Raw genomic sequence first — 144,179 nt, forward strand, 5'->3', positions numbered from 1 at the left:
GTCAGACATACAGTGAATCTGCATCCACACCTTTCCATCACAAACTCCCGATGTCAGACAAAGAGTAAATCTCCCTCCTCACCGTCCCATCACACACTCCCGGCGTCAGGAAAAGAGGGAATCTGCATCCAAACCGTCCCATCACACGTTCCCGGGGTCAGAAACAGAGTGAATCTCCCTCCTCACCGTCCCATCACACACTCCCGGGTTCAGACACAGAGTGAATTTCCAAACACACCGTCCCATCACAAAATCCCGGGGTCAGACACAGTATGAATCTCCCTGCACACCGTCCCATCACAATAGACCGGGGTCAGACATAAAGTGAATCTCCATACACACCGGACCATCACAAACTCACGGGGTCAGACACAGAGTGAATCTCCCTCCACATCGTCCCATCAGAAAAGCCCGGGGTCAGATAGAGATTGAATCTCCATCCAAACCGTCCCATCACACACTCCCGGCGTCAGGAACAGAGGGAATCTGCATCCAAACCGTCCCATCACACGTTCCCGGGGTCAGAAACAGAGTGAATCTCCCTCCTCACCGTCCCATCACACACTCCCGGGTTCAGACACAGAGTGAATTTCCAAACACACCGTCCCATCACAAAATCCCGGGGTCAGACACAGTATGAATCTCCCTCCACACCGTCCCATCACAATAGACCGGGGTCAGACATAAAGTGAATCTCCATACACACCGGCCCATCACAAACTCACGGGGTCAGACACAGAGTGAATCTCCCTCCACACCGTCCCATCAGAAAAGCCCGGGGTCAGATAGAGATTGAATCTCCATCCAAACCGTCCCATCACACGTTCCCGGGGTCTGACACAGAGTGAATCTCCCTCTTCACCGTCCCATCACACACTCCTGGGGTCAGACTCAGAGTGAATCTCCTTCCACACCATCCTATCACAAATTCCAGGGGTCAGACATAGAGTGAATCTGCATCCACAACTTTCCATCACATACTCCCGGGGTCAGACACAGAGTGCATCTCAATCCACACCGGCCCATCACAAATTCCAGGGGTCAGACATACAGTGAATCTGCATCCACACCTTTACATCACAAACTCCCGAAGTCAGACAAAGAGTAAATCTCCCTCCTCACCGTCCCATCACACACTCCCGGCGTCAGGAAAAGAGGGAATCTGCATCCAAACCGTCCCATCACACGTTCCCGGGGTCAGAAACAGAGTGAATCTCCCTCCTCACCGTCCCATCACACACTCCCGGGTTCAGACACAGAGTGAATTTCCAAACACACCGTCCCATCACAAAATCCCGGGGTCAGACACAGTATGAATCTCCCTGCACACCGTCCCATCACAATAGACCGGGGTCAGACATAAAGTGAATCTCCATACACACCGGACCATCACAAACTCACGGGGTCAGACACAGAGTGAATCTCCCTCCACACCGTCCCATCAGAAAAGCCCGGGGTCAGATAGAGATTGAATCTCCATCCAAACCGTCCCATCACACGTTCCCGGGGTCTGACACAGAGTGAATCTCCCTCTTCACCGTCCCATCACACACTCCTGGGGTCAGACTCAGAGTGAACCTCCATCCAAACCGTCTCATCACTCATTGACGGGGTCAGACACAGAGTGAATCTCCTTCCACACCATTCTATCACAAATTCCAGGGGTCAGACATAGAGTGAATCTGCATCCACAACTTTCCATCACATACTCCCGGGGTCAGACACAGAGTGCATCTCAATCCACACCGGCCCATCACAAATTCCAGGGGTCAGACATAGAGTGAATCTGCATCCACACCTTTCCATCACATACTCCCGGGGTCAGACAAAGAGTAAAGCTCCCTTCTCACCGTACCATCAAGACTCCCGGGGTCAGACACAGAGTGAATCTGCATCCAAACCGTCCCATCACACATTCCCTGGGTCAGACACAGAGTGAATCTCCCTCATCACCGTCCCATCACACACTGGCGGGGTCAGACACAAGGTGAATCTCCATTAACACCGGCCCATCACAAAAACCCGGGGTCAGACACAAAGTGAATCTCCATACACACCGGCCCATCACAAACTCAAGGGGTCAGACACAGAGTGAATTTCCCTCCACACCGTCCCATCACAAAAGCCCGGGGTCAGACAGATATTGAATCTCCCTCCTCACCGTCCCATCACAAAAGCCCGGCGTCAGACACAGAGTGAATCTCCCTCCTCACCGTTCCATCACAAAAGCCCGGGGTCAGACACAGAGTGAATCTCAATCCAAACCGTCCCATCACACATTGCCGATGTCAGACACAGATTGAAACTCCCTCCACCCCGTCCAATCACAAATTCCGTGGTCAGACATAGAGTGAATCTGCATCCACACTTTTCCATCACAAACTCCCTGGGTCAGAAACAGAGTGAATCTCCCTCCACACCGTCCCATCACACACTCCCGGGGTCTGACACAGAGTGAATCTCCATCCACACCGTCCCATCACAAAAGTGCGGGGTCAGACACAGAGTGAATCTCCATCCACACTGTCCCATCACAAAAGTGCGGGGTCAGACACTGAGTGAACCTCCATCCAAACCGTCTCATCACACATTGCCGGGGTCAGACACAGAGTGAATCTCCTTCCACACCATCCTATCACAAATTCCAGGGGTCAGACACAGAGTGAATCTGCCTCCTCACCGTCCCATCACAAAAGCCCGGGGTCAGACACAGAGAGAATCTCCCTCCTCACCGTCCCATCACAAAAGCCCGCAGTCAGACACAGAGTGAATCTCCATCCAAACCGTCCCATCACACATTGCTGATGTCAGACACAGATTGAAACTCCCTCCACACCATCCCATCACAAATTCCAGGGGTGAGACATAGAGTGAATTTCCATCCACACCGTCCATCACAAACTCCCGAGGTCAGACACAGAGTGAATCTCCCTCCACACAATCCCATCACAAAAGCCCGGGGTCAGACACAGAGTGAATCTCCATCCACACCGTCCATCACAAACTCCCGTGGTCAGACACAGAGTGAATCTCCCTCCTCACCGTCCCAACACACACTCCCGGGGTCAGACACAGAGTGAATTTCCAATCACACCGTCCCATCACAAACTCCCGGGGTCAGACTCAGTGTGAATCTCCCTCCATACCGTCCCATCACAATAGACCGGGGTCAGACACAAAGTGAATCTTCCTCCACACCGTCCCATCAGAAAAGCCCGGGGTCAGATAGAGATTGAATCTCCATCCAAACCGTCCCATCACACTTTCCCGAGGTCTGACACAGAGTGAATCTCCCTCTTCACCGTCCCATCACACACTCCTGGGGTCAGACTCAGAGTGAACCTCCATCCAAACCGTCCCATCACACGTCCCCGGGGTCAGACACAGAGTGAATCTCCCTCCTCACCGTCCCATCACACACTGGCGGGGTCAGACACAAGGTGAATCTCCATTAACACCGGCCCATCACAAAAACCCTGGGTCAGACACAAAGTGAATCTCCATACACACCGGCCCATCACAAACTCAAGGGGTCAGACACAGAGTGAATCTCCCTCCACACCGTCCCATCACAAAAGCCCGGGGTCAGACAGATATTGAATCTCCCTCCTCACCGTCCCATCACAAAAGCCCGGGGTCAGACACAGAGTGAATCTCCATCCAAACCGTCCCATCACACATTGCCGATGTCAGACACAGATTCAAACTCCCTCCACACCGTCCATTCACAAATTCCGTGGTCAGACATAGAGTGAATCTGCAACCACACATTTCCATCACAAACTCCCGGGGTCAGAAACAGAGTGAATCTCCCTCCTCACCGTCCCATCACACACTCCCGAGTTCAGACACAGAGTGAATTTCCAAACACACCGTCCCATCACAAAATCCCGGGGTCAGACACAGTATGAATCTCCCTCCACACCGTCCCATCACAATAGACCGGGGTCAAACATAAAGTGAATCTCCATACACACCGGCCCATCACAAACTCACGGGGTCAGACACAGAGTGAATCTCCCTCCACACCGTCCCATCAGAAAAGCCCGGGGTCAGATAGAGATTGAATCTCCATCCAAACCGTCCCATCACACGTTCCCGGGGTCTGACACAGAGTGAATCTCCCTCTTCACCGTCCCATCACACACTCCTGGGGTCAGACTCAGAGTGGACCTTCATCCAAACCGTCCCATCAAACGTTCCCGGGGTCAGACACAGAGTGAATCTCTCACTTCACCGTCCCATCACAAAAGCCCGGGTCAGTCACAGAGTGAATCTCCATCCACACCGTCCCATCTTAAACCCCTCGGGGTCAGACACTGAGAGAACCTCCATCCAAACCGTCTCATCACTCATTGACGGGGTCAGACACAGAGTGAATCTCCTTCCACACCATCCTATCACAAATTCCAGGGGTCAGACATAGAGTGAATCTGCATCCACAACTTTCCATCACAAACTCCCGGGGTCAGACAACGAGTAAATCTCCCTCCTCACCGTCCCATCACACACTCCCGGCTACAGGCACAGAGTGAATCTGCATCCAATCCGTCCCATCACACGTTCCCGTGGTCAGACACAGAGTGAATCTCCCTCCTCACCGACCCATCATACTTTCCCGGGGTCAGACACAGTGTGAATCTCCCTCCACACCGTCCCATCACAATAGACCGGGGTCAGACACAAAGTGAATCTCCATACACACCGGCCCATCAGAAAAGCCCGGGGTCAGATAGAGATTGAATCTCCATCCAAACCGTCCCATCACACGTTCCCGGGGTCTGACACAGAGTGAATCTCCCTCTTCACCGTCCCATCACACACTCCTGGGGTCAGACTCAGAGTGAACCTCCATCCAAACCGTCCCATCACACGTTCCCGGGGTCAGACACAGAGTGAATCTCCCTCTTCACCGTCCCATCACAAAAGCCCGGGGCAGTCACAGAGTGAATCTCCATTCAAACTGTCCCATCACACATTCCCGGGGTAAGACACAGAGTGAATCTCCATCCACACCGTCCCATCACAAATTCCAGGGGTCAGACACAGAGTGAATCTGCATCCACACCTTTCCATCACATACTCCCGGGGTCAGACACAGAGTGCATCTCAATCCACACCGGCCCATCACAAATTCCAGGGGTCAGACATACAGTGAATCTGCATCCACACCTTTACATCACAAACTCCCGAAGTCAGACAAAGAGTAAATCTCCCTCCTCACCGTCCCATCACACACTCCCGGCGTCAGGAAAAGAGGGAATCTGCATCCAAACCGTCCCATCACACGTTCCCGGGGTCAGAAACAGAGTGAATCTCCCTCCTCACCGTCCCATCACACACTCCCGGGTTCAGACACAGAGTGAATTTCCAAACACACCGTCCCATCACAAAATCCCGGGGTCAGACACAGTATGAATCTCCCTGCACACCGTCCCATCACAATAGACCGGGGTCAGACATAAAGTGAATCTCCATACACACCGGACCATCACAAACTCACGGGGTCAGACACAGAGTGAATCTCCCTCCACACCGTCCCATCAGAAAAGCCCGGGGTCAGATAGAGATTGAATCTCCATCCAAACCGTCCCATCACACGTTCCCGGGGTCTGACACAGAGTGAATCTCCCTCTTCACCGTCCCATCACACACTCCTGGGGTCAGACTCAGAGTGAACCTCCATCCAAACCGTCTCATCACTCATTGACGGGGTCAGACACAGAGTGAATCTCCTTCCACACCATCCTATCACAAATTCCAGGGGTCAGACATAGAGTGAATCTGCATCCACAACTTTCCATCACATACTCCCGGGGTCAGACACAGAGTGCATCTCAATCCACACCGGCCCATCACAAATTCCAGGGGTCAGACATAGAGTGAATCTGCATCCACACCTTTCCATCACATACTCCCGGGGTCAGACAAAGAGTAAAGCTCCCTTCTCACCGTACCATCAAGACTCCCGGGGTCAGACACAGAGTGAATCTGCATCCAAACCGTCCCATCACACATTCCCTGGGTCAGACACAGAGTGAATCTCCCTCATCACCGTCCCATCACACACTGGCGGGGTCAGACACAAGGTGAATCTCCATTAACACCGGCCCATCACAAAAACCCGGGGTCAGACACAAAGTGAATCTCCATACACACCGGCCCATCACAAACTCAAGGGGTCAGACACAGAGTGAATTTCCCTCCACACCGTCCCATCACAAAAGCCCGGGGTCAGACAGATATTGAATCTCCCTCCTCACCGTCCCATCACAAAAGCCCGGCGTCAGACACAGAGTGAATCTCCCTCCTCACCGTTCCATCACAAAAGCCCGGGGTCAGACACAGAGTGAATCTCAATCCAAACCGTCCCATCACACATTGCCGATGTCAGACACAGATTGAAACTCCCTCCACCCCGTCCAATCACAAATTCCGTGGTCAGACATAGAGTGAATCTGCATCCACACTTTTCCATCACAAACTCCCTGGGTCAGAAACAGAGTGAATCTCCCTCCACACCGTCCCATCACACACTCCCGGGGTCTGACACAGAGTGAATCTCCATCCACACCGTCCCATCACAAAAGTGCGGGGTCAGACACAGAGTGAATCTCCATCCACACTGTCCCATCACAAAAGTGCGGGGTCAGACACTGAGTGAACCTCCATCCAAACCGTCTCATCACACATTGCCGGGGTCAGACACAGAGTGAATCTCCTTCCACACCATCCTATCACAAATTCCAGGGGTCAGACACAGAGTGAATCTGCCTCCTCACCGTCCCATCACAAAAGCCCGGGGTCAGACACAGAGAGAATCTCCCTCCTCACCGTCCCATCACAAAAGCCCGCAGTCAGACACAGAGTGAATCTCCATCCAAACCGTCCCATCACACATTGCTGATGTCAGACACAGATTGAAACTCCCTCCACACCATCCCATCACAAATTCCAGGGGTGAGACATAGAGTGAATTTCCATCCACACCGTCCATCACAAACTCCCGAGGTCAGACACAGAGTGAATCTCCCTCCACACAATCCCATCACAAAAGCCCGGGGTCAGACACAGAGTGAATCTCCATCCACACCGTCCATCACAAACTCCCGTGGTCAGACACAGAGTGAATCTCCCTCCTCACCGTCCAACACACACTCCCGGGGTCAGACACAGTGTGAATTTCCAATCACACCGTCCCATCACAAACTCCCGGGGTCAGACTCAGTGTGAATCTCCCTCCATACCGTCCCATCACAATAGACCGGGGTCAGACACAAAGTGAATCTTCCTCCACACCGTCCCATCAGAAAAGCCCGGGGTCAGATAGAGATTGAATCTCCATCCAAACCGTCCCATCACACTTTCCCGAGGTCTGACACAGAGTGAATCTCCCTCTTCACCGTCCCATCACACACTCCTGGGGTCAGACTCAGAGTGAACCTCCATCCAAACCGTCCCATCACACGTCCCCGGGGTCAGACACAGAGTGAATCTCCCTCCTCACCGTCCCATCACACACTGGCGGGGTCAGACACAAGGTGAATCTCCATTAACACCGGCCCATCACAAAAACCCTGGGTCAGACACAAAGTGAATCTCCATACACACCGGCCCATCACAAACTCAAGGGGTCAGACACAGAGTGAATCTCCCTCCACACCGTCCCATCACAAAAGCCCGGGGTCAGACAGATATTGAATCTCCCTCCTCACCGTCCCATCACAAAAGCCCGGGGTCAGACACAGAGTGAATCTCCATCCAAACCGTCCCATCACACATTGCCGATGTCAGACACAGATTCAAACTCCCTCCACACCGTCCATTCACAAATTCCGTGGTCAGACATAGAGTGAATCTGCAACCACACATTTCCATCACAAACTCCCGGGGTCAGAAACAGAGTGAATCTCCCTCCTCACCGTCCCATCACACACTCCCGAGTTCAGACACAGAGTGAATTTCCAAACACACCGTCCCATCACAAAATCCCGGGGTCAGACACAGTATGAATCTCCCTCCACACCGTCCCATCACAATAGACCGGGGTCAAACATAAAGTGAATCTCCATACACACCGGCCCATCACAAACTCACGGGGTCAGACACAGAGTGAATCTCCCTCCACACCGTCCCATCAGAAAAGCCCGGGGTCAGATAGAGATTGAATCTCCATCCAAACCGTCCCATCACACGTTCCCGGGGTCTGACACAGAGTGAATCTCCCTCTTCACCGTCCCATCACACACTCCTGGGGTCAGACTCAGAGTGGACCTTCATCCAAACCGTCCCATCAAACGTTCCCGGGGTCAGACACAGAGTGAATCTCTCACTTCACCGTCCCATCACAAAAGCCCGGGTCAGTCACAGAGTGAATCTCCATCCACACCGTCCCATCTTAAACCCCTCGGGGTCAGACACTGAGAGAACCTCCATCCAAACCGTCTCATCACTCATTGACGGGGTCAGACACAGAGTGAATCTCCTTCCACACCATCCTATCACAAATTCCAGGGGTCAGACATAGAGTGAATCTGCATCCACAACTTTCCATCACAAACTCCCGGGGTCAGACAACGAGTAAATCTCCCTCCTCACCGTCCCATCACACACTCCCGGCTACAGGCACAGAGTGAATCTGCATCCAATCCGTCCCATCACACGTTCCCGTGGTCAGACACAGAGTGAATCTCCTTCCTCACCGACCCATCATACTTTCCCGGGGTCAGACACAGTGTGAATCTCCCTCCACACCGTCCCATCACAATAGACCGGGGTCAGACACAAAGTGAATCTCCATACACACCGGCCCATCAGAAAAGCCCGGGGTCAGATAGAGATTGAATCTCCATCCAAACCGTCCCATCACACGTTCCCGGGGTCTGACACAGAGTGAATCTCCCTCTTCACCGTCCCATCACACACTCCTGGGGTCAGACTCAGAGTGAACCTCCATCCAAACCGTCCCATCACACGTTCCCGGGGTCAGACACAGAGTGAATCTCCCTCTTCACCGTCCCATCACAAAAGCCCGGGGCAGTCACAGAGTGAATCTCCATTCAAACTGTCCCATCACACATTCCCGGGGTAAGACACAGAGTGAATCTCCATCCACACCGTCCCATCACAAATTCCAGGGGTCAGACACAGAGTGAATCTGCATCCACACCTTTCCATCACATACTCCCGGGGTCAGACAAAGAGTAAAGCTCCCTTCTCATCGTCCCATCACAGACTCCCGGGGTCAGACACAGACTGAATCTGCATCCAAACCGTCCCATCACACGTTCCCTGGGTCAGACACAGAGTGAATCTCCCTCATCACCGTCCCATCACACACTCCCGGGGTCAGACCCAGAGTGAATCTCCATCCACACCGGCCCATCACAAAAACCCGGGGTCAGTCACAAAGTGAATCTCCATACACACCGGCCCATCACAAACTCAAGGGGTCAGAGAGATATTGAATCTCCCTCCTCACCGTCCCATCACAAAAGCCCGGGGTCAGACACAGAGTGAATCTGCATCCAAACCGTCCCATCACACATTCCCTGGGTCAGACACAGAGTGAATCTCCCTCATCACCGTCCCATCACACACTGGCGGGGTCAGACACAAGGTGAATCTCCATTAACACCGGCCCATCACAAAAACCCTGGGTCAGACACAAAGTGAATCTCCATACACACCGGCCCATCACAAACTCAAGGGGTCAGACACAGAGTGAATCTCCCTCCACACCGTCCCATCACAAAAGCCCAGGGTCAGACAGATATTGAATCTCCCTCCTCACCGTCCCATCACAAAAGCCCGGGGTCAGACACAGAGTGAATCTCCCTCCTCACCGTTCCATCACAAAAGCCCGGGGTCAGACACAGAGTGAATCTCCATCCACACCGTCCATTCACAAATTCCATGGTCAGACATAGAGTGAATCTGCAACCACACATTTCCATCACAAACTCCCGGGGTCAGAAACAGAGTGAAACTCCCTCCACACCGTCCCATCACACTCTCACGGGGTCAGACACAGAGTGAATCTCCCTCCACACCGTCCCATCAGAAAAGCCCGGGGTCAGATAGAGATTGAATCTCCATCCAAACCGTCCCATCACACGTTCCCGGGGTCTGACACAGAGTGAATCTCCCTCTTCACCGTCCCATCACACACTCCTGGGGTCAGACTCAGAGTGAACCTCCATCCAAACCGTCTCATCACTCATTGACGGGGTCAGACACAGAGTGAATCTCCTTCCACACCATCCTATCACAAATTCCAGGGGTCAGACATAGAGTGAATCTGCATCCACAACTTTCCATCACATACTCCCGGGGTCAGACACAGAGTGCATCTCAATCCACACCGGCCCATCACAAATTCCAGGGGTCAGACATAGAGTGAATCTGCATCCACACCTTTCCATCACATACTCCCGGGGTCAGACAAAGAGTAAAGCTCCCTTCTCACCGTACCATCAAGACTCCCGGGGTCAGACACAGAGTGAATCTGCATCCAAACCGTCCCATCACACATTCCCTGGGTCAGACACAGAGTGAATCTCCCTCATCACCGTCCCATCACACACTGGCGGGGTCAGACACAAGGTGAATCTCCATTAACACCGGCCCATCACAAAAACCCGGGGTCAGACACAAAGTGAATCTCCATACACACCGGCCCATCACAAACTCAAGGGGTCAGACACAGAGTGAATTTCCCTCCACACCGTCCCATCACAAAAGCCCGGGGTCAGACAGATATTGAATCTCCCTCCTCACCGTCCCATCACAAAAGCCCGGCGTCAGACACAGAGTGAATCTCCCTCCTCACCGTTCCATCACAAAAGCCCGGGGTCAGACACAGAGTGAATCTCAATCCAAACCGTCCCATCACACATTGCCGATGTCAGACACAGATTGAAACTCCCTCCACCCCGTCCAATCACAAATTCCGTGGTCAGACATAGAGTGAATCTGCATCCACACTTTTCCATCACAAACTCCCTGGGTCAGAAACAGAGTGAATCTCCCTCCACACCGTCCCATCACACACTCCCGGGGTCTGACACAGAGTGAATCTCCATCCACACCGTCCCATCACAAAAGTGCGGGGTCAGACACAGAGTGAATCTCCATCCACACTGTCCCATCACAAAAGTGCGGGGTCAGACACTGAGTGAACCTCCATCCAAACCGTCTCATCACACATTGCCGGGGTCAGACACAGAGTGAATCTCCTTCCACACCATCCTATCACAAATTCCAGGGGTCAGACACAGAGTGAATCTGCCTCCTCACCGTCCCATCACAAAAGCCCGGGGTCAGACACAGAGAGAATCTCCCTCCTCACCGTCCCATCACAAAAGCCCGCAGTCAGACACAGAGTGAATCTCCATCCAAACCGTCCCATCACACATTGCTGATGTCAGACACAGATTGAAACTCCCTCCACACCATCCCATCACAAATTCCAGGGGTGAGACATAGAGTGAATTTCCATCCACACCGTCCATCACAAACTCCCGAGGTCAGACACAGAGTGAATCTCCCTCCACACAATCCCATCACAAAAGCCCGGGGTCAGACACTGAGTGAATCTCCTTCCACACCATCCCATCACAAATTCCAGGGGTGAGACATAGAGTGAATCTCCATCCACACCGTCCATCACAAACTCCCGTGGTCAGACACAGAGTGAATCTCCCTCCTCACCGTCCCAACACACACTCCCGGGGTCAGACACAGAGTGAATTTCCAATCACACCGTCCCATCACAAACTCCCGGGGTCAGACTCAGTGTGAATCTCCCTCCATACCGTCCCATCACAATAGACCGGGGTCAGACACAAAGTGAATCTTCCTCCACACCGTCCCATCAGAAAAGCCCGGGGTCAGATAGAGATTGAATCTCCATCCAAACCGTCCCATCACACTTTCCCGAGGTCTGACACAGAGTGAATCTCCCTCTTCACCGTCCCATCACACACTCCTGGGGTCAGACTCAGAGTGAACCTCCATCCAAACCGTCCCATCACACGTCCCCGGGGTCAGACACAGAGTGAATCTCCCTCTTCACCGTCCCATCACAAAAGCCCGGGTCAGTCACAGAGTGAATCTCCATCCAAACTGTCCCATCAAACATTCCCGGGGTAAGACACAGAGTGAATCTCCATCCAAACCGTCTCATCACACATTGTCGGGGTCAGACACAGAGTGAATCTCCTTCCACACCATCCTATCACAAATTCCAGGGGTCAGACACCGAGTGAATCTGCCTCCTCACCGTCCCATCACAAAAGCCCGGGGTCAGACACAGAGTGAATCTCCCTCCTCACCGTCCCATCACACACTGGCGGGGTCAGACACAAGGTGAATCTCCATTAACACCGGCCCATCACAAAAACCCTGGGTCAGACACTAAGTGAATCTCCATACACACCGGCCCATCACAAACTCAAGGGGTCAGACACAGAGTGAATCTCCCTCCACACCGTCCCATCACAAAAGCCCGGGGTCAGACAGATATTGAATCTCCCTCCTCACCGTCCCATCACAAAAGCCCGGGGTCAGACACAGAGTGAATCTCCATCCAAACCGTCCCATCACACATTGCCGATGTCAGACACAGATTCAAACTCCCTCCACACCGTCCATTCACAAATTCCGTGGTCAGACATAGAGTGAATCTGCAACCACACATTTCCATCACAAACTCCCGGGGTCAGAAACAGAGTGAATCTCCCTCCACACCGTCCCATCACAAATTCCGTGGTCAGACATAGAGTGAATCTGCAACCACACATTTCCATCACAAACTCCCGGGGTCAGAAACAGAGTGAATCTCCCTCCACACCGTCCCATCACAAATTCCGTGGTCAGACATAGAGTGAATCTGCAACCACACATTTCCATCACAAACTCCCGGGGTCAGAAACAGAGTGAATCTCCCTCCTCACCGTCCCATCACACACTCCCGAGTTCAGACACAGAGTGAATTTCCAAACACACCGTCCCATCACAAAATCCCGGGGTCAGACACAGTATGAATCTCCCTCCACACCGTCCCATCACAAACTCCCGGGGTCAGAAACAGAGTGAATCTCCATCCACACCGTCCCATCTTAAACCCCTCGGGGTCAGACACTGAGAGAACCTCCATCCAAACCGTCTCATCACTCATTGACGGGGTCAGACACAGAGTGAATCTCCTTCCACACCATCCTATCACAAATTCCAGGGGTCAGACATAGAGTGAATCTGCATCCACAACTTTCCATCACAAACTCCCGGGGTCAGACAACGAGTAAATCTCCCTCCTCACCGTCCCATCACACACTCCCGGCTACAGGCACAGAGTGAATCTGCATCCAATCCGTCCCATCACACGTTCCCGTGGTCAGACACAGAGTGAATCTCCCTCCTCACCGACCCATCATACTTTCCCGGGGTCAGACACAGTGTGAATCTCCCTCCACACCGTCCCATCACAATAGACCGGGGTCAGACACAAAGTGAATCTCCATACACACCGGCCCATCAGAAAAGCCCGGGGTCAGATAGAGATTGAATCTCCATCCAAACCGTCCCATCACACGTTCCCGGGGTCTGACACAGAGTGAATCTCCCTCTTCACCGTCCCATCACACACTCCTGGGGTCAGACTCAGAGTGAACCTCCATCCAAACCGTCCCATCACACGTTCCCGGGGTCAGACACAGAGTGAATCTCCCTCTTCACCGTCCCATCACAAAAGCCCGGGGCAGTCACAGAGTGAATCTCCATTCAAACTGTCCCATCACACATTCCCGGGGTAAGACACAGAGTGAATCTCCATCCACACCGTCCCATCACAAATTCCAGGGGTCAGACACAGAGTGAATCTGCATCCACACCTTTCCATCACATACTCCCGGGGTCAGACAAAGAGTAAAGCTCCCTTCTCATCGTCCCATCACAGACTCCCGGGGTCAGACACAGACTGAATCTGCATCCAAACCGTCCCATCACACGTTCCCTGGGTCAGACACAGAGTGAATCTCCCTCATCACCGTCCCATCACACACTCCCGGGGTCAGACCCAGAGTGAATCTCCATCCACACCGGCCCATCACAAAAACCCGGGGTCAGTCACAAAGTGAATCTCCATACACACCGGCCCATCACAAACTCAAGGGGTCAGAGAGATATTGAATCTCCCTCCTCACCGTCCCATCACAAAAGCCCGGGGTCAGACACAGAGTGAATCTGCATCCAAACCGTCCCATCACACATTCCCTGGGTCAGACACAGAGTGAATCTCCCTCATCACCGTCCCATCACACACTGGCGGGGTCAGACACAAGGTGAATCTCCATTAACACCGGCCCATCACAAAAACCCTGGGTCAGACACAAAGTGAATCTCCATACACACCGGCCCATCACAAACTCAAGGGGTCAGACACAGAGTGAATCTCCCTCCACACCGTCCCATCACAAAAGCCCAGGGTCAGACAGATATTGAATCTCCCTCCTCACCGTCCCATCACAAAAGCCCGGGGTCAGACACAGAGTGAATCTCCCTCCTCACCGTTCCATCACAAAAGCCCGGGGTCAGACACAGAGTGAATCTCCATCCACACCGTCCATTCACAAATTCCATGGTCAGACATAGAGTGAATCTGCAACCACACATTTCCATCACAAACTCCCGGGGTCAGAAACAGAGTGAAACTCCCTCCACACCGTCCCATCACACTCTCACGGGGTCAGACACAGAGTGAATCTCCCTCCACACCGTCCCATCAGAAAAGCCCGGGGTCAGATAGAGATTGAATCTCCATCCAAACCGTCCCATCACACGTTCCCGGGGTCTGACACAGAGTGAATCTCCCTCTTCACCGTCCCATCACACACTCCTGGGGTCAGACTCAGAGTGAACCTCCATCCAAACCGTCTCATCACTCATTGACGGGGTCAGACACAGAGTGAATCTCCTTCCACACCATCCTATCACAAATTCCAGGGGTCAGACATAGAGTGAATCTGCATCCACAACTTTCCATCACATACTCCCGGGGTCAGACACAGAGTGCATCTCAATCCACACCGGCCCATCACAAATTCCAGGGGTCAGACATAGAGTGAATCTGCATCCACACCTTTCCATCACATACTCCCGGGGTCAGACAAAGAGTAAAGCTCCCTTCTCACCGTACCATCAAGACTCCCGGGGTCAGACACAGAGTGAATCTGCATCCAAACCGTCCCATCACACATTCCCTGGGTCAGACACAGAGTGAATCTCCCTCATCACCGTCCCATCACACACTGGCGGGGTCAGACACAAGGTGAATCTCCATTAACACCGGCCCATCACAAAAACCCGGGGTCAGACACAAAGTGAATCTCCATACACACCGGCCCATCACAAACTCAAGGGGTCAGACACAGAGTGAATTTCCCTCCACACCGTCCCATCACAAAAGCCCGGGGTCAGACAGATATTGAATCTCCCTCCTCACCGTCCCATCACAAAAGCCCGGCGTCAGACACAGAGTGAATCTCCCTCCTCACCGTTCCATCACAAAAGCCCGGGGTCAGACACAGAGTGAATCTCAATCCAAACCGTCCCATCACACATTGCCGATGTCAGACACAGATTGAAACTCCCTCCACCCCGTCCAATCACAAATTCCGTGGTCAGACATAGAGTGAATCTGCATCCACACTTTTCCATCACAAACTCCCTGGGTCAGAAACAGAGTGAATCTCCCTCCACACCGTCCCATCACACACTCCCGGGGTCTGACACAGAGTGAATCTCCATCCACACCGTCCCATCACAAAAGTGCGGGGTCAGACACAGAGTGAATCTCCATCCACACTGTCCCATCACAAAAGTGCGGGGTCAGACACTGAGTGAACCTCCATCCAAACCGTCTGATCACACATTGCCGGGGTCAGACACAGAGTGAATCTCCTTCCACACCATCCTATCACAAATTCCAGGGGTCAGACACAGAGTGAATCTGCCTCCTCACCGTCCCATCACAAAAGCCCGGGGTCAGACACAGAGAGAATCTCCCTCCTCACCGTCCCATCACAAAAGCCCGCAGTCAGACACAGAGTGAATCTCCATCCAAACCGTCCCATCACACATTGCTGATGTCAGACACAGATTGAAACTCCCTCCACACCATCCCATCACAAATTCCAGGGGTGAGACATAGAGTGAATTTCCATCCACACCGTCCATCACAAACTCCCGAGGTCAGACACAGAGTGAATCTCCCTCCACACAATCCCATCACAAAAGCCCGGGGTCAGACACTGAGTGAATCTCCTTCCACACCATCCCATCACAAATTCCAGGGGTGAGACATAGAGTGAATCTCCATCCACACCGTCCATCACAAACTCCCGTGGTCAGACACAGAGTGAATCTCCCTCCTCACCGTCCCAACACACACTCCCGGGGTCAGACACAGAGTGAATTTCCAATCACACCGTCCCATCACAAACTCCCGGGGTCAGACTCAGTGTGAATCTCCCTCCATACCGTCCCATCACAATAGACCGGGGTCAGACACAAAGTGAATCTTCCTCCACACCGTCCCATCAGAAAAGCCCGGGGTCAGATAGAGATTGAATCTCCATCCAAACCGTCCCATCACACTTTCCCGAGGTCTGACACAGAGTGAATCTCCCTCTTCACCGTCCCATCACACACTCCTGGGGTCAGACTCAGAGTGAACCTCCATCCAAACCGTCCCATCACACGTCCCCGGGGTCAGACACAGAGTGAATCTCCCTCTTCACCGTCCCATCACAAAAGCCCGGGTCAGTCACAGAGTGAATCTCCATCCAAACTGTCCCATCAAACATTCCCGGGGTAAGACACAGAGTGAATCTCCATCCAAACCGTCTCATCACACATTGCCGGGGTCAGACACAGAGTGAATCTCCTTCCACACCATCCTATCACAAATTCCAGGGGTCAGACACCGAGTGAATCTGCCTCCTCACCGTCCCATCACAAAAGCCCGGGGTCAGACACAGAGTGAATCTCCCTCCTCACCGTCCCATCACACACTGGCGGGGTCAGACACAAGGTGAATCTCCATTAACACCGGCCCATCACAAAAACCCTGGGTCAGACACTAAGTGAATCTCCATACACACCGGCCCATCACAAACTCAAGGGGTCAGACACAGAGTGAATCTCCCTCCACACCGTCCCATCACAAAAGCCCGGGGTCAGACAGATATTGAATCTCCCTCCTCACCGTCCCATCACAAAAGCCCGGGGTCAGACACAGAGTGAATCTCCATCCAAACCGTCCCATCACACATTGCCGATGTCAGACACAGATTCAAACTCCCTCCACACCGTCCATTCACAAATTCCGTGGTCAGACATAGAGTGAATCTGCAACCACACATTTCCATCACAAACTCCCGGGGTCAGAAACAGAGTGAATCTCCCTCCACACCGTCCCATCACAAATTCCGTGGTCAGACATAGAGTGAATCTGCAACCACACATTTCCATCACAAACTCCCGGGGTCAGAAACAGAGTGAATCTCCCTCCTCACCGTCCCATCACACACTCCCGAGTTCAGACACAGAGTGAATTTCCAAACACACCGTCCCATCACAAAATCCCGGGGTCAGACACAGTATGAATCTCCCTCCACACCGTCCCATCACAATAGACCGGGGTCAAACATAAAGTGAATCTCCATACACACCGGCCCATCACAAACTCACGGGGTCAGACACAGAGTGAATCTCCCTCCACACCGTCCCATCAGAAAAGCCCGGGGTCAGATAGAGATTGAATCTCCATCCAAACCGTCCCATCACACGTTCCCGGGGTCTGACACAGAGTGAATCTCCCTCTTCACCGTCCCATCACACACTCCTGGGGTCAGACTCAGAGTGGACCTTCATCCAAACCGTCCCATCAAACGTTCCCGGGGTCAGACACAGAGTGAATCTCTCACTTCACCGTCCCATCACAAAAGCCCGGGTCAGTCACAGAGTGAATCTCCATCCACACCGTCCCATCTTAAACCCCTCGGGGTCAGACACTGAGAGAACCTCCATCCAAACCGTCTCATCACTCATTGACGGGGTCAGACACAGAGTGAATCTCCTTCCACACCATCCTATCACAAATTCCAGGGGTCAGACATAGAGTGAATCTGCATCCACAACTTTCCATCACAAACTCCCGGGGTCAGACAACGAGTAAATCTCCCTCCTCACCGTCCCATCACACACTCCCGGCTACAGGCACAGAGTGAATCTGCATCCAATCCGTCCCATCACACGTTCCCGTGGTCAGACACAGAGTGAATCTCCCTCCTCACCGACCCATCATACTTTCCCGGGGTCAGACACAGTGTGAATCTCCCTCCACACCGTCCCATCACAATAGACCGGGGTCAGACACAAAGTGAATCTCCATACACACCGGCCCATCAGAAAAGCCCGGGGTCAGATAGAGATTGAATCTCCATCCAAACCGTCCCATCACACGTTCCCGGGGTCTGACACAGAGTGAATCTCCCTCTTCACCGTCCCATCACACACTCCTGGGGTCAGACTCAGAGTGAACCTCCATCCAAACCGTCCCATCACACGTCCCCGGGGTCAGACACAGAGTGAATCTCCCTCTTCACCGTCCCATCACAAAAGCCCGGGTCAGTCACAGAGTGAATCTCCATCCAAACTGTCCCATCAAACATTCCCGGGGTAAGACACAGAGTGAATCTCCATCCAAACCGTCTCATCACACATTGCCGGGGTCAGACACAGAGTGAATCTCCTTCCACACCATCCTATCACAAATTCCAGGGGTCAGACACCGAGTGAATCTGCCTCCTCACCGTCCCATCACAAAAGCCCGGGGTCAGACACAGAGTGAATCTCCCTCCTCACCGTCCCATCACACACTGGCGGGGTCAGACACAAGGTGAATCTCCATTAACACCGGCCCATCACAAAAACCCTGGGTCAGACACAAAGTGAATCTCCATACACACCGGCCCATCACAAACTCAAGGGGTCAGACACAGAGTGAATCTCCCTCCACACCGTCCCATCACAAAAGCCCGGTGTCAGACAGATATTGAATCTCCCTCCTCACCGTCCCATCACAAAAGCCCGGGGTCAGACACAGAGTGAATCTCCATCCAAACCGTCCCATCACACATTGCCGATGTCAGACACAGATTCAAACTCCCTCCACACCGTCCATTCACAAATTCCGTGGTCAGACATAGAGTGAATCTGCAACCACACATTTCCATCACAAACTCCCGGGGTCAGAAACAGAGTGAATCTCCCTCCTCACCGTCCCATCACACACTCCCGAGTTCAGACACAGAGTGAATTTCCAAACACACCGTCCCATCACAAAATCCCGGGGTCAGACACAGTATGAATCTCCCTCCACACCGTCCCATCACAATAGACCGGGGTCAAACATAAAGTGAATCTCCATACACACCGGCCCATCACAAACTCACGGGGTCAGACACAGAGTGAATCTCCCTCCACACCGTCCCATCAGAAAAGCCCGGGGTCAGATAGAGATTGAATCTCCATCCAAACCGTCCCATCACACGTTCCCGGGGTCTGACACAGAGTGAATCTCCCTCTTCACCGTCCCATCACACACTCCTGGGGTCAGACTCAGAGTGGACCTTCATCCAAACCGTCCCATCAAACGTTCCCGGGGTCAGACACAGAGTGAATCTCTCACTTCACCGTCCCATCACAAAAGCCCGGGTCAGTCACAGAGTGAATCTCCATCCACACCGTCCCATCTTAAACCCCTCGGGGTCAGACACTGAGAGAACCTCCATCCAAACCGTCTCATCACTCATTGACGGGGTCAGACACAGAGTGAATCTCCTTCCACACCATCCTATCACAAATTCCAGGGGTCAGACATAGAGTGAATCTGCATCCACAACTTTCCATCACAAACTCCCGGGGTCAGACAACGAGTAAATCTCCCTCCTCACCGTCCCATCACACACTCCCGGCTACAGGCACAGAGTGAATCTGCATCCAATCCGTCCCATCACACGTTCCCGTGGTCAGACACAGAGTGAATCTCCCTCCTCACCGACCCATCATACTTTCCCGGGGTCAGACACAGTGTGAATCTCCCTCCACACCGTCCCATCACAATAGACCGGGGTCAGACACAAAGTGAATCTCCATACACACCGGCCCATCAGAAAAGCCCGGGGTCAGATAGAGATTGAATCTCCATCCAAACCGTCCCATCACACGTTCCCGGGGTCTGACACAGAGTGAATCTCCCTCTTCACCGTCCCATCACACACTCCTGGGGTCAGACTCAGAGTGAACCTCCATCCAAACCGTCCCATCACACGTTCCCGGGGTCAGACACAGAGTGAATCTCCCTCTTCACCGTCCCATCACAAAAGCCCGGGGCAGTCACAGAGTGAATCTCCATTCAAACTGTCCCATCACACATTCCCGGGGTAAGACACAGAGTGAATCTCCATCCACACCGTCCCATCACAAATTCCAGGGGTCAGACACAGAGTGAATCTGCATCCACACCTTTCCATCACATACTCCCGGGGTCAGACAAAGAGTAAAGCTCCCTTCTCATCGTCCCATCACAGACTCCCGGGGTCAGACACAGACTGAATCTGCATCCAAACCGTCCCATCACACGTTCCCTGGGTCAGACACAGAGTGAATCTCCCTCATCACCGTCCCATCACACACTCCCGGGGTCAGACCCAGAGTGAATCTCCATCCACACCGGCCCATCACAAAAACCCGGGGTCAGTCACAAAGTGAATCTCCATACACACCGGCCCATCACAAACTCAAGGGGTCAGAGAGATATTGAATCTCCCTCCTCACCGTCCCATCACAAAAGCCCGGGGTCAGACACAGAGTGAATCTGCATCCAAACCGTCCCATCACACATTCCCTGGGTCAGACACAGAGTGAATCTCCCTCATCACCGTCCCATCACACACTGGCGGGGTCAGACACAAGGTGAATCTCCATTAACACCGGCCCATCACAAAAACCCTGGGTCAGACACAAAGTGAATCTCCATACACACCGGCCCATCACAAACTCAAGGGGTCAGACACAGAGTGAATCTCCCTCCACACCGTCCCATCACAAAAGCCCAGGGTCAGACAGATATTGAATCTCCCTCCTCACCGTCCCATCACAAAAGCCCGGGGTCAGACACAGAGTGAATCTCCCTCCTCACCGTTCCATCACAAAAGCCCGGGGTCAGACACAGAGTGAATCTCCATCCACACCGTCCATTCACAAATTCCATGGTCAGACATAGAGTGAATCTGCAACCACACATTTCCATCACAAACTCCCGGGGTCAGAAACAGAGTGAAACTCCCTCCACACCGTCCCATCACACTCTCCCGGGGTCTGACACAGAGTGAATCTCCATCCACACCGTCCCATCACACATTCCAGGGGTCAGACACAGAGTGAATCTCCATCCACCCCGTCCCATCACAAACTCCCGGGGTCAGACACAGAGTGAATCTCCATTCCGACCTTCCCATCACAAAAGCCCGGGGTCAGACACAGAGTGAATCTACATACAAAACGCCCCTTAACACTTCCCAGCGGTCAGACACAGAGTGAATCCCCATCCAAACCGTCCCATCACAATCTCCCGGGGTCAGACACAGAGTGAATCTCCCTCCACACAAACCCATCACAAAAGCCTGTGGACAGACACTGAGTGAACCTCCATCCAAACCGTCCCATCACACAATGCCGTGGACAGACACAGAGTGAATCTCCTTCCACATCATCCCATCACAAATTCCAGTGGTCAGACATAGAGTGAATCTGCATCCACACCTTTCCATCACAAACTCCCGGGGTCAGACAAAGAGTAAATCTCCCTCCTCACCGTCCCATCACACACTCCCGGCGACAGGCACAGAGTGAATCTGCATCCAATCCGTCCCATCACACGTTCCCGTGGTCAGACACAGAGTGAATCTCCCTCCTCACCGACCCATCACACACTCCCGGGGTCAGACACAGAGTGAATTTCCAAACACACCGTCCCATCACACACTCCCGGGGTCAGACACAGAGGGAATCTCCATCCACACCGGCCCATCACGAACTCACGGGGTCAGACACAGAGTGAATCTCCCTACTCACCGTCCCATCACAAAAGCCCGGGGTCAGACACAGAGTGAATCTCCCTCCACACCGTCCCATCACAAAAGCCCGGGGTCAGACAGATATTGAATCTCCCTCCTCACCGTCCCATCACAAAAGCCCGGGTTCAGACACAGAGTGAAACTGCATCCAAACCGTCCCATCACACATTCCCTGGGTCAGACACAGAGTGAATCTCCCTCATCACCGTCCCATCACACACTGGAGGGGTCAGACACAAGGTGAATCTCCATTAACACAGGCCCATCACAAAAACCCTGGGTCAGACACAAAGTGAATCTCCATACACACCGGCCCATCACAAAAGCCCGGGGTCAGACAGATATTGAATCTCCCTCCTCACCGTCCCATCACAAAAGCCCGGGTTCAGACACAGAGTGAAACTGCATCCAAACCGTCCCATCACACATTCCCTGGGTCAGACACAGAGTGAATCTCCCTCATCACCGTCCCATCACACACTCCCGGGGTCAGACCCAGAGTGAATCTCCATCCACACCGGCCCATCACAAAAACCCGGGGTCAGTCACAAAGTGAATCTCCATACACACCGGCCCATCACAAACTCAAGGGGTCAGAGAGATATTGAATCTCCCTCCTCACCGTCCCATCACAAAAGCCCGGGGTCAGACACAGAGTGAATCTGCATCCACACCGTCCCATCACAAACTCCCGGGGTCAGACACAGAGTGAATCTCCATCCAGACCTTCCCATCACAAAAACCCGGGGTCAGACACAAAGTGAATGTCCATCCAAACCGTCCCATCATACTTTCCCTGGGTCAGACTCAGAGTGAATCTCCATCCACACCGTCCCATCACAAAAGCCCGGGGTCAGACATATATTGAAACTCCCTCCTCACCGTCCCATCACAAAAGCCCGGGGTCAGACACAGAGTGAATCTGCATCCAAACCATCCCATCACACATTCCCTGGGTCAGACACAGAGTGAATCTCCCTCATCACCGACCCATCACACACTGGCGGGGTCAGACACAAGGCGAATCTCCATTAACACCGGCCCATCACAAAAACCCTGGGTCAGACACAGAGTGAATCTCCCTCCACACCGTCCCATCACAAAAGCCCGGGGTCAGACAGATATTGATTCTCCCTCCTCACCGTCCCATCACAAAAGCCCGGGGTCAGACACAGAGTGAATCTCCATCCAGACCTTCCCATCACAAAAACCCGGGGTCAGACATAAAGTGAATGTCCATCCTAACCGTCCCATCATACTTTCCCTGGGTCAGACTCAGAGTGAATCTCCATCCACACCGGCCCATCACAAAAACCCGGGGTCAGACACAAAGTGAATCTCCATACACACCGGCACATCACAAAAGCCCGGGGTCAGACAGATATTGAATCTCCCTCCTCACCGTCCCATCACAAAAGCCCGGGTTCAGACACAGAGTGAATCTGCATCCAAACCGTCCCATCACACATTCCCTGGGTCAGACACAGAGTGAATCTCCCTCATCACCGTCCCATCACACACTGGCGGGGTCAGACACAAGGTGAATCTCCATTAACACCGGCCCATCACAAAAACCCTGGGTCAGACACAAAGTGAATCTCCATACACACCGGCCCATCACAAACTCAAGGGGTCAGACACAGAGTGAATCTCCCTCCACACCGTCCCATCACAAAAGCCCGGGGTCAGACAGATATTGAATCGCCCTCCTCACCGTCCCATCACAAAAGCCCGGGGTCAGACACAGAGTGAATCTCCCTCCTCACCGTTCCATCACAAAAGCCCGGGGTCAGACACAGAGTGAATCTCCATCCAAACCGTTCCATCACAAAAGCCCGGGGTCAGACACAGAGTGAATCTCCATCCACACCGTCCATTCACAAATTCCGTGGTCAGACATAGAGTGAATCTGCAACCACACATTTCCATCACAAACTCCCGGGGTCAGAAACAGAGTGAATCTCCCTCCACACCGTCCCATCACACTCTCCCGGGGTCTGACACAGAGTGAATCTCCATCCACACCGTCCCATCACACATTCCAGGGGTCAGACACAGAGTGAATCTCCATCCACCCCGTCCCATCACAAACTCCCGGGGTCAGACACAGAGTGAATCTCCATTCCGACCTTCCCATCACAAAAGCCCGGGGTCAGACACAGAGTGAATCTACATCCAAAACGCCCCTTAACACTTCCCCGCGGTCAGACACAGAGTGAATCCCCATCCAAACCGTCCCATCACAATCTCCCGGGGTCAGACACAGAGTGAATCTCCCTCCACACAAACCCATCACAAAAGCCTGTGGTCAGACACTGAGTGAACCTCCATCCAAACCGTCCCATCACACAATGCCGTGGTCAGACACAGAGAGAATCTCCTTCCACATCATCCCATCACAAATTCCAGTGGTCAGACGTAGAGTGAATCTGCATCCACACCTTTCCATCACAAACTCCCGGGGTCAGACAAAGAGTAAATCTCCCTCCTCACCGTCCCATCACACACTCCCGGCGACAGGCACAGAGTGAATCTGCATCCAATCCGTCCCATCACACGTTCCCGTGGTCAGACACAGAGTGAATCTCCCTCCTCACCGACCCATCACACACTCCCGGGGTCAGACACAGAGTGAATTTCCAAACACACCGTCCCATCACACACTCCCGGGGTCAGACACAGAGGGACTCTCCATCCACACCGGCCCATCACGAACTCACGGGGTCAGACACAGAGTGAATCTCCCTACTCACCGTCCCATCACAAAAGCCCGGGGTCAGACACAGAGTGAATCTCCCTCCACACCGTCCCATCACAAAAGCCCGGGGTCAGACAGATATTGAATCTCCCTCCTCACCGTCCCATCACACATTCCCGGGGTAAGACACAGAGTGAATCTCCATCCACACCGTCCAATCACAAATTCCAGGGGTCAGACACAGAGTGAATCTGCATCCACACCTTTCCATCACATACTCCCGGGGTCAGACAAAGAGTAAAGCTCCCTTCTCATCGTCCCATCACAGACTCCCGGGGTCAAACACAGACTGAATCTGCATCCAAACCGTCCCATCACACGTTCCCTGGGTCAGACACAGAGTGAATCTCCATCCACACGGGCCCATCACAAAAACCCGGGGTCAGTCACAAAGTGAATCTCCATACACACCGGCCCATCACAAACTCAAGGGGTCAGAGAGATATTGAATCTCCCTCCTCACCGTCCCATCACAAAAGCCCGGGGTCAGACACAGAGTGAATCTGCATCCAAACCGTCCCATCACACATTCCCTGGGTCAGACACAGAGTGAATCTCCCTCATCACCGTCCCATCACACACTGGCGGGGTCACACACAAGGTGAATCTCCATTAACACCGGCCCATCACAAAAACCCTGGGTCAGACACAAAGTGAATCTCCATACACACCGGCCCATCACAAACTCAAGGGGTCAGACACAGAGTGAATCTCCCTCCACACCGTCCCATCACAAAAGCCCGGGGTCAGACAGATATTGAATCTCCCTCCTCACCGTCCCATCACAAAAGCCCGGGGTCAGACACAGAGTGAATCTCCCTCCTCACCGTTCCATCACAAAAGCCCGGGGTCAGACACAGAGTGAATCTCCATCCACACCGTCCATTCACAAATTCCGTGGTCAGACATAGAGTGAATCTGCAACCACACATTTCCATCACAAACTCCCGGGGTCAGAAACAGAGTGAAACTCCCTCCACACCGTCCCATCACACTCTCCCGGGGTCTGACACAGAGTGAATCTCCATCCACACCGTCCCATCACACATTCCAGGGGTCAGACACAGAGTGACTCTCCATCCACCCCGTCCCATCACAAACTCCCGGAGTCAGACACAGAGTGAATCTCCATTCCGACCTTCCCATCACAAAAGCCCGGGGTCAGACACAGAGTGAATCTACATCCAAAACGCCCCTTAACACTTCCCAGCGGTCAGACACAGAGTGAATCCCCATCCAAACCGTCCCATCACAATCCCCCGGGGTCAGACACAGAGTGAATCTCCCTCCACACAAACCCATCACAAAAGCCTGTGGTCAGACACTGAGTGAACCTCCATCCAAACCGTCCCATCACACAATGCCGTGGACAGACACAGAGTGAATCTCCTTCCACATCATCCCATCACAAATTCCAGTGGTCAGACATAGAGTGAATCTGCATCCACACCTTTCCATCACAAACTCCCGGGGTCAGACAACGAGTAAATCTCCCTCCTCACCGTCCCATCACACACTCCCGGCGACAGGCACAGAGTGAATCTGCATCCAAACCGTCCCATCACACATTCCCTGGGTCAGACACAGAGTGAATCTCCCTCATCACCGTCCCATCACACACTGGAGGGGTCAGACACAAGGTGAATCTCCATTAACACAGGCCCATCACAAAAACCCTGGGTCAGACACAAAGTGAATCTCCATACACACCGGCCCATCACAAAAGCCCGGGGTCAGACAGATATTGAATCTCCCTCCTCACCGTCCCATCACACTTTCCCGGGGTCAGACACAGAGTGAATCTCCATCCACACCGTCCCATCACAAACTCCCGGGGTCAGACACAGAGTGAATCTCCATCCAGACCTTCCCATCACAAAAACCCGGGGTCAGACACAAAGTGAATGTCCATCCAAACCGTCCCATCATACTTTCCCTGGGTCAGACTCAGAGTGAATCTCCATCCACACCGTCCCATCACAAAAGCCCGGGGTCAGACATATATTGAAACTCCCTCCTCACCGTCCCATCACAAAAGCCCGGGGTCAGACACAGAGTGAATCTGCATCCAAACCATCCCATCACACATTCCCTGGGTCAGACACAGAGTGAATCTCCCTCATCACCGACCCATCACACACTGGCGGGGTCAGACACAAGGCGAATCTCCATTAACACCGGCCCATCACAAAAACCCTGGGTCAGACACAGAGTGAATCTCCCTCCACACCGTCCCATCACAAAAGCCCGGGGTCAGACAGATATTGATTCTCCCTCCTCACCGTCCCATCACAAAAGCCCGGGGTCAGACACAGAGTGAATCTCCATCCAGACCTTCCCATCACAAAAACCCGGGGTCAGACATAAAGTGAATGTCCATCCTAACCGTCCCATCATACTTTCCCTGGGTCAGACTCAGAGTGAATCTCCATCCACACCGGCCCATCACAAAAACCCGGGGTCAGACACAAAGTGAATCTCCATACACACCGGCACATCACAAAAGCCCGGGGTCAGACAGATATTGAATCTCCCTCCTCACCGTCCCATCACAAAAGCCCGGGGTCAGACACAGAGTGAATCTGCATCCAAACCGTCCCATCACACATTCCCTGGGTCAGACACAGAGTGAATCTCCCTCATCACCGTCCCATCACACACTGGCGGGGTCAGACACAAGGTGAATCTCCATTAACACCGGCCCATCACAAAAACCCTGGGTCAGACACAAAGTGAATCTCCATACACACCGGCCCATCACAAACTCAAGGGGTCAGACACAGAGTGAATCTCCCTCCACACCGGCCCATCAGAAAAGCCCGGGGTCAGATAGAGATTGAATCTCCATCCAAACCGTCCCATCACACGTTCCCGGGGTCTGACACAGAGTGAATCTCCCTCTTCACCGTCCCATCACACACTCCTGGGGTCAGACTCAGAGTGAACCTCCATTCAAACCGTCCCATCACACGTTCCCGGGGTCAGACACAGAGTGAATCTCCCTCTTCACCGTCCCATCACAAAAGCCCGGGGCAGTCACAGAGTGAATCTCCATCCAAACTGTCCCATCACACATTCCCGGGGTAAGACACAGAGTGAATCTCCATCCACACCGTCCCATCACAAATTCCAGGGGTCAGACACAGAGTGAATCTGCATCCACACCTTTCCATCACATACTCCCGGGGTCAGACAAAGAGTAAAGCTCCCTTCTCATCGTCCCATCACAGACTCCCGGGGTCAGACACAGACTGAAACTGCATCCAAACCGTCCCATCACACGTTCCCTGGGTCAGACACAGAGTGAATCTCCCTCATCACCGTCCCATCACACACTCCCGGGGTCAGACCCAGAGTGAATCTCCATCCACACCGGCCCATCACAAAAACCCGGGGTCAGTCACAAAGTGAATCTCCATACACACCGGCCCATCACAAACTCAAGGGGTCAGAGAGATATTGAATCTCCCTCCTCACCGTCCCATCACAAAAGCCCGGGGTCAGACACAGAGTGAATCTGCATCCAAACCGTCCCATCACACATTCCCTGGGTCAGACACAGAGTGAATCTCCCTCATCACCGTCCCATCACACACTGGCGGGGTCACACACAAGGTGAATCTCCATTAACACCGGCCCATCACAAAAACCCTGGGTCAGACACAAAGTGAATCTCCATACACACCGGCCCATCACAAACTCAAGGGGTCAGACACAGAGTGAATCTCCCTCCACACCGTCCCATCACAAAAGCCCGGGGTCAGACAGATATTGAATCTCCCCCCTCACCGTCCCATCACAAAAGCCCGGGGTCAGACACAGAGTGAATCTCCCTCCTCACCGTTCCATCACAAAAGCCCGGGGTCAGACACAGAGTGAATCTCCATCCACACCGTCCATTCACAAATTCCTTGGTCAGACATAGAGTGAATCTGCAACCACACATTTCCATCACAAACTCCCGGGGTCAGAAACAGAGTGAAACTCCCTCCACACCGTCCCATCACACTCTCCCGGGGTCTGACACAGAGTGAATCTCCATCCACACCGTCCCATCACACATTCCAGGGGTCAGACACAGAGTGAATCTCCATCCACCCCGTCCCATCACAAACTCCCGGGGTCAGACACAGAGTGAATCTCCATTCCGACCTTCCCATCACAAAAGCCCGGGGTCAGACACAGAGTGAATCTACATCCAAAACGCCCCTTAACACTTCCCAGCGGTCAGACACAGAGTGAATCCCCATCCAAACCGTCCCATCACAATCTCCCGGGGTCAGACACAGAGTGAATCTCCCTCCACACAAACCCATCACAAAAGCCTGTGGTCAGACACTGAGTGAACCTCCATCCAAACCGTCCCATCACACAATGCCGTGGACAGACACAGAGTGAATCTCCTTCCACATCATCCCATCACAAATTCCAGTGGTCAGACATAGAGTGAATCTGCATCCACACCTTTCCATCACAAACTCCCGGGGTCAGACAAAGAGTAAATCTCCCTCCTCACCGTCCCATCACACACTCCCGGCGACAGGCACAGAGTGAATCTGCATCCAATCCGTCCCATCACACGTTCCCGTGGTGAGACACAGAGTGAATCTCCCTCCTCACCGACCCATCACACACTCCCGGGGTCAGACACAGAGTGAATTTCCAAACACACCGTCCCATCACACACTCCCGGGGTCAGACACAGAGGGAATCTCCATCCACACCGGCCCATCACGAACTCACGGGGTCAGACACAGAGTGAATCTCCCTACTCACCGTCCCATCACAAAAGCCCGGGGTCAGACACAGAGTGAATCTCCCTCCACACCGTCCCATCACAAAAGCCCGGGGTCAGACAGATATTGAATCTCCCTCCTCACCGTCCCATCACAAAAGCCCGGGTTCAGACACAGAGTGAAACTGCATCCAAACCGTCCCATCACACATTCCCTGGGTCAGACACAGAGTCAATCTCCCTCATCACCGTCCCATCACACACTGGAGGGGTCAGACACAAGGTGAATCTCCATTAACACCGGCCCATCACAAAAACCCTGGGTCAGACACAAAGTGAATCTCCATACACACCGGCCCATCACAAAAGCCCGGGGTCAGACAGATATTGAATCTCCCTCCTCACCGTCCCATCACACTTTCCCGGGGTCAGACACAGAGTGAATCCCCATCCACACCGTCCCATCACAAACTCCCGGGGTCAGACACAGAGTGAATCTCCATTCAGACCTTCCCATCACAAAAACCCGGGGTCAGACACAAAGTGAATGTCCATCCAAACCGTCCCATCATACTTTCCCTGGGTCAGACTCAGAGTGAATCTCCATCCACACCGTCCCATCACAAAAGCCCGGGGTCAGACATATATTGAATCTCCCTCCTCACCGTCCCATCACAAAAGCCCGGGGTCAGACACAGAGTGAATCTGCATCCAAACCATCCCATCACACATTCCCTGGGTCAGACACAGAGTGAATCTCCCTCATCACCGACCCATCACACACTGGCGGGGTCAGACACAAGGCGAATCTCCATTAACACCGGCCCATCACAAAAACCCGGGGTCAGACACAAAGTGAATGTCCATCCAAACCGTCCCATCATACTTTCCCTGGGTCAGACTCAGAGTGAATCTCCATCCACACCGTCCCATCACAAAAGCCCGGGGTCAGACATATATTGAATCTCCCTCCTCACCGTCCCATCACAAAAGCCCGGGGTCTGACACAGAGTGAATCTCCATCCACACCGTCCCATCACACATTCCAGGGGTCAGACACAGAGTGAATCTCCATCCACCCCGTCCCATCACAAACTCCCGGGGTCAGACACAGAGTGAATCTCCATTCCGACCTTCCCATCACAAAAGCCCGGGGTCAGACACAGAGTGAATCTACATCCAAAACGCCCCTTAACACTTCCCCGCGGTCAGACACAGAGGGAATCTCCCTCCACACCGTCCCATCACAAAAGCCCGGGGTCAGACAGATATTGAATCTCCCTCCTCACCGTCCCATCACAAAAGCCCGGGGTCAGACACAGAGTGAATCTCCATCCAGACCTTCCCATCACAAAAACCCGGGGTCAGACACAAAGTGAATGTCCATCCTAACCGTCCCATCATACTTTCCCTGGGTCAGACTCAGAGTGAATCTCCATCCACACCGGCCCATCACAAAAACCCGGGGTCAGACACAAAGTGAATCTCCATACACACCGGCACATCACAAAAGCCCGGGGTCAGACAGATATTGAATCTCCCTCCTCACCGTCCCATCACAAAAGCCCGGGGTCAGACACAGAGTGAATCTGCATCCAAACCGTCCCATCACACATTCCCTGGGTCAGACACAGAGTGAATCTCCCTCATCACCGTCCCATCACACACTGGCGGGGTCAGACACAAGGTGAATCTCCATTAACACCGGCCCATCACAAAAACCCTGGGTCAGACACAAAGTGAATCTCCATACACACCGGCCCATCACAAACTCAAGGGGTCAGACACAGAGTGAATCTCCCTCCACACCGTCCCATCACAAAAGCCCGGGGTCAGACAGATATTGAATCGCCCTCCTCACCGTCCCATCACAAAAGCCCGGGGTCAGACACAGAGTGAATCTCCCTCCTCACCGTTCCATCACAAAAGCCCGGGGTCAGACACAGAGTGAATCTCCATCCAAACCGTTCCATCACAAAAGCCCGGGGTCAGACACAGAGTGAATCTCCATCCACCCCGTCCCATCACAAACTCCCGGGGTCAGACACAGAGTGAATCTCCATTCCGACCTTCCCATCACAAAAGCCCGGGGTCAGACACAGAGTGAATCTACATCCAAAACGCCCCTTAACACTTCCCCGCGGTCAGACACAGAGTGAATCCCCATCCAAACCGTCCCATCACAATCTCCCGGGGTCAGACACAGAGTGAATCTCCCTCCACACAAACCCATCACAAAAGCCTGTGGTCAGACACTGAGTGAACCTCCATCCAAACCGTCACATCACACAATGCCGTGGTCAGAGACAGAGAGAATCTCCTTCCACATCATCCCATCACAAATTCCAGTGGTCAGACATAGAGTGAATCTGCATCCACACCTTTCCATCACAAACTCCCGGGGTCAGACAAAGAGTAAATCTCCCTCCTCACCGTCCCATCACACACTCCCGGCGACAGGCACAGAGTTTTTCTGCATCCAATCCGTCCCATCACACGTTCCCGTGGTCAGACACAGAGTGAATCTCCCTCCTCACCGACCCATCACACACTCCCGGGGTCAGACACAGAGTGAATTTCCAAACACACCGTCCCATCACACACTCCCGGGGTCAGACACAGAGGGAATCTCCATCCACACCGGCCCATCACGAACTCACGGTGTCAGACACAGAGTGAATCTCCCTACTCACCGTCCCATCACAAAAGCCCGGGGTCAGACACAGAGTGAATCTCCCTCCACACCGTCCCATCACAAAAGCCCGGGGTCAGACAGATATTGAATCTCCCTCCTCACCGTCCCATCACAAAAGCCCGGGTTCAGACACAGAGAGAAACTGCATCCAAACCGTCCCATCACACATTCCCTGGGTCAGACACAGAGTGAATCTCCCTCATCACCGTCCCATCACACACTGGAGGGGTCAGACACAAGGTGAATCTCCATTAACACCGGCCCATCACAAAAACCCTGGGTCAGACACAAAGTGAATCTCCATACACACCGGCCCATCACAAAAGCCCGGGGTCAGACAGATATTGAATCTCCCTCCTCACCGTCCCATCACACTTTCCCGGGGTCAGACACAGAGTGAATCTCCATCCACACCGTCCCATCACAAACTCCTGGGGTCAGACACAGAGTGAATCTCCATCCAGACCTTCCCATCACAAAAACCCGGGGTCAGACACAAAGTGAATGTCCATCCAAACCGTCCCTTCATACTTTCCCTGGGTCAGACTCAGAGTGAATCTCCATCCACACCGTCCCATCACAAAAGCCCGGGGTCAGACATATATTGAATCTCCCTCCTCACCGTCCCATCACAAAAGCCCGGGGTCAGACACAGAGTGAATCTGCATCCAAACCATCCCATCACACATTCCCTGGGTCAGACACAGAGTGAATCTCCTTCATCACCGACCCATCACACACTGGCGGGGTCAGACACAAGGCGAATCTCCATTAACACCGGCCCATCACAAAAACCCTGGGTCAGACACAGAGTGAATCTCCCTCCACACCGTCCCATCACAAAAGCCCGGGGTCAGACACAGAGTGAATCTCCATCCAGACCTTCCCATCACAAAAACCCGGGGTCAGACACAAAGTGAATGTCCATCCTAACCGTCCCATCATACTTTCCCTGGGTCAGACTCAGAGTGAATCTCCATCCACACCGGCCCATCACAAAAACCCGGGGTCAGACACAAAGTGAATCTCCATACACACCGGCCCATCACAAAAGCCCGGGGTCAGACAGATATTGAATCACCCTCCTCACCGTCCCATCACAAAAGCCCGGGGTCAGACACAGAGTGAATCTGCATCCAAACCGTCCCATCACACATTCCCTGGGTCAGACACAGAGTGAATCTCCCTCATCACCGTCCCATCACACACTGGCGGGGTCAGACACAAGGTGAATCTCCATTAACACCGGCCCATCACAAAAACCCTGGGTCAGACACAAAGTGAATCTCCATACACACCGGCCCATCACAAACTCAAGGGGTCAGACACAGAGTGAATCTCCCTCCACACCGTCCCATCACAAAAGCCCGGGGTCAGACAGATATTGAATCGCCCTCCTCACCGTCCCATCACAAAAGCCCGGGGTCAGACACAGAGTGAATCTCCATCCAAACCGTTCCATCACAAAAGCCCGGGGTCAGACACAGAGTGAATCTCCATCCACACCGTCCATTCACAAATTCCGTGGTCAGACATAGAGTGAATCTGCAACCACACATTTCCATCACAAACTCCCGGGGTCAGAAACAGAGTGAATCTCCCTCCACACCGTCCCATCACACTCTCCCGGGGTCTGACACAGAGTGAATCTCCATCCACCCCGTCCCATCACAAACTCCCGGGGTCAGACACAGAGTGAATCTCCATTCCGACCTTCCCATCACAAAAGCCCGGGGTCAGACACAGAGTGAATCTACATCCAAAACGCCCCTTAACACTTCCCCGCGGTCAGACACAGAGTGAATCCCCATCCAAACCGTCCCATCACAATCTCCCGGGGTCAGACACAGAGTGAATCTCCCTCCACACAAACCCATCACAAAAGCCTGTGGTCAGACACTGAGTGAACCTCCATCCAAACCGTCCCATCACACAATGCCGTGGTCAGAGACAGAGAGAATCTCCTTCCACATCATCCCATCACAAATTCCAGTGGTCAGACATAGAGTGAATCTGCATCCACACCTTTCCATCACAAACTCCCGGGGTCAGACAAAGAGTAAATCTCCCTCCTCACCGTCCCATCACACACTCCCGGCGACAGGCACAGAGTTTTTCTGCATCCAATCCGTCCCATCACACGTTCCCGTGGTCAGACACAGAGTGAATCTCCCTCCTCACCGACCCATCACACACTCCCGGGGTCAGACACAGAGTGAATTTCCAAACACACCGTCCCATCACACACTCCCGGGGTCAGACACAGAGGGAATCTCCATCCACACCGGCCCATCACGAACTCACGGTGTCAGACACAGAGTGAATCTCCCTACTCACCGTCCCATCACAAAAGCCCGGGGTCAGACACAGAGTGAATCTCCCTCCACACCGTCCCATCACAAAAGCCCGGGGTCAGACAGATATTGAATCTCCCTCCTCACCGTCCCATCACAAAAGCCCGGGTTCAGACACAGAGAGAAACTGCATCCAAACCGTCCCATCACACATTCCCTGGGTCAGACACAGAGTGAATCTCCCTCATCACCGTCCCATCACACACTGGAGGGGTCAGACACAAGGTGAATCTCCATTAACACCGGCCCATCACAAAAACCCTGGGTCAGACACAAAGTGAATCTCCATACACACCGGCCCATCACAAAAGCCCGGGGTCAGACAGATATTGAATCTCCCTCCTCACCGTCCCATCACACTTTCCCGGGGTCAGACACAGAGTGAATCTCCATCCACACCGTCCCATCACAAACTCCTGGGGTCAGACACAGAGTGAATCTCCATCCAGACCTTCCCATCACAAAAACCCGGGGTCAGACACAAAGTGAATGTCCATCCAAACCGTCCCTTCATACTTTCCCTGGGTCAGACTCAGAGTGAATCTCCATCCACACCGTCCCATCACAAAAGCCCGGGGTCAGACATATATTGAATCTCCCTCCTCACCGTCCCATCACAAAAGCCCGGGGTCAGACACAGAGTGAATCTGCATCCAAACCATCCCATCACACATTCCCTGGGTCAGACACAGAGTGAATCTCCTTCATCACCGACCCATCACACACTGGCGGGGTCAGACACAAGGCGAATCTCCATTAACACCGGCCCATCACAAAAACCCTGGGTCAGACACAGAGTGAATCTCCCTCCACACCGTCCCATCACAAAAGCCCGGGGTCAGACACAGAGTGAATCTCCATCCAGACCTTCCCATCACAAAAACCCGGGGTCAGACACAAAGTGAATGTCCATCCTAACCGTCCCATCATACTTTCCCTGGGTCAGACTCAGAGTGAATCTCCATCCACACCGGCCCATCACAAAAACCCGGGGTCAGACACAAAGTGAATCTCCATACACACCGGCCCATCACAAAAGCCCGGGGTCAGACAGATATTGAATCACCCTCCTCACCGTCCCATCACAAAAGCCCGGGGTCAGACACAGAGTGAATCTGCATCCAAACCGTCCCATCACACATTCCCTGGGTCAGACACAGAGTGAATCTCCCTCATCACCGTCCCATCACACACTGGCGGGGTCAGACACAAGGTGAATCTCCATTAACACCGGCCCATCACAAAAACCCTGGGTCAGACACAAAGTGAATCTCCATACACACCGGCCCATCACAAACTCAAGGGGTCAGACACAGAGTGAATCTCCCTCCACACCGTCCCATCACAAAAGCCCGGGGTCAGACAGATATTGAATCGCCCTCCTCACCGTCCCATCACAAAAGCCCGGGGTCAGACACAGAGTGAATCTCCCTCCTCACCGTTCCATCACAAAAGCCCGGGGTCAGACACAGAGTGAATCTCCATCCAAACCGTCCCATCACACATTGCCAATGTCAGACACAGATTGAAACTTCCTCCACACCGTCCATTCACAAATTCCGTGGTCAGACATAGAGTGAATCTGCAACCACACATTTCCATCACAAACTCCCGGGGTCAGAAACAGAGTGAATCTCCCTCCACACCGTCCCATCACACTCTCCCGGGGTCTAACACAGAGTGAATCTCCATCCACACCGTCCCATCACACATTCCCGGGGTCAGACACAGAGTGAATCTCCATCCACACGGTCCCATCACAAACTCCCGGGGTCAGACACAGAGTGAATCTCCATTCAGACCTTCCCATCACAAAAGCCCGGGGTCAGACACAGAGTGAATCTACATCCAAAACGCCCCTTAACACTTCCCCGCGGTCAGACACAGAGTGAATCCCCATCCAAACCGTCCCATCACAATCTCCCGGGGTCAGACACAGAGTGAATCTCCCTCCACACAAACCCATCACAAAAGCCTGGGGTCAGACACTGAGTGAACCTCCATCTAAACCGTCCCATCACACAATGCCGTGGTCAGACACAGAGTGAATCTCCTTCCACATCATCCCATCACAAATTCCAGTGGTCAGACATAGAGTGAATCTGCATCCACACCTTTCCATCACAAACTCCCGGGGTCAGAGAAAGAGTTAATCTCCCTCCTCACCGTCCCATCACACACTCCCGGCGACAGGCACAGAGTGAATCTGCATCCAATCCGTCCCATCACACGTTCCCGTGGTCAGACACAGAGTGAATCTCCCTCCTCACCGACCCATCACACACTCCCGGGGTCAGACACAGAGTGAATTTCCAAACACACCGTCCCATCACACACTCCCGGGGTCAGACACAGAGGGAATCTCCATCCACACCGGCCCATCACGAACTCACGGGGTAAGACACAGAGTGAATCTCCCTACTCACCGTCCCATCACAAAAGCCCGGGGTCAGACACAGAGTGAATCTCCCTCCACACCGTCCCAACACAAAAGCCCGGGGTCAGACAGATATTGAATCTCCCTCCTCACCGTCCCATCACAAAAGCCCGGGGTCAGACACAGAGTGAATCTGCATCCAAACCGTCCCATCACACATTCCCTGGGTCAGACACAGAGTGAATCTCCCTCATCACCGTCCCATCACACACTGGCGGGGTCAGACACAAGGTGAATCTCCATTAACACCGGCCCATCACAAAAACTCTGGCTCAGACACAAAGTGAATCTCCATACACACCGGCCCATCACAAACTCAAGGGGTCAGACACAGAGTGAATCTCCCTCCACACCGTCCCATCACAAAAGCCCGGGGTCAGACAGATATTGAATCTCCCTCCTCACCGTCCCATCACATAAGCCCGGGGTCAGACACAGAGTGAATCTCCCTCCTCACCGTTCCATCACAAAAGCCCTGGGTCAGACACAGAGTGAATCTCCATCCAAACCGTCCCATCACACATTGCCGATGTCAGACACAGATTGAAACTCCCTCCACACCGTCCATTCACAAATTCCGTGGTCAGACAGAGAGTGAATCTGCAACCAGACATTTCCATCACAAACTCCCGGGGTCAGACACAGAGTGAATCTCCCTCCACACCGTCCCATCACACTCTCCCGGGGTCTGACACAGAGTGAATCTCTGTCCACCCCGTCCCATCACAAACTCCCGGGGTCAGACACAGAGTGAATCTCCATTCCGACCTTCCCATCACAAAAGCCCGGGGTCAGACACAGAGTGAATCTACATCCAAAACGCCCCTTAACACTTCCCCGCGGTCAGACACAGAGTGAATCCCCATCCAAACCGTCCCATCACAATCTCCCGGGGTCAGACACAGAGTGAATCTCCCTCCACACAAACCCATCACAAAAGCCTGTGGTCAGACACTGAGTGAACCTCCATCCAAACCGTCCCATCACACAATGCCGTGGTCAGAGACAGAGAGAATCTCCTTCCACATCATCCCATCACAAATTCCAGTGGTCAGACATAGAGTGAATCTGCATCCACACCTTTCCATCACAAACTCCCGGGGTCAGACAAAGAGTAAATCTCCCTCCTCACCGTCCCATCACACACTCCCGGCGACAGGCACAGAGTTTTTCTGCATCCAATCCGTCCCATCACACGTTCCCGTGGTCAGACACAGAGTGAATCTCCCTCCTCACCGACCCATCACACACTCCCGGGGTCAGACACAGAGTGAATTTCCAAACACACCGTCCCATCACACACTCCCGGGGTCAGACACAGAGGGAATCTCCATCCACACCGGCCCATCACGAACTCACGGTGTCAGACACAGAGTGAATCTCCCTACTCACCGTCCCATCACAAAAGCCCGGGGTCAGACACAGAGTGAATCTCCCTCCACACCGTCCCATCACAAAAGCCCGGGGTCAGACAGATATTGAATCTCCCTCCTCACCGTCCCATCACAAAAGCCCGGGTTCAGACACAGAGAGAAACTGCATCCAAATCGTCCCATCACACATTCCCTGGGTCAGACACAGAGTGAATCTCCCTCATCACCGTCCCATCACACACTGGAGGGGTCAGACACAAGGTGAATCTCCATTAACACCGGCCCATCACAAAAACCCTGGGTCAGACACAAAGTGAATCTCCATACACACCGGCCCATCACAAAAGCCCGGGGTCAGACAGATATTGAATCTCCCTCCTCACCGTCCCATCACACTATCCCGGGGTCAGACACAGAGTGAATCTCCATCCACACCGTCCCATCACAAACTCCTGGGGTCAGACACAGAGTGAATCTCCATCCAGACCTTCCCATCACAAAAACCCGGGGTCAGACACAAAGTGAATGTCCATCCAAACCGTCCCTTCATACTTTCCCTGGGTCAGACTCAGAGTGAATCTCCATCCACACCGTCCCATCACAAAAGCCCGGGGTCAGACATATATTGAATCTCCCTCCTCACCGTCCCATCACAAAAGCCCGGGGTCAGACACAGAGTGAATCTGCATCCAAACCATCCCATCACACATTCCCTGGGTCAGACACAGAGTGAATCTCCTTCATCACCGACCCATCACACACTGGCGGGGTCAGACACAAGGCGAATCTCCATTAACACCGGCCCATCACAAAAACCCTGGGTCAGACACAGAGTGAATCTCCCTCCACACCGTCCCATCACAAAAGCCCGGGGTCAGACACAGAGTGAATCTCCATCCAGACCTTCCCATCACAAAAACCCGGGGTCAGACACAAAGTGAATGTCCATCCTAACCGTCCCATCATACTTTCCCTGGGTCAGACTCAGAGTGAATCTCCATCCACACCGGCCCATCACAAAAACCCGGGGTCAGACACAAAGTGAATCTCCATACACACCGGCCCATCACAAAAGCCCGGGGTCAGACAGATATTGAATCACCCTCCTCACCGTCCCATCACAAAAGCCCGGGGTCAGACACAGAGTGAATCTGCATCCAAACCGTCCCATCACACATTCCCTGGGTCAGACACAGAGTGAATCTCCCTCATCACCGTCCCATCACACACTGGCGGGGTCAGACACAAGGTGAATCTCCATTAACACCGGCCCATCACAAAAACCCTGGGTCAGACACAAAGTGAATCTCCATACACACCGGCCCATCACAAACTCAAGGGGTCAGACACAGAGTGAATCTCCCTCCACACCGTCCCATCACAAAAGCCCGGGGTCAGACAGATATTGAATCGCCCTCCTCACCGTCCCATCACAAAAGCCCGGGGTCAGACACAGAGTGAATCTCCCTCCTCACCGTTCCATCACAAAAGCCCGGGGTCAGACACAGAGTGAATCTCCATCCAAACCGTCCCATCACACATTGCCAATGTCAGACACAGATTGAAACTTCCTCCACACCGTCCATTCACAAATTCCGTGGTCAGACATAGAGTGAATCTGCAACCACACATTTCCATCACAAACTCCCGGGGTCAGAAACAGAGTGAATCTCCCTCCACACCGTCCCATCACACTCTCCCGGGGTCTAACACAGAGTGAATCTCCATCCACACCGTCCCATCACACATTCCCGGGGTCAGACACAGAGTGAATCTCCATCCACACGGTCCCATCACAAACTCCCGGGGTCAGACACAGAGTGAATCTCCATTCAGACCTTCCCATCACAAAAGCCCGGGGTCAGACACAGAGTGAATCTACATCCAAAACGCCCCTTAACACTTCCCCGCGGTCAGACACAGAGTGAATCCCCATCCAAACCGTCCCATCACAATCTCCCGGGGTCAGACACAGAGTGAATCTCCCTCCACACAAACCCATCACAAAAGCCTGGGGTCAGACACTGAGTGAACCTCCATCTAAACCGTCCCATCACACAATGCCGTGGTCAGACACAGAGTGAATCTCCTTCCACATCATCCCATCACAAATTCCAGTGGTCAGACATAGAGTGAATCTGCATCCACACCTTTCCATCACAAACTCCCGGGGTCAGAGAAAGAGTTAATCTCCCTCCTCACCGTCCCATCACACACTCCCGGCGACAGGCACAGAGTGAATCTGCATCCAATCCGTCCCATCACACGTTCCCGTGGTCAGACACAGAGTGAATCTCCCTCCTCACCGACCCATCACACACTCCCGGGGTCAGACACAGAGTGAATTTCCAAACACACCGTCCCATCACACACTCCCGGGGTCAGACACAGAGGGAATCTCCATCCACACCGGCCCATCACGAACTCACGGGGTAAGACACAGAGTGAATCTCCCTACTCACCGTCCCATCACAAAAGCCCGGGGTCAGACACAGAGTGAATCTCCCTCCACACCGTCCCAACACAAAAGCCCGGGGTCAGACAGATATTGAATCTCCCTCCTCACCGTCCCATCACAAAAGCCCGGGGTCAGACACAGAGTGAATCTGCATCCAAACCGTCCCATCACACATTCCCTGGGTCAGACACAGAGTGAATCTCCCTCATCACCGTCCCATCACACACTGGCGGGGTCAGACACAAGGTGAATCTCCATTAACACCGGCCCATCACAAAAACCCTGGCTCAGACACAAAGTGAATCTCCATACACACCGGCCCATCACAAACTCAAGGGGTCAGACACAGAGTGAATCTCCCTCCACACCGTCCCATCACAAAAGCCCGGGGTCAGACAGATATTGAATCTCCCTCCTCACCGTCCCATCACATAAGCCCGGGGTCAGACACAGAGTGAATCTCCCTCCTCACCGTTCCATCACAAAAGCCCTGGGTCAGACACAGAGTGAATCTCCATCCAAACCGTCCCATCACACATTGCCGATGTCAGACACAGATTGAAACTCCCTCCACACCGTCCATTCACAAATTCCGTGGTCAGACAGAGAGTGAATCTGCAACCAGACATTTCCATCACAAACTCCCGGGGTCAGACACAGAGTGAATCTCCATCCAGACCTTCCCATCACAAAAACCCGGGGTCAGACACAAAGTGAATCTCCATACACACCGGCCCATCACAAAAGCCCGGGGTCAGACAGATATTGAATCTCCCTCCTCACCGTCCCATCACACTTTCCCGGGGTCAGACACAGAGTGAATCTCCATCCACACCGTCCCATCACAAACTCCCGGGGTCAGACACAGAGTGAATCTCCATCCAGAACTTCCCATCACAAAAACCCGGGGTCAGACACAAAGTGAATGTCCATCCAAACCGTCCCATCATACTTTCCCTGGGTCAGACTCAGAGTGAATCTCCATCCACACCGTCCCATCACAAAAGCCCGGGGTCAGACATATATTGAATCTCCCTCCTCACCGTCCCATCACAAAAGCCCGGGGTCAGACACAGAGTGAATCTGCATCCAAACCATCCCATCACACATTCCCTGGGTCAGACACAGAGTGAATCTCCCTCATCACCGACCCATCACACACTGGCGGGGTCAGACACAAGGCGAATCTCCATTAACACCGGCCCATCACAAAAACCCTGGGTCAGACACAGAGTGAATCTCCCTCCACACCGTCCCATCACAAAAGCCCGGGGTCAGACAGATATTGATTCTCCCTCCTCACCGTCCCATCACAAAAGCCCGGGGTCAGACACAGAGTGAATCTCCATCCAGACCTTCCCATCACAAAAACCCGGGGTCAGACACAAAGTGAATGTCCATCCTAACCGTCCCATCATACTTTCCCTGGGTCAGACTCAGAGTGAATCTCCATCCACACCGGCCCATCACAAAAACCCGGGGTCAGACACAAAGTGAATCTCCATACACACCGGCACATCACAAAAGCCCGGGGTCAGACAGATATTGAATCTCCCTCCTCACCGTCCCATCACAAAAGCCCGGGGTCAGACACAGAGTGAATCTGCATCCAAACCGTCCCATCACACATTCCCTGGGTCAGACACAGAGTGAATCTCCCTCATCACCGTCCCATCACACACTGGCGGGGTCAGACACAAGGTGAATCTCCATTAACACCGGCCCATCACAAAAACCCTGGGTCAGACACAAAGTGAATCTCCATACACACCGGCCCATCACAAACTCAAGGGGTCAGACACAGAGTGAATCTCCCTCCACACCGTCCCATCACAAAAGCCCGGGGTCAGACAGATATTGAATCGCCCTCCTCACCGTCCCATCACAAAAGCCCGGGGTCAGACACAGAGTGAATCTCCCTCCTCACCGTTCCATCACAAAAGCCCGGGGTCAGACACAGAGTGAATCTCCATCCAAACCGTTCCATCACAAAAGCCCGGGGTCAGACACAGAGTGAATCTCCATCCACACCGTCCATTCACAAATTCCGTGGTCAGACATAGAGTGAATCTGCAACCACACATTTCCATCACAAACTCCCGGGGTCAGAAACAGAGTGAATCTCCATCCAAACCGTCCCATCACACATTGCCGATGTCAGACACAGATTGAAACTCCCTCCACACCGTCCATTCACAAATTCCGTGGTCAGACAGAGAGTGAATCTGCAACCAGACATTTCCATCACAAACTCCCGGGGTCAGACACAGAGTGAATCTCCATCCAGACCTTCCCATCACAAAAACCCGGGGTCAGACACAAAGTGAATCTCCATACACACCGGCCCATCACAAAAGCCCGGGGTCAGACAGATATTGAATCTCCCTCCTCACCGTCCCATCACACTTTCCCGGGGTCAGACACAGAGTGAATCTCCATCCACACCGTCCCATCACAAACTCCCGGGGTCAGACACAGAGTGAATCTCCATCCAGAACTTCCCATCACAAAAACCCGGGGTCAGACACAAAGTGAATGTCCATCCAAACCGTCCCATCATACTTTCCCTGGGTCAGACTCAGAGTGAATCTCCATCCACACCGTCCCATCACAAAAGCCCGGGGTCAGACATATATTGAATCTCCCTCCTCACCGTCCCATCACAAAAGCCCGGGGTCAGACACAGAGTGAATCTGCATCCAAACCATCCCATCACACATTCCCTGGGTCAGACACAGAGTGAATCTCCCTCATCACCGACCCATCACACACTGGCGGGGTCAGACACAAGGCGAATCTCCATTAACACCGGCCCATCACAAAAACCCTGGGTCAGACACAGAGTGAATCTCCCTCCACACCGTCCCATCACAAAAGCCCGGGGTCAGACAGATATTGATTCTCCCTCCTCACCGTCCCATCACAAAAGCCCGGGGTCAGACACAGAGTGAATCTCCATCCAGACCTTCCCATCACAAAAACCCGGGGTCAGACACAAAGTGAATGTCCATCCTAACCGTCCCATCATACTTTCCCTGGGTCAGACTCAGAGTGAATCTCCATCCACACCGGCCCATCACAAAAACCCGGGGTCAGACACAAAGTGAATCTCCATACACACCGGCACATCACAAAAGCCCGGGGTCAGACAGATATTGAATCTCCCTCCTCACCGTCCCATCACAAAAGCCCGGGGTCAGACACAGAGTGAATCTGCATCCAAACCGTCCCATCACACATTCCCTGGGTCAGACACAGAGTGAATCTCCCTCATCACCGTCCCATCACACACTGGCGGGGTCAGACACAAGGTGAATCTCCATTAACACCGGCCCATCACAAAAACCCTGGGTCAGACACAAAGTGAATCTCCATACACACCGGCCCATCACAAACTCAAGGGGTCAGACACAGAGTGAATCTCCCTCCACACCGTCCCATCACAAAAGCCCGGGGTCAGACAGATATTGAATCGCCCTCCTCACCGTCCCATCACAAAAGCCCGGGGTCAGACACAGAGTGAATCTCCCTCCTCACCGTTCCATCACAAAAGCCCGGGGTCAGACACAGAGTGAATCTCCATCCAAACCGTTCCATCACAAAAGCCCGGGGTCAGACACAGAGTGAATCTCCATCCACACCGTCCATTCACAAATTCCGTGGTCAGACATAGAGTGAATCTGCAACCACACATTTCCATCACAAACTCCCGGGGTCAGAAACAGAGTGAATCTCCCTCCACACCGTCCCATCACACTCTCCCGGGGTCTGACACAGAGTGAATCTCCATCCACACCGTCCCATCACACATTCCAGGGGTCAGACACAGAGTGAATCTCCATCCACCCCGTCCCATCACAAACTCCCGGGGTCAGACACAGAGTGAATCTCCATTCCGACCTTCCCATCACAAAAGCCCGGGGTCAGACACAGAGTGAATCTACATTCAAAACGCCCCTTAACACTTCCCCGCGGTCAGACACAGAGTGAATCCCCATCCAAACCGTCCCATCACAATCTCCCGGGGTCAGACACAGAGTGAATCTCCCTGCACACAAACCCATCACAAAAGCCTGTGGTCAGACACTGAGTGAACCTCCATCCAAACCGTCCCATCACACAATGCCGTGGTCAGACACAGAGAGAATCTCCTTCCACATCATCCCATCACAAATTCCAGTGGTCAGACATAGAGTGAATCTGCATCCACACCTTTCCATCACAAACTCCCGGGGTCAGACAAAGAGTAAATCTCCCTCCTCACCGTCCCATCACACACTCCCGGCGACAGGCACAGAGTGAATCTGCATCCAATCCGTCCCATCACACGTTCCCGTGGTCAGACACAGAGTGAATCTCCCTCCTCACCGACCCATCACACACTCCCGGGGTCAGACACAGAGTGAATTTCCAAACACACCGTCCCATCACACACTCCCGGGGTCAGACACAGAGGGACTCTCCATCCACACCAGCCCATCACGAACTCACGGGGTCAGACACAGAGTGAATCTCCCTACTCACCGTCCCATCACAAAAGCCCGGGGTCAGACACAGAGTGAATCTCCCTCCACACCGTCCCATCACAAAAGCCCGGGGTCAGACAGATATTGAATCTCCCTCCTCACCGTCCCATCACACATTCCCGGGGTAAGACACAGAGTGAATCTCCATCCACACCGTCCAATCACAAATTCCAGGGGTCAGACACAGAGTGAATCTGCATCCACACCTTTCCATCACATACTCCCGGGGTCAGACAAAGAGTAAAGCTCCCTTCTCATCGTCCAATCACAGACTCCCGGGGTCAAACACAGACTGAATCTGCATCCAAACCGTCCCATCACACGTTCCCTGGGTCAGACACAGAGTGAATCTCCATCCACACCGGCCCATCACAAAAACCCGGGGTCAGTCACAAAGTGAATCTCCATACACACCGGCCCATCACAAACTCAAGGGGTCAGAGAGATATTGAATCTCCCTCCTCACCGTCCCATCACAAAAGCCCGGGGTCAGACACAGAGTGAATCTGCATCCAAACCGTCCCATCACACATTCCCTGGGTCAGACACAGAGTGAATCTCCCTCATCACCGTCCCATCACACACTGGCGGGGTCACACACAAGGTGAATCTCCATTAACACCGGCCCATCACAAAAACCCTGGGTCAGACACAAAGTGAATCTCCATACACACCGGCCCATCACAAACTCAAGGGGTCAGACACAGAGTGAATCTCCCTCCACACCGTCCCATCACAAAAGCCCGGGGTCAGACAGATATTGAATCTCCCTCCTCACCGTCCCATCACAAAAGCCCGGGGTAAGACACAGAGTGAATCTGCAACCACACATTTCCATCACAAACTCCCGGGGTCAGAAACAGAGTGAAACTCCCTCCACACCGTCCCATCACACTCTCCCGGGGTCTGACACAGAGTGAATCTCCATCCACACCGTCCCATCACACATTCCAGGGGTCAGACACAGAGTGACTCTCCATCCACCCCGTCCCATCACAAACTCCCGGGGTCAGACACAGAGTGAATCTCCATTCCGACCTTCCCATCACAAAAGCCCGGGGTCAGACACAGAGTGAATCTACATCCAAAACGCCCCTTAACACTTCCCAGCGGTCAGACACAGAGTGAATCCCCATCCAAACCGTCCCATCACAATCTCCCGGGGTCAGACACAGAGTGAATCTCCCTCCACACAAACCCATCACAAAAGCCTGTGGTCAGACACTGAGTGAACCTCCATCCAAACCGTCCCATCACACACTCCCGGGGTCAGACACAGAGGGAATCTCCATCCACACCGGCCCATCACGAACTCACGGGGTAAGACACAGAGTGAATCTCCCTACTCACCGTCCCATCACAAAAGCCCGGGGTCAGACACAGAGTGAATCTCCCTCCACACCGTCCCAACACAAAAGCCCGGGGTCAGACAGATATTGAATCTCCCTCCTCACCGTCCCATCACAAAAGCCCGGGGTCAGACACAGAGTGAATCTGCATCCAAACCGTCCCATCACACATTCCCTGGGTCAGACACAGAGTGAATCTCCCTCATCACCGTCCCATCACACACTGGCGGGGTCAGACACAAGGTGAATCTCCATTAACACCGGCCCATCACAAAAACCCTGGCTCAGACACAAAGTGAATCTCCATACACACCGGCCCATCACAAACTCAAGGGGTCAGACACAGAGTGAATCTCCCTCCACACCGTCCCATCACAAAAGCCCGGGGTCAGACAGATATTGAATCTCCCTCCTCACCGTCCCATCACATAAGCCCGGGGTCAGACACAGAGTGAATCTCCCTCCTCACCGTTCCATCACAAAAGCCCTGGGTCAGACACAGAGTGAATCTCCATCCAAACCGTCCCATCACACATTGCCGATGTCAGACACAGATTGAAACTCCCTCCACACCGTCCATTCACAAATTCCGTGGTCAGACAGAGAGTGAATCTGCAACCACACATTTCCATCACAAACTCCCGGGGTCAGACACAGAGTGAATCTCCATCCAGACCTTCCCATCACAAAAACCCGGGGTCAGACACAAAGTGAATCTCCATACACACCGGCCCATCACAAAAGCCCGGGGTCAGACAGATATTGAATCTCCCTCCTCACCGTCCCATCACACTTTCCCGGGGTCAGACACAGAGTGAATCTCCATCCACACCGTCCCATCACAAACTCCCGGGGTCAGACACAGAGTGAATCTCCATCCAGACCTTCCCATCACAAAAACCCGGGGTCAGACACAAAGTGAATGTCCATCCAAACCGTCCCATCATACTTTCCCTGGGTCAGACTCAGAGTGAATCTCCATCCACACCGTCCCATCACAAAAGCCCGGGGTCAGACATATATTGAATCTCCCTCCTCACCGTCCCATCACAAAAGCCCGGGGTCAGACACAGAGTGAATCTGCATCCAAACCATCCCATCACACATTCCCTGGGTCAGACACAGAGTGAATCTCCCTCATCACCGACCCATCACACACTGGCGGGGTCAGACACAAGGCGAATCTCCATTAACACCGGCCCATCACAAAAACCCTGGGTCAGACACAGAGTGAATCTCCCTCCACACCGTCCCATCACAAAAGCCCGGGGTCAGACAGATATTGATTCTCCCTCCTCACCGTCCCATCACAAAAGCCCGGGGTCAGACACAGAGTGAATCTCCCTCCACACCGTCCCATCACAAAAGCCCGGGGTCAGACAGATATTGAATCTCCCTCCTCACCGTCCCATCACACATTCCCGGGGTAAGACACAGAGTGAATCTCCATCCACACCGTCCAATCACAAATTCCAGGGGTCAGACACAGAGTGAATCTGCATCCACACCTTTCCATCACATACTCCCGGGGTCAGACAAAGAGTAAAGCTCCCTTCTCATCGTCCCATCACAGACTCCCGGGGTCAAACACAGACTGAATCTGCATCCAAACCGTCCCATCACACGTTCCCTGGGTCAGACACAGAGTGAATCTCCATCCACACCGGCCCATCACAAAAACCCGGGGTCAGTCACAAAGTGAATCTCCATACACACCGGCCCATCACAAACTCAAGGGGTCAGAGAGATATTGAATCTCCCTCCTCACCGTCCCATCACAAAAGCCCGGGGTCAGACACAGAGTGAATCTGCATCCAAACCGTCCCATCACACATTCCCTGGGTCAGACACAGAGTGAATCTCCCTCATCACCGTCCCATCACACACTGGCGGGGTCACACACAAGGTGAATCTCCATTAACACCGGCCCATCACAAAAACCCTGGGTCAGACACAAAGTGAATCTCCATACACACCGGCCCATCACAAACTCAAGGGGTCAGACACAGAGTGAATCTCCCTCCACACCGTCCCATCACAAAAGCCCGGGGTCAGACAGATATTGAATCTCCCTCCTCACCGTCCCATCACAAAAGCCCGGGGTCAGACACAGAGTGAATCTCCCTCCTCACCGTTCCATCACAAAAGCCCGGGGTCAGACACAGAGTGAATCTCCATCCACACCGTCCATTCACAAATTCCGTGGTCAGACATAGAGTGAATCTGCAACCACACATTTCCATCACAAACTCCCGGGGTCAGAAACAGAGTGAAACTCCCTCCACACCGTCCCATCACACTCTCCCGGGGTCTGACACAGAGTGAATCTCCATCCACACCGTCCCATCACACATTCCAGGGGTCAGACACAGAGTGACTCTCCATCCACCCCGTCCCATCACAAACTCCCGGGGTCAGACACAGAGTGAATCTCCATTCCGACCTTCCCATCACAAAAGCCCGGGGTCAGACACAGAGTGAATCTACATCCAAAACGCCCCTTAACACTTCCCAGCGGTCAGACACAGAGTGAATCCCCATCCAAACCGTCCCATCACAATCTCCCGGGGTCAGACACAGAGTGAATCTCCCTCCACACAAACCCATCACAAAAGCCTGTGGTCAGACACTGAGTGAACCTCCATCCAAACCGTCCCATCACACAATGCCGTGGACAGACACAGAGTGAATCTCCTTCCACATCATCCCATCACAAATTCCAGTGGTCAGACATAGAGTGAATCTGCATCCACACCTTTCCATCACAAACTCCCGGGGTCAGACAACGAGTAAATCTCCCTCCTCACCGTCCCATCACACACTCCCGGCGACAGGCACAGAGTGAATCTGCATCCAATCCGTCCCATCACACGTTCCCGTGGTCAGACACAGAGTGAATCTCCCTCCTCACCGACCCATCATACTTTCCCGGGGTCAGACACAGTGTGAATCTCCCTCCACACCGTCCCATCACAATAGACCGGGGTCAGACACAAAGTGAATCTCCATACACACCGGCCCATCAGAAAAGCCCGGGGTCAGATAGAGATTGAATCTCCATCCAAACCGTCCCATCACACGTTCCCGGGGTCTGACACAGAGTGAATCTCCCTCTTCACCGTCCCATCACACACTCCTGGGGTCAGACTCAGAGTGAACCTCGATTCAAACCGTCCCATCACACGTTCCCGGGGTCAGACACAGAGTGAATCTCCCTCTTCACCGTCCCATCACAAAAGCCCGGGGCAGTCACAGAGTGAATCTCCATCCAAACTGTCCCATCACAGATTCCCGGGGTAAGACACAGAGTGAATCTCCATCCACACCGTCCCATCACAAATTCCAGGGGTCAGACACAGAGTGAATCTGCATCCACACCTTTCCATCACATACTCCCGGGGTCAGACAAAGAGTAAAGCTCCCTTCTCATCGTCCCATCACAGACTCCCGGGGTCAGACACAGACTGAATCTGCATCCAAACCGTCCCATCACACGTTCCCTGGGTCAGACACAGAGTGAATCTCCCTCATCACCGTCCCATCACACACTCCCGGGGTCAGACCCAGAGTGAATCTCCATCCACACCGGCCCATCACAAAAACCCGGGGTCAGTCACAAAGTGAATCTCCATACACACCGGCCCATCACAAACTCAAGGGGTCAGAGAGATATTGAATCTCCCTCCTCACCGTCCCATCACAAAAGCCCGGGGTCAGACACAGAGTGAATCTGCATCCAAACCGTCCCATCACACATTCCCTGGGTCAGACACAGAGTGAATCTCCCTCATCACCGTCCCATCACACACTGGCGGGGTCAGACACAAGGTGAATCTCCATTAACACCGGCCCATCACAAAAACCCTGGGTCAGACACAAAGTGAATCTCCATACACTCCGGCCCATCACAAACTCAAGGGGTCAGACACAGAGTGAATCTCCCTCCACACCGTCCCATCACAAAAGCCCGGGGTCAGACAGATATTAAATCTCCCTCCTCACCGTTCCATCACAAAAGCCCGGGGTCAGACACAGAGTGAATCTCCATCCACACCGTCCATTCACAAATTCCGTGGTCAGACATAGAGTGAATCTGCAACCACACATTTCCATCACAAACTCCCGGGGTCAGAAACAGAGTGAAACTCCCTCCACACCGTCCCATCACACTCTCCCGGGGTCTGACACAGAGTGAATCTCCTTCCACATAATCCCATCACAAATTCCAGTGGTCAGACATAGAGTGAATCTGCATCCACACCTTTCCATCACAAATTCCCGGGGTCAGACAAAGAGTAAATCTCCCTCCTCACCGTCCCATCACACACTCCCGGCGACAGGCACAGAGTGAATCTGCATCCAATCCGTCCCATCACACGTTCCCGTGGTCAGACACAGAGTGAATCTCCCTCCTCACCGACCCATCACACACTCCCGGGGTCAGACACAGAGTGAATTTCCAAACACACCGTCCCATCACACACTCCCGGGGTCAGACACAGAGGGAATCTCCATCCACACCGGCCCATCACGAACTCACGGGGTCAGACACAGAGTGAATCTCCCTACTCACCGTCCCATCACAAAAGCCCGGGGTCAGACACAGAGTGAATCTCCCTCCACACCGTCCCATCACAAAAGCCCGGGGTCAGACAGATATTGAATCTCCCTCCTCACCGTCCCATCACAAAAGCCCGGGTTCAGACACAGAGTGAAACTCTATCCAAACCGTCCCATCAGACATTCCCTGGGTCAGACACAGAGTGAATCTCCCTCATCACCGTCCCATCACACACTGGAGGGGTCAGACACAAGGTGAATCTCCATTAACACCGGCCCATCACAAAAACCCTGGGTCAGACACAAAGTGAATCTCCATACACACCGGCCCATCACAAAAGCCCGGGGTCAGACAGATATTGAATCTCCCTCCTCACCGTCCCATCACACTTTCCCGGGGTCAGACACAGAGTGAATCTCCATCCACACCGTCCCATCACAAACTCCCGGGGTCAGACACAGAGTGAATCTCCATTCAGACATTCCCATCACAAAAACCCGGGGTCAGACACAAAGTGAATGTCCATCCAAACCGTCCCATCATACTTTCCCTGGGTCAGACTCAGAGTGAATCTCCATCCACACCGTCCCATCACAAAAGCCCGGGGTCAGACATATATTGAATCTCCCTCCTCACCGTCCCATCACAAAAGCCCGGGGTCAGACACAGAGTGAATCTGCATCCAAACCATCCCATCACACATTCCCTGGGTCAGACACAGAGTGAATCTCCCTCATCACCGACCCATCACACACTGGCGGGGTCAGACACAAGGCGAATCTCCATTAACACCGGCCCATCACAAAAACCCGGGGTCAGACACAAAGTGAATGTCCATCCAAACCGTCCCATCATACTTTCCCTGGGTCAGACTCAGTGTGAATCTCCATCCACACCGTCCCATCACAAAAGCCCGGGGTCAGACATATATTGAATCTCCCTCCTCACCGTCCCATCACAAAAGCCCGGGGTCTGACACAGAGTGAATCTCCATCCACACCGTCCCATCACACATTCCAGGGGTCAGACACAGAGTGAATCTCCATCCACCCCGTCCCATCACAAACTCCCGGGGTCAGACACAGAGTGAATCTCCATTCCGACCTTCCCATCACAAAAGCCCGGGGTCAGACACAGAGTGAATCTACATCCAAAACGCCCCTTAACACTTCCCCGCGGTCAGACACAGAGTGAATCTCCCTCCACACCGTCCCATCACAAAAGCCCGGGGTCAGACAGATATTGAATCTCCCTCCTCACCGTCCCATCACAAAAGCCCGGGGTCAGACACAGAGTGAATCTGCATCCAAACCGTCCATTCACAAATTCCGTGGTCAGACATAGAGTGAATCTGCAACCACACATTTCCATCACAAACTCCCGGGGTCAGACTCAGAGTGAAACTCCCTCCACACCGTCCCATCACACTCTCCCGGGGTCTGACACAGAGTGAATCTCCATCCACACCGTCCCATCACACATTCCAGGGGTCAGACACAGAGTGACTCTCCATCCACCCCGTCCCATCACAAACTCCCGGGGTCAGACACAGAGTGAATCTCCATTCCGACCTTCCCAACACAAAAGCCCGGGGTCAGACACAGAGTTTATCTACATCCAAAACGCCCCTTAACACTTCCCAGCGGTCAGACACAGAGTGAATCCCCATCCAAACCGTCCCATCACAATCTCCCGGGGTCAGACACAGAGTGAATCTCCCTCCACACAAACCCATCACAAAAGCCTGTGGTCAGACACTGAGTGAACCTCCATCCAAACCGTCCCATCACACAATGCCGTGGACAGACACAGAGTGAATCTCCTTCCACATCATCCCATCACAAATTCCAGTGGTCAGACATAGAGTGAATCTGCATCCACACCTTTCCATCACAAACTCCCGGGGTCAGACAACGAGTAAATCTCCCTCCTCACCGTCCCATCACACACTCCCGGCGACAGGCACAGAGTGAATCTGCATCCAATCCGTCCCATCACACGTTCCCGTGGTCAGACACAGAGTGAATCTCCCTCCTCACCGACCCATCATACTTTCCCGGGGTCAGACACAGTGTGAATCTCCCTCCACACCGTCCCATCACAATAGACCGGGGTCAGACACAAAGTGAATCTCCATACACACCGGCCCATCAGAAAAGCCCGGGGTCAGATAGAGATTGAATCTCCATCCAAACCGTCCCATCACACGTTCCCGGGGTCTGACACAGAGTGAATCTCCCTCTTCACCGTCCCATCACACACTCCTGGGGTCAGACTCAGAGTGAACCTCCATTCAAACCGTCCCATCACACGTTCCCGGGGTCAGACACAGAGTGAATCTCCCTCTTCACCGTCCCATCACAAAAGCCCGGGGCAGTCACAGAGTGAATCTCCATCCAAACTGTCCCATCACACATTCCCGGGGTAAGACACAGAGTGAATCTCCATCCACACCGTCCCATCACAAATTCCAGGGGTCAGACACAGAGTGAATCTGCATCCACACCTTTCCATCACATACTCCCGGGGTCAGACAAAGAGTAAAGCTCCCTTCTCATCGTCCCATCACAGACTCCCGGGGTCAGACACAGACTGAATCTGCATCCAAACCGTCCCATCACACGTTCCCTGGGTCAGACACAGAGTGAATCTCCCTCATCACCGTCCCATCACACACTCCCGGGGTCAGACCCAGAGTGAATCTCCATCCACACCGGCCCATCACAAAAACCCGGGGTCAGTCACAAAGTGAATCTCCATACACACCGGCCCATCACAAACTCAAGGGGTCAGAGAGATATTGAATCTCCCTCCTCACCGTCCCATCACAAAAGCCCGGGGTCAGACACAGAGTGAATCTGCATCCAAACCGTCCCATCACACATTCCCTGGGTCAGACACAGAGTGAATCTCCCTCATCACCGTCCCATCACACACTGGCGGGGTCACACACAAGGTGAATCTCCATTAACACCGGCCCATCACAAAAACCCTGGGTCAGACACAAAGTGAATCTCCATACACACCGGCCCATCACAAACTCAAGGGGTCAGACACAGAGTGAATCTCCCTCCACACCGTCCCATCACAAAAGCCCGGGGTCAGACAGATATTGAATCTCCCTCCTCACCGTCCCATCACAAAAGCCCGGGGTCAGACACAGAGTGAATCTCCCTCCTCACCGTTCCATCACAAAAGCCCGGGGTCAGACACAGAGTGAATCTCCATCCACACCGTCCATTCACAAATTCCGTGGTCAGACATAGAGTGAATCTGCAACCACACATTTCCATCACAAACTCCCGGGGTCAGAAACAGAGTGAAACTCCCTCCACACCGTCCCATCACACTCTCCCGGGGTCTGACACAGAGTGAATCTCCATCCACACCGTCCCATCACACATTCCAGGGGTCAGACACAGAGTGAATCTCCATCCACCCCGTCCCATCACAAACTCCCGGGGTCAGACACAGAGTGAATCTCCATTCCGACCTTCCCATCACAAAAGCCCGGGGTCAGACACAGAGTGAATCTACATCCAAAACGCCCCTTAACACTTCCCAGCGGTCAGACACAGAGTGAATCCCCATCCAAACCGTCCCATCACAATCTCCCGGGGTCAGACACAGAGTGAATCTCCCTCCACACAAACCCATCACAAAAGCCTGTGGTCAGACACTGAGTGAACCTCCATCCAAACCGTCCCATCACACAATGCCGTGGACAGACACAGAGTGAATCTCCTTCCACATCATCCCATCACAAATTCCAGTGGTCAGACATAGAGTGAATCTGCATCCACACCTTTCCATCACAAACTCCCGGGGTCAGACAAAGAGTAAATCTCCCTCCTCACCGTCCCATCACACACTCCCGGCGACAGGCACAGAGTGAATCTGCATCCAATCCGTCCCATCACACGTTCCCGTGGTCAGACACAGAGTGAATCTCCCTCCTCACCGACCCATCACACACTCCCGGGGTCAGACACAGAGTGAATTTCCAAACACACCGTCCCATCACACACTCCCGGGGTCAGACACAGAGGGAATCTCCATCCACACCGGCCCATCACGAACTCACGGGGTCAGACACAGAGTGAATCTCCCTACTCACCGTCCCATCACAAAAGCCCGGGGTCAGACACAGAGTGAATCTCCCTCCACACCGTCCCATCACAAAAGCCCGGGGTCAGACAGATATTGAATCTCCCTCCTCACCGTCCCATCACAAAAGCCCGGGTTCAGACACAGAGTGAAACTGCATCCAAACCGTCCCATCACACATTCCCTGGGTCAGACACAGAGTGAATCTCCCTCATCACCGTCCCATCACACACTGGAGGGGTCAGACACAAGGTGAATCTCCATTAACACCGGCCCATCACAAAAACCCTGGGTCAGACACAAAGTGAATCTCCATACACACCGGCCCATCACAAAAGCCCGGGGTCAGACAGATATTGAATCTCCCTCCTCACCGTCCCATCACACTTTCCCGGGGTCAGACACAGAGTGAATCTCCATCCACACCGTCCCATCACAAACTCCCGGGGTCAGAATCAGAGTGAATCTCCATCCACACCGTCCCATCACAAAAGCCCGGGGTCAGACATATATTGAATCTCCCTCCTCACCGTCCCATCACAAAAGCCCGGGGTCAGACACAGAGTGAATCTGCATCCAAACCATCCCATCACACATTCCCTGGGTCAGACACAGAGTGAATCTCCCTCATCACCGACCCATCACACACTGGCGGGGTCAGACACAAGGCGAATCTCCATTAACACCGGCCCATCACAAAAACCCGGGGTCAGACACAAAGTGAATGTCCATCCAAACCGTCCCATCATACTTTCCCTGGGTCAGACTCAGAGTGAATCTCCATCCACACCGTCCCATCACAAAAGCCCGGGGTCAGACATATATTGAATCTCCCTCCTCACCGTCCCATCAGAAAAGCCCGGGGTCTGACACAGAGTGAATCTCCATCCACACCGTCCCATCACACATTCCAGGGGTCAGACACAGAGTGAATCTCCATCCACCCCGTCCCATCACAAACTCCCGGGGTCAGACACAGAGTGAATCTCCATTCCGACCTTCCCATCACAAAAGCCCGGGGTCAGACACAGAGTGAATCTACATCCAAAACGCCCCTTAACACTTCCCCGCGGTCAGACACAGAGTGAATCTCCCTCCACACCGTCCCATCACAAAAGCCCGGGGTCAGACAGATATTGAATCTCCCTCCTCACCGTCCCATCACAAAAGCCCGGGGTCAGACACAGAGTGATTCTCCATCCAGACCTTCCCATCACAAAAACCCGGGGTCAGACACAAAGTGAATGTCCATCCTAACCGTCCCATCATACTTTCCCTGGGTCAGACTCAGAGTGAATCTCCATCCACACCGGCCCATCACAAAAACCCGGGGTCAGACACAAAGTGAATCTCCATACACACCGGCACATCACAAAAGCCCGGGGTCAGACAGATATTGAATCTCCCTCCTCACCGTCCCATCACAAAAGCCCGGGGTCAGACACAGAGTGAATCTGCATCCAAACCGTCCCATCAGACATTCCCTGGGTCAGACACAGAGTGAATCTCCCTCATCACCGTCCCATCACACACTGGCGGGGTCAGACACAAGGTGAATCTCCATTAACACCGGCCCATCACAAAAACCCTGGGTCAGACACAAAGTGAATCTCCATACACACCGGCCCATCACAAACTCAAGGGGTCAGACACAGAGTGAATCTCCCTCCACACCGTCCCATCACAAAAGCCCGGGGTCAGACAGATATTGAATCGCCCTCCTCACCGTCCCATCACAAAAGCCCGGGGTCAGACACAGAGTGAATCTCCCTCCTCACCGTTCCATCACAAAAGCCCGGGGTCAGACACAGAGTGAATCTCCATCCAAACCGTTCCATCACAAAAGCCCGGGGTCAGACACAGAGTGAATCTCCATCCACACCGTCCATTCACAAATTCCGTGGTCAGACATAGAGTGAATCTGCAACCACACATTTCCATCACAAACTCCCGGGGTCAGAAACAGAGTGAATCTCCCTCCACACCGTCCCATCACACTCTCCCGGGGTCTGACACAGAGTGAATCTCCATCCACCCCGTCCCATCACAAACTCCAGGGGTCAGACACAGAGTGAATCTCCATTCCGACCTTCCCATCACAAAAGCCCGGGGTCAGACACAGAGTGAATCTACATCCAAAACGCCCCTTAACACTTCCCCGCGGTCAGAGACAGAGTGAATCCCCATCCAAACCGTCCCATCACAATCTCCCGGGGTCAGACACAGAGTGAATCTCCCTCCACACAAACCCATCACAAAAGCCTGTGGTCAGACACTGAGTGAACCTCCATCCAAACCGTCCCATCACACAATGCCGTGGTCAGACACAGAGAGAATCTCCTTCCACATCATCCCATCACAAATTCCAGTGGTCAGACATAGAGTGAATCTGCATCCACACCTTTCCATCACAAACTCCCGGGGTCAGACAAAGAGAAAATCTCCCTCCTCACCGTCCCATCACACACTCCCGGCGACAGGCACAGAGTGAATCTGCATCCAATCCGTCCCATCACACGTTCCCGTGGTCAGACACAGAGTGAATCTCCCTCCTCACCGACCCATCACACACTCCCGGGGTCAGACACAGAGTGAATTTCCAAACACACCGTCCCATCACACACTCCCGGGGTCAGACACAGAGGGAATCTCCATCCACACCGGCCCATCACGAACTCACGGTGTCAGACACAGAGTGAATCTCCCTACTCACCGTCCCATCACAAAAGCCCGGGGTCAGACACAGAGTGAATCTCCCTCCACACCGTCCCATCACAAAAGCCCGGGGTCAGACAGATATTGAATCTCCCTCCTCACCGTCCCATCACAAAAGCCCGGGTTCAGACACAGAGAGAAACTGCATCCAAACCGTCCCATCACACATTCCCTGGGTCAGACACAGAGTGAATCTCCCTCATCACCGTCCCATCACACACTGGAGGGGTCAGACACAAGGTGAATCTCCATTAACACCGGCCCATCACAAAAACCCTGGGTCAGACACAAAGTGAATCTCCATACACACCGGCCCATCACAAAAGCCCGGGGTCAGACAGATATTGAATCTCCCTCCTCACCGTCCCATCACACTTTCCCGGGGTCAGACACAGAGTGAATCTCCATCCACACCGTCCCATCACAAACTCCTGGGGTTAGACACAGAGTGAATCTCCATCCAGACCTTCCCATCACAAAAACCCGGGGTCAGACACAAAGTGAATGTCCATCCAAACCGTCCCTTCATACTTTCCCTGGGTCAGACTCAGAGTGAATCTCCATCCACACCGTCCCATCACAAAAGCCCGGGGTCAGACATATATTGAATCTCCCTCCTCACCGTCCCATCACAAAAGCCCGGGGTCAGACACAGAGTGAATCTGCATCCAAACCATCCCATCACACATTCCCTGGGTCAGACACAGAGTGAATCTCCTTCATCACCGACCCATCACACACTGGCGGGGTCAGACACAAGGCGAATCTCCATTAACACCGGCCCATCACAAAAACCCTGGGTCAGACACAGAGTGAATCTCCCTCCACACCGTCCCATCACAAAAGCCCGGGGTCAGACACAGAGTGAATCTCCATCCAGACCTTCCCATCACAAAAACCCGGGGTCAGACACAAAGTGAATGTCCATCCTAACCGTCCCATCATACTTTCCCTGGGTCAGACTCAGAGTGAATCTCCATCCACACCGGCCCATCACAAAAACCCGGGGTCAGACACAAAGTGAATCTCCATACACACCGGCCCATCACAAAAGCCCGGGGTCAGACAGATATTGAATCACCCTCCTCACCGTCCCATCACAAAAGCCCGGGGTCAGACACAGAGTGAATCTGCATCCAAACCGTCCCATCACACATTCCCTGGGTCAGACACAGAGTGATTCTCCCTCATCACCGTCCCATCACACACTGGCGGGGTCAGACACAAGGTGAATCTCCATTAACACCGGCCCATCACAAAAACCCTGGCTCAGACACAAAGTGAATCTCCATACACACCGGCCCATCACCAACTCAAGGGGTCAGACACAGAGTGAATCTCCCTCCACACCGTCCCATCACAAAAGCCCGGGGTCAGACAGATATTGAATCGCCCTCCTCACCGTCCCATCACAAAAGCCCTGGGTCAGACACAGAGTGAATCTCCCTCCTCACCGTTCCATCACAAAAGCCCGGGGTCAGACACAGAGTGAATCTCCATCCAAACCGTCCCATCACACATTGCCAATGTCAGACACAGATTGAAACTCCCTCCACACCGTCCATTCACAAATTCCGTGGTCAGACATAGAGTGAATCTGCAACCACACATTTCCATCACAAACTCCCGGGGTCAGAAACAGAGTGAATCTCCCTCCACACCGTCCCATCACACTCTCCCGGGGTCTAACACAGAGTGAATCTCCATCCACACCGTCCCATCACACATTCCCGGGGTCAGACACAGAGTGAATCTCCATCCACACGGTCCCATCACAAACTCCCTGGGTCAGACACAGAGTGAATCTCCATTCAGACCTTCCCATCACAAAAGCCCGGGGTCAGACACAGAGTGAATCTACATCCAAAACGCCCCTTAACACTTCCCCGCGGTCAGACACAGAGTGAATCCCCATCCAAACCGTCCCATCACAATCTCCCGGGGTCAGACACAGAGTGAATCTCCCTCCACACAAACCCATCACAAAAGCCTGGGGTCAGACACTGAGTGAACCTCCATCTAAACCGTCCCATCACACAATGCCGTGGTCAGACACAGAGTGAATCTCCTTCCACATCATCCCATCACAAATTCCAGTGTTCAGACATAGAGTGAATCTGCATCCACACCTTTCCATCACAAACTCCCGGGGTCAGAGAAAGAGTTAATCTCCCTCCTCTCCGTCCCATCACACACTCCCGGCGACAGGCACAGAGTGAATCTGCATCCAATCCGTCCCATCACACGTTCCCGTGGTCAGACACAGAGTGAATCTCCCTCCTCACCGACCCATCACACACTCCCGGGGTCAGACACAGAGTGAATTTCCAAACACACCGTCCCATCACACACTCCCGGGGTCAGACACAGAGGGAATCTCCATCCACACCGGCCCATCACGAACTCACGGGGTCAGACACAGAGTGAATCTCCCTACTCACCGTCCCATCACAAAAGCCCGGGGTCAGACACAGAGTGAATCTCCCTCCACACCGTCCCAACACAAAAGCCCGGGGTCAGACAGATATTGAATCTCCCTCCTCACCGTCCCATCACAAAAGCCCGGGGTCAGACACAGAGTGAATCTGCATCCAAACCGTCCCATCACACATTCCCTGGGTCAGACACAGAGTGAATCTCCCTCATCACCGTCCCATCACACACTGGCGGGGTCAGACACAAGGTGAATCTCCATTAACACCGGCCCATCACAAAAACCCTGGGTCAGACACAAAGTGAATCTCCATACACACCGGCCCATCACAAACTCAAGGGGTCAGACACAGAGTGAATCTCCCTCCACACCGTCCCATCACAAAAGCCCGGGGTCAGACAGATATTGAATCTCCCTCCTCACCGTCCCATCACATAAGCCCGGGGTCAGACACAGAGTGAATCTCCCTCCTCACCGTTCCATCACAAAAGCCCGGGGTCAGACACAGAGTGAATCTCCATCCAAACCGTCCCATCACACATTGCCGATGTCAGACACAGATTGAAACTCCCTCCACACCGTCCATTCACAAATTCCGTGGTCAGACAGAGAGTGAATCTGCAACCACACATTTCCATCACAAACTCCCGGGGTCAGACACAGAGTGAATCTCCATCCAGACCTTCCCATCACAAAAACCCGGGGTCAGACACAAAGTGAATGTCCATCCAAACCGTCCCATCATACTTTCCCTGGGTCAGACTCAGAGTGAATCTCCATCCACACCGTCCCATCACAAAAGCCCGGGGTCAGACATATATTGAATCTCCCTCCTCACCGTCCCATCACAAAAGCCCGGGGTCAGACACAGAGTGAATCTGCATCCAAACCATCCCATCACACATTCCCTGGGTCAGACACAGAGTGAATCTCCCTCATCACCGACCCATCACACACTGGCGGGGTCAGACACAAGGCGAATCTCCATTAACACCGGCCCATCACAAAAACCCTGGGTCAGACACAGAGTGAATCTCCCTCCACACCGTCCCATCACAAAAGCCCGGGGTCAGACAGATATTGAATCTCCCTCCTCACCGTCCCATCACAAAAGCCCGGGGTCAGACACAGAGTGAATCTCCATCCAGACCTTCCCATCACAAAAACCCGGGGTCAGACACAAAGTGAATGTCCATCCTAACCGTCCCATCATACTTTCCCTGGGTCAGACTCAGAGTGAATCTCCATCCACACCGGCCCATCACAAAAACCCGGGGTCAGACACAAAGTGAATCTCCATACACACCGGCCCATCACAAAAGCCCGGGGTCAGACAGATATTGAATCTCCCTCCTCACCGTCCCATCACAAAAGCCCGGGGTCAGACACAGAATGAATCTGCATCCAAACCGTCCCATCACACATTCCCTGGGTCAGACACAGAGTGAATCTCCCTCATCACCGTCCCATCACACACTGGCGGGGTCAGACACAAGGTGAATCTCCATTAACACCGGCCCATCACAAAAACCCTGGGTCAGACACAAAGTGAATCTCCATACACACCGGCCCATAACAAACTCAAGGGGTCAGACACAGAGTGAATCTCCCTCCACACCGTCCCATCACTAAAGCCCGGGGTCAGACAGATATTGAATCGCCCTCCTCACCGTCCCATCACAAAAGCCCGGGGTCAGACACAGAGTGAATCTCCCTCCTCACCGTTCCATCACAAAAGCCCGGGGTCAGACAGATATTGAATCTCCCTCCTCACCGTTCCATCACAAAAGCCCGGGGTCAGACACAGAGTGAATCTCCATCCACACCGTCCATTCACAAATTCCGTGGTCAGACATAGAGTGAATCTGCAACCACACATTTCCATCACAAACTCCCGGGGTCAGAAACAGAGTGAATCTCCCACCACACCGTCCCATCACACTCTCCCGGGGTCAGACACAGAGTGAATCTCCCTCCACACCGTCCCATCACACTCTCCCGGGGTCTGACACAGAGTGAATCTCCATCCACACCGTCCCATCACACATTCCAGGGGTCAGACACAGAGTGAATATCCATCCACCCCGTCCCATCACAAACTCCCGGGGTCAGACACAGAGTGAATCTCCATTCAGACCTTCCCATCACAAAAGCCCGGGGTCAGACACAGAGTGAATCTACATCCAAAACGCCCCTTAACACATCCCCGCGGTCAGACACAGAGTGAATCCCCATCCAAACCGTCCCATCACAATCTCCCGGGGTCAGACACAGAGTGAATCTCCCTCCACACAAACCCATCACAAAAGCCTGTGGTCAGACACTGAGTGAACCTCCATCCAAACCGTCCCATCACACAATGCCGTGGTCAGACACAGAGAGAATCTCCTTCCACATCATCCAATCACAAATTCCAGTGGTCAGACATAGAGTGAATCTGCATCCACACCTTTCCATCACAAACTCCCGGGGTCAGACAAAGAGTAAATCTCCCTCCTCACCGTCCCATCACACACTCCCGGCGACAGGCACAGAGTGAATCTGCATCCAATCCGTCCCATCACACGTTCCCGTGGTCAGACACAGAGTGAATCTCCCTCCTCACCATCCCATCACACATTCCCTGGGTCAGACACAGAGTGAATCTCCCTCATCACCGACCCATCACACACTGGCGGGGTCAGACACAAGGCGAATCTCCATTAACACCGGCCCATCACAAAAACCCTGGGTCAGACACAGAGTGAATCTCCCTCCACACCGTCCCATCACAAAAGCCCGGGGTCAGACAGATATTGAATCTCCCTCCTCACCGTCCCATCACAAAAGCCCGGGGTCAGACACAGAGTGAATCTCCATCCAGACCTTCCCATCACAAAAACCCGTGGTCAGACACAAAGTGAATGTCCATCCTAACCGTCCCATCATACTTTCCCTGGGTCAGACTCAGAGTGAATCTCCATCCACAGCGGCCCATCACAAAAACCCGGGGTCAGACACAAAGTGAATCTCCATACACACCGGCCCATCACAAAAGCCCGGGGTCAGACAGATATTGAATCTCCCTCCTCACCGTCCCATCACAAAAGCCCGGGGTCAGACACAGAGTGAATCTGCATCCAAACCGTCCCATCACACATTCCCTGGGTCAGACACAGAGTGAATCTCCCTCATCACCGTCCCATCACACACTGGCGGGGTCAGACACAAGGTGAATCTCCATTAACACCGGCCCATCACAAAAACCCTGGCTCAGACACAAAGTGAATCTCCATACACACCGGCCCATAACAAACTCAAGGGGTCAGACACAGAGTGAATCTCCCTCCACACCGTCCCATCACTAAAGCCCGGGGTCAGACAGATATTGAATCGCCCTCCTCACCGTCCCATCACAAAAGCCCGGGGTCAGACACAGAGTGAATCTCCCTGCTCACCGTTCCATCACAAAAGCCCGGGGTCAGACACAGAGTGAATCTCCATCCACACCGTCCATTCACAAATTCCGTGGTCAGACATAGAGTGAATCTGCAACCACACATTTCCATCACAAACTCCCGGGGTCAAAAACAGAGTGAATCTCCCTCCACACCGTCCCATCACACTCTCCCGGGGTCAGACACAGAGTGAATCTCCCTCCACACCGTCCCATCACACTCTCCCGGGGTCTGACACAGAGTGAATCTCCATCCACACCGTCCCATCACACATTCCAGGGGTCAGACACAGAGTGAATATCCATCCACCCCGTCCCATCACAAACTCCCGGGGTCAGACACAGAGTGAATCTCCATTCCGACCTTCCCATCACAAAAGCCCGGGGTCAGACACAGAGTGAATCTACATCCAAAACGCCCCTTAACACTTCCCCGCGGTTAGACACAGAGTGAATCCCCATCCAAACCGTCCCATCACAATCTCCCGGGGTCAGACACAGAGTGAATCTCCCTCCACACAAACCCATCACAAAAGCCTGTGGTCAGACACTGAGTGAACCTCCATCCAAACCGTCCCATCACACAATGCCGTGGTCAGACACAGAGTGAATCTCCCTACTCACCGTCCCATCACAAAAGCCCGGGGTCAGACACAGAGTGAATCTCCCTCCACACCGTCCCATCACAAAAGCCCGGGGTCAGACAGATATTGAATCTCCCTCCTCACCGTCCCATCACAAAAGCCCGGGTTCAGACACAGAGTGAAACTGCATCCAAACCGTCCCATCACACATTCCCTGGGTCAGACACAGAGTGAATCTCCCTCATCACCGTCCCATCACACACTGGAGGGGTCAGACACAAGGTGAATCTCCATTAACACGGGCCCATCACAAAAACCCTGGGTCAGACACAAAGTGAATCTCCATACACACCGGCCCATCACAAAAGCCCGGGGTCAGACAGATATTGAATCTCCCTCCTCACCGTCCCATCACACTTTCCCGGGGTCAGACACAGAGTGAATCTCCATCCACACCGTCCCATCACAAACTCCTGGGGTCAGACACAGAGTGAATCTCCATCCAGACCTTCCCATCACAAAAACCCGGGGTCAGACACAAAGTGAATGTCCATCCAAACCGTCCCTTCATACTTTCCCTGGGTCAGACTCAGAGTGAATCTCCATCCACACCGTCCCATCACAAAAGCCCGGGGTCAGACATATATTGAATCTCCCTCCTCACCGTCCCATCACAAAAGCCCGGGGTCAGACACAGAGTGAATCTGCATCCAAACCATCCCATCACACATTCCCTGGGTCAGACACAGAGTGAATCTCCTTCATCACCGACCCATCACACACTGGCGAGGTCAGACACAAGGCGAATCTCCATTAACACCGGCCCATCACAAAAACCCTGGGTCAGACACAGAGTGAATCTCCCTCCACACCGTCCCATCACAAAAGCCCGGGGTCAGACAGATATTGAATCTCCCTCCTCACCGTCCCATCACAAAAGCCCGGGGTCAGACACAGAGTGAATCTCCATCCAGACCTTCCCATCACAAAAACCCGGGGTCAGACACAAAGTGAATGTCCATCCTAACCGTCCCATCATACTTTCCCTGGGTCAGACTCAGAGTGAATCTCCATCCACACCGGCCCATCACAAAAACCCGGGGTCAGACACAAAGTGAATCTCCATACACACCGGCCAATCACAAAAGCCCGGGGTCAGACAGATATTGAATCACCCTCCTCACCGTCCCATCACAAAAGCCCGGGGTCAGACACAGAGTGAATCTGCATCCAAACCGTCCCATCACACATTCCCTGGGTCAGACACAGAGTGAATCTCCCTCATCACCGTCCCATCACACACTGGCGGGGTCAGACACAAGGTGAATCTCCATTAACACCGGCCCATCACAAAAACCCTGGGTCAGACACAAAGTGAATCTCCATACACACCGGCCCATCACAAACTCAAGGGGTCAGACACAGAGTGAATCTCCCTCCACACCGTCCCATCACAAAAGCCCGGGGTCAGACAGATATTGAATCTCCCTCCTCACCGTCCCATCACACTTTCCCGGGGTCAGACACAGAGTGAATCTCCATACACACCGTCCCATCACAAACTCCTGGGGTCAGACACAGAGTGAATCTCCATCCAGACCTTCCCATCACAAAAACCCGGGGTCAGACACAAAGTGAATGTCCATCCAAACCGTCCCTTCATACTTTCCCTGGGTCAGACTCAGAGTGAATCTCCATCCACACCGTCCCATCACAAAAGCCCGGGGTCAGACATATATTGAATCTCCCTCCTCACCGTCCTATCACAAAAGCCCCGGGTCAGACACAGAGTGAATCTGCATCCAAACCATCCCATCACACATTCCCTGGGTCAGACACAGAGTGAATCTCCCTCATCACCGTCCCATCACACACTGGAGGGGTCAGACACAAGGTGAATCTCCATTAACACCGGCCCATCACAAAAACCCTGGGTCAGACACAAAGTGAATCTCCATACACACCGGCCCATCACAAAAGCCCGGGGTCAGACAGATATTGAATCTCCCTCCTCACCGTCCCATCACACTTTCCCGGGGTCAGACACAGAGTGAATCTCCATCCACACCGTCCCATCACAAACTCCTGGGGTCAGACACAGAGTGAATCTCCATCCAGACCTTCCCATCACAAAAACCCGGGGTCAGACACAAAGTGAATGTCCATCCAAACCGTCCCTTCATACTTTCCCTGGGTCAGACTCAGAGTGAATCTCCATCCACACCGTCCCATCACAAAAGCCCGGGGTCAGACATATATTGAATCTCCCTCCTCACCGTCCCATCACAAAAGCCCGGGGTCAGACACAGAGTGAATCTGCATCCAAACCATCCCATCACACATTCCCTGGGTCAGACACAGAGTGAATCTCCTTCATCACCGACCCATCACACACTGGCGAGGTCAGACACAAGGCGAATCTCCATTAACACCGGCCCATCACAAAAACCCTGGGTCAGACACAGAGTGAATCTCCCTCCACACCGTCCCATCACAAAAGCCCGGGGTCAGACAGATATTGAATCTCCCTCCTCACCGTCCCATCACAAAAGCCCGGGGTCAGACACAGAGTGAATCTCCATCCAGACCTTCCCATCACAAAAACCCGGGGTCAGACACAAAGTGAATGTCCATCCTAACCGTCCCATCATACTTTCCCTGGGTCAGACTCAGAGTGAATCTCCATCCACACCGGCCCATCACAAAAACCCGGGGTCAGACACAAAGTGAATCTCCATACACACCGGCCAATCACAAAAGCCCGGGGTCAGACAGATATTGAATCACCCTCCTCACCGTCCCATCACAAAAGCCCGGGGTCAGACACAGAGTGAATCTGCATCCAAACCGTCCCATCACACATTCCCTGGGTCAGACACAGAGTGAATCTCCCTCATCACCGTCCCATCACACACTGGCGGGGTCAGACACAAGGTGAATCTCCATTAACACCGGCCCATCACAAAAACCCTGGGTCAGACACAAAGTGAATCTCCATACACACCGGCCCATCACAAACTCAAGGGGTCAGACACAGAGTGAATCTCCCTCCACACCGTCCCATCACAAAAGCCCGGGGTCAGACAGATATTGAATCGCCCTCCTCACCGTCCCATCACAAAAGCCCGGGGTCAGACACAGAGTGAATCTCCCTCCTCACCGTCCCATCACAAAAGCCCGGGGTCAGACACAGAGTGAATCTCCATCCACACCGTCCATTCACAAATTCCGTGGTCAGACATAGAGTGAATCTGCAACCACACATTTCCATCACAAACTCCCGGGGTCAGAAACAGAGTGAATCTCCCTCCACACCGTCCCATCACACTCTCCCGGGGTCTGACACAGAGTGAATCTCCATCCACACCGTCCCGTCACACATTCCAGGGTTCAGACACAGAGTGAATCTCCATCCACCCCGTCCCATCACAAACTCCCGGGGTCAGACACAGAGTGAATCTCCATTCCGACCTTCCCATCACAAAAGCCCGGGGTCAGACACAGAGTGAATCTACATCCAAAACGCCCCTTAACACTTCCCTGCGGTCAGACACAGAGTGAATCCCCATCCAAACCGTCCCATCACAATCTCCCGGGGTCAGACACAGAGTGAATCTCCCTCCACACAAACCCATCACAAAAGCCTGTGGTCAGACACTGAGTGAACCTCCATCCAAACCGTCCCATCACACAATGCCGTGGTCAGACACAGAGAGAATCTCCTTCCACATCATCCCATCACAAATTCCAGTGGTCAGACATAGAGTGAATCTGCATCCACACCTTTCCATCACAAACTCCCGGGGTCAGACAAAGAGTAAATCTCCCTCCTCACCGTCCCATCACACACTCCCGGCGACAGGCACAGAGTGAATCTGCATCCAATCCGTCCCATCACACGTTCCCGTGGTCAGACACAGAGTGAATCTCCCTCCTCACCGACCCATCACACACACCCGGGGTCAGACACAGAGTGAATTTCCAAACACACCGTCCCATCACACACTCCCGGGGTCAGACACAGAGGGAATCTCCATCCACACCGGCCCATCACGACTCACGGGGTCAGACACAGAGTGAATCTCCCTACTCACCGTCCCATCACAAAAGCCCGGGGTCAGACACAGAGTGAATCTCCCTCCACACCGTCCCATCACAAAAGCCCGGGGTCAGACAGATATTGAATCTCCCTCCTCACCGTCCCATCACAAAAGCCCGGGTTCAGACACAGAGTGAAACTGCATCCAAACCGTCCCATCACACATTCCCTGGGTCAGACACAGAGTGAATCTCCCTCATCACCGTCCCATCACACACTGGAGGGGTCAGACACAAGGTGAATCTCCATTAACACCGGCCCATCACAAAAACCCTGGGTCAGACACAAAGTGAATCTCCATACACACCGGCCCATCACAAAAGCCCGGGGTCAGACAGATATTGAATCTCCCTCCTCACCGTCCCATCACACTTTCCCGGGGTCAGACACAGAGTGAATCTCCATACACACCGTCCCATCACAAACTCCTGGGGTCAGACACAGAGTGAATCTCCATCCAGACCTTCCCATCACAAAAACCCGGGGTCAGACACAAAGTGAATGTCCATCCAAACCGTCCCTTCATACTTTCCCTGGGTCAGACTCAGAGTGAATCTCCATCCACACCGTCCCATCACAAAAGCCCGGGGTCAGACATATATTGAATCTCCCTCCTCACCGTCCTATCACAAAAGCCCCGGGTCAGACACAGAGTGAATCTGCATCCAAACCATCCCATCACACATTCCCTGGGTCAGACACAGAGTGAATCTCCCTCATCACCGTCCCATCACACACTGGAGGGGTCAGACACAAGGTGAATCTCCATTAACACCGGCCCATCACAAAAACCCTGGGTCAGACACAAAGTGAATCTCCATACACACCGGCCCATCACAAAAGCCCGGGGTCAGACAGATATTGAATCTCCCTCCTCACCGTCCCATCACACTTTCCCGGGGTCAGACACAGAGTGAATCTCCATCCACACCGTCCCATCACAAACTCCTGGGGTCAGACACAGAGTGAATCTCCATCCAGACCTTCCCATCACAAAAACCCGGGGTCAGACACAAAGTGAATGTCCATCCAAACCGTCCCTTCATACTTTCCCTGGGTCAGACTCAGAGTGAATCTCCATCCACACCGTCCCATCACAAAAGCCCGGGGTCAGACATATATTGAATCTCCCTCCTCACCGTCCCATCACAAAAGCCCGGGGTCAGACACAGAGTGAATCTGCATCCAAACCATCCCATCACACATTCCCTGGGTCAGACACAGAGTGAATCTCCTTCATCACCGACCCATCACACACTGGCGAGGTCAGACACAAGGCGAATCTCCATTAACACCGGCCCATCACAAAAACCCTGGGTCAGACACAGAGTGAATCTCCCTCCACACCGTCCCATCACAAAAGCCCGGGGTCAGACAGATATTGAATCTCCCTCCTCACCGTCCCATCACAAAAGCCCGGGGTCAGACACAGAGTGAATCTCCATCCAGACCTTCCCATCACAAAAACCCGGGGTCAGACACAAAGTGAATGTCCATCCTAACCGTCCCATCATACTTTCCCTGGGTCAGACTCAGAGTGAATCTCCATCCACACCGGCCCATCACAAAAACCCGGGGTCAGACACAAAGTGAATCTCCATACACACCGGCCAATCACAAAAGCCCGGGGTCAGACAGATATTGAATCACCCTCCTCACCGTCCCATCACAAAAGCCCGGGGTCAGACACAGAGTGAATCTGCATCCAAACCGTCCCATCACACATTCCCTGGGTCAGACACAGAGTGAATCTCCCTCATCACCGTCCCATCACACACTGGCGGGGTCAGACACAAGGTGAATCTCCATTAACACCGGCCCATCACAAAAACCCTGGGTCAGACACAAAGTGAATCTCCATACACACCGGCCCATCACAAACTCAAGGGGTCAGACACAGAGTGAATCTCCCTCCACACCGTCCCATCACAAAAGCCCGGGGTCAGACAGATATTGAATCGCCCTCCTCACCGTCCCATCACAAAAGCCCGGGGTCAGACACAGAGTGAATCTCCCTCCTCACCGTTCCATCACAAAAGCCCGGGGTCAGACAGATATTGAATCTCCCTCCTCACCGTTCCATCACAAAAGCCCGGGGTCAGACACAGAGTGAATCTCCATCCACACCGTCCATTCACAAATTCCGTGGTCAGACATAGAGTGAATCTGCAACCACACATTTCCATCACAAACTCCCGGGGTCAGAAACAGAGTGAATCTCCCTCCACACCGTCCCATCACACTCTCCCGGGGTCTGACACAGAGTGAATCTCCATCCACACCGTCCCATCACACATTCCAGGGGTCAGACACAGAGTGAATCTCCATCCACCCCGTCCCATCACAAACTCCCGGGGTCAGACACAGAGTGAATCTCCATTCCGACCTTCCCATCACAAAAGCCCGGGGTCAGACACAGAGTGAATCTACATCCAAAACGCCCCTTAACACTTCCCCGCGGTCAGACACAGAGTGAATCCCCATCCAAACCGTCCCATCACAATCTCCCGGGGTCAGACACAGAGTGAATCTCCCTCCACACAAACCCATCACAAAAGCCTGTGGTCAGACACTGAGTGAACCTCCATCCAAACCGTCCCATCACACAATGCCGTGGTCAGACACAGAGAGAATCTCCTTCCACATCATCCCATCACAAATTCCAGTGGTCAGACATAGAGTGAATCTGCATCCACACCTTTCCATCACAAACTCCCGGGGTCAGACAAAGAGTAAATCTCCCTCCTCACCGTCCCATCACACACTCCCGGCGACAGGCACAGAGTGAATCTGCATCCAATCCGTCCCATCACACGTTCCCGTGGTCAGACACAGAGTGAATCTCCCTCCTCACCGACCCATCACACACACCCGGGGTCAGACACAGAGTGAATTTCCAAACACACCGTCCCATCACACACTCCCGGGGTCAGACACAGAGGGAATCTCCATCCACACCGGCCCATCACGACTCACGGGGTCAGACACAGAGTGAATCTCCCTACTCACCGTCCCATCACAAAAGCCCGGGGTCAGACACAGAGTGAATCTCCCTCCACACCGTCCCATCACAAAAGCCCGGGGTCAGACAGATATTGAATCTCCCTCCTCACCGTCCCATCACAAAAGCCCGGGTTCAGACACAGAGTGAAACTGCATCCAAACCGTCCCATCACACATTCCCTGGGTCAGACACAGAGTGAATCTCCCTCATCACCGTCCCATCACACACTGGAGGGGTCAGACACAAGGTGAATCTCCATTAACACCGGCCCATCACAAAAACCCTGGGTCAGACACAAAGTGAATCTCCATACACACCGGCCCATCACAAAAGCCCGGGGTCAGACAGATATTGAATCTCCCTCCTCACCGTCCCATCACACTTTCCCGGGGTCAGACACAGAGTGAATCTCCATACACACCGTCCCATCACAAACTCATGGGGTCAGACACAGAGTGAATCTCCATCCAGACCTTCCCATCACAAAAACCCGGGGTCAGACACAAAGTGAATGTCCATCCAAACCGTCCCTTCATACTTTCCCTGGGTCAGACTCAGAGTGAATCTCCATCCACACCGTCCCATCACAAAAGCCCGGGGTCAGACATATATTGAATCTCCCTCCTCACCGTCCTATCACAAAAGCCCCGGGTCAGACACAGAGTGAATCTGCATCCAAACCATCCCATCACACATTCCCTGGGTCAGACACAGAGTGAATCTCCTTCATCACCGACCCATCACACACTGGCGGGGTCAGACACAAGGCGAATCTCCATTAACACCGGCCCATCACAAAAACCCTGGGTCAGACACAGAGTGAATCTCCCTCCACACCGTCCCATCACAAAAGCCCGGGGTCAGACAGATATTGAATCTCCCTCCTCACCGTCCCATCACAAAAGCCCGGGGTCAGACACAGAGTGAATCTCCATCCAGACCTTCCCATCGCAAAAACCCGGGGTCAGACACAAAGTGAATGTCCATCCTAACCGTCCCATCATACTTTCCCTGGGTCAGACTCAGAGTGAATCTCCATCCACACCGGCCCATCACAAAAATCCGGGGTCAGACACAAAGTGAATCTCCATACACACCGGCCCATCACAAAAGCCCGGGGTCAGACAGATATTGAATCACCCTCCTCACCGTCCCCTCACAAAAGCCCGGGGTCAGACAGATATTGAATCTCCCTCCTCACCGTCCCATCACACTTTCCCGGGGTCAGACACAGAGTGAATCTCCATACACACCGTCCCATCACAAACTCCTGGGGTCAGACACAGAGTGAATCTCCATCCAGACCTTCCCATCACAAAAACCCGGGGTCAGACACAAAGTGAATGTCCATCCAAACCGTCCCTTCATACTTTCCCTGGGTCAGACTCAGAGTGAATCTCCATCCACACCGTCCCATCACAAAAGCCCGGGGTCAGACATATATTGAATCTCCCTCCTCACCGTCCTATCACAAAAGCCCCGGGTCAGACACAGAGTGAATCTGCATCCAAACCATCCCATCACACATTCCCTGGGTCAGACACAGAGTGAATCTCCCTCATCACCGTCCCATCACACACTGGAGGGGTCAGACACAAGGTGAATCTCCATTAACACCGGCCCATCACAAAAACCCTGGGTCAGACACAAAGTGAATCTCCATACACACCGGCCCATCACAAAAGCCCGGGGTCAGACAGATATTGAATCTCCCTCCTCACCGTCCCATCACACTTTCCCGGGGTCAGACACAGAGTGAATCTCCATCCACACCGTCCCATCACAAACTCCTGGGGTCAGACACAGAGTGAATCTCCATCCAGACCTTCCCATCACAAAAACCCGGGGTCAGACACAAAGTGAATGTCCATCCAAACCGTCCCTTCATACTTTCCCTGGGTCAGACTCAGAGTGAATCTCCATCCACACCGTCCCATCACAAAAGCCCGGGGTCAGACATATATTGAATCTCCCTCCTCACCGTCCCATCACAAAAGCCCGGGGTCAGACACAGAGTGAATCTGCATCCAAACCATCCCATCACACATTCCCTGGGTCAGACACAGAGTGAATCTCCTTCATCACCGACCCATCACACACTGGCGAGGTCAGACACAAGGCGAATCTCCATTAACACCGGCCCATCACAAAAACCCTGGGTCAGACACAGAGTGAATCTCCCTCCACACCGTCCCATCACAAAAGCCCGGGGTCAGACAGATATTGAATCTCCCTCCTCACCGTCCCATCACAAAAGCCCGGGGTCAGACACAGAGTGAATCTCCATCCAGACCTTCCCATCACAAAAACCCGGGGTCAGACACAAAGTGAATGTCCATCCTAACCGTCCCATCATACTTTCCCTGGGTCAGACTCAGAGTGAATCTCCATCCACACCGGCCCATCACAAAAACCCGGGGTCAGACACAAAGTGAATCTCCATACACACCGGCCAATCACAAAAGCCCGGGGTCAGACAGATATTGAATCACCCTCCTCACCGTCCCATCACAAAAGCCCGGGGTCAGACACAGAGTGAATCTGCATCCAAACCGTCCCATCACACATTCCCTGGGTCAGACACAGAGTGAATCTCCCTCATCACCGTCCCATCACACACTGGCGGGGTCAGACACAAGGTGAATCTCCATTAACACCGGCCCATCACAAAAACCCTGGGTCAGACACAAAGTGAATCTCCATACACACCGGCCCATCACAAACTCAAGGGGTCAGACACAGAGTGAATCTCCCTCCACACCGTCCCATCACAAAAGCCCGGGGTCAGACAGATATTGAATCGCCCTCCTCACCGTCCCATCACAAAAGCCCGGGGTCAGACACAGAGTGAATCTCCCTCCTCACCGTTCCATCACAAAAGCCCGGGGTCAGACAGATATTGAATCTCCCTCCTCACCGTTCCATCACAAAAGCCCGGGGTCAGACACAGAGTGAATCTCCATCCACACCGTCCATTCACAAATTCCGTGGTCAGACATAGAGTGAATCTGCAACCACACATTTCCATCACAAACTCCCGGGGTCAGAAACAGAGTGAATCTCCCTCCACACCGTCCCATCACACTCTCCCGGGGTCTGACACAGAGTGAATCTCCATCCACACCGTCCCATCACACATTCCAGGGGTCAGACACAGAGTGAATCTCCATCCACCCCGTCCCATCACAAACTCCCGGGGTCAGACACAGAGTGAATCTCCATTCCGACCTTCCCATCACAAAAGCCCGGGGTCAGACACAGAGTGAATCTACATCCAAAACGCCCCTTAACACTTCCCCGCGGTCAGACACAGAGTGAATCCCCATCCAAACCGTCCCATCACAATCTCCCGGGGTCAGACACAGAGTGAATCTCCCTCCACACAAACCCATCACAAAAGCCTGTGGTCAGACACTGAGTGAACCTCCATCCAAACCGTCCCATCACACAATGCCGTGGTCAGACACAGAGAGAATCTCCTTCCACATCATCCCATCACAAATTCCAGTGGTCAGACATAGAGTGAATCTGCATCCACACCTTTCCATCACAAACTCCCGGGGTCAGACAAAGAGTAAATCTCCCTCCTCACCGTCCCATCACACACTCCCGGCGACAGGCACAGAGTGAATCTGCATCCAATCCGTCCCATCACACGTTCCCGTGGTCAGACACAGAGTGAATCTCCCTCCTCACCGACCCATCACACACACCCGGGGTCAGACACAGAGTGAATTTCCAAACACACCGTCCCATCACACACTCCCGGGGTCAGACACAGAGGGAATCTCCATCCACACCGGCCCATCACGACTCACGGGGTCAGACACAGAGTGAATCTCCCTACTCACCGTCCCATCACAAAAGCCCGGGGTCAGACACAGAGTGAATCTCCCTCCACACCGTCCCATCACAAAAGCCCGGGGTCAGACAGATATTGAATCTCCCTCCTCACCGTCCCATCACAAAAGCCCGGGTTCAGACACAGAGTGAAACTGCATCCAAACCGTCCCATCACACATTCCCTGGGTCAGACACAGAGTGAATCTCCCTCATCACCGTCCCATCACACACTGGAGGGGTCAGACACAAGGTGAATCTCCATTAACACCGGCCCATCACAAAAACCCTGGGTCAGACACAAAGTGAATCTCCATACACACCGGCCCATCACAAAAGCCCGGGGTCAGACAGATATTGAATCTCCCTCCTCACCGTCCCATCACACTTTCCCGGGGTCAGACACAGAGTGAATCTCCATACACACCGTCCCATCACAAACTCATGGGGTCAGACACAGAGTGAATCTCCATCCAGACCTTCCCATCACAAAAACCCGGGGTCAGACACAAAGTGAATGTCCATCCAAACCGTCCCTTCATACTTTCCCTGGGTCAGACTCAGAGTGAATCTCCATCCACACCGTCCCATCACAAAAGCCCGGGGTCAGACATATATTGAATCTCCCTCCTCACCGTCCTATCACAAAAGCCCCGGGTCAGACACAGAGTGAATCTGCATCCAAACCATCCCATCACACATTCCCTGGGTCAGACACAGAGTGAATCTCCTTCATCACCGACCCATCACACACTGGCGGGGTCAGACACAAGGCGAATCTCCATTAACACCGGCCCATCACAAAAACCCTGGGTCAGACACAGAGTGAATCTCCCTCCACACCGTCCCATCACAAAAGCCCGGGGTCAGACAGATATTGAATCTCCCTCCTCACCGTCCCATCACAAAAGCCCGGGGTCAGACACAGAGTGAATCTCCATCCAGACCTTCCCATCGCAAAAACCCGGGGTCAGACACAAAGTGAATGTCCATCCTAACCGTCCCATCATACTTTCCCTGGGTCAGACTCAGAGTGAATCTCCATCCACACCGGCCCATCACAAAAATCCGGGGTCAGACACAAAGTGAATCTCCATACACACCGGCCCATCACAAAAGCCCGGGGTCAGACAGATATTGAATCACCCTCCTCACCGTCCCCTCACAAAAGCCCGGGGTCAGACACAGAGTGAATCTGCATCCAAACCGTCCCATCACACATTCCCTGGGTCAGACACAGAGTGAATCTCCCTCATCACCGTCCCATCACACACTGGCGGGGTCAGACACAAGGTGAATCTCCATTAACACCGGCCCATCACAAAAACCCTGGGTCAGACACAAAGTGAATCTCCATACACACCGGCCCATCACAAACTCAAGGGGTCAGACACAGAGTGAATCTCCCTCCACACCGTCCCATCACAAAAGCCCGGGGTCAGACAGATATTGAATCGCCCTCCTCACCGTCCCATCACAAAAGCCCGGGGTCAGACACAGAGTGAATCTCCCTCCTCACCGTTCCATCACAAAAGCCCGGGGTCAGACACAGAGTGAATCTCCATCCAAACCGTCCCATCACACATTGCCAATGTCAGACACAGATTGAAACTCCCTCCACACCGTCCATTCACAAATTCCGTGGTCAGACATAGAGTGAATCTGCAACCACACATTTCCATCACAAACTCCCGGGGTCAGAAACAGAGTGAATCTCCCTCCACACCGTCCCATCACACTCTCCCGGGGTCTAACACAGAGTGAATCTCCATCCACACCGTCCCATCACACATTCCCGGGGTCAGACACAGAGTGAATCTCCATCCACACCGTCCCATCACAAACTCCCGGGGTCAGACACAGAGTGAATCTCCATTCAGACCTTCCCATCACAAAAGCCCGGGGTCAGACACAGAGTGAATCTACATCCAAAACGCCCCTTAACACTTCCCCGCGGTCAGACACAGAGTGAATCCCCATCCAAACCGTCCCATCACAATCTCCCGGGGTCAGACACAGAGTGAATCTCCCTCCACACAAACCCATCACAAAAGCCTGGGGTCAGACACTGAGTGAACCTCCATCTAAACCGTCCCATCACACAATGCCGTGGTCAGACACAGAGTGAATCTCCTTCCACATCATCCCATCACAAATTCCAGTGGTCAGACATAGAGTGAATCTGCATCCACACCTTTCCATCACAAACTCCCGGGGTCAGACAAAGAGTAAATCTCCCTCCTCACCGTCCCATCACACACTCCCGGCGACAGCCACAGAGTGAATCTGCATCCAATCCGTCCCATCACACGTTCCCGTGGTCAGACACAGAGTGAATCTCCCTCCTCACCGACCCATCACACACTCCCGGGGTCAGACACAGAGTGAATTTCCAAACACACCGTCCCATCACACACTCCCGGGGTCAGACACAGAGGGAATCTCCATCCACACCGGCCCATCACGAACTCACGGGGTCAGACACAGAGTGAATCTCCCTACTCACCGTCCCATCACAAAAGCCCGGGGTCAGACACAGAGTGAATCTCCCTCCACACCGTCCCAACACAAAAGCCCGGGGTCAGACAGATATTGAATCTCCCTCCTCACCGTCCCATCACAAAAGCCCGGGGTCAGACACAGAGTGAATCTGCATCCAAACCGTCCCATCACACATTCCCTGGGTCAGACACAGAGTGAATCTCCCTCATCACCGTCCCATCACACACTGGCGGGGTCAGACACAAGGTGAATCTCCATTAACACCGGCCCATCACAAAAACCCTGGCTCAGACACAAAGTGAATCTCCATACACACCGGCCCATCACAAACTCAAGGGGTCAGACACAGAGTGAATCTCCCTCCACACCGTCCCATCACAAAAGCCCGGGGTCAGACAGATATTGAATCTCCCTCCTCACCGTCCCATCACATAAGCCCGGGGTCAGACACAGAGTGAATCTCCCTCCTCACCGTTCCATCACAAAAGCCCGGGGTCAGACACAGAGTGAATCTCCATCCAAACCGTCCCATCACACATTGCCGATGTCAGACACAGATTGAAACTCCCTCCACACCGTCCATTCACAAATTCCGTGGTCAGACAGAGAGTGAATCTGCAACCACATATTTCCATCACAAACTCCCGGGGTCAGAAACAGAGTGAATCTCCCTCCACACCGTCCCATCACACTCTCCCGGGGTCTGACACAGAGTGAATCTCCATCCACACCGTCCCATCACACTTTCCCGGGGTCAGACACAGAGTGAATCTCCATCCACACCGTCCCTTAACACTTCCCCGCGGTCAGACACAGAGTGAATCCCCATCCAAACCGTCCCATCACAATCTCCCGGGGTCAGACACAGAGTGAATCTCCCTCCACACAAACCCATCACAAAAGCCTGGGGTCAGACACTGAGTGAACCTCCATCTAAACCGTCCCATCACACAATGCCGTGGTCAGACACAGAGTGAATCTCCTTCCACATCATCCCATCACAAATTCCAGTGGTCAGACATAGAGTGAATCTGCATCCACACCTTTCCATCACAAACTCCCGGGGTCAGACAAAGAGTAAATCTCCCTCCTCACCGTCCCATCACACACTCCCGGCGACAGCCACAGAGTGAATCTGCATCCAATCCGTCCCATCACACGTTCCCGTGGTCAGACACAGAGTGAATCTCCCTCCTCACCGACCCATCACACACTCCCGGGGTCAGACACAGAGTGAATTTCCAAACACACCGTCCCATCACACACTCCCGGGGTCAGACACAGAGGGAATCTCCATCCACACCGGCCCATCACGAACTCACGGGGTCAGACACAGAGTGAATCTCCCTACTCACCGTCCCATCACAAAAGCCCGGGGTCAGACACAGAGTGAATCTCCCTCCACACCGTCCCAACACAAAAGCCCGGGGTCAGACAGATATTGAATCTCCCTCCTCACTGTCCCATCACAAAAGCCCGGGGTCAGACACAGAGTGAATCTGCATCCAAACCGTCCCATCACACATTCCCTGGGTCAGACACAGAGTGAATCTCCCTCATCACCGTCCCATCACACACTGGCGGGGTCAGACACAAGGTGAATCTCCATTAAAACCGGCCCATCACAAAAACCCTGGGTCAGACACAAAGTGAATCTCCATACACACCGGCCCATCACAAACTCAAGGGGTCAGACACAGAGTGAATCTCCCTCCACACCGTCCCATCACAAAAGCCCGGGGTCAGACAGATATTGAATCTCCCTCCTCACCGTCCCATCACAAAAGCCCGGGGTCAGACACAGAGTGAATCTCCCTCCTCACCGTTCCATCACAAAAGCCCGGGGTCAGACACAGAGTGAATCTCCATCCAAACCGTCCCATCACACATTGCCGATGTCAGACACAGATTGAAACTCCCTCAACACCGTCCATTCACAAATTCCGTGGTCAGACAGAGAGTGAATCTGCAACCACACATTTCCATCACAAACTCCCGGGGTCAGAAACAGAGTGAATCTCCCTCCACACCGTCCCATCACACTCTCCCGGGGTCTGACACAGAGTGAATCTCCATCCAGACCTTCCCATCACAAAAACCCGGGGTCAGACACAAAGTGAATGTCCATCCAAACCGTCCCATCATACTTTCCCTGGGTCAGACTCAGAGTGAATCTCCATCCACACCGTCCCATCACAAAAGCCCGGGGTCAGACACAGAGTGAATCTACATCCAAAACGCCCCTTAACACTTCCCCGCGGTCAGACACAGAGTGAATACCCATCCAAACCGTCCCATCACAATCTCCCGGGGTCAGACACAGAGTGAATCTCCCTCCACACCGTCCCATCACAAAAGCCCGGGGTCAGACAGATATTGAATCGCCCTCCTCACCGTCCCATCACAAAAGCCCGGGGTCAGACACAGAGTGAATCTCCCTCCTCACCGTTCCATCACAAAAGCCCGGGGTCAGACACAGAGTGAATCTCCATCCAAACCGTCCCATCACACATTGCCAATGTCAGACACAGATTGAAACTCCCTCCACACCGTCCATTCACAAATTCCGTGGTCAGACATAGAGTGAATCTGCAAACACACATTTCCATCACACACTCCCGGGGTCAGACACAGAGTGAATCTCCCTCCACACCGTCCCATCACACTCTCCCGGGGTCTAACACAGAGTGAATCTCCATCCACACCGTCCCATCACACATTCCCGGGGTCAGACACAGAGTGAATCTCCATCCACACCGTCCCATCACAAACTCCCGGGGTCAGACACAGAGTGAATCTCCATTCAGACCTTCCCATCACAAAAGCCCGGGGTCAGACACAGAGTGAATCTACATCCAAAACGCCCCTTAACACTTCCCCGCGGTCAGACACAGAGTGAATCCCCATCCAAACCGTCCCATCACAATCTCCCGGGGTCAGACACAGAGTGAATCTCCCTCCACACAAACCCATCACAAAAGCCTGGGGTCAGACACTGAGTGAACCTCCATCTAAACCGTCCCATCACACAATGCCGTGGTCAGACACAGAGTGAATCTCCTTCCACATCATCCCATCACAAATTCCAGTGGTCAGACATAGAGTGAATCTGCATCCACACCTTTCCATCACAAACTCCCGGGGTCAGACAAAGAGTAAATCTCCCTCCTCACCGTCCCATCACACACTCCCGGCGACAGCCACAGAGTGAATCTGCATCCAATCCGTCCCATCACACGTTCCCGTGGTCAGACACAGAGTGAATCTCCCTCCTCACCGACCCATCACACACTCCCGGGGTCAGACACAGAGTGAATTTCCAAACACACCGTCCCATCACACACTCCCGGGGTCAGACACAGAGGGAATCTCCATCCACACCGGCCCATCACGAACTCACGGGGTCAGACACAGAGTGAATCTCCCTACTCACCGTCCCATCACAAAAGCCCGGGGTCAGACACAGAGTGAATCTCCCTCCACACCGTCCCAACACAAAAGCCCGGGGTCAGACAGATATTGAATCTCCCTCCTCACCGTCCCATCACAAAAGCCCGGGGTCAGACACAGAGTGAATCTGCATCCAAACCGTCCCATCACACATTCCCTGGGTCAGACACAGAGTGAATCTCCCTCATCACCGTCCCATCACACACTGGCGGGGTCAGACACAAGGTGAATCTCCATTAACACCGGCCCATCACAAAAACCCTGGCTCAGACACAAAGTGAATCTCCATACACACCGGCCCATCACAAACTCAAGGGGTCAGACACAGAGTGAATCTCCCTCCACACCGTCCCATCACAAAAGCCCGGGGTCAGACAGATATTGAATCTCCCTCCTCACCGTCCCATCACATAAGCCCGGGGTCAGACACAGAGTGAATCTCCCTCCTCACCGTTCCATCACAAAAGCCCGGGGTCAGACACAGAGTGAATCTCCATCCAAACCGTCCCATCACACATTGCCGATGTCAGACACAGATTGAAACTCCCTCCACACCGTCCATTCACAAATTCCGTGGTCAGACAGAGAGTGAATCTGCAACCACACATTTCCATCACAAACTCCCGGGGTCAGAAACAGAGTGAATCTCCCTCCACACCGTCCCATCACACTCTCCCGGGGTCTGACACAGAGTGAATCTCCATCCACACCGTCCCATCACACTTTCCCGGGGTCAGACACAGAGTGAATCTCCATCCACACCGTCCCTTAACACTTCCCCGCGGTCAGACACAGAGTGAATCCCCATCCAAACCGTCCCATCACAATCTCCCGGGGTCAGACACAGAGTGAATCTCCCTCCACACAAACCCATCACAAAAGCCTGGGGTCAGACACTGAGTGAACCTCCATCTAAACCGTCCCATCACACAATGCCGTGGTCAGACACAGAGTGAATCTCCTTCCACATCATCCCATCACAAATTCCAGTGGTCAGACATAGAGTGAATCTGCATCCACACCTTTCCATCACAAACTCCCGGGGTCAGACAAAGAGTAAATCTCCCTCCTCACCGTCCCATCACACACTCCCGGCGACAGCCACAGAGTGAATCTGCATCCAATCCGTCCCATCACACGTTCCCGTGGTCAGACACAGAGTGAATCTCCCTCCTCACCGACCCATCACACACTCCCGGGGTCAGACACAGAGTGAATTTCCAAACACACCGTCCCATCACACACTCCCGGGGTCAGACACAGAGGGAATCTCCATCCACACCGGCCCATCACGAACTCACGGGGTCAGACACAGAGTGAATCTCCCTACTCACCGTCCCATCACAAAAGCCCGGGGTCAGACACAGAGTGAATCTGCATCCAAACCGTCCCATCACACATTCCCTGGGTCAGACACAGAGTGAATCTCCCTCATCACCGTCCCATCACACACTGGCGGGGTCAGACACAAGGTGAATCTCCATTAAAACCGGCCCATCACAAAAACCCTGGGTCAGACACAAAGTGAATCTCCATACACACCGGCCCATCACAAACTCAAGGGGTCAGACACAGAGTGAATCTCCCTCCACACCGTCCCATCACAAAAGCCCGGGGTCAGACAGATATTGAATCTCCCTCCTCACCGTCCCATCACAAAAGCCCGGGGTCAGACACAGAGTGAATCTCCCTCCTCACCGTTCCATCACAAAAGCCCGGGGTCAGACACAGAGTGAATCTCCATCCAAACCGTCCCATCACACATTGCCGATGTCAGACACAGATTGAAACTCCCTCCACACCGTCCATTCACAAATTCCGTGGTCAGACAGAGAGTGAATCTGCAACCACACATTTCCATCACAAACTCCCGGGGTCAGAAACAGAGTGAATCTCCCTCCACACCGTCCCATCACACTCTCCCGGGGTCTGACACAGAGTGAATCTCCATCCACACCGTCCCATCACACTTTCCCGGGGTCAGACACAGAGTGAATCTCCATCCACGCCGTCCCATCACAAACTCCCGGGGTCAGACACAGAGTGAATCTCCATCCAGACCTTCCCATCACAAAAACCCGGGGTCAGACACAAAGTGAATGTCCATCCAAACCGTCCCATCATACTTTCCCTGGGTCAGACTCAGAGTGAATCTCCATCCACACCGTCCCATCACAAAAGCCCGGGGTCAGACACAGAGTGAATCTACATCCAAAACGCCCCTTAACACTTCCCCGCGGTCAGACACAGAGTGAATACCCATCCAAACCGTCCCATCACAATCTCCCGGGGTCAGACACAGAGTGAATCTCCCTCCACACAAACCCATCACAACAGCCTGGGGTCAGACACTGAGTGAACCTCCATCCAAACTGTCCAATCACACAATGCCGTGTTCAGACACAGAGTGAATCTCCTTCCACATCATCCCATCACAAATTCCAGTGGTCAGACATAGAGTGAATCTGCATCCACACCTTTCCATCACAAACTCCCGGGGTCAGACAAAGAGTAAATCTCCCTCCTCACCGTCCCATCACACACTCCCGGCGTCAGGCACAGAGTGAATCTGCATCCAATCCGTCCTATCACACGTTCCCGTGGTCAGACACAGAGTGAATCTCCCTCCTCACCGACCCATCACACACTCCCGGGGTCAGACACAGAGTGAATTTCCAAACACACCGTCCCATCACACACTCCCGGGGTCAGACACAGAGGGAATCTCCATCCACACCGGCCCATCACGTACTCACGGGGTCAGACACAGAGTGAATCTCCCTACTCACCGTCCCATCACAAAAGCCCGGGGTCAGACACAGAGTGAATCTCCCTCCACACCGTCCCATCACAAAAGCCCGGGGTCAGACAGATATGGAATCTCCCTCCTCACCGTCCCATCACATAAGCCCGGGGTCAGACACAGAGTGAATCTCCATCCAATCCGTCCCATCACACATTGCCGATGTCAGACACAGATTGAAACTCCCTCCACCCCGTCAAATCGCAAATTCCGTGGTCAGATTTAGAGTGAATCTGCATCCACACATATCCATCAAAAACTCCCGGGGTCAGAAACAAAGTGAATCTTCCTCCACACCGTCCCATCACACACTCCCGGGGTCTGACACAGAGTGAATCTCCATCCACACCGTCCCATCACAAAAGTGCGGGGTCAGACACAGTGAATCTCCATCCACACTGTCCCATCACAAAAGTGCGGGGTCAGACACAGAGTGAATCTCCATCCAAACGGTCCCATCACACTTTCACGTGGTCAGACACAGAGTGAATCTCCCTCCACACAATCCTATCACAAAAGCCCGGGGTCAGACACTCAGTGAATCTGCATCCAAACCATCCCATCACACATTGCCCGGGGTCAGACACAGAGTGAATCTCCTTCCACACCAACCCATCACAAATTCCAGGGGTCAGACATAGAGTGAAACTGCATCCACACCTTTCCATCACACATTGCCCGTGGTCAGACACAGAGTGAATTTCCTTCCACACCATCCCATCACAAATTCCAGGGGTGAGACATAGAGTGAATCTCCATCCACACCGTCCATCACAAACTCACGGGGTCAGACACAGAGTGAATCTCCCTCCACACAATCCCATCACAAAAGCCCGGGGTCAGACACTGAGTGAATCTCCTTCCACACCATCCCATCACAAATTCCAGGGGTCAGACACAGAGTGAATCTCCATCCACACCGTCCCTTAACACTTCCCCGCGGTCAGACACAGAGTGAATCCCCATCCAAACCGTCCCATCACAATCTCCCGGGGTCAGACACAGAGTGAATCTCCCTCCACACAAACCCATCACAAAAGCCTGGGGTCAGACACTGAGTGAACCTCCATCTAAACCGTCCCATCACACAATGCCGTGGTCAGACACAGAGTGAATCTCCTTCCACATCATCCCATCACAAATTCCAGTGGTCAGACATAGAGTGAATCTGCATCCACACCTTTCCATCACAAACTCCCGGGGTCAGACAAAGAGTAAATCTCCCTCCTCACCGTCCCATCACACACTCCCGGCGACAGCCACAGAGTGAATCTGCATCCAATCCGTCCCATCACACGTTCCCGTGGTCAGACACAGAGTGAATCTCCCTCCTCACCGACCCATCACACACTCCCGGGGTCAGACACAGAGTGAATTTCCAAACACACCGTCCCATCACACACTCCCGGGGTCAGACACAGAGGGAATCTCCATCCACACCGGCCCATCACGAACTCACGGGGTCAGACACAGAGTGAATCTCCCTACTCACCGTCCCATCACAAAAGCCCGGGGTCAGACACAGAGTGAATCTCCCTCCACACCGTCCCAACACAAAAGCCCGGGGTCAGACAGATATTGAATCTCCCTCCTCACCGTCCCATCACAAAAGCCCGGGGTCAGACACAGAGTGAATCTGCATCCAAACCGTCCCATCACACATTCCCTGGGTCAGACACAGAGTGAATCTCCCTCATCACCGTCCCATCACACACTGGCGGGGTCAGACACAAGGTGAATCTCCATTAACACCGGCCCATCACAAAAACCCTGGCTCAGACACAAAGTGAATCTCCATACACACCGGCCCATCACAAACTCAAGGGGTCAGACACAGAGTGAATCTCCCTCCACACCGTCCCATCACAAAAGCCCGGGGTCAGACAGATATTGAATCTCCCTCCTCACCGTCCCATCACATAAGCCCGGGGTCAGACACAGAGTGAATCTCCCTCCTCACCGTTCCATCACAAAAGCCCGGGGTCAGACACAGAGTGAATCTCCATCCAAACCGTCCCATCACACATTGCCGATGTCAGACACAGATTGAAACTCCCTCCACACCGTCCATTCACAAATTCCGTGGTCAGACAGAGAGTGAATCTGCAACCACACATTTCCATCACAAACTCCCGGGGTCAGAAACAGAGTGAATCTCCCTCCACACCGTCCCATCACACTCTCCCGGGGTCTGACACAGAGTGAATCTCCATCCACACCGTCCCATCACACTTTCCCGGGGTCAGACACAGAGTGAATCTCCATCCACGCCGTCCCATCACAAACTCCCGGGGTCAGACACAGAGTGAATCTCCATCCAGACCTTCCCATCACAAAAACCCGGGGTCAGACACAAAGTGAATGTCCATCCAAACCGTCCCATCATACTTTCCCTGGGTCAGACTCAGAGTGAATCTCCATCCACACCGTCCCATCACAAAAGCCCGGGGTCAGACACATTGTGAATCTACATCCAAAACGCCCCTTAACACTTCCCCGCGGTCAGACACAGAGTGAATACCCATCCAAACCGTCCCATCACAATCTCCCGGGGTCAGACACAGAGTGAATCTCCATCCACACAAACCCATCACAACAGCCTGGGGTCAGACACTGAGTGAACCTCCATCCAAACTGTCCAATCACACAATGCCGTGTTCAGACACAGAGTGAATCTCCTTCCACATCATCCCATCACAAATTCCAGTGGTCAGACATAGAGTGAATCTGCATCCACACCTTTCCATCACAAACTCCCGGGGTCAGACAAAGAGTAAATCTCCCTCCTCACCGTCCCATCACACACTCCCGGCGTCAGGCACAGAGTGAATCTGCATCCAATCCGTCCTATCACACGTTCCCGTGGTCAGACACAGAGTGAATCTCCCTCCTCACCGACCCATCACACACTCCCGGGGTCAGACACAGAGTGAATTTCCAAACACACCGTCCCATCACACACTCCCGGGGTCAGACACAGAGGGAATCTCCATCCACACCGGCCCATCACGTACTCACGGGGTCAGACACAGAGTGAATCTCCCTACTCACCGTCCCATCACAAAAGCCCGGGGTCAGACACAGAGTGAATCTCCCTCCACACCGACCCATCACACACTCCCGGGGTCAGACACAGAGTGAATTTCCAAACACACCGTCCCATCACACACTCCCGGGGTCAGACACAGAGGGAATCTCCATCCACACCGGCCCATCACGAACTCACGGGGTCAGACACAGAGTGAATCTCCCTACTCACCGTCCCATCACAAAAGCCCGGGGTCAGACACAGAGTGAATCTCCCTCCACACCGTCCCAACACAAAAGCCCGGGGTCAGACAGATATTGAATCTCCCTCCTCACCGTCCCATCACAAAAGCCCGGGGTCAGACACAGAGTGAATCTGCATCCAAACCGTCCCATCACACATTCCCTGGGTCAGACACAGAGTGAATCTCCCTCATCACCGTCCCATCACACACTGGCGGGGTCAGACACAAGGTGAATCTCCATTAACACCGGCCCATCACAAAAACCCTGGCTCAGACACAAAGTGAATCTCCATACACACCGGCCCATCACAAACTCAAGGGGTCAGACACAGAGTGAATCTCCCTCCACACCGTCCCATCACAAAAGCCCGGGGTCAGACAGATATTGAATCTCCCTCCTCACCGTCCCATCACATAAGCCCGGGGTCAGACACAGAGTGAATCTCCCTCCTCACCGTTCCATCACAAAAGCCCGGGGTCAGACACAGAGTGAATCTCCATCCAAACCGTCCCATCACACATTGCCGATGTCAGACACAGATTGAAACTCCCTCCACACCGTCCATTCACAAATTCCGTGGTCAGACAGAGAGTGAATCTGCAACCACACATTTCCATCACAAACTCCCGGGGTCAGAAACAGAGTGAATCTCCCTCCACACCGTCCCATCACACTCTCCCGGGGTCTGACACAGAGTGAATCTCCATCCACACCGTCCCATCACACTTTCCCGGGGTCAGACACAGAGTGAATCTCCATCCACGCCGTCCCATCACAAACTCCCGGGGTCAGACACAGAGTGAATCTCCATCCAGACCTTCCCATCACAAAAACCCGGGGTCAGACACAAAGTGAATGTCCATCCAAACCGTCCCATCATACTTTCCCTGGGTCAGACTCTGAGTGAATCTCCATCCACACCGTCCCATCACAAAAGCCCGTGGTCAGACACAGAGTGAATCTACATCCAAAACGCCCCTTAACACTTCCCCGCGGTCAGACACAGAGTGAATACCCATCCAAACCGTCCCATCACAATCTCCCGGGGTCAGACACAGAGTGAATCTCCCTCCACACAAACCCATCACAACAGCCTGGGGTCAGACACTGAGTGAACCTCCATCCACACCTTTCCATCACACATTGCCCGTGGTCAGACACAGAGTGAATTTCCTTCCACACCATCCCATCACAAATTCCAGGGGTGAGACATAGAGTGAATCTCCATCCACACCGTCCATCACAAACTCACGGGGTCAGACACAGAGTGAATCTCCCTCCACACAATCCCATCACAAAAGCCCGGGGTCAGACACTGAGTGAATCTCCTTCCACACCATCCCATCACAAATTCCAGGGGTCAGACACAGAGTGAATCTCCATCCACACCGTCCCTTAACACTTCCCCGCGGTCAGACACAGAGTGAATCCCCATCCAAACCGTCCCATCACAATCTCCCGGGGTCAGACACAGAGTGAATCTCCCTCCACACAAACCCATCACAAAAGCCTGGGGTCAGACACTGAGTGAACCTCCATCTAAACCGTCCCATCACACAATGCCGTGGTCAGACACAGAGTGAATCTCCTTCCACATCATCCCATCACAAATTCCAGTGGTCAGACATAGAGTGAATCTGCATCCACACCTTTCCATCACAAACTCCCGGGGTCAGACAAAGAGTAAATCTCCCTCCTCACCGTCCCATCACACACTCCCGGCGACAGCCACAGAGTGAATCTGCATCCAATCCGTCCCATCACACGTTCCCGTGGTCAGACACAGAGTGAATCTCCCTCCTCACCGACCCATCACACACTCCCGGGGTCAGACACAGAGTGAATTTCCAAACACACCGTCCCATCACACACTCCCGGGGTCAGACACAGAGGGAATCTCCATCCACACCGGCCCATCACGAACTCACGGGGTCAGACACAGAGTGAATCTCCCTACTCACCGTCCCATCACAAAAGCCCGGGGTCAGACACAGAGTGAATCTCCCTCCACACCGTCCCAACACAAAAGCCCGGGGTCAGACAGATATTGAATCTCCCTCCTCACCGTCCCATCACAAAAGCCCGGGGTCAGACACAGAGTGAATCTGCATCCAAACCGTCCCATCACACATTCCCTGGGTCAGACACAGAGTGAATCTCCCTCATCACCGTCCCATCACACACTGGCGGGGTCAGACACAAGGTGAATCTCCATTAACACCGGCCCATCACAAAAACCCTGGCTCAGACACAAAGTGAATCTCCATACACACCGGCCCATCACAAACTCAAGGGGTCAGACACAGAGTGAATCTCCCTCCACACCGTCCCATCACAAAAGCCCGGGGTCAGACAGATATTGAATCTCCCTCCTCACCGTCCCATCACATAAGCCCGGGGTCAGACACAGAGTGAATCTCCCTCCTCACCGTTCCATCACAAAAGCCCGGGGTCAGACACAGAGTGAATCTCCATCCAAACCGTCCCATCACACATTGCCGATGTCAGACACAGATTGAAACTCCCTCCACACCGTCCATTCACAAATTCCGTGGTCAGACAGAGAGTGAATCTGCAACCACACATTTCCATCACAAACTCCCGGGGTCAGAAACAGAGTGAATCTCCCTCCACACCGTCCCATCACACTCTCCCGGGGTCTGACACAGAGTGAATCTCCATCCACACCGTCCCATCACACTTTCCCGGGGTCAGACACAGAGTGAATCTCCATCCACACCGTCCCTTAACACTTCCCCGCGGTCAGACACAGAGTGAATCCCCATCCAAACCGTCCCATCACAATCTCCCGGGGTCAGACACAGAGTGAATCTCCCTCCACACAAACCCATCACAAAAGCCTGGGGTCAGACACTGAGTGAACCTCCATCTAAACCGTCCCATCACACAATGCCGTGGTCAGACACAGAGTGAATCTCCTTCCACATCATCCCATCACAAATTCCAGTGGTCAGACATAGAGTGAATCTGCATCCACACCTTTCCATCACAAACTCCCGGGGTCAGACAAAGAGTAAATCTCCCTCCTCACCGTCCCATCACACACTCCCGGCGACAGCCACAGAGTGAATCTGCATCCAATCCGTCCCATCACACGTTCCCGTGGTCAGACACAGAGTGAATCTCCCTCCTCACCGACCCATCACACACTCCCGGGGTCAGACACAGAGTGAATTTCCAAACACACCGTCCCATCACACACTCCCGGGGTCAGACACAGAGGGAATCTCCATCCACACCGGCCCATCACGAACTCACGGGGTCAGACACAGAGTGAATCTCCCTACTCACCGTCCCATCACAAAAGCCCGGGGTCAGACACAGAGTGAATCTCCCTCCACACCGTCCCAACACAAAAGCCCGGGGTCAGACAGATATTGAATCTCCCTCCTCACCGTCCCATCACAAAAGCCCGGGGTCAGACACAGAGTGAATCTGCATCCAAACCGTCCCATCACACATTCCCTGGGTCAGACACAGAGTGAATCTCCCTCATCACCGTCCCATCACACACTGGCGGGGTCAGACACAAGGTGAATCTCCATTAACACCGGCCCATCACAAAAACCCTGGCTCAGACACAAAGTGAATCTCCATACACACCGGCCCATCACAAACTCAAGGGGTCAGACACAGAGTGAATCTCCCTCCACACCGTCCCATCACAAAAGCCCGGGGTCAGACAGATATTGAATCTCCCTCCTCACCGTCCCATCACATAAGCCCGGGGTCAGACACAGAGTGAATCTCCCTCCTCACCGTTCCATCACAAAAGCCCGGGGTCAGACACAGAGTGAATCTCCATCCAAACCGTCCCATCACACATTGCCGATGTCAGACACAGATTGAAACTCCCTCCACACCGTCCATTCACAAATTCCGTGGTCAGACAGAGAGTGAATCTGCAACCACACATTTCCATCACAAACTCCCGGGGTCAGAAACAGAGTGAATCTCCCTCCACACCGTCCCATCACACTCTCCCGGGGTCTGACACAGAGTGAATCTCCATCCACACCGTCCCATCACACTTTCCCGGGGTCAGACACAGAGTGAATCTCCATCCACACCGTCCCTTAACACTTCCCCGCGGTCAGACACAGAGTGAATCCCCATCCAAACCGTCCCATCACAATCTCCCGGGGTCAGACACAGAGTGAATCTCCCTCCACACAAACCCATCACAAAAGCCTGGGGTCAGACACTGAGTGAACCTCCATCTAAACCGTCCCATCACACAATGCCGTGGTCAGACACAGAGTGAATCTCCATCCACATCATCCCATCACAAATTCCAGTGGTCAGACATAGAGTGAATCTGCATCCACACCTTTCCATCACAAACTCCCGGGGTCAGACAAAGAGTAAATCTCCCTCCTCACCGTCCCATCACACACTCCCGGCGACAGCCACAGAGTGAATCTGCATTCAATCCGTCCCATCACACGTTCCCGTGGTCAGACACAGAGTGAATCTCCCTCCTCACCGACCCATCACACACTCCCGGGGTCAGACACAGAGTGAATTTCCAAACACACCGTCCCATCACACACTCCCGGGGTCAGACACAGACGGAATCTCCATCCACACCGGCCCATCACGAACTCACGGGGTCAGACACAGAGTGAATCTCCCTACTCACCGTCCCATCACAAAAGCCCGGGGTCAGACACAGAGTGAATCTCCCTCCACACCGTCCCAACACAAAAGCCCGGGGTCAGACAGATATTGAATCTCCCTCCTCACTGTCCCATCACAAAAGCCCGGGGTCAGACACAGAGTGAATCTGCATCCAAACCGTCCCATCACACATTCCCTGGGTCAGACACAGAGTGAATCTCCCTCATCACCGTCCCATCACACACTGGCGGGGTCAGACACAAGGTGAATCTCCATTAACACCGGCCCATCACAAAAACCCTGGGTCAGACACAAAGTGAATCTCCATACACACCGGCCCATCACAAACTCAAGGGGTCAGACACAGAGTGAATCTCCCTCCACACCGTCCCATCACAAAAGCCCGGGGTCAGACAGATATTGAATCTCCCTCCTCACCGTCCCATCACAAAAGCCCGGGGTCAGACACAGAGTGAATCTCCCTCCTCACCGTTCCATCACAAAAGCCCGGGGTCAGACACAGAGTGAATCTCCATCCAAACCGTCCCATCACACATTGCCGATGTCAGACACAGATTGAAACTCCCTCCACACCGTCCATTCACAAATTCCGTGGTCAGACCGAGAGTGAATCTGCAACCACACATTTCCATCACAAACTCCCGGGGTCAGAAACAGAGTGAATCTCCCTCCACACCGTCCCATCACAAAAGCCCGGGGTCAGACACAGAGTGAATCTCCCTCCTCACCGTTCCATCACAAAAGCCCGGGGTCAGACACAGAGTGAATCTCCATCCAAACCGTCCCATCACACATTGCCGATGTCAGACACAGATTGAAACTCCCTCCACACCGTCCATTCACAAATTCCGTGGTCAGACAGAGAGTGAATCTGCAACCACACATTTCCATCACAAACTCCCGGGGTCAGAAACAGAGTGAATCTCCCTCCACACCGTCCCATCACACTCTCCCGGGGTCTGACACAGAGTGAATCTCCATCCAGACCTTCCCATCACAAAAACCCGGGGTCAGACACAAAGTGAATGTCCATCCAAACCGTCCCATCATACTTTCCCTGGGTCAGACTCAGAGTGAATCTCCATCCACACCGTCCCATCACAAAAGCCCGGGGTCAGACACAGAGTGAATCTACATCCAAAACGCCCCTTAACACTTCCCCGCGGTCAGACACAGAGTGAATACCCATCCAAACCGTCCCATCACAATCTCCCGGGGTCAGACACAGAGTGAATCTCCCTCCACACCGTCCCATCACAAAAGCCCGGGGTCAGACAGATATTGAATCGCCCTCCTCACCGTCCCATCACAAAAGCCCGGGGTCAGACACAGAGTGAATCTCCCTCCTCACCGTTCCATCACAAAAGCCCGGGGTCAGACACAGAGTGAATCTCCATCCAAACCGTCCCATCACACATTGCCAATGTCAGACACAGATTGAAACTCCCTCCACACCGTCCATTCACAAATTCCGTGGTCAGACATAGAGTGAATCTGCAACCACACATTTCCATCACACACTCCCGGGGTCAGACACAGAGTGAATCTCCCTCCACACCGTCCCATCACACTCTCCCGGGGTCTAACACAGAGTGAATCTCCATCCACACCGTCCCATCACACATTCCCGGGGTCAGACACAGAGTGAATCTCCATCCACACCGTCCCATCACAAACTCCCGGGGTCAGACACAGAGTGAATCTCCATTCAGACCTTCCCATCACAAAAGCCCGGGGTCAGACACAGAGTGAATCTACATCCAAAACGCCCCTTAACACTTCCCCGCGGTCAGACACAGAGTGAATCCCCATCCAAACCGTCCCATCACAATCTCCCGGGGTCAGACACAGAGTGAATCTCCCTCCACACAAACCCATCACAAAAGCCTGGGGTCAGACACTGAGTGAACCTCCATCTAAACCGTCCCATCACACAATGCCGTGGTCAGACACAGAGTGAATCTCCTTCCACATCATCCCATCACAAATTCCAGTGGTCAGACATAGAGTGAATCTGCATCCACACCTTTCCATCACAAACTCCCGGGGTCAGACAAAGAGTAAATCTCCCTCCTCACCGTCCCATCACACACTCCCGGCGACAGCCACAGAGTGAATCTGCATCCAATCCGTCCCATCACACGTTCCCGTGGTCAGACACAGAGTGAATCTCCCTCCTCACCGACCCATCACACACTCCCGGGGTCAGACACAGAGTGAATTTCCAAACACACCGTCCCATCACACACTCCCGGGGTCAGACACAGAGGGAATCTCCATCCACACCGGCCCATCACGAACTCACGGGGTCAGACACAGAGTGAATCTCCCTACTCACCGTCCCATCACAAAAGCCCGGGGTCAGACACAGAGTGAATCTCCCTCCACACCGTCCCAACACAAAAGCCCGGGGTCAGACAGATATTGAATCTCCCTCCTCACCGTCCCATCACAAAAGCCCGGGGTCAGACACAGAGTGAATCTGCATCCAAACCGTCCCATCACACATTCCCTGGGTCAGACACAGAGTGAATCTCCCTCATCACCGTCCCATCACACACTGGCGGGGTCAGACACAAGGTGAATCTCCATTAACACCGGCCCATCACAAAAACCCTGGCTCAGACACAAAGTGAATCTCCATACACACCGGCCCATCACAAACTCAAGGGGTCAGACACAGAGTGAATCTCCCTCCACACCGTCCCATCACAAAAGCCCGGGGTCAGACAGATATTGAATCTCCCTCCTCACCGTCCCATCACATAAGCCCGGGGTCAGACACAGAGTGAATCTCCCTCCTCACCGTTCCATCACAAAAGCCCGGGGTCAGACACAGAGTGAATCTCCATCCAAACCGTCCCATCACACATTGCCGATGTCAGACACAGATTGAAACTCCCTCCACACCGTCCATTCACAAATTCCGTGGTCAGACAGAGAGTGAATCTGCAACCACACATTTCCATCACAAACTCCCGGGGTCAGAAACAGAGTGAATCTCCCTCCACACCGTCCCATCACACTCTCCCGGGGTCTGACACAGAGTGAATCTCCATCCACACCGTCCCATCACACTTTCCCGGGGTCAGACACAGAGTGAATCTCCATCCACACCGTCCCTTAACACTTCCCCGCGGTCAGACACAGAGTGAATCCCCATCCAAACCGTCCCATCACAATCTCCCGGGGTCAGACACAGAGTGAATCTCCCTCCACACAAACCCATCACAAAAGCCTGGGGTCAGACACTGAGTGAACCTCCATCTAAACCGTCCCATCACACAATGCCGTGGTCAGACACAGAGTGAATCTCCATCCACATCATCCCATCACAAATTCCAGTGGTCAGACATAGAGTGAATCTGCATCCACACCTTTCCATCACAAACTCCCGGGGTCAGACAAAGAGTAAATCTCCCTCCTCACCGTCCCATCACACACTCCCGGCGACAGCCACAGAGTGAATCTGCATTCAATCCGTCCCATCACACGTTCCCGTGGTCAGACACAGAGTGAATCTCCCTCCTCACCGACCCATCACACACTCCCGGGGTCAGACACAGAGTGAATTTCCAAACACACCGTCCCATCACACACTCCCGGGGTCAGACACAGACGGAATCTCCATCCACACCGGCCCATCACGAACTCACGGGGTCAGACACAGAGTGAATCTCCCTACTCACCGTCCCATCACAAAAGCCCGGGGTCAGACACAGAGTGAATCTCCCTCCACACCGTCCCAACACAAAAGCCCGGGGTCAGACAGATATTGAATCTCCCTCCTCACTGTCCCATCACAAAAGCCCGGGGTCAGACACAGAGTGAATCTGCATCCAAACCGTCCCATCACACATTCCCTGGGTCAGACACAGAGTGAATCTCCCTCATCACCGTCCCATCACACACTGGCGGGGTCAGACACAAGGTGAATCTCCATTAACACCGGCCCATCACAAAAACCCTGGGTCAGACACAAAGTGAATCTCCATACACACCGGCCCATCACAAACTCAAGGGGTCAGACACAGAGTGAATCTCCCTCCACACCGTCCCATCACAAAAGCCCGGGGTCAGACAGATATTGAATCTCCCTCCTCACCGTCCCATCACAAAAGCCCGGGGTCAGACACAGAGTGAATCTCCCTCCTCACCGTTCCATCACAAAAGCCCGGGGTCAGACACAGAGTGAATCTCCATCCAAACCGTCCCATCACACATTGCCGATGTCAGACACAGATTGAAACTCCCTCCACACCGTCCATTCACAAATTCCGTGGTCAGACCGAGAGTGAATCTGCAACCACACATTTCCATCACAAACTCCCGGGGTCAGAAACAGAGTGAATCTCCCTCCACACCGTCCCATCACAAAAGCCCGGGGTCAGACACAGAGTGAATCTCCCTCCTCACCGTTCCATCACAAAAGCCCGGGGTCAGACACAGAGTGAATCTCCATCCAAACCGTCCCATCACACATTGCCGATGTCAGACACAGATTGAAACTCCCTCCACACCGTCCATTCACAAATTCCGTGGTCAGACAGAGAGTGAATCTGCAACCACACATTTCCATCACAAACTCCCGGGGTCAGAAACAGAGTGAATCTCCCTCCACACCGTCCCATCACACTCTCCCGGGGTCTGACACAGAGTGAATCTCCATCCAGACCTTCCCATCACAAAAACCCGGGGTCAGACACAAAGTGAATGTCCATCCAAACCGTCCCATCATACTTTCCCTGGGTCAGACTCAGAGTGAATCTCCATCCACACCGTCCCATCACAAAAGCCCGGGGTCAGACACAGAGTGAATCTACATCCAAAACGCCCCTTAACACTTCCCCGCGGTCAGACACAGAGTGAATACCCATCCAAACCGTCCCATCACAATCTCCCGGGGTCAGACACAGAGTGAATCTCCCTCCACACCGTCCCATCACAAAAGCCCGGGGTCAGACAGATATTGAATCGCCCTCCTCACCGTCCCATCACAAAAGCCCGGGGTCAGACACAGAGTGAATCTCCCTCCTCACCGTTCCATCACAAAAGCCCGGGGTCAGACACAGAGTGAATCTCCATCCAAACCGTCCCATCACACATTGCCAATGTCAGACACAGATTGAAACTCCCTCCACACCGTCCATTCACAAATTCCGTGGTCAGACATAGAGTGAATCTGCAACCACACATTTCCATCACACACTCCCGGGGTCAGACACAGAGTGAATCTCCCTCCACACCGTCCCATCACACTCTCCCGGGGTCTAACACAGAGTGAATCTCCATCCACACCGTCCCATCACACATTCCCGGGGTCAGACACAGAGTGAATCTCCATCCACACCGTCCCATCACAAACTCCCGGGGTCAGACACAGAGTGAATCTCCATTCAGACCTTCCCATCACAAAAGCCCGGGGTCAGACACAGAGTGAATCTACATCCAAAACGCCCCTTAACACTTCCCCGCGGTCAGACACAGAGTGAATCCCCATCCAAACCGTCCCATCACAATCTCCCGGGGTCAGACACAGAGTGAATCTCCCTCCACACAAACCCATCACAAAAGCCTGGGGTCAGACACTGAGTGAACCTCCATCTAAACCGTCCCATCACACAATGCCGTGGTCAGACACAGAGTGAATCTCCTTCCACATCATCCCATCACAAATTCCAGTGGTCAGACATAGAGTGAATCTGCATCCACACCTTTCCATCACAAACTCCCGGGGTCAGACAAAGAGTAAATCTCCCTCCTCACCGTCCCATCACACACTCCCGGCGACAGCCACAGAGTGAATCTGCATCCAATCCGTCCCATCACACGTTCCCGTGGTCAGACACAGAGTGAATCTCCCTCCTCACCGTCCCATCACACACTCCCGGGGTCAGACACAGAGTGAATTTCCAAACACACCGTCCCATCACACACTCCCGGGGTCAGACACAGAGGGAATCTCCATCCACACCGGCCCATCACGAACTCACGGGGTCAGACACAGAGTGAATCTCCCTACTCACCGTCCCATCACAAAAGCCCGGGGTCAGACACAGAGTGAATCTCCCTCCACACCGTCCCAACACAAAAGCCCGGGGTCAGACAGATATTGAATCTCCCTCCTCACCGTCCCATCACAAAAGCCCGGGGTCAGACACAGAGTGAATCTGCATCCAAACCGTCCCATCACACATTCCCTGGGTCAGACACAGAGTGAATCTCCCTCATCACCGTCCCATCACACACTGGCGGGGTCAGACACAAGGTGAATCTCCATTAACACCGGCCCATCACAAAAACCCTGGCTCAGACACAAAGTGAATCTCCATACACACCGGCCCATCACAAACTCAAGGGGTCAGACACAGAGTGAATCTCCCTCCACACCGTCCCATCACAAAAGCCCGGGGTCAGACAGATATTGAATCTCCCTCCTCACCGTCCCATCACATAAGCCCGGGGTCAGACACAGAGTGAATCTCCCTCCTCACCGTTCCATCACAAAAGCCCGGGGTCAGACACAGAGTGAATCTCCATCCAAACCGTCCCATCACACATTGCCGATGTCAGACACAGATTGAAACTCCCTCCACACCGTCCATTCACAAATTCCGTGGTCAGAGAGAGAGTGAATCTGCAACCACACATTTCCATCACAAACTCCCGGGGTCAGAAACAGAGCGAATCTCCCTCCACACCGTCCCATCACACTCTCCCGGGGTCTGACACAGAGTGAATCTCCATCCACACCGTCCCATCACACTGTCCCGGGGTCAGACACAGAGTGAATCTCCATCCACACCGTCCCTTAACACTTCCCCGCGGTCAGACACAGAGTGAATCCCCATCCAAACCGTCCCATCACAATCTCCCGGGGTCAGACACAGAGTGAATCTCCCTCCACACAAACCCATCACAAAAGCCTGGGGTCAGACACTGAGTGAACCTCCATCTAAACCGTCCCATCACACAATGCCGTGGTCAGACACAGAGTGAATCTCCTTCCACATCATCCCATCACAAATTCCAGTGGTCAGACATAGAGTGAATCTGCATCCACACCTTTCCATCACAAACTCCCGGGGTCAGACAAAGAGTAAATCTCCCTCCTCACCGTCCCATCACACACTCCCGGCGACAGCCACAGAGTGAATCTGCATCCAATCCGTCCCATCACACGTTCCCGTGGTCAGACACAGAGTGAATCTCCCTCCTCACCGACCCATCACACACTCCCGGGGTCAGACACAGAGTGAATTTCCAAACACACCGTCCCATCACACACTCCCGGGGTCAGACACAGAGGGAATCTCCATCCACACCGGCCCATCACGAACTCACGGGGTCAGACACAGAGTGAATCTCCCTACTCACCGTCCCATCACAAAAGCCCGGGGTCAGACACAGAGTGAATCTGCATCCAAACCGTCCCATCACACATTCCCTGGGTCAGACACAGAGTGAATCTCCCTCATCACCGTCCCATCACACACTGGCGGGGTCAGACACAAGGTGAATCTCCATTAAAACCGGCCCATCACAAAAACCCTGGGTCAGACACAAAGTGAATCTCCATACACACCGGCCCATCACAAACTCAAGGGGTCAGACACAGAGTGAATCTCCCTCCACACCGTCCCATCACAAAAGCCCGGGGTCAGACAGATATTGAATCTCCCTCCTCACCGTCCCATCACAAAAGCCCGGGGTCAGACACAGAGTGAATCTCCCTCCTCACCGTTCCATCACAAAAGCCCGGGGTCAGACACAGAGTGAATCTCCATCCAAACCGTCCCATCACACATTGCCGATGTCAGACACAGATTGAAACTCCCTCCACACCGTCCATTCACAAATTCCGTGGTCAGACAGAGAGTGAATCTGCAACCACACATTTCCATCACAAACTCCCGGGGTCAGAAACAGAGTGAATCTCCCTCCACACCGTCCCATCACACTCTCCCGGGGTCTGACACAGAGTGAATCTCCATCCACACCGTCCCATCACACTTTCCCGGGGTCAGACACAGAGTGAATCTCCATCCACGCCGTCCCATCACAAACTCCCGGGGTCAGACACAGAGTGAATCTCCATCCAGACCTTCCCATCACAAAAACCCGGGGTCAGACACAAAGTGAATGTCCATCCAAACCGTCCCATCATACTTTCCCTGGGTCAGACTCAGAGTGAATCTCCATCCACACCGTCCCATCACAAAAGCCCGGGGTCAGACACAGAGTGAATCTACATCCAAAACGCCCCTTAACACTTCCCCGCGGTCAGACACAGAGTGAATACCCATCCAAACCGTCCCATCACAATCTCCCGGGGTCAGACACAGAGTGAATCTCCCTCCACACAAACCCATCACAACAGCCTGGGGTCAGACACTGAGTGAACCTCCATCCAAACTGTCCAATCACACAATGCCGTGTTCAGACACAGAGTGAATCTCCTTCCACATCATCCCATCACAAATTCCAGTGGTCAGACATAGAGTGAATCTGCATCCACACCTTTCCATCACAAACTCCCGGGGTCAGACAAAGAGTAAATCTCCCTCCTCACCGTCCCATCACACACTCCCGGCGTCAGGCACAGAGTGAATCTGCATCCAATCCGTCCTATCACACGTTCCCGTGGTCAGACACAGAGTGAATCTCCCTCCTCACCGACCCATCACACACTCCCGGGGTCAGACACAGAGTGAATTTCCAAACACACCGTCCCATCACACACTCCCGGGGTCAGACACAGAGGGAATCTCCATCCACACCGGCCCATCACGTACTCACGGGGTCAGACACAGAGTGAATCTCCCTACTCACCGTCCCATCACAAAAGCCCGGGGTCAGACACAGAGTGAATCTCCCTCCACACCGTCCCATCACAAAAGCCCGGGGTCAGACAGATATGGAATCTCCCTCCTCACCGTCCCATCACATAAGCCCGGGGTCAGACACAGAGTGAATCTCCATCCAATCCGTCCCATCACACATTGCCGATGTCAGACACAGATTGAAACTCCCTCCACCCCGTCAAATCGCAAATTCCGTGGTCAGATTTAGAGTGAATCTGCATCCACACATATCCATCAAAAACTCCCGGGGTCAGAAACAAAGTGAATCTTCCTCCACACCGTCCCATCACACACTCCCGGGGTCTGACACAGAGTGAATCTCCATCCACACCGTCCCATCACAAAAGTGCGGGGTCAGACACAGTGAATCTCCATCCACACTGTCCCATCACAAAAGTGCGGGGTCAGACACAGAGTGAATCTCCATCCAAACGGTCCCATCACACTTTCACGTGGTCAGACACAGAGTGAATCTCCCTCCACACAATCCTATCACAAAAGCCCGGGGTCAGACACTCAGTGAATCTGCATCCAAACCATCCCATCACACATTGCCCGGGGTCAGACACAGAGTGAATCTCCTTCCACACCAACCCATCACAAATTCCAGGGGTCAGACATAGAGTGAAACTGCATCCACACCTTTCCATCACACATTGCCCGTGGTCAGACACAGAGTGAATTTCCTTCCACACCATCCCATCACAAATTCCAGGGGTGAGACATAGAGTGAATCTCCATCCACACCGTCCATCACAAACTCACGGGGTCAGACACAGAGTGAATCTCCCTCCACACAATCCCATCACAAAAGCCCGGGGTCAGACACTGAGTGAATCTCCTTCCACACCATCCCATCACAAATTCCAGGGGTCAGACACAGAGTGAATCTCCATCCACACCGTCCCTTAACACTTCCCCGCGGTCAGACACAGAGTGAATCCCCATCCAAACCGTCCCATCACAATCTCCCGGGGTCAGACACAGAGTGAATCTCCCTCCACACAAACCCATCACAAAAGCCTGGGGTCAGACACTGAGTGAACCTCCATCTAAACCGTCCCATCACACAATGCCGTGGTCAGACACAGAGTGAATCTCCTTCCACATCATCCCATCACAAATTCCAGTGGTCAGACATAGAGTGAATCTGCATCCACACCTTTCCATCACAAACTCCCGGGGTCAGACAAAGAGTAAATCTCCCTCCTCACCGTCCCATCACACACTCCCGGCGACAGCCACAGAGTGAATCTGCATCCAATCCGTCCCATCACACGTTCCCGTGGTCAGACACAGAGTGAATCTCCCTCCTCACCGACCCATCACACACTCCCGGGGTCAGACACAGAGTGAATTTCCAAACACACCGTCCCATCACACACTCCCGGGGTCAGACACAGAGGGAATCTCCATCCACACCGGCCCATCACGAACTCACGGGGTCAGACACAGAGTGAATCTCCCTACTCACCGTCCCATCACAAAAGCCCGGGGTCAGACACAGAGTGAATCTCCCTCCACACCGTCCCAACACAAAAGCCCGGGGTCAGACAGATATTGAATCTCCCTCCTCACCGTCCCATCACAAAAGCCCGGGGTCAGACACAGAGTGAATCTGCATCCAAACCGTCCCATCACACATTCCCTGGGTCAGACACAGAGTGAATCTCCCTCATCACCGTCCCATCACACACTGGCGGGGTCAGACACAAGGTGAATCTCCATTAACACCGGCCCATCACAAAAACCCTGGCTCAGACACAAAGTGAATCTCCATACACACCGGCCCATCACAAACTCAAGGGGTCAGACACAGAGTGAATCTCCCTCCACACCGTCCCATCACAAAAGCCCGGGGTCAGACAGATATTGAATCTCCCTCCTCACCGTCCCATCACATAAGCCCGGGGTCAGACACAGAGTGAATCTCCCTCCTCACCGTTCCATCACAAAAGCCCGGGGTCAGACACAGAGTGAATCTCCATCCAAACCGTCCCATCACACATTGCCGATGTCAGACACAGATTGAAACTCCCTCCACACCGTCCATTCACAAATTCCGTGGTCAGAGAGAGAGTGAATCTGCAACCACACATTTCCATCACAAACTCCCGGGGTCAGAAACAGAGCGAATCTCCCTCCACACCGTCCCATCACACTCTCCCGGGGTCTGACACAGAGTGAATCTCCATCCACACCGTCCCATCACACTTTCCCGGGGTCAGACACAGAGTGAATCTCCATCCACACCGTCCCTTAACACTTCCCCGCGGTCAGACACAGAGTGAATCCCCATCCAAACCGTCCCATCACAATCTCCCGGGGTCAGACACAGAGTGAATCTCCCTCCACACAAACCCATCACAAAAGCCTGGGGTCAGACACTGAGTGAACCTCCATCTAAACCGTCCCATCACACAATGCCGTGGTCAGACACAGAGTGAATCTCCTTCCACATCATCCCATCACAAATTCCAGTGGTCAGACATAGAGTGAATCTGCATCCACACCTTTCCATCACAAACTCCCGGGGTCAGACAAAGAGTAAATCTCCCTCCTCACCGTCCCATCACACACTCCCGGCGACAGCCACAGAGTGAATCTGCATCCAATCCGTCCCATCACACGTTCCCGTGGTCAGACACAGAGTGAATCTCCCTCCTCACCGACCCATCACACACTCCCGGGGTCAGACACAGAGTGAATTTCCAAACACACCGTCCCATCACACACTCCCGGGGTCAGACACAGAGGGAATCTCCATCCACACCGGCCCATCACGAACTCACGGGGTCAGACACAGAGTGAATCTCCCTACTCACCGTCCCATCACAAAAGCCCGGGGTCAGACACAGAGTGAATCTCCCTCCACACCGTCCCAACACAAAAGCCCGGGGTCAGACAGATATTGAATCTCCCTCCTCACTGTCCCATCACAAAAGCCCGGGGTCAGACACAGAGTGAATCTGCATCCAAACCGTCCCATCACACATTCCCTGGGTCAGACACAGAGTGAATCTCCCTCATCACCGTCCCATCACACACTGGCGGGGTCAGACACAAGGTGAATCTCCATTAACACCGGCCCATCACAAAAACCCTGGGTCAGACACAAAGTGAATCTCCATACACACCGGCCCATCACAAACTCAAGGGGTCAGACACAGAGTGAATCTCCCTCCACACCGTCCCATCACAAAAGCCCGGGGTCAGACAGATATTGAATCTCCCTCCTCACCGTCCCATCACAAAAGCCCGGGGTCAGACACAGAGTGAATCTCCCTCCTCACCGTTCCATCACAAAAGCCCGGGGTCAGACACAGAGTGAATCTCCATCCAAACCGTCCCATCACACATTGCCGATGTCAGACACAGATTGAAACTCCCTCCACACCGTCCATTCACAAATTCCGTGGTCAGACCGAGAGTGAATCTGCAACCACACATTTCCATCACAAACTCCCGGGGTCAGAAACAGAGTGAATCTCCCTCCACACCGTCCCATCACACTCTCCCGGGGTCTGACACAGAGTGAATCTCCATCCACACCGTCCCATCACACTTTCCCGGGGTCAGACACAGAGTGAATCTCCATCCACGCCGTCCCATCACAAACTCCCGGGGTCAGACACAGAGTGAATCTCCATCCAGACCTTCCCATCACAAAAACCCGGGGTCAGACACAAAGTGAATGTCCATCCAAACCGTCCCATCATACTTTCCCTGGGTCAGACTCAGAGTGAATCTCCATCCACACCGTCCCATCACAAAAGCCCGGGGTCAGACACAGAGTGAATCTACATCCAAAACGCCCCTTAACACTTCCCCGCGGTCAGACACAGAGTGAATACCCATCCAAACCGTCCCATCACAATCTCCCGGGGTCAGACACAGAGTGAATCTCCCTCCACACAAACCCATCACAACAGCCTGGGGTCAGACACTGAGTGAACCTCCATCCAAACTGTCCAATCACACAATGCCGTGTTCAGACACAGAGTGAATCTCCTTCCACATCATCCCCTCACAAATTCCAGTGGTCAGACATAGAGTGAATCTGCATCCACACCTTTCCATCACAAACTCCCGGGGTCAGACGAAGAGTAAATCTCCCTCCTCACCGTCCCATCACACACTCCCGGCGTCAGGCACAGAGTGAATCTGCATCAAATCCGTCCCATCACACGTTCCCGTGGTCAGACACAGAGTGAATCTCCCTCCTCACCGACCCATCACACACTCCCGGGGTCAGACACAGAGTGAATTTCCAAACACACCGTCCCATCACACACTCCCGGGGTCAGACACAGAGGGAATCTCCATCCACACCGGCCCATCACGTACTCACGGGGTCAGACAGAGAGTGAATCTCCCTACTCACCGTCCCATCACAAAAGCCCGGGGTCAGAAACAGAGTGAATCTCCCTCCACACCGTCCCATCACAAAAGCCCGGGGTCAGACAGATATGGAATCTCCCTCCTCACCGTCCCATCACAAAAGCCCGAGGTCAGACACAGAGTGAATCTCCATCCAATCCGTCCCATCACACATTGCCGATGTCAGACACAGATTGAAACTCCCTCCACCCCGTCAAATCGCAAATTCCGTGGTCAGATTTAGAGTGAATCTGCATCCACACATTTCCATCAAAAACTCCCGGGGTCAGAAACAAAGTGAATCTTCCTCCACACCGTCCCATCACACACTCCCGGGGTCTGACACAGAGTGAATCTCCATCCACACCGTCCCATCACAAAAGTGCGGGGTCAGACACAGTGAATCTCCATCCAGACTGTCCCATCACAAAAGTGCGGGGTCAGACACAGAGTGAATCTCCATCCAAACGGTCCCATCACACTTTCACGTGGTCAGACACAGAGTGAATCTCCCTCCACACAATCCTATCACAAAAGCCCGGGGTCAGACACTCAGTGAACCTGCATCCAAACCATCCCATCACACATTGCCCGGGTTCAGACACAGAGTGAATCTCCTTCCACACCAACCCATCACAAATTCCAGGGGTCAGACATAGAGTGAAACTGCATCCACACCTTTCCATCACACATTGCCCGTGGTCAGACACAGAGTGAATTTCCTTCCACACCATCCCATCACAAATTCCAGGGGTGAGACATAGAGTGAATCTCCATCCACACCGTCCATCACAAACTCACGGGGTCAGACACAGAGTGAATCTCCCTCCACACAATCCCATCACAAAAGCCCGGGGTCAGACACTGAGTGAATCTCCTTCCACACCATCCCATCACAAATTCCAGGGGTCAGACATAGAGTGAATCTGCAACCACACCTTTCCATCACAAACTCCCGGGGTCAGACAAAGAGAAAAATCTCCCTCCTCACCGTCCAATCACACACTCCCGGCGTCAGGAACAGAGTGAATTTGCATCCAAACCGTCCCATCACACGTTCCCGGGGTCAGACACAGAGTGAATCTCCCTCCTCACCGTCCCAACACACACACACCCGGGGTCAGACACAGAGTGAATTTCCAATCACACCGTCCCATCACAATCTCCCGGGGTCAGACACAAAGTGAATCTCCCTCCACACCGTCCCATCAGAAAAGCCCGGGGTCAGATAGAGATTGAATCTCCATCCAAACCGTCCCATCACACGTTCCCGGGGTCTGTCACAGAGTGAATCTCCCTCTTCACCGTCCCATCACACACTCCTGGGGTCAGACTCACTGTGAACCTCCATCCAAACCGTCCCATCACACGTTCCCGGGGTCAGACACAGAGTGAATCTCCCTCTTCACCGTCCCATCACACACTCCTGGGGTCAGACTCACTGTGAACCTCCATCCAAACCGTCCCATCACACGTTCCCGGGGTCAGACACAGAGTGAATCTCCCTCTTCACCGTCCCATCACAAAAGCCCGGGTCAGTCACAGAGTGAATCTCCATCCAAACTGTCCCATCACACATTCCCGGGGTAAGACACAGAGTGAATCTCCATCCACACCGTCTCATCTTAAACCCCTCGGGGTCAGACACTGAGTGAACCTCCATCCAAACCGTCTCATCACACATTGCCGGGGTCAGACACAGAGTGAATTTCCTTCCACACCATCCTATCACATACTCAAGGGGTCAGACACAGAGTGAATCTGCCTCCTCACCGTCCCATCACAAAAGCCCGTGGTCAGACACAGAGTGAATCTCCCTTCTCACCGTCCCATCACATAAGCCCGGGGTCAGACACAGAGTGAATCTCCATCCAAACCGTCCCATCACACATTGCCGATGTCAGACACAGATTGAAACTCCCTCCACACCATCCCATCACAAATTCCAGGGGTGAGACATAGAGTGAATCTCCATCCACACCGTCCATCACAAACTCCCGGGGTCAGACACAGAGTGAATCTCCCTAAACACAATCCCATCACAAAAGCCCGGGGTCAGACACTGAGTGAATCTCCTTCGACACCATCCCATCACAAATTCCAGGGGTCAGACATAGAGTGAATCTGCATCCACACCTTTCCATCACAAACTCCCGGGGTCAGACAAAGAGTAAATCTCCCTCCTCACCGTCCCATCACACACTCCCGGCGTCAGGAACAGAGTGAATCTCCCTCCTCACCGTCCCAACACACACTCCCGGGGTCAGACACAGAGTGAATTTCCAATCACACCGTCCCATCACAAACTCACGGGGTCAGACACAGTGTGAATCTCCCTCCACACCGTCCAATCACAATAGACCGGGGTCAGACACAAAGTGAATCTCCGTACACACCGGCACATCAGAAAAGCCCGGTGTCAGATAGAGATTGAATCTCCATCCAAACCGTCCCATCACACGTTCCCGGGGTCTGACACAGAGTGAATCTCCCTCTTCACCGTCCCATCACACACTCCTGTGGTCAGACTCGGAGTGAACCTCCATCCAAACCGTCTCATCACACGTTCCCGTGGTCAGACACAGAGTGAATCTCCATCCACCCCGTCCCATCTTAAACCCCTCGGGGTCAGACACTGAGTGAACCTCCATCCAAACCGTCTCATCACACATTGCCGGGGTCAGACACAGAGTGATTCTCCTTCCACACCATCCCATCACAAATTCCAGGGGTCAGACATAGAGTGAATCTGCATCCACACCTTTCCATCACATACTCCCGGGGTCAGACAAAGAGTAAAGCTCCCTTCTCATCGTCCAATCACAGACTCCCGGGGTCAGACACAGAGTGAATCTCCACTCAAACCGTCCCATCACACATTGCCGATGTCAGACACAGATTGAAACTCCCTCCACACCGTCCATTCACAAATTCCGTGGTCAGACATAGAGTGAAACTGCAACCACACATTTCCATCACAAACTCCCGGGGTCAGAAAGAGAGTGAATCTCCCTCTACACCGTCCCATCACACACTCCCAGGGTCTGACACAGAGTATATCTCCATCCACACCGTCCCATCACACTTTCCAGGGGTCAGACACAGAGTGAATCTCCATCCACACCGTCCCATCACAATAGACCGGGGTCAGACATAAAGTGAATCTCCCTCCACACCGTCCCATCAGAAAAGCCCGGGGTCAGATAGAGATTGAATCTCCATCCAAACCGTCCCATCACACGTTCCCGGGGTCTGACACAGAGTGAATCTCCCTCTTCACCGTCCCATCACACACTCCTGTGGTCAGACTCGGAGTGAACCTCCATCCAAACCGTCTCATCACACATTGCCCGTGGTCAGACACAGAGTGAATTTCCTTCCACACCATCCCATCACAAATTCCAGGGGTGAGACATAGAGTGAATCTCCATCCACACCGTCCATCACAAACTCACGGGGTCAGACACAGAGTGAATCTCCCTCCACACAATCCCATCACAAAAGCCTGGGGTCAGACACTGAGTGAATCTCCTTCCACACCATCCCATCACAAATTCCAGGGGTCAGACATAGAGTGAATCTGCAACCACACCTTTCCATCACAAACTCCCGGGGTCAGAGAAAGAGAAAAATCTCCCTCCTCACCGTCCCATCACACACTCCCGGCGTCAGGAACAGAGTGAATTTGCATCCAAACCGTCCCATCACACGTTCCCGGGGTCAGACACAGAGTGAATCTCCCTCCTCACCGTCCCAACACACACACCCGGGGTCAGACACAGAGTGAATTTCCAATCACACCGTCCCATCACAATCTCCCGGGGTCAGACACAAAGTGAATCTCCCTCCACACCGTCCCATCAGAAAAGCCCGGGGTCAGATAGAGATTGAATCTCCATCCAAACCGTCCCATCACACGTTCCCGGGGTCTGTCACAGAGTGAATCTCCCTCTTCACCGTCCCATCACACACTCCTGGGGTCAGACTCACTGTGAACCTCCATCCAAACCGTCCCATCACACGTTCCCGGGGTCAGACACAGAGTGAATCTCCCTCTTCACCGTCCCATCACAAAAGCCCGGGTCAGTCACAGAGTGAATCTCCATCCAAACTGTCCCATCACACATTCCCGGGGTAAGACACAGAGTGAATCTCCATCCACACCGTCTCATCTTAAACCCCTCGGGGTCAGACACTGAGTGAACCTCCATCCAAACCGTCTCATCACACATTGCCGGGGTCAGACACAGAGTGAATTTCCTTCCACACCATCCTATCACATACTCAAGGGGTCAGACACAGAGTGAATCTGCCTCCTCACCGTCCCATCACAAAAGCCCGTGGTCAGACACAGAGTGAATCTCCATCCAAACCGTCCCATCACACATTGCCGATGTCAGACACAGATTGAAACTCCCTCCACACCATCCCATCACAAATTCCAGGGGTGAGACATAGAGTGAATCTCCATTAACACCGACCCATCACAAAAACCCTGGCTCAGACACAAAGTGAATCTCCATACACACCGGCCCATCACAAACTCAAGGGGTCAGACACAGAGTGAATCTCCCTCCACACCGTCCCATCACAAAAGCCCGGGGTCAGACAGATATTGAATCTCCCTCCTCACCGTCCCATCACATAAGCCCGGGGTCAGACACAGAGTGAATCTCCCTCCTCACCGTTCCATCACAAAAGCCCGGGGTCAGACACAGAGTGAATCTCCATCCAAACCGTCCCATCACACATTGCCGATGTCAGACACAGATTGAAACTCCCTCCACACCGTCCATTCACAAATTCCGTGGTCAGACAGAGAGTGAATCTGCAACCACACATTTCCATCACAAACTCCCGGGGTCAGAAACAGAGTGAATCTCCCTCCACACCGTCCCATCCCACTCTCCCGGGGTCTGACACAGAGTGAATCTCCATCCACACCGTCCCATCACACTTTCCCGGGGTCAGACACAGAGTGAATCTCCATCCACACCGTCCCTTAACACTTCCCCGCGGTCAGACACAGAGTGAATCCCCATCCAAACCGTCCCATCACAATCTCCCGGGGTCAGACACAGAGTGAATCTCCCTCCACACAAACCCATCACAAAAGCCTGGGGTCAGACACTGAGTGAACCTCCATCTAAACCGTCCCATCACACAATGCCGTGGTCAGACACAAAGTGAATCTCCTTCCACATCATCCCATCACAAATTCCAGCGGTCAGACATAGAGTGAATCTGCATCCACACCTTTCCATCACAAACTCCCGGGGTCAGACAAAGAGTAAATCTCCCTCCTCACCGTCCCATCACACACTCCCGGCGACAGCCACAGAGTGAATCTGCATCCAATCCGTCCCATCACACGTTCCCGTGGTCAGACACAGAGTGAATCTCCCTCCTCACCGACCCATCACACACTCCCGGGGTCAGACACAGAGTGAATTTCCAAACACACCGTCCCATCACACACTCCCGGGGTCAGACACAGAGGGAATCTCCATCCACACCGGCCCATCACGAACTCACGGGGTCAGACACAGAGTGAATCTCCCTACTCACCGTCCCATCACAAAAGCCCGGGGTCAGACACAGAGTGAATCTCCCTCCACACCGTCCCAACACAAAAGCCCGGGGTCAGACAGATATTGAATCTCCCTCCTCACTGTCCCATCACAAAAGCCCGGGGTCAGACACAGAGTGAATCTGCATCCAAACCGTCCCATCACACATTCCCTGGGTCAGACACAGAGTGAATCTCCCTCATCACCGTCCCATCACACACTGGCGGGGTCAGACACAAGGTGAATCTCCATTAACACCGGCCCATCACAAAAACCCTGGGTCAGACACAAAGTGAATCTCCATACACACCGGCCCATCACAAACTCAAGGGGTCAGACACAGAGTGAATCTCCCTCCACACCGTCCCATCACAAAAGCCCGGGGTCAGACAGATATTGAATCTCCCTCCTCACCGTCCCATCACAAAAGCCCGGGGTCAGACACAGAGTGAATCTCCCTCCTCACCGTTCCATCACAAAAGCCCGGGGTCAGACACAGAGTGAATCTCCATCCAAACCGTCCCATCACACATTGCCGATGTCAGACACAGATTGAAACTCCCTCCACACCGTCCATTCACAAATTCCGTGGTCAGACAGAGAGTGAATCTGCAACCACACATTTCCATCACAAACTCCCGGGGTCAGAAACAGAGTGAATCTCCCTCCACACCGTCCCATCACACTCTCCCGGGGTCTGACACAGAGTGAATCTCCATCCACACCGTCCCATCACACATTCCCTGGGTCAGACACAGAGTGAATCTCCCTCATCACCGTCCCATCACAAAAGCCCGGGGTCAGACACAGAGTGAATCTCCCTCCTCACCGTCCCATCACAAAAGCCCGGGGTCAGACACAGAGTGAATCTCCATCCAAACCGTCCCATCACACATTGCTGATGTCAGACACAGATTGAAACTCCCTCCACACCATCCCATCACAAATTCCAGGGGTGAGACATAGAGTGAATTTCCATCCACACCGTCCATCACAAACTCCCGAGGTCAGACACAGAGTGAATCTCCCTCCACACAATCCCATCACAAAAGCCCGGGGTCAGACACTGAGTGAATCTCCTTCCACACCATCCCATCACAAATTCCAGGGGTCAGACATGGAGTGAATCTGCATCCACACCTTTCCATCACAAACTCCCGGGGTCAGACAAAGAGTAAATCTCCCTCCTCACCGTCCCATCACACACTCCCGGGGTCAGGAACAGAGTGAATCTGCATCCATACCGTCCCATCACACGTTCCCGGGGTCAGACACAGAGTGAATCTCCCTCCTCACGGTCCCAGCACAAAATCCCGGGGTCAGACATAGTGTGAATCTCCCTCCACACCGTCCCATCACAACAGACCGGGGTCAGACACAAAGTGAATCTCCATACACACCGGCCCATCAGAAAAGCCCGGGGTCAGACTCAGAGTGAACCTCCATCCAAACCGTCCCATCACACGTTCCCGGGGTCAGACACAGAGTGAATCTCCCTCTTCACCGTCCCATCACAAAAGCCCGGGGCAGTCACAGAGTGAATCTCCATCCAAACTGTCCCATCACACATTCCCGGGGTAAGACACAGAGTGAATCTCCATCCACACCGTCCCTTAACACTTCCCCGCGGTCAGACACAGAGGGAATCCCCATCCAAACCGTCCCATCACAATCTCCCGGGGTCAGACACAGCGTGAATCTCCCTCCACACAAACCCATCACAAAAGCCTGCGGTCAGACACTGAGTGAACCTCCATCTAAACCGTCCCATCACACAATGCCGTGGTCAGACACAGAGTGAATCTCCTTCCACATCATCCCATCACAAATTCCAGTGGTCAGACATAGAGTGAATCTGCTTCCACACCTTTCCATCACAAACTCCCGGGGTCAGACAAAGAGTAAATCTCCCTCCTCACCGTCCCATCACACACTCCCGGCGACAGGCACAGAGTGAATCTGCATCCAATCCGTCCCATCACACGTTCCCGTGGTCAGACACAGAGTGAATCTCCCTCCTCACCGACCCATCACACACTCCCGGGGTCAGACACAGAGTGAATTTCCAAACACACCGTCCCATCACACACTCCCGGGGTCAGACACAGAGGGAATATCCATCCACACCGGCCCATCACGAACTCACGGGGTCAGACACAGAGTGAATCTCCCTACTCACCGTCCCATCACAAAAGCCCGGGGTCAGACACAGAGTGAATCTCCCTCCACAACGTCCCAACACAAAAGCCAGGGGTCAGACAGATATTGAATCTCCCTCCTCACCGTCCCATCACAAAAGCCCGGGGTCAGACACAGAGTGAATCTGCATCCAAACCGTCCCATCACACATTCCCTGGGTCAGACACAGAGTGAATCTCCCTCATCACCGTCCCATCACACACTGGCGGGGTCAGACACAAGGTGAATCTCCATTAACACCGGCCCATCACAAAAACCCTGGCTCAGACACAAAGTGAATCTCCATACACACCGGCCCAACACAAACTCAAGGGGTCAGACACAGAGTGAATCTCCCTCCACACCGTCCCATCACAAAAGCCCGGGGTCAGACAGATATTGAATCTCCCTCCTCACCGTCCCATCACAAAAGCCCGGGGTCAGACACAGAGTGAATCTCCCTCCTCACCGTTCCATCACAAAAGCCCGGGGTCAGACACAGAGTGAATCTCCATCCAAACCGTCCCATCACACATTGCCGATGTCAGACCCAGATTGAAACTCCCTCCACACCGTCCATTCACAAATTCCGTGGTCAGACAGAGAGTGAATCTGCAACCACACATTTCCATCACAAACTCCCGGGGTCAGACACAGAGTGAATCTCCCTCCACACCGTCCCATCACACTCTCCCGGGGTCTGACACAGAGTGAATCTCCATCCACACCGTCCCATCACACTTTCCCGGGGTCAGACACAGAGTGAATCTCCATCCACACCGTCCCATCACAAACTCCCGGGGTCAGACACAGAGTGAATCTCCATCCAGACCTTCCCATCACAAAAACCCGGGGTCAGACACAAAGTGAATGTCCATCCAAACCGTCCCATCATACTTTCCCTGGGTCAGACTCAGAGTGAATCTCCATCCACACCGTCCCATCACAAAAGCCCGGGGTCAGACACAGAGTGAATCTAGATCCAAAACGCCCCTTAACACTTCCCCGCGGTCAGACACAGAGTGAATACCCATCCAAACCGTCCCATCACAATCTCCCGGGGTCAGACACAGAGTGAATCTCCCTCCACACAAACCCATCACAAAAGCCTGGGGTCAGACACTGAGTGAACCTCCATCCAAACTGTCCAATCACACAATGCCGTGGTCAGACACAGTGTGAATCTCCTTCCACATCATCCCATCACAAATTCCAGTGGTCAGACATAGAGTGAATCTGCATCCACACCTTTCCATCACAAACTCCCGGGGTCAGACAAAGAGTAAATCTCCCTCCTCACCGTCCCATCACACACTCCCGGCGTCAGGCACAGAGTGAATCTGCATCCAATCCGTCCCATCACACGTTCCCGTGGTCAGACACAGAGTGAATCTCCCTCCTCACCGACCCATCACACACTCCCGGGGTCAGACACAGAGTGAATTTCCAAACACACCGTCCCATCACACACTCCCGGGGTCAGACACAGAGGGAATCTCCATACACACCGGCCCATCACGTACTCACGGGGTCAGACACAGAGTGAATCTCCCTACTCACCGTCCCATCACAAAAGCCCGGGGTCAGACAGATATTGAATCTCCCTCCTCACCGTCCCATCACACACTCCCGGCGTCAGGAACAGAGTGAATTTGCATCCAAACCGTCCCATCACACGTTCCCGGGGTCAGACACAGAGTGAATCTCCCTCCTCACCGTCCCAACACACACACCCGGGGTCAGACACAGAGTGAATTTCCAATCACACCGTCCCATCACAATCTCCCGGGGTCAGACACAAAGTGAATCTCCCTCCACACCGTCCCATCAGAAAAGCCCGGGGTCAGATAGAGATTGAATCTCCATCCAAACCGTCCCATCACACGTTCCCGGGGTCTGTCACAGAGTGAATCTCCCTCTTCACAGTCCCATCACACACTCCTGGGGTCAGACTCACTGTGAACCTCCATCCAAACCGTCCCATCACACGTTCCCGGGGTCAGACACAGAGTGAATCTTCCTCTTCACCGTCCCATCACACACTCCTGGGGTCAGACTCACTGTGAACCTCCATCCAAACCGTCCCATCACACGTTCCCGGGGTCAGACACAGAGTGAATCTCCCTCTTCACCGTCCCATCACAAAAGCCCGGGTCAGTCACAGAGTGAATCTCCATCCAAACTGTCCCATCACACATTCCCGGGGTAAGACACAGAGTGAATCTCCATCCACACCGTCCCATCTTAAACCCCTCGGGGTCAGACACTGAGTGAACCTCCATCCAAACCGTCTCATCACACATTGCCGGGGTCAGACACAGAGTGAATCTCCTTCCACACCATCCTATCACAAATTCAAGGGGTCAGACACAGAGTGAATCTGCCTCCTCACCGTCCCATCACAAAAGCCCGTGGTCAGACACAGAGTGAATCTCCCTCCTCACCGTCCCATCACATAAGCCCGGGGTCAGACACAGAGTGAATCTCCATCCAAACCGTCCCATCACACATTGCCGATGTCAGACACAGATTGAAACTCCCTCCACACCATCCCATCACAAATTCCAGGGGTGAGACATAGAGTGAATCTCCATCCACACCGTCCATCACAAACTCCCGGGGTCAGACACAGAGTGAATCTCCCTCCACACAATCCCATCACAAAAGCCCGGGGTCAGACACTGAGTGAATCTCCTTCCACACCATCCCATCACAAATTCCAGGGGTCAGACATAGAGTGAATCTGCATCCACACCTTTCCATCACAAACTCCCGGGGTCAGACAAAGAGTAAATCTCCCTCCACACCGTCCCATCACACACTCCCGGCGTCAGGAACAGAGTGAATCTGCATCCAAATCGTCCCATCACACGTTCCCGGGGTCAGACACAGAGTGAATCTCCCTCCTCACCGTCCCAACACACACTCCCGGGGTCAGACACAGAGTGAATTTCCAATCACACCGTCCCATCACAAACTCACGGGGTCAGACACAGTGTGAATCTCCCTCCACACCGTCCAATCACAATAGACCGGGGTCAGACACAAAGTGAATCTCCGTACACACCGGCCCATCAGAAAAGCCCGGTGTCAGATAGAGATTGAATCTCCATCCAAACCGTCCCATCACACGTTCCCGGGGTCTGACACAGAGTGAATCTCCCTCTTCACCGTCCCATCACACACTCCTGTGGTCAGACTCGGAGTGAACCTCCATCCAAACCGTCTCATCACACGTTCCCGTGGTCAGACACAGAGTGAATCTCCATCCACACCGTCCCATCTTAAACCCCTCGGGGTCAGACACTGAGTGAACCTCCATCCAAACCGTCTCATCACACATTGCCGGGGTCAGACACAGAGTGATTCTCCTTCCACACCATCCCATCACAAATTCCAGGGGTCAGACATAGAGTGAATCTGCATCCACACCTTTCCATCACATACTCCCGGGGTCAGACAAAGAGTAAAGCTCCCTTCTCATCGTCCAATCACAGACTCCCGGGGTCAGACACAGAGTGAATCTCCACCCAAACCGTCCCCTCACACATTGCCGATGTCAGACACAGATTGAAACTCCCTCCACACCGTCCATTCACAAATTCCGTGGTCAGACATAGAGTGAAACTGCAACCACACATTTCCATCACAAACTCCCGGGGTCAGAAAGAGAGTGAATCTCCCTCCACACCGTCCCATCACACACTCCCAGGGTCTGACACAGAGTATATCTCCATCCACACCGTCCCATCACACTTTCCAGGGGTCAGACACAGAGTGAATCTCCATCCACACCGTCCCATCACAATAGACCGGGGTCAGACATAAAGTGAATCTCCCACTTCACCGTCCCATCACAAAAGCCCGGGTCAGTCACAGAGTGAATCTCCATCCACACCGTCCCATCTTAAACCGCTCGGGGTCAGACACTGAGAGAACCTCCATCCAAACCGTCTCATCACTCATTGACGGGGTCAGACACAGAGGGAATCTCCTTCCACACCATCCTATCACAAATTCCAGGGGTCAGACATAGAGTGAATCTGCATCCACACCTTTCCATCACATACTCCCGGGGTCAGACAAAGAGTAAAGCTCCCTTCTCACCGTCCAATCAAGACTCCCGGGGTCAGACACAGAGTGAATCTGCATCCAAACCGTCCCATCACACATTCCCTGGGTCAGACACAGAGTGAATCTCCCTCATCACCGTCCCATCACAAACTCAAGGGGTCAGACACAGAGTGAATTTCCCTCCACACTGTCCCATCACAAAAGCCCGGGGTCAGACAGATATTGAATCTCCCTCCTCACCGTCCCATCACAAAAGCCCGGCGTCAGACACAGTGTGAATCTCCCTCCTCACCGTTCCATCACAAAAGCCCGGGGTCAGACACAGAGTGAATCTCAATCCAAACCGTCCCATCACACATTGCCGATGTCAGACACAGATTGAAACTCCCTCCACCCCGTCCAATCACAAATTCCGTGGTCAGACATAGAGTGAATCTGCATCCACACATTTCCATCACAAACTCCCGGGGTCAGAAACAGAGTGAATCTCCCTCCACACCGTCCCATCACACACTCCCGGGGTCTGACACAGAGTGAATCTCCATCCACACCGTCCCATCACAAAAGTGCGGGGTCAGACACAGAGTGAATCTCCATCCACACTGTCCCATCACAAAAGTGCGGGGTCAGACACAGAGTGAATCTCCATCCAAACGGTCCCATCACACTTTCACGGGGTCAGACACAGAGTGAATCTCCCTCCACACCATCCCATCACAAATTCCAGGGGTAAGACATAGAGTGAAACTGCATCCACACCTTTCCATCACACATTGCCGTGGTCAGACACAGAGTGAATCTCCTTCCACATCATCCCATCACAAATTCCAGGGGTGAGACATAGAGTGAATCTCCATCCACACCGTCCATCACAAACTCCCGGGGTCAGACACAGAGTGAATCTCCCTCCTCACCGTCCCAACACACACTCCCGGGGTCAGACACAGAGTGAATTTCCAATCACACCGTCCCATCACAAACTCCCGGGGTCAGACACAGAGTGAATCCCCCTCCTCACCGTTCCATCACAAAAGCCCGGGGTCAGACACAGAGTGAATCTCCATCCAAACCGTCCCATCACACATTGCCGATGTCAGACACAGATTGAAACTCCCTCCACACCGTCCATTCACAAATTCCGTGGTCAGACAGAGAGTGAATCTGCAACCACACATTTCCATCACAAACTCCCGGGGTCAGAAACAGAGTGAATCTCCCTCCACACCGTCCCATCACACTCTCCCGGGGTCTGACACAGAGTGAATCTCCATCCACACCGTCCCATCACACTTTCCCGGGGTCAGACAAAGAGTGAATCTCCATCCACACCGTCCCATCACAAACTCCCGGGGTCAGACACAGAGTGAATCTCCATCCAGACCTTCCCATCACAAAAACCCGGGGTCAGACACAAAGTGAATGTCCATCCAAACCGTCCCATCATACTTTCCCTGGGTCAGACTCAGAGTGAATCTCCATCCACACCGTCCCATCACAAAAGCCCGGGGTCAGACACAGAGTGAATCTAGATCCAAAACGCCCCTTAACACTTCCCCGCGGTCAGACACAGAGTGAATACCCATCCAAACCGTCCCATCACAATCTCCCGGGGTCAGACACAGAGAGAATCTCCCTCCACACAAACCCATCACAAAAGCCTGGGGTCAGACACTGAGTGAACCTCCATCCAAACTGTCCAATCACACAATGCCGTGGTCAGACACAGAGTGAATCTCCTTCCACATCATCCCATCACAAATTCCAGTGGTCAGACATAGAGTGAATCTGCATCCACACCTTTCCATCACAAACTCCCGGGGTCAGACAAAGAGTAAATCTCCCTCCTCACCGTCCCATCACACACTCCCGGCGTCAGGCACAGAGTGAATGTGCATCCAATCCGTCCCATCACACGTTCCCGTGGTCAGACACAGAGTGAATCTCCCTCCTCACCGACCCATCACACACTCCCGGGGTCAGACACAGAGTGAATTTCCAAACACACCGTCCCATCACACACTCCCGGGGTCAGACACAGAGGGAATCTCCATACACACCGGCCCATCACGTACTCACGGGGTCAGACACAGAGTGAATCTCCCTACTCACCGTCCCATCACAAAAGCCCGGGGTCAGACACAGAGTGAATCTCCCTCCACACCGTCCCATCATAAAAGCCCGGGGTCAGACAGATATTGAATCTCCCTCCTCACCGTCCCATCACAAAAGCCCGGGGTCAGACACAGAGTGAATCTGCATCCACACATTTCCATCAAAAACTCCCGGGGTCAGAAACAAAGTGAATCTTCCTCCACACCGTCCCATCACACACTCTCGGGGTCTGACACAGAGTGAATCTCCATCCACACCGTCCCATCACAAATGTGCGGGGTCAGACACAGTGAATCTCCATCCACACTGTCCCAACACAAAAGTGCGGGGTCAGACACAGAGTGAATCTCCATCCAAACGGTCCCATCACACTTTCACGTGGTCAGACAAAGAGTGAATCTCCCTCCACACAATCCTATCACAAAAGCCCGGGGTCAGACACTCAGTGAACCTGCATCCAAACCGTCCCATCACACATTGCCCGGGGTCAGACACAGAGTGAATCTCCTTCCACACCAACCCATCACAAATTCCAGGGGTCAGACATAGAGTGAAACTGCATCCACACCTTTCCATCACACATTGCCCGTGGTCAGACACAGAGTGAATTTCCTTCCACACCATCCCATCACAAATTCCAGGGGTGAGACATAGAGTGAATCTCCATCCACACCGTCCATCACAAACTCACGGGGTCAGACACAGAGTGAATCTCCCTCCACACAATCCCATCACAAATTCCAGGGGTCAGACACAGAGTGAATCTCCCTCCACACCATCCCATCACAAATTCCAGGGGTGAGACATAGAGTGAATCTGCAACCACACCTTTCCATCACAAACTCCCGGGGTCAGACAAAGAGAAAAATCTCCCTCCTCACCGTCCCATCACACACTCCCGGCGTCAGGAACAGAGTGAATTTGCATCCAAACCGTCCCATCACACGTTCCCGGGGTCAGACACAGAGTGAATCTCCCTCCTCACCGTCCCAACACACACACCCGGGGTCAGACACAGAGTGAATTTCCAACCACACCGTCCCATCACAATCTCCCGGGGTCAGACACAAAGTGAATCTCCCTCCACACCGTCCCATCAGAAAAGCCCGGGGTCAGATAGAGATTGAATCTCCATCCAAACCGTCCCATCACACGTTCCCGGGGTCTGTCACAGAGTGAATCTCCCTCTTCACAGTCCCATCACACACTCCTGGGGTCAGACTCACTGTGAACCTCCATCCAAACCGTCCCATCACACGTTCCCGGGGTCAGACACAGAGTGAATCTCCCTCTTCACCGTCCCATCACACACTCCTGGGGTCAGACTCACTGTGAACCTCCATCCAAACCGTCCCATCACACGTTCCCGGGGTCAGACACAGAGTGAATCTCCCTCTTCACCGTCCCATCACAAAAGCCCGGGTCAGTCACAGAGTGAATCTCCATCCAAACTGTCCCATCACACATTCCCGGGGTAAGACACAGAGTGAATCTCCATCCACACCGTCCCATCTTAAACCCCTCGGGGTCAGACACTGAGTGAACCTCCATCCAAACCGTCTCATCACACATTGCCGGGGTCAGACACAGAGTGAATCTCCTTCCACACCATCCTATCACAAATTCAAGGGGTCAGACACAGAGTGAATCTGCCTCCTCACCGTCCCATCACAAAAGCCCGTGGTCAGACACAGAGTGAATCTCCCTCCTCACCGTCCCATCACATAAGCCCGGGGTCAGACACAGAGTGAATCTCCATCCAAACCGTCCCATCACACATTGCCGATGTCAGACACAGATTGAAACTCCCTCCACACCATCCCATCACAAATTCCAGGGGTGAGACATAGAGTGAATCTCCATCCACACCGTCCATCACAAACTCCAGGGGTCAGACACAGAGTGAATCTCCCTCCACACAATCCCATCACAAAAGCCCGGGGTCAGACACTGAGTGAATCTCCTTCCACACCATCCCATCACAAATTCCAGGGGTCAGACATAGAGTGAATCTGCATCCACACCTTTCCATCACAAACTCCCGGGGTCAGACAAAGAGTAAATCTCCCTCCTCACCGTCCCAGCACACACTCCCGGCGTCAGGAACAGAGTGAATCTGCATCCAAACCGTCCCATCACACGTTCCCGGGGTCAGACACAGAGTGAATCTCCCTCCTCACCGTCCCAACACACACTCCCGGGGTCAGACACAGAGTGAATTTCCAATCACACCGTCCCATCACAAACTCACGGGGTCAGACACAGTGTGAATCTCCCTCCACACCGTCCAATCACAATAGACCGGGGTCAGACACAAAGTGAATCTCCGTACACACCGGCCCATCAGAAAAGCCCGGTGTCAGATAGAGATTGAATCTCCATCCAAACCGTCCCATCACACGTTCCCGGGGTCTGACACAGAGTGAATCTCCCTCTTCACCGTCCCATCACACACTCCTGTGGTCAGACTCGGAGTGAACCTCCATCCAAACCGTCTCATCACACATTGCCGGGGTCAGACACAGAGTGATTCTCCTTCCACACCATCCCATCACAAATTCCAGGGGTCAGACATAGAGTGAATCTGCATCCACACCTTTCCATCACATACTCCCGGGGTCAGACAAAGAGTAAAGCTCCCTTCTCATCGTCCAATCACAGACTCTCGGGGTCAGACACAGAGTGAATCTCCACCCAAACCGTCCCATCACACATTGCCGATGTCAGACACAGATTGAAACTCCCTCCACACCGTCCATTCACAAATTCCGTGGTCAGACATAGAGTGAAACTGCAACCACACATTTCCATCACAAACTCCCGGGGTCAGAAAGAGAGTGAATCTCCCTCCACACCGTCCCATCACACACTCCCAGGGTCTGACACAGAGTATATCTCCATCCACAACGCCCCATCACACTTTCCAGGGGTCAGACACAGAGTGAATCTCCATCCACACCGTCCCATCACAATAGACCGGGGTCAGACATAAAGTGAATCTCCATACACACCGGCCCATCACAAACTCACGGGGTCAGACACAGAGTGAATCTCCCTCCACACCGTCCCATCAGAAAAGCCCGGGGTCAGATAGAGATTGAATCTCCATCCAAACCGTCCCATCACACGATCCCGGGGTCTGACACAGAGTGAATCTCCCACTTCACCGTCCCATCACAAAAGCCCGGGTCAGTCACAGAGTGAATCTCCATCCACACCGTCCCATCTTAAACCCCTCGGGTTCAGACACTGAGAGAACCTCCATCCAAACCGTCTCATCACTCATTGACGGGGTCAGACACAGAGGGAATCTCCTTCCACACCATCCTATCACAAATTCCAGGGGTCAGACATAGAGTGAATCTGCATCCACAACTTTTCATCACATACTCCCGGGGTCAGACACAGAGTGCATCTCAATCCACACCGGCCCATCACAAATTCCAGGGGTCAGACATAGAGTGAATCTGCATCCACACCTTTCCATCACATACTCCCGGGGTCAGACAAAGAGTAAAGCTCCATTCTCACCGTCCAATCAAGACTCCCGGGGTCAGACACAGAGTGAATCTGCATCCAAACCGTCCCATCACACATTCCCTGGGTCAGACACAGAGTGAATCTCCCTCATCACCGTCCCATCACAAACTCAAGGGGTCAGACACAGAGTGAATTTCCCTCCACACTGTCCCATCACAAAAGCCCGGGGTCAGACAGATATTGAATCTCCCTCCTCACCGTCCCATCACAAAAGCCCGGCGTCAGACACAGAGTGAATCTCCCTCCTCACCGTTCCATCACAAAAGCCCGGGGTCAGACACAGAGTGAATCTCAATCCAAACCGTCCCATCACACATTGCCGATGTCAGACACAGATTGAAACTCCCTCCACCCCGTCCAATCACAAATTCCGTGGTCAGACATAGAGTGAATCTGCATCCACACATTTCCATCACAAACTCCCGGGGTCAGAAACAGAGTGAATATCCCTCCACACCGTCCCATCACACACTCCCGGGGTCTGACACAGAGTGAATCTCCATCCACACCGTCCCATCACAAAAGTGCGGGGTCAGACATAGAGTGAATCTCCATCCACACTGTCCCATCACAAAAGTGCGGGGTCAGACACAGAGTGAATCTCCATCCAAACGGTCCCATCACACTTTCACGGGGTCAGACACAGAGTGAATCTCCCTCCACACCATCCCATCACAAATTCCAGGGGTAAGACATAGAGTGAAACTGCATCCACACCTTTCCATCACACATTGCCGTGGTCAGACACAGAGTGAATCTCCTTCCACACCATCCCATCACAAATTCCAGGGGTGAGACATAGAGTGAATCTCCATCCACACCGTCCATCACAAACTCCCGGGGTCAGACACAGAGTGAATCTCCCTCCTCACCGTCCCAACACACACTCCCGGGGTCAGACACAGAGTGAATTTCCAATCACACCGTCCCATCACAAACTCCCGGGGTCAGACTCAGTGTGAATCTCCCTCCACACCGTCCCATCACAATAGACCGGGGTCAGACACAAAGTGAATCTCCCTCCACACCGTCCCATCAGAAAAGCCCGGGGTCAGATAGAGATTGAATCTCCATCCAAACCGTCCCATCACACTTTCCCGGGGTCTGACACAGAGTGAATCTCCCTCTTCACCGTCCCATCACACACTCCTGGGGTCAGACTCAGAGTGAACCTCCATCCAAACCGTCCCATCACACGTCCCCGGGGTCAGACACAGAGTGAATCTCCCTCTTCACCGTCCCATCACAAAAGCCCGGGTCAGCCACAGAGTGAATCTCCATCCAAACTGTCCCATCAAACATTCCCGGGGTAAGACACAGAGTGAATCTCCATCCACACCGTCCCATCTTAAACCCCTCGGGGTCAGACACTGAGTGAACCTCCATCCAAACCGTCTCATCACACATTGCCGGGGTCAGACACAGAGTGAATCTCCTTCCACACCATCCTAGCACAAATTCCAGGGGTCAGCCACAGAGTAAATCTGCCTCCTCACCGTCCCATCACAAAAGCCCGGGGTCAGACACAGAGTGAATCTCCCTCCTCACCGTCCCATCACAAAAGCCCGGGGTCAGACACAGAGTGAATCTCCATCCAAACCGTCCCATCACACATTGCCGGGGTCAGACACAGAGTGAGTCTCCTTCCACACCATCCCATCACAAATTCCAGGGGTCAGACATAGAGTGAATCTCCCTCCTCACCGTCCATCACAAACTCCCGAGGTCAGACACAGAGTGAATCTCCCTCCACACAATCCCATCACAAAAGCCCGGGGTCAGACACTGAGTGAATCTCCTTCCACACCATCCCATCACAAATTCCAGGGGTCAGACATGGAGTGAATCTGCATCCACACCTTTCCATCACAAACTCCCGGGGTCAGACAAAGAGTAAATCTCCCTCCTCACCGTCCCATCACACACTCCCGGCGTCAGGAACAGAGTGAATCTGCATCCAAACCGTCCCATCACACGTTCCCGGGGTCAGACACAGAGTGAATCTCCCTCCTCACGGTCCCAGCACAAACTCCCGGGGTCAGACACAGTGTGAATCTCCCTCCACACCGTCCCATCACAATAGACCGGGGTCAGACACAAAGTGAATCTCCATACACACCGGCCCATCAGAAAAGCCCGGGGTCAGATAGAGATTGAATCTCCATCCAAACCGTCCCATCACACGTTCCCGGGGTCTGACACAGAGTGAATCTCCCTCTTCACCGTCCCATCACACACTCCTGGGGTCAGACTCAGAGTGAACCTCCATCCAAACCGTCCCATCACACGTTCCCGGGGTCAGACACAGAGTGAATCTCCCTCTTCACCGTCCCATCACAAAAGCCCGGGGCAGTCACAGAGTGAATCTCCAACCAAACTGTCCCATCACACATTCCCGGGGTAAGACACAGAGTGAATCTCCATCCACACCGTCCCATCACACATTGCCGGGTTCAGACACAGAGTGAATCTCCTTCCACACCATCCTATCACAAATTCCAGGGGTCAGACATAGAGTGAATCTGCATCCACACCTTTCCATCACATACTCCCGGGGTCAGACAAAGAGTAAAGCTCCCTTCTCATCGTCCCATCACAGACTCCCGGGGTCAGACACAGAGTGAATCTGCATCCAAACCGTCCCATCACACGTTCCCTGGGTCAGACACAGAGTGAATATCCCTCATCACCGTCCCATCACACACTCCCGGGGTCAGACCCAGAGTGAATCTCCATCCACACCGGCCCATCACAAAAACCCGGGGTCAGTCACAAAGTGAATCTCCATACACACCGGCCCATCACAAACTCAAGGGGTCAGACACAGAGTGAATCTCCCTCCACACCGTCCCATCACAAAAGCCCGGGGTCAGAGAGATATTGAATCTCCCTCCTCACCGTCCCATCACAAAAGCCCGGTGTCAGACACAGAGTGAATCTGCATCCAAACCGTCCCATCACACATTCCCTGGGTCAGACACAGAGTGAATCTCCCTCATCACCGTCCCATCACACACTGGCGGGGTCAGACACAAGGTGAATCTCCATTAACACCGGCCGATCACAAAAACCCTGGGTCAGACACAAAGTGAATCTCCATACACACCGGCCCATCACAAACTCAAGGGGTCAGACACAGAGTGAATCTCCCTCCACACCGTCCCAGCACAAAAGCCCGGGGTCAGACAGATATTGAATCTCCCTCCTCACCGTCCCATCACAAAAGCCCGGGGTCAGACACAGAGTGAATCTCCCTCCTCACCGTTCCATCACAAAAGCCCGGGGTCAGACACAGAGTGAAACTCCATCCAAACCGTCCCATCACACATTGCCGATGTCAGACACAGATTGAAACTCCCTCCACACCGTCCATTCACAAATTCCGTGGTCAGACATAGAGTGAATCTGCAACCACACATTTCCATCACAAACTCCCGGGGTCAGAAACAGAGTGAATCTCCATTCCGACCTTCCCATCACAAAAGCCCGGGGTCAGACACAGAGTGAATCTACATCGAAAACGCCCCTTAACACTTCCCCGCGGTCAGAGACAGAGTGAATCCCCATCCAAACCGTCCCATCACAATCTCCCGGGGTCAGACACAGAGTGAATCTCCCTCCACACAAACCCATCACAAAAGCCTGGGGTCAGACACTGAGTGAACCTCCATCCAAACCGTCCCATCACACAATGCCGTGGTCAGACACAGAGTGAATCTCCTTCCACAGCATCCCATCACAAATTCCAGTGGTCAGACATAGAGTGAATCTGCATCCACACCTTTCCATCACAAACTGCCGGGGTCAGACAAAGAGTAAATCTCCCTCCTCACCGTCCCATCACACACTCCCGGCGACAGGCACAGAGTGAATCTGCATCCAATCCGTCCCATCACACGTTCCCGTGGTCAGACACAGAGTGAATCTCCCTCCTCACCGACCCATCACACACTCCCGGGGTCAGACACAGAGGGAATTTCCAAACACACCGTCCCATCACACACTCCCGGGGTCAGACACAGAGGGAATCTCCATCCACACCGGCCCATCACGAACTCACGGGGTCAGACACAGAGTGAATCTCCCTCCACACCGTCCCATCACAAAAGCCCGGGGTCAGACAGATATTGAATCTCCCTCCTCACCGTCCCATCACAAAAGCCCGGGTTCAGACACAGAGTGAAACTGCATCCAAACCGTCCCATCACACATTCCCTGGGTCAGACTCAGAGTGAATCTCCCTCATCACCGTCCCATCACACACTGGCGGGGTCAGACACAAGGTGAATCTCCATTAACACCGGCCCATCACAAAAACCCTGGGTCAGACACAAAGTGAATCTCCATACACACCGGCCCATCACAAAATCAAGGGGTCAGACACAGAGTGAATCTCCCTCCACACCGTCCCATCACAAAAGCCCGGGGTCAGACAGATATTGAATCTCCCTCCTCACCGTTCCATCACAAAAGCCCGGGGTCAGACACAGAGTGAATCTCCATCCAAACCGTCCCATCACACATTGCCGATGTCAGACACAGATCGAAACTCCCTCCACACCGTCCATTCACAAATTCCGTGGTCAGACATAGAGTGAATCTGCAACCACACATTTCCATCACAAACTCCCGGGGTCAGAAACAGAGTGAATCTCCCTCCACACCGTCCCATCACACTCTCCCGGGGTCTGGCACAGAGTGAATCTCCATCCACACCGTCCCATCACACTTTCCCGGGGTCAGACACAGAGTGAATCTCCATCCACACCTGTTCCATCACATACTCCCGGGGTCAGACAAAGAGTAAAGCTCCCTTCTCACCGTCCAATCAAGACTCCCGGGGTCAGACACAGAGTGAATCTGCATCCAAACCGTCCCATCACACATTCCCTGGGTCAGACACAGAGTGAATCTCCCTCATCACCGTCCCATCACAAACTCAAGGGGTCAGACACAGAGTGAATTTCCCTCCACACTGTCCCATCACAAAAGCCCGGGGTCAGACAGATATTGAATCTCCCTCCTCACCGTCCCATCACAAAAGCCCGGCGTCAGACACAGAGTGAATCTCCCTCCTCACCGTTCCATCACAAAAGCCCGGGGTCAGACACAGAGTGAATCTCAATCCAAACCGTCCCATCACACATTGCCGATGTCAGACATAGAGTGAATCTCCCTCCTCACCGTCCATCACAAACTCCCGAGGTCAGACACAGAGTGAATCTCCCTCCACACAATCCCATCACAAAAGCCCGGGGTCAGACACTGAGTGAATCTCCTTCCACACCATCCCATCACAAATTCCAGGGGTCAGACATGGAGTGAATCTGCATCCACACCTTTCCATCACAAACTCCCGGGGTCAGACAAAGAGTAAATCTCCCTCCTCAGCGTCCCATCACACACTCCCGGCGTCAGGAACAGAGTGAATCTGCATCCAAACCGTCCCATCACACGTTCCCGGGGTCAGACACAGAGTGAATCTCCCTCCTCACGGTCCCAGCACAAACTCCCGGGGTCAGACACAGTGTGAATCTCCCTCCACACCGTCCCATCACAATAGACCGGGGTCAGACACAAAGTGAATCTCCATACACACCGGCCCATCAGAAAAGCCCGGGGTCAGATAGAGATTGAATCTCCATCCAAACCGTCCCATCACACGTTCCCGGGGTCTGACACAGAGTGAATCTCCCTCTTCACCGTCCCATCACACACTCCTGGGGTCAGACTCAGAGTGAACCTCCATCCAAACCGTCCCATCACACGTTCCCGGGGTCAGACACAGAGTGAATCTCCCTCTTCACCGTCCCATCACAAAAGCCCGGGGCAGTCACAGAGTGAATCTCCATCCAAACTGTCTCATCACACATTCCCGGGGTAAGACACAGAGTGAATCTCCATCCACACCGTCCCATCACACATTGCCGGGTTCAGACACAGAGTGAATCTCCTTCCACACCATCCTATCACAAATTCCAGGGGTCAGACATAGAGTGAATCTGCATCCACACCTTTCCATCACATACTCCCGGGGTCAGACAAAGAGTAAAGCTCCCTTCTCATCGTCCCATCACAGACTCCCGGGGTCAGACACAGAGTGAATCTGCATCCAAACCGTCCCATCACACGTTCCCTGGGTCAGACACAGAGTGAATATCCCTCATCACCGTCCCATCACACACTCCCGGGGTCAGACCCAGAGTGAATCTCCATCCACACCGGCCCATCACAAAAACCCGGGGTCAGTCACAAAGTGAATCTCCATACACACCGGCCCATCACAAACTCAAGGGGTCAGACACAGAGTGAATCTCCCTCCACACCGTCCCATCACAGAAGCCCGGGGTCAGAGAGATATTGAATCTCCCTCCTCACCGTCCCATCACAAAAGCCCGGGGTCAGACACAGAGTGAATCTGCATCCAAACCGTCCCATCACACATTCCCTGGGTCAGACACAGAGTGAATCTCCCTCATCACCGTCCCATCACACACTGGCGGGGTCAGACACAAGGTGAATCTCCATTAACACCGGCCGATCACAAAAACCCTGGGTCAGACACAAAGTGAATCTCCATACACACCGGCCCATCACAAACTCAAGGGGTCAGACACAGAGTGAATCTCCCTCCACACCGTCCCAGCACAAAAGCCCGGGGTCAGACAGATATTGAATCTCCCTCCTCACCGTCCCATCACAAAAGCCCGGGGTCAGACACAGAGTGAATCTCCCTCCTCACCGTTCCATCACAAAAGCCCGGGGTCAGACACAGAGTGAAACTCCATCCAAACCGTCCCATCACACATTGCCGATGTCAGACACAGATTGAAACTCCCTCCACACCGTCCATTCACAAATTCCGTGGTCAGACATAGAGTGAATCTGCAAACACACATTTCCATCACAAAATCCCGGGGTCAGAAACAGAGTGAATCTCCCTCCACACCGTCCCATCACACTCTCCCGGGGTCTGACAAAGAGTGAATCTCCATTCCGACCTTCCCATCACAAAAGCCCGGGGTCAGACACAGAGTGAATCTACATCGAAAACGCCCCTTAACACTTCCCCGCGGTCAGAGACAGAGTGAATCCCCATCCAAACCGTCCCATCACAATCTCCCGGGGTCAGACACAGAGTGAATCTCCCTCCACACAAACCCATCACAAAAGCCTGGGGTCAGACACTGAGTGAACCTCCATCCAAACCGTCCCATCACACAATGCCGTGGTCAGACACAGAGTGAATCTCCTTCCACATCATCCCATCACAAATTCCAGTGGTCAGACATAGAGTGAATCTGCATCCACACCTTTCCATCACAAACTGCCGGGGTCAGACAAAGAGTAAATCTCCCTCCTCACCGTCCCATCACACACTCCCGGCGACAGGCACAGAGTGAATCTGCATCCAATCCGTCCCATCACACGTTCCCGTGGTCAGACACAGAGTGAATCTCCCTCCTCACCGACCCATCACACACTCCCGGGGTCAGACACAGAGGGAATTTCCAAACACACCGTCCCATCACACACTCCCGGGGTCAGACACAGAGGGAATCTCCATCCACACCGGCCCATCACGAACTCACGGGGTCAGACACAGATTGAATCTCCCTACTCACCGTCCCATCACAAAAGCCCGGGGTCAGACACAGAGTGAATCTCCCTCCACACCGTCCCATCACAAAAGCCCGGGGTCAGACAGATATTGAATCTCCCTCCTCACCGTCCCATCACAAAAGCCCGGGTTCAGACACAGAGTGAAACTGCATCCAAACCGTCCCATCACACATTCCCTGGGTCAGACTCAGAGTGAATCTCCCTCATCACCGTCCCATCACACACTGGCGGGGTCAGACACAAGGTGAATCTCCATTAACACCGGCCCATCACAAAAACCCTGGGTCAGACACAAAGTGAATCTCCATACACACCGGCCCATCACAAACTCAAGGGGTCAGACACAGAGTGAATCTCCCTCCACACCGTCCCATCACAAAAGCCCGGGGTCAGACAGATATTGAATCTCCCTCCTCACCGTTCCATCACAAAAGCCCGGGGTCAGACACAGAGTGAATCTCCATCCAAACCGTCCCATCACACATTGCCGATGTCAGACACAGATCGAAACTCCCTCCACACCGTCCATTCACAAATTCCGTGGTCAGACATAGAGTGAATCTGCAACCACACATTTCCATCACAAACTCCCGGGGTCAGAAACAGATTGAATCTCCCTCCACACCGTCCCATCACACTCTCCCGGGGTCTGGCACAGAGTGAATCTCCATCCACACCGTCCCATCACACTTTCCCGGGGTCAGACACAGAGTGAATCTCCATCCACACCGTCCCATCACATACTCCCGGGGTCAGACAAAGAGTAAAGCTCCCTTCTCACCGTCCAATCAAGACTCCCGGGGTCAGACACAGTGAATCTGCATCCAAACCGTCCCATCACACATTCCCTGGGTCAGACACAGAGTGAATCTCCCTCATCACCGTCCCATCACAAACTCAAGGGGTCAGACACAGAGTGAATTTCCCTCCACACTGTCCCATCACAAAAGCCCGGGGTCAGACAGATATTGAATCTCCCTCCTCACCGTCCCATCACAAAAGCCCGGCGTCAGACACAGAGTGAATCTCCCTCCTCACCGTTCCATCACAAAAGCCCGGGGTCAGACACAGAGTGAATCTCAATCCAAACCGTCCCATCACACATTGCCGATGTCAGACACAGATTGAAACTCCCTCCACCCCGTCCAATCACAAATTCCGTGGTCAGACATAGAGTGAATCTGCATCCACACATTTCCATCACAAACTCCCGGGGTCAGAAACAGAGTGAATATCCCTCCACACCGTCCCATCACACACTCCCGGGGTCTGACACAGAGTGAATCTCCATCCACACCGTCCCATCACAAAAGTGCGGGGTCAGACATAGAGTGAATCTCCATCCACACTGTCCCATCACAAAAGTGCGGGGTCAGACACAGAGTGAATCTCCATCCAAACGGTCCCATCACACTTTCACGGGGTCAGACACAGAGTGAATCTCCCTCCACACCATCCCATCACAAATTCCAGGGGTAAGACATAGAGTGAAACTGCATCCACACCTTTCCATCACACATTGCCGTGGTCAGACACAGAGTGAATCTCCTTCCACACCATCCCATCACAAATTCCAGGGGTGAGACATAGAGTGAATCTGCATCCACACCTTTCCATCACAAACTGCCGGGGTCAGACAAAGAGTGAATCTCCCTCCTCACCGTCCCAACACACACTCCCGGGGTCAGGCACAGAGTGAATTTCCAATCACACCGTCCCATCACAAACTCCCGGGGTCAGACTCAGTGTGAATCTCCCTCCACACCGTCCCATCACAATAGACCGGGGTCAGACACAAAGTGAATCTCAATCCAAACCGTCCCATCACACATTGCCGATGTCAGACACAGATTGAAACTCCCTCCACCCCGTCCAATCACAAATTCCGTGGTCAGACATAGAGTGAATCTGCATCCACACATTTCCATCACAAACTCCCGGGGTCAGAAACAGAGTGAATATCCCTCCACACCGTCCCATCACACACTCCCGGGGTCAGACACAGAGGGAATCTCCATCCACACCGGCCCATCACGAACTCACGGGGTCAGACACAGATTGAATCTCCCTACTCACCGTCCCATCACAAAAGCCCGGGGTCAGACACAGAGTGAATCTCCCTCCACACCGTCCCATCACAAAAGCCCGGGGTCAGACAGATATTGAATCTCCCTCCTCACCGTCCCATCACAAAAGCCCGGGTTCAGACACAGAGTGAAACTGCATCCAAACCGTCCCATCACACATTCCCTGGGTCAGACTCAGAGTGAATCTCCCTCATCACCGTCCCATCACACACTGGCGGGGTCAGACACAAGGTGAATCTCCATTAACACCGGCCCATCACAAAAACCCTGGGTCAGACACAAAGTGAATCTCCATACACACCGGCCCATCACAAACTCAAGGGGTCAGACACAGAGTGAATCTCCCTCCACACCGTCCCATCACAAAAGCCCGGGGTCAGACAGATATTGAATCTCCCTCCTCACCGTTCCATCACAAAAGCCCGGGGTCAGACACAGAGTGAATCTCCATCCAAACCGTCCCATCACACATTGCCGATGTCAGACACAGATCGAAACTCCCTCCACACCGTCCATTCACAAATTCCGTGGTCAGACATAGAGTGAATCTGCAACCACACATTTCCATCACAAACTCCCGGGGTCAGAAACAGATTGAATCTCCCTCCACACCGTCCCATCACACTCTCCCGGGGTCTGGCACAGAGTGAATCTCCATCCACACCGTCCCATCACACTTTCCCGGGGTCAGACACAGAGTGAATCTCCATCCACACCGTCCCATCACATACTCCCGGGGTCAGACAAAGAGTAAAGCTCCCTTCTCACCGTCCAATCAAGACTCCCGGGGTCAGACACAGTGAATCTGCATCCAAACCGTCCCATCACACATTCCCTGGGTCAGACACAGAGTGAATCTCCCTCATCACCGTCCCATCACAAACTCAAGGGGTCAGACACAGAGTGAATTTCCCTCCACACTGTCCCATCACAAAAGCCCGGGGTCAGACAGATATTGAATCTCCCTCCTCACCGTCCCATCACAAAAGCCCGGCGTCAGACACAGAGTGAATCTCCCTCCTCACCGTTCCATCACAAAAGCCCGGGGTCAGACACAGAGTGAATCTCAATCCAAACCGTCCCATCACACATTGCCGATGTCAGACACAGATTGAAACTCCCTCCACCCCGTCCAATCACAAATTCCGTGGTCAGACATAGAGTGAATCTGCATCCACACATTTCCATCACAAACTCCCGGGGTCAGAAACAGAGTGAATATCCCTCCACACCGTCCCATCACACACTCCCGGGGTCTGACACAGAGTGAATCTCCATCCACACCGTCCCATCACAAAAGTGCGGGGTCAGACATAGAGTGAATCTCCATCCACACTGTCCCATCACAAAAGTGCGGGGTCAGACACAGAGTGAATCTCCATCCAAACGGTCCCATCACACTTTCACGGGGTCAGACACAGAGTGAATCTCCCTCCACACCATCCCATCACAAATTCCAGGGGTAAGACATAGAGTGAAACTGCATCCACACCTTTCCATCACACATTGCCGTGGTCAGACACAGAGTGAATCTCCTTCCACACCATCCCATCACAAATTCCAGGGGTGAGACATAGAGTGAATCTGCATCCACACCTTTCCATCACAAACTGCCGGGGTCAGACAAAGAGTGAATCTCCCTCCTCACCGTCCCAACACACACTCCCGGGGTCAGGCACAGAGTGAATTTCCAATCACACCGTCCCATCACAAACTCCCGGGGTCAGACTCAGTGTGAATCTCCCTCCACACCGTCCCATCACAATAGACCGGGGTCAGACACAAAGTGAATCTCAATCCAAACCGTCCCATCACACATTGCCGATGTCAGACACAGATTGAAACTCCCTCCACCCCGTCCAATCACAAATTCCGTGGTCAGACATAGAGTGAATCTGCATCCACACATTTCCATCACAAACTCCCGGGGTCAGAAACAGAGTGAATATCCCTCCACACCGTCCCATCACACACTCCCGGGGTCTGACACAGAGTGAATCTCCATCCACACCGTCCCATCACAAAAGTGCGGGGTCAGACATAGAGTGAATCTCCATCCACACTGTCCCATCACAAAAGTGCGGGGTCAGACACAGAGTGAATCTCCATCCAAACGGTCCCATCACACTTTCACGGGGTCAGACACAGAGTGAATCTCCCTCCACACAAACCCATCACAAAAGCCTGGGGTCAGACACTGAGTGAACCTCCATCCAAACCGTCCCATCACACAATGCCGTGGTCAGACACAGAGTGAATCTCCTTCCACATCATCCCATCACAAATTCCAGTGGTCAGACATAGAGTGAATCTGCATCCACACCTTTCCATCACAAACTGCCGGGGTCAGACAAAGAGTAAATCTCCCTCCTCACCGTCCCATCACACACTCCCGGCGACAGGCACAGAGTGAATCTGCATCCAATCCGTCCCATCACACGTTCCCGTGGTCAGACACAGAGTGAATCTCCCTCCTCACCGACCCATCACACACTCCCGGGGTCAGACCCAGAGTGAATCTCCATCCACACCGGCCCATCACAAAAACCCGGGGTCAGTCACAAAGTGAATCTCCATACACACCGGCCCATCACAAACTCAAGGGGTCAGACACAGAGTGAATCTGCATCCAAACCGTCCCATCACACGTTCCCTGGGTCAGACACAGAGTGAATATCCCTCATCACCGTCCCATCACACACTCCCGGGGTCAGACCCAGAGTGAATCTCCATCCACACCGGCCCATCACAAAAACCCGGGGTCAGTCACAAAGTGAATCTCCATACACACGGGCCCATCACAAACTCAAGGGGTCAGACACAGAGTGAATCTCCCTCCACACCGTCCCATCACAAAAGCCCGGGGTCAGAGAGATATTGAATCTCCCTCCTCACCGTCCCATCACAAAAGCCCGGGGTCAGAAACAGAGTGAATCTGCATCCAAACCGTCCCATCACAAACTCAAGGGGTCAGACACAGAGTGAATCTCCCTCCACACCGTCCCATCACAAAAGCCCGGGGTCAGACAGATATTGAATCTCCCTCCTCACCGTTCCATCACAAAAGCCCGGGGTCAGACACAGAGTGAATCTCCATCCAAACCGTCCCATCACACATTGCCGATGTCAGACACAGATCGAAACTCCCTCCACACCGTCCATTCACAAATTCCGTGGTCAGACATAGAGTGAATCTGCAACCACACATTTCCATCACAAACTCCCGGGGTCAGAAACAGATTGAATCTCCCTCCACACCGTCCCATCACACTCTCCCGGGGTCTGGCACAGAGTGAATCTCCATCCACACCGTCCCATCACACTTTCCCGGGGTCAGACACAGAGTGAATCTCCATCCACACCGTCCCATCACATACTCCCGGGGTCAGACAAAGAGTAAAGCTCCCTTCTCACCGTCCAATCAAGACTCCCGGGGTCAGACACAGTGAATCTGCATCCAAACCGTCCCATCACACATTCCCTGGGTCAGACACAGAGTGAATCTCCCTCATCACCGTCCCATCACAAACTCAAGGGGTCAGACACAGAGTGAATTTCCCTCCACACTGTCCCATCACAAAAGCCCGGGGTCAGACAGATATTGAATCTCCCTCCTCACCGTCCCATCACAAAAGCCCGGCGTCAGACACAGAGTGAATCTCCCTCCTCACCGTTCCATCACAAAAGCCCGGGGTCAGACACAGAGTGAATCTCAATCCAAACCGTCCCATCACACATTGCCGATGTCAGACACAGATTGAAACTCCCTCCACCCCGTCCAATCACAAATTCCGTGGTCAGACATAGAGTGAATCTGCATCCACACATTTCCATCACAAACTCCCGGGGTCAGAAACAGAGTGAATATCCCTCCACACCGTCCCATCTCACACTCCCGGGGTCTGACACAGAGTGAATCTCCATCCACACCGTCCCATCACAAAAGTGCGGGGTCAGACATAGAGTGAATCTCCATCCACACTGTCCCATCACAAAAGTGCGGGGTCAGACACAGAGTGAATCTCCATCCAAACGGTCCCATCACACTTTCACGGGGTCAGACACAGAGTGAATCTCCCTCCACACCATCCCATCACAAATTCCAGGGGTAAGACATAGAGTGAAACTGCATCCACACCTTTCCATCACACATTGCCGTGGTCAGACACAGAGTGAATCTCCTTCCACACCATCCCATCACAAATTCCAGGGGTGAGACATAGAGTGAATCTGCATCCACACCTTTCCATCACAAACTGCCGGGGTCAGACAAAGAGTGAATCTCCCTCCTCACCGTCCCAACACACACTCCCGGGGTCAGGCACAGAGTGAATTTCCAATCACACCGTCCCATCACAAACTCCCGGGGTCAGACTCAGTGTGAATCTCCCTCCACACCGTCCCATCACAATAGACCGGGGTCAGACACAAAGTGAATCTCAATCCAAACCGTCCCATCACACATTGCCGATGTCAGACACAGATTGAAACTCCCTCCACCCCGTCCAATCACAAATTCCGTGGTCAGACATAGAGTGAATCTGCATCCACACATTTCCATCACAAACTCCCGGGGTCAGAAACAGAGTGAATATCCCTCCACACCGTCCCATCACACACTCCCGGGGTCTGACACAGAGTGAATCTCCATCCACACCGTCCCATCACAAAAGTGCGGGGTCAGACATAGAGTGAATCTCCATCCACACTGTCCCATCACAAAAGTGCGGGGTCAGACACAGAGTGAATCTCCATCCAAACGGTCCCATCACACTTTCACGGGGTCAGACACAGAGTGAATCTCCCTCCACACAAACCCATCACAAAAGCCTGGGGTCAGACACTGAGTGAACCTCCATCCAAACCGTCCCATCACACAATGCCGTGGTCAGACACAGAGTGAATCTCCTTCCACATCATCCCATCACAAATTCCAGTGGTCAGACATAGAGTGAATCTGCATCCACACCTTTCCATCACAAACTGCCGGGGTCAGACAAAGAGTAAATCTCCCTCCTCACCGTCCCATCACACACTCCCGGCGACAGGCACAGAGTGAATCTGCATCCAATCCGTCCCATCACACGTTCCCGTGGTCAGACACAGAGTGAATCTCCCTCCTCACCGACCCATCACACACTCCCGGGGTCAGACCCAGAGTGAATCTCCATCCACACCGGCCCATCACAAAAACCCGGGGTCAGTCACAAAGTGAATCTCCATACACACCGGCCCATCACAAACTCAAGGGGTCAGACACAGAGTGAATCTGCATCCAAACCGTCCCATCACACGTTCCCTGGGTCAGACACAGAGTGAATATCCCTCATCACCGTCCCATCACACACTCCCGGGGTCAGACCCAGAGTGAATCTCCATCCACACCGGCCCATCACAAAAACCCGGGGTCAGTCACAAAGTGAATCTCCATACACACCGGCCCATCACAAACTCAAGGGGTCAGACACAGAGTGAATCTCCCTCCACACCGTCCCATCACAAAAGCCCGGGGTCAGAGAGATATTGAATCTCCCTCCTCACCGTCCCATCACAAAAGCCCGGGGTCAGACACAGAGTGAATCTGCATCCAAACCGTCCCATCACACATTCCCTGGGTCAGACACAGAGTGAATCTCCCTCATCACCGTCCCATCACACACTGGCGGGGTCAGACACAAGGTGAATCTCCATTAACACCGGCCGATCACAAAAACCCTGGGTCAGACACAAAGTGAATCTCCATACACACCGGCCCATCACAAACTCAAGGGGTCAGACACAGAGTGAATCTCCCTCCACACCGTCCCAGCACAAAAGCCCGGGGTCAGACAGATATTGAATCTCCCTCCTCACCGTCCCATCACAAAAGCCCGGGGTCAGACACAGAGTGAATCTCCCTCCTCACCGTTCCATCACAAAAGCCCGGGGTCAGACACAGAGTGAAACTCCATCCAAACCGTCCCATCACACATTGCCGATGTCAGACACAGATTGAAACTCCCTCCACACCGTCCATTCACAAATTCCGTGGTCAGACATAGAGTGAATCTGCAACCACACATTTCCATCACAAACTCCCGGGGTCAGAAACAGAGTGAATCTCCCTCCACACCGTCCCATCACACTCTCCCGGGGTCTGACAAAGAGTGAATCTCCATTCCGACCTTCCCATCACAAAAGCCCGGGGTCAGACACAGAGTGAATCTACATCGAAAACGCCCCTTAACACTTCCCCGCGGTCAGAGACAGAGTGAATCCCCATCCAAACCGTCCCATCACAATCTCCCGGGGTCAGACACAGAGTGAATCTCCCTCCACACAAACCCATCACAAAAGCCTGGGGTCAGACACTGAGTGAACCTCCATCCAAACCGTCCCATCACACAATGCCGTGGTCAGACACAGATTGAAACTCCCTCCACCCCGTCCAATCACAAATTCCGTGGTCAGACATAGAGTGAATCTGCATCCACACATTTCCATCACAAACTCCCGGGGTCAGAAACAGAGTGAATATCCCTCCACACCGTCCCATCACACACTCCCGGGGTCTGACACAGAGTGAATCTCCATCCACACCGTCCCATCACAAAAGTGCGGGGTCAGACATAGAGTGAATCTCCATCCACACTGTCCCATCACAAAAGTGCGGGGTCAGACACAGAGTGAATCTCCATCCAAACGGTCCCATCACACTTTCACGGGGTCAGACACAGAGTGAATCTCCCTCCACACCATCCCATCACAAATTCCAGGGGTAAGACATAGAGTGAAACTGCATCCACACCTTTCCATCACACATTGCCGTGGTCAGACACAGAGTGAATCTCCTTCCACACCATCCCATCACAAATTCCAGGGGTGAGACATAGAGTGAATCTGCATCCACACCTTTCCATCACAAACTGCCGGGGTCAGACAAAGAGTGAATCTCCCTCCTCACCGTCCCAACACACACTCCCGGGGTCAGGCACAGAGTGAATTTCCAATCACACCGTCCCATCACAAACTCCCGGGGTCAGACTCAGTGTGAATCTCCCTCCACACCGTCCCATCACAATAGACCGGGGTCAGACACAAAGTGAATCTCAATCCAAACCGTCCCATCACACATTGCCGATGTCAGACACAGATTGAAACTCCCTCCACCCCGTCCAATCACAAATTCCGTGGTCAGACATAGAGTGAATCTGCATCCACACATTTCCATCACAAACTCCCGGGGTCAGAAACAGAGTGAATATCCCTCCACACCGTCCCATCACACACTCCCGGGGTCAGACACAGAGGGAATCTCCATCCACACCGGCCCATCACGAACTCACGGGGTCAGACACAGATTGAATCTCCCTACTCACCGTCCCATCACAAAAGCCCGGGGTCAGACACAGAGTGAATCTCCCTCCACACCGTCCCATCACAAAAGCCCGGGGTCAGACAGATATTGAATCTCCCTCCTCACCGTCCCATCACAAAAGCCCGGGTTCAGACACAGAGTGAAACTGCATCCAAACCGTCCCATCACACATTCCCTGGGTCAGACTCAGAGTGAATCTCCCTCATCACCGTCCCATCACACACTGGCGGGGTCAGACACAAGGTGAATCTCCATTAACACCGGCCCATCACAAAAACCCTGGGTCAGACACAAAGTGAATCTCCATACACACCGGCCCATCACAAACTCAAGGGGTCAGACACAGAGTGAATCTCCCTCCACACCGTCCCATCACAAAAGCCCGGGGTCAGACAGATATTGAATCTCCCTCCTCACCGTTCCATCACAAAAGCCCGGGGTCAGACACAGAGTGAATCTCCATCCAAACCGTCCCATCACACATTGCCGATGTCAGACACAGATCGAAACTCCCTCCACACCGTCCATTCACAAATTCCGTGGTCAGACATAGAGTGAATCTGCAACCACACATTTCCATCACAAACTCCCGGGGTCAGAAACAGATTGAATCTCCCTCCACACCGTCCCATCACACTCTCCCGGGGTCTGGCACAGAGTGAATCTCCATCCACACCGTCCCATCACACTTTCCCGGGGTCAGACACAGAGTGAATCTCCATCCACACCGTCCCATCACATACTCCCGGGGTCAGACAAAGAGTAAAGCTCCCTTCTCACCGTCCAATCAAGACTCCCGGGGTCAGACACAGTGAATCTGCATCCAAACCGTCCCATCACACATTCCCTGGGTCAGACACAGAGTGAATCTCCCTCATCACCGTCCCATCACAAACTCAAGGGGTCAGACACAGAGTGAATTTCCCTCCACACTGTCCCATCACAAAAGCCCGGGGTCAGACAGATATTGAATCTCCCTCCTCACCGTCCCATCACAAAAGCCCGGCGTCAGACACAGAGTGAATCTCCCTCCTCACCGTTCCATCACAAAAGCCCGGGGTCAGACACAGAGTGAATCTCAATCCAAACCGTCCCATCACACATTGCCGATGTCAGACACAGATTGAAACTCCCTCCACCCCGTCCAATCACAAATTCCGTGGTCAGACATAGAGTGAATCTGCATCCACACATTTCCATCACAAACTCCCGGGGTCAGAAACAGAGTGAATATCCCTCCACACCGTCCCATCACACACTCCCGGGGTCTGACACAGAGTGAATCTCCATCCACACCGTCCCATCACAAAAGTGCGGGGTCAGACATAGAGTGAATCTCCATCCACACTGTCCCATCACAAAAGTGCGGGGTCAGACACAGAGTGAATCTCCATCCAAACGGTCCCATCACACTTTCACGGGGTCAGACACAGAGTGAATCTCCCTCCACACCATCCCATCACAAATTCCAGGGGTAAGACATAGAGTGAAACTGCATCCACACCTTTCCATCACACATTGCCGTGGTCAGACACAGAGTGAATCTCCTTCCACACCATCCCATCACAAATTCCAGGGGTGAGACATAGAGTGAATCTGCATCCACACCTTTCCATCACAAACTGCCGGGGTCAGACAAAGAGTGAATCTCCCTCCTCACCGTCCCAACACACACTCCCGGGGTCAGGCACAGAGTGAATTTCCAATCACACCGTCCCATCACAAACTCCCGGGGTCAGACTCAGTGTGAATCTCCCTCCACACCGTCCCATCACAATAGACCGGGGTCAGACACAAAGTGAATCTCAATCCAAACCGTCCCATCACACATTGCCGATGTCAGACACAGATTGAAACTCCCTCCACCCCGTCCAATCACAAATTCCGTGGTCAGACATAGAGTGAATCTGCATCCACACATTTCCATCACAAACTCCCGGGGTCAGAAACAGAGTGAATATCCCTCCACACCGTCCCATCACACACTCCCGGGGTCTGACACAGAGTGAATCTCCATCCACACCGTCCCATCACAAAAGTGCGGGGTCAGACATAGAGTGAATCTCCATCCACACTGTCCCATCACAAAAGTGCGGGGTCAGACACAGAGTGAATCTCCATCCAAACGGTCCCATCACACTTTCACGGGGTCAGACACAGAGTGAATCTCCCTCCACACAAACCCATCACAAAAGCCTGGGGTCAGACACTGAGTGAACCTCCATCCAAACCGTCCCATCACACAATGCCGTGGTCAGACACAGAGTGAATCTCCTTCCACATCATCCCATCACAAATTCCAGTGGTCAGACATAGAGTGAATCTGCATCCACACCTTTCCATCACAAACTGCCGGGGTCAGACAAAGAGTAAATCTCCCTCCTCACCGTCCCATCACACACTCCCGGCGACAGGCACAGAGTGAATCTGCATCCAATCCGTCCCATCACACGTTCCCGTGGTCAGACACAGAGTGAATCTCCCTCCTCACCGACCCATCACACACTCCCGGGGTCAGACCCAGAGTGAATCTCCATCCACACCGGCCCATCACAAAAACCCGGGGTCAGTCACAAAGTGAATCTCCATACACACCGGCCCATCACAAACTCAAGGGGTCAGACACAGAGTGAATCTGCATCCAAACCGTCCCATCACACGTTCCCTGGGTCAGACACAGAGTGAATATCCCTCATCACCGTCCCATCACACACTCCCGGGGTCAGACCCAGAGTGAATCTCCATCCACACCGGCCCATCACAAAAACCCGGGGTCAGTCACAAAGTGAATCTCCATACACACGGGCCCATCACAAACTCAAGGGGTCAGACACAGAGTGAATCTCCCTCCACACCGTCCCATCACAAAAGCCCGGGGTCAGAGAGATATTGAATCTCCCTCCTCACCGTCCCATCACAAAAGCCCGGGGTCAGAAACAGAGTGAATCTGCATCCAAACCGTCCCATCACAAACTCAAGGGGTCAGACACAGAGTGAATCTCCCTCCACACCGTCCCATCACAAAAGCCCGGGGTCAGACAGATATTGAATCTCCCTCCTCACCGTTCCATCACAAAAGCCCGGGGTCAGACACAGAGTGAATCTCCATCCAAACCGTCCCATCACACATTGCCGATGTCAGACACAGATCGAAACTCCCTCCACACCGTCCATTCACAAATTCCGTGGTCAGACATAGAGTGAATCTGCAACCACACATTTCCATCACAAACTCCCGGGGTCAGAAACAGATTGAATCTCCCTCCACACCGTCCCATCACACTCTCCCGGGGTCTGGCACAGAGTGAATCTCCATCCACACCGTCCCATCACACTTTCCCGGGGTCAGACACAGAGTGAATCTCCATCCACACCGTCCCATCACATACTCCCGGGGTCAGACAAAGAGTAAAGCTCCCTTCTCACCGTCCAATCAAGACTCCCGGGGTCAGACACAGTGAATCTGCATCCAAACCGTCCCATCACACATTCCCTGGGTCAGACACAGAGTGAATCTCCCTCATCACCGTCCCATCACAAACTCAAGGGGTCAGACACAGAGTGAATTTCCCTCCACACTGTCCCATCACAAAAGCCCGGGGTCAGACAGATATTGAATCTCCCTCCTCACCGTCCCATCACAAAAGCCCGGCGTCAGACACAGAGTGAATCTCCCTCCTCACCGTTCCATCACAAAAGCCCGGGGTCAGACACAGAGTGAATCTCAATCCAAACCGTCCCATCACACATTGCCGATGTCAGACACAGATTGAAACTCCCTCCACCCCGTCCAATCACAAATTCCGTGGTCAGACATAGAGTGAATCTGCATCCACACATTTCCATCACAAACTCCCGGGGTCAGAAACAGAGTGAATATCCCTCCACACCGTCCCATCTCACACTCCCGGGGTCTGACACAGAGTGAATCTCCATCCACACCGTCCCATCACAAAAGTGCGGGGTCAGACATAGAGTGAATCTCCATCCACACTGTCCCATCACAAAAGTGCGGGGTCAGACACAGAGTGAATCTC

Source organism: Hemitrygon akajei, unplaced genomic scaffold (genome assembly GCF_048418815.1).
Source record: "Hemitrygon akajei unplaced genomic scaffold, sHemAka1.3 Scf000074, whole genome shotgun sequence".
In the NCBI taxonomy this organism is placed as follows: Eukaryota; Metazoa; Chordata; class Chondrichthyes; order Myliobatiformes; family Dasyatidae; genus Hemitrygon; species Hemitrygon akajei.